Source organism: Oncorhynchus clarkii, chromosome 6 (assembly GCF_045791955.1).
Source record: "Oncorhynchus clarkii lewisi isolate Uvic-CL-2024 chromosome 6, UVic_Ocla_1.0, whole genome shotgun sequence".
Classification (NCBI taxonomy): domain Eukaryota; kingdom Metazoa; phylum Chordata; class Actinopteri; order Salmoniformes; family Salmonidae; genus Oncorhynchus; species Oncorhynchus clarkii.
Window position 1 is genome coordinate 45,360,565 of NC_092152.1, and position 144,179 is coordinate 45,504,743.

Sequence of the window (144,179 nt, forward strand, 5' to 3'; positions counted from 1 at the left end):
CTACGTTCCTGCACCCAACTCACACAAAGTGACCAGAGCACAAGGGTAACCAAGGGTTCAAGGACAATCAAAATGCAGAACAATGTTCTCTAGTAGTTCCACTATGTGTAGAACTAAAGCAAGACATTTTTGAGAAAAGGGTCAAACATAAGTCACAAGGACTAGACGGGGAATTGCCGGACACCAGGTCCGCAGGAATTAACACCCTTAGCAAGGAAGTTAAAAATCATATTTTTCCCGCTCTCACTCGAGATCCTATCCAGGGCCCGCTCGATCAAGAAACAAGCCCACAGGCTTTGTTTTTAGACTCTAATACAAAGGTTCCGAAGAAACTTTGCTAAAACAAAGCCCACTCAAAATCAGAAAAGTCCATCTGTTTTCACCTTGAACAGAATGGCACATCACGTCGTTGCGAAACGACCACTCCACTTTATGGGGAACATGTCCACCAAATGCAACTCTAAACGGCCATACCTGGAAACAGTCCTGGCGGACTGCTTAACTTGTCATGGGCTAATGGATTCGGGCTCGACAATATCGCTCGTCTCTCAAAAGTGGAACGATGCGACACTACACTTCAAGGTTTCACTCAGACTACCTCGCCTCTCACATTGTGAGTCATGCTGAAACTACACTTCCAGGACGTATCGCTCGTTCATCCTGTGCATGTTACCAGCCTTTGAATCTGAACCCCTGCTACTCGCAGCAGACTTGATGGATCAGTTACTCCCACTGATGGATTGGAAAACCAACCATGTATGGTCACAGGTCACATTTCCTTCTCCACACGGTCTTCTCCTAACGCTAGCAGTAACACAATCATTAATGAGGGGTATCTGTCAAAAGCACCCCTTGGGAAAAAGACGTTTCGAATCCTCTTCGTGCAGAAGCCGATCCAAGGAGATATTACGATATCTCGACACATTCCATCAGCAAACCTGAAGGACCATAAATGTTCATGATTTCGAGCCAGCAGTCTCTGTGAATGAGCAACTTCCCTCCTCCTTGAAGTTGTGAATTACGGTAGTTGAGAACTTCTCTTGCCCTTCGGACACTTCCGCAAGCACTGCGGCTGTCTCAGCAAGAAAAACATCAGAGTGTACTCTGCTTCCGATGATACATCTTCCGCTTTGTGGGGGACTGTCACCCCTTACAATGACACTAATGACTCCCACTGGTGAAACACTTTGCTATTTCACAGACAGATCCACCTCCAAAACAAATGGCAAAAATAGTAATTCCTTGCCATGTGTAGGTTCAAATACAATACAACTAGTAAAATTCTCTAATCATGAATTCCAGTAGAATAACATTTCAGAATAAATCGGTAGGACAACTGGTCCCCTTGAGTACCAGTACCAATGCCAGCACAGTCAGTCCAGCCACAATCAGTAAGAAGGTTAAAGACCTCAAGTCAAATTGCTATTGATAACAGAGGAGTTAGTAGTCACCCAGATTGCAGCACGTGTAAGGGAATCTCCAGAAAGTCTTCTGATGGTCAACACACATGCCACTAATAAATAGAACCCTCCATTCAGGAGGAAAGTTATTAGAAGTCATGAACATTGATCACACAGGATACAACTGGTTCAGTGCTTAGAGGGTACTTCCGTCGTGAGGTTAGCTCCTCTGTGGATGACATAGCTATTAAATACTCCTTCATACCTACCACCACTACAATGGTGTAAGACACATTGAAGTGTAGGAAAACTACTACAGGTCCCCCTAACAAATGTCTTAAGGTCGACATCAATTCTTACTGACCTCCAGGCATTGACCTGGAAATTATCTGATGACATCAGACCCATTCTGAACACATTTCAACCTACCCGGATACTTGGTTTCTTTCCCATGGTATGTGCGCTGGTGTAAGCACAAACACACACATACAGCGGAACATTTAATAAGTATTTATGCTCGGATCACTTGAGGGTCCGAACAAAATACCAGCCTTAGTAAAGTTGAAAAGTTACTCTTAGGCCCTTTGACTCTACAGCTGCAGTACTCACCAGTTTCTCCACAGGGGTCCATAGGTCATCCCTGTAGACTGCCCGAAGCTGGGGCCTTACAGCTGTAGACTTATCATGTAGTAATCAACTTAGGATAGTGCCCTAAGCAACACACAGCAAATTAGGAACGCCCTAGATATGACATTAGACAATGCCATGATAGGGTTATTTTGCCAGGACATTGGACGTATAGAGAATACAGTCCAATTAGATGATTTTGGTGTGATAAATATATTTTGTATATATTTTGTTTATGCTTTTATTCCTTTTTGTTTCAGTTCCTTTGACACTTAGGAAGTGATAGAGCCATAAACAAAGTCCCCATGGAACCATCACTTAGTGCTGCAAAGCCGCTCATTTGGGAAGAAATGTAATTATGTATTTCATGAGTGTGTGTGAAAACCACATTTTTCCATTGTGCCCCCGACTTCCTAGTTGATTAAAGTTACATGATTAGTTTTATCGTGTAATTAAATTACACATAGATAATTTATTTTATAATATAGAGTTCACATTTAATGATAGTCACAGACATGACAAATAAAACCTCCCAGGAAAACTTTCAGGGAACCATAGTAAAACGTTCTCAGAACCTCCCTTACAACCTAAAAATGTACGTTCCCAGAACAGACAGAATTTTCACATCCGTTCTGAGAATGTTTTAAAAAATTCTGTTTTACCGATCAGGAAACTTATGGTTTTGTTCCCAGAACCACTGGGAAACCAAAAAACGTTTCCACAACTTCCAAGGAACCAAATGTGCTAGCTGGGTTGGTTTTGGAACATCCTCAGCACTAAGGAACATTATTTTCTTGGTATTTCATTACTTTACAGAACTTTTCCTAAAAGCTCAAACATGGTTACATTTAATATAAATCTTGTTAATGTTCTAGGAATGTTCTTCAAATGGTTTGACATTGGGAATGTTCTCAAATAGCTCAGAGAACGTTAAGAAACAACATTCTGTGGGAATTTCAGTACTTCATTATAACATTTCCTACAGGTTTATTCATGTTTCTATTTAAAGTCATGTTCTCAAATTGTTCCAAGAACGTTATGAAACAACGTTCTTCTGTGGGAATTTCAGTATTTCAGCATAACGTTTCCTACAGGTCTATTCAAAATTCTATTTAAATTCTTGTTTCAAATTGAAACTAGGCATAAGTCACATTATAAGACTCATAGGTCCACATAGCAATGCATGAATACAATGCATGACCAGGAAGATGAAATCAGGTTCTGTTTTATTGTATCCAGCTGTGACCCGGTCCGGATCTGATATGAAATCTATCCACATCCAGCAGGATCAGACAGCTGTCAAGAGGAAGTCTCTGCTAGAGGACTAATGAAAAGAGGATGGAGATAAAGACTGACACTATAGTCTGAGTATGGAACAGATGAGGGTCTGAGCAGTTGTAGCCTTCAGGGGGTACAAATGAGATAAGCGGACTTAACTTGCTTCTCCACCAGACAGATAGGAATTTATCCAGGAAAACATTGCTATCTCCTGGCCATGTTAGAGCACTACAACAAAACACAGTCAGTGGAACTGAGTGTTTCTAGGATTTTTTTAATGGGGTGGCCAAGGAGGGACCAAAAATCAGTCATGTGGCCATGGAAAATCAGCACATTGTATCACTAATAGCATTGAAAATGTAAACTACAATGCATTGTATTGAATAATTGTTTAAATTGTTAATTTATATCTGCTCTAATTTATTCAAATAAATCCATTTGAAGTGATCCATATTGCTCCATATTCAAGTTCGATACATGTTTGGTGGTAACACCCCCTCCAAGGACTTGTTTTCTCATCCAATTAATTATTTGAAAGTTGAAGCTGATTTACTGCATTTCTACACAATTTAAAAGCTTTAAAATGCTTTTTGGAGAACAGCAAAAACAGCCACTATCACCTTTGCTGCTGTAGCTTCATTCATTGACCTCAGTCGATAAGGAACATACATAACGTTATAGAACAAACACTTCCCAGTTAGCACAGGGACGGCGTTATGGGCGGCCTTAGACAACCCAACCGTAAAAATATTTTTATATTGATCATTTATTTTGACGGAGACAAAGAAAGAAGCATCAATCTCAGATAAATAGCTGTAGTGTTGTGACGCGCAAGGAGGAGAGCACGAACTTCCTTGATATAAAACAATACCCAAGTCGCTAATTATAACAACAACGCAAGCCTATAGACACTTTCCTACTCTTTCATTACTGCTGCACTGCTTGTATGTTGAGTGGAAATAGGAAGAACGCGCATTGTATGGGTTACAAAATTGTTGAATACCAAGTGTTGACATTTCTGAGTAAGAACTTAAACATGAACTCACTCATGAAAACAGCAGCTATTTGCTGTATTCGTTGACAGTCTCTCTCTAGTCATGGTTTTAAAATCTCACAGTATCAATTTTTGCCGTAGCCTTCTTTATGCCTCCTACGTTACTGCATACTTGGTAATCTGAGCAATCTGATTGGCAAGCGGTGGCATTGATTTCCTCTCCAGGCCCACCGGGAAGGCAGAGTTTGTACCTTCAGACACATGAAATGGTAACAGTTTGCCTACCCGGCACGCAGGGCAGATGAAATGGCTGCACGTACAACCAACAGCCCGAGACCAATAAAAAAAAATAGGAACACAAGGCTTTATCGTTGTTTTTTTTACAGAAATGTTTGGCATCGACTAGAAATGCCTTGGAAATCACGATTGACTTGTTGGTGACCACTGTTATAACACACACAATTTGGAAAAAGTCAAGGGGTGTGAATACTTCCTGAAGGCACTGTACCTCAAGTACTTTGTACCCCAGCATATTGACTCAGTACTGTACGGTGTATACTGTACATACAAATAATGAAACTTGAAGTTCAAACTAATGGTCATAACGAATCATGAAAATAATGTACACTTGACAGAAATATGTTAGTTAATGTAGAGACAAACGATTGTATATTTTTTTATAAAAATGTTTACGAAAAATCGTGATTTAGCAAGCTAGCCGACTAGCTAACATTACCCAGATAGCTGGCTAGCTTTATGGGTGTTGTGACATGACTATGAAATTGTAATTCTGGTTGTTTTAATGTTTTAGTGACTCCTGAAACAACCAGCAAACCAGGATGTCGTCTAGTGAAACAGTGGATGTAAAGAATCTCGCTAGCTAAAGCATTTACTGCAAATTGAATGTACACATTTGTAAGCTTGTTTTGCTAATATTTGCCATGCAGATAGATTAAATAACGTAGCTAGCCATGTTCTTGCTTATTGTGCAGTGGAGGATAAAAATACCTGTACGCCTATGGATGTGTACCTAGCTATCTAGCCATCTGTGTATGGACCCAACCGTTTGGGATACATATTAGTTTAGAACCTAGCTATGAATCTCAGCTATCATAGCCAGTTGTATCAATTTAAAAACAATCTGAATGACATTAATGAATCCTATGAATTGAGTAGAATATACTGTAATAACGTTGTGCCAAGGATGCAAGTCGTATATACATGTAGTTATTACCATGAATGAGATCCTCACATTGTAGCCTGTACTTTTAATATATTCACTGGTCATGTACTCTACCTTGGAAAATAAAGGTGCAGTTCAGGTATGAAGGTCTTTTAGATTATTTTTCAGTCATATCCAATACCAGGAGTATCAAATTTCAGTCTTTCAATGATGCTGTGTCTGCATGTATATATTACAATTATACACTTCAACAGTGTTTACTAATCTTGGTCCTGGGACATCAATGGTTACACATTGTAACTAATAGACTAGAAACAGGATTGAACTAGTTAAAGGCTGATTTGTAATTCATATATACAGAAATATAATTTTAAAAAGAAACAGTACACTACACTTCCTATGCATCATGTAAATACTCTAAAATCTCAATATCTAATGCCCTTCATCTACATTGATCTGATAAACGCAGGATAGGTGTAGTATTTCATCAAATGAGAGACTTAATTTCAACCAGTAGAGAATGTGAAACACTTTATTGAAAGAAGTTCATTATCCAAGTGTTATAAATACATGTATTATAATATTACAATTATAATATCAATGCAAATTCAATCTGTACTTCAATGCACATCTGTTGTGCATTATAAAAACAGAGGAAGAAAGGAGGTGGCGAGAGAGGTGATAAAGACAGAAAGGGAAAGAGATAAGAACATAGGAGCAGGGATATGATTCATGAATCAGTGCTACCCAAATATTCTCACTTCATCACAATTACATACTAGTGTCTCGTCGGCCCGAAGGTTATCTTAAAAGCAGGTGAGGTGGCGATGATGGGACTGGGGGTTGGCATCCTCTCTCACATCAAAACATAACTGCAGACGAGAGACAGATGGCGAGAGAGCCTTGTGTTTTTAGTTTTTATTCTAACATTGTTACTCATCATAACAATCAGGTGAAATGCAAAACTGACCTTGGATCATTAACTCTGGGACTACTGCATCTCTTTAATAATACTTCATGTTGAGCTGACCAAGTGACCTCTCACCTCTGATCATGCTGTGCCCTCTATGTAGCCAGTTCAGATGTGGGAGGGGTTCACCGACACAGCTGATATAACCTAGAGGATTTAGGGAGAAGAGGGATGAAGTGAAGGAGAGAGACTGTTATTGAGAAAATAAGGTAGTTAAAGGGACAGTGTTCAACAGGAATCTGTGTGTGTGGCCTCACCTGGTGTCCACACCACACTAAGTGGCTGCAGAGTACTTTATGCTGAAAAACATGAACGGACACAAGGACAAAACAATATATCGTAGTTCTAGAAATAATGAAGTGTCTTACTATTCTCCATGGTTGGCCCTCTTGCCTATTCTTTGAAGGTGGAAGGAGACATTTATACACCTGAGCCTGCTTACTGCACAACCCAATCCATCAATCAGATTGATACACATGAGTGTGTAGGTGTGGGTCATAGGGTGTCTAATTGTAGGAGGTGCGGATCTCCCGCACACAGATTGCCTCTCTTGCTGTGTTGTTGGACCCCATCCTTGAAACATCCTGCAGAGCAGCAGACTTCTCCTCTGGCACATAACGGCAGCTGCAGATCCCCTCCTGGTCCTCGTGTCCATACCCATGAAGTTATGTAGGACACAGGTAGCCTTCACACACCTGAATTCCTCCAGGAGGCAGTCCCAAATGGTCCTGGTCACCCAACCTTGCAGTGCCCTACACGATAACTGTAGTCAATCGTTTTGAAGGAATCTCCAGTTACAAGATATCTGTAGGAATATGGAAGACAACGTAATTATTAGACTATTACATCACCAGGCCATTGTGGATTACTAAAATATAATATTCCTGATAACAAATCATGATAACATTGGATTGATAGATGAATGAGCACACATATGTGCAATAACAGGATCGTATCAAGGATAGCATCACAAATGAATACATAAATATCACTTGAAGCTTGACGATGAGTTGATCATTTGAATCAGCTGTGTAGTGCTCTGGCAAAAACAAAAATGGGCACCCCTTTGAGTCCCAGGACCAGGACTGAGAACCACTGCACTTCACATGTAGACATGTAGGCTTTCATAGCTCTTTATCTGAGGACAGACAACCTCACAAGAAACAGACTTCCTTATAGTCAAATTAGACCCCACTGAATATTATGTTACTATTATCTCCGTCCTCACTTCTAGGGACAGGAACTACACAAAAGTACCTGCCCTATCCTGAATAGCCTACTCTCTCACTTTGACAGTTAATACATAAATATCCTATCCTTTCACCCTCCTCCATGGCTGTTAGTTAGCTAACGTTACCTACAAGTGCAGTTGGAGTTTGTTTTTTTACAGTGATAAATACATCAATATACATAGCTAGCTAACTGAATTAAATATCACCAGCTACCTATCTACACAGTATGTGAAGTTGGCTAGATAGTGAGCTAGCTCATTTGAGTTAGCCTGCACTGTAGCTAGTTAGCTAATAATACATAGGTTTCTTCTACATTTTCGAAATGTATTTACTTACTTGAATAGGTTCTCCCTGCCATGTGGACAATTGGAAACAGGGCAGCAAAGTTTGTTTGTCACCAGTGCGTTTTAGAGGATATTACTATTGATCTATGTACCCATTTACCAACCAGACCTTCATACAAATTTGCTATGCTGTATTCTTGACGCATAATCGAACACTGAACTGAAACAAGACATTTTGATCCAAGGGCAAGTGCATGAAAAGTTAAATAATTTGAGCATCTGAGCATATGAGGGAAACTCTATTAGTTTCTCCTTATCTCTCTGGACTGTGTGGAACGTTATCATGGTGTGTGTCTGTGGCTCACCACTGAACCCACCACTGGGTTCCTGCCATGTAGTCTGGTCCCACTCTCTCACACCATGTGGTCATGGCCTGCCCTGGATATCTCTCTTGTCATCTATTAAAACCCTTTAGAAGACCTTTAACTCTAAACAGGTGGTTGGCTGGGCTGAGGGAGGGAGTGCAAAACTTCTCTTCTCTTCCTTGAGAATATTTTAGTTAGAAAGAGTGAACAGTTAAATGGAGAAATTGTTGTTTATAATTCATAATTTAAAGTAATTATAATAAGGTAACACAGCCTGTTTCCTCAACTTTTCATGTATTTATTACCTGAACCCTCAAAAACATCACAAGTATTCAGAACCTTTACTCTGTACTTTGTTGAAGCACCTTTGGCAGCGATTACAGCCTCAAGTCTTCTTGGCAATCCCAGGTAAAGACACAATAATTATTGTATAAATGCACAATTTTATTTTTATTTGACCTTTATTTAACTAGGCAAGTCAGTTAAGAACAAATTCTTATTTTCAATGACAGCCTAGGAACAGTGGTTCCTAGTTCCTGAACTGCCTGTTCAGGGGCAGAACGGCAGATTTGTACCTTGTAACCTTCCGGTTACTAGTCCAACGCTCTAACCACTAAGCTACCCTGCCTTGACACACAATGTAATCATGTGTCAAATATGTACGTTTAAAACATTGTATGTTAAAAGCACTGTTTCTGTGTGTGTAACCAGTTGCACAGCCTTTTTTAGTAAAGATGCACAAATAATAATTTATATTTCAAATGAACATATGAGACAAGTTGAGCAAACACATTTTAAATTGCCTGAATTTTTGCCCAAGTTCTCTCAATTTTGGTATTCTGGCCCCCGTATTTATGTTTGAGTTCCTTTAGGCTATTGTGTAATTCCATTGTTGACCACTTGGGGGCCACTGTCCTGTGTTGATGTGTGTTGTTCGTTTAATATGCTAAACCATGTAGAAGAAGAATTGTTTACATTCCAAAATGATGAAAGTCACACTGTGGAGCTGCAGATGTTATTAAACTCCATCCTTGCTATCATTTTGTAGAAGCATTGTCTGTAGATAGTGAATGGCGCCGGAGGAGATGGCTGTTGTTTTACGGGCACTTAACCAATTGTGCTATTGTGTGTGTTTTTTCCACGTTATTTGTAACATATTTTGTACAGAATGTTTCTGCCACTGTCTGTTTTGACTGAAAAGAGCTTCTGGATATCAGAACAGCGATTACTCACCTCGTACTGGATGAAGATTTTTTTCTTTAACGAGTCGGACGCAAAGGATTTACTTCAGACACCCGACAAGGCCCTCATCCCTATGATTTGCAGGAGAAAGAGACATCCGGGACGTAGGTTGAGGTGCCTTGTAAGGATCCGACAGCGAGTGGGTAATCTGCCTCTACCATTTGTCCTTTTAGCCAACGTACAATCATTGGATACGAATATCCTACCAACAGGACATTAAAAACTGTATTATCTTATGTTTCACAGAGTCGTGGCTGAATGACGACATGGATAAAATAGAGCTGTCGGAGTTTACGCTGCATCGCCAAGCTAGAACACATGCACCCGGTAAGACAAGGGGTGGCGGTCTGTACTTTTGTAAACAACAGCTGGTGCATGAAATCTAATATGAAGGAAGTCTCAAGGTTTTGAATCTCATGATAAGCTGTGGATCACACTATTTACCAAGAGAGTTCATCTATGTTTTTCGTAGCGGCCTATTTACCACCACAAACCGATGCTGGCACTAAGTCTGCACTCAATGAGCTGTATAAGGGCACAAGCAAACAGGAAAACGCTCATCCATAGGCGGTGCTCCTAGAGGCTGGGGACTTTAACGCAGGGAAACTTAAATCCATTTGACCTAATTTCAACAACGAAAAACCTCTAGACCACCTTTACTCTACACACAGAGATGCGTACAAAGCTCTCCCTCACCCTCCATTTGGAAATCTGACCATAATTCTATCCTCCTGATTCCTGCTTACAAGTTAAAACTAAAGCAGGAAGCACCAGTGACTTGGTCAATAAAGAAGTGGTCAGATTATACAGATGCTAAACTACAGGACTGTTTTGCTAGCACAGACTGGAATATGTTCTGGGATTCTTCCGATGTCATTGAGGAGTACACCACATCAGTCACTTGCTTCATCAATAAGTGCATCGATTACGTTGTACCCACAGTGACAGTACCGTACATACCCCAACCAGAAGCCATGGATTACAGGCAACATCCGCACTGAGCTAAAGGGTAGAGCGGACGCTTATAAGAAATCCCACTATGCCCTCAGACGAACAATCAAACAGGAAAAGCATCAATACAGGACTAAGATTGAATCGTACTAAACAGCCTCCAACACCCGTGGGATGTGGCAGGGCTTGCAAACTATTACAGACTACAAAGGGATTCACAATCGTGAGCTACCCAGTGACACGAGCCTACCAGACGAGCTAAATTACTTCTATGCTCGCTTTCGAAGCAAGCAACACTGAAGAATGCATGAGAGAATCAGCTGTTCCGGACGACTGTGTGATCACGATCACGGTCTCCGTAGCCGATGTGAGTAAGACCTTTAAACAGGCCAAAATTCACAAGGCCACAGGGCCAGACGGATTAGCAGGACGTGTACTCCGAGCATGCGCTGACCAACTGGCAAGAGGCTTCACTGACATTTCAAACCTGTCCCTGACTGAGTCTGTAATACCAACAGGTTTCAAGCTGACCACCATAGTCCCTGTGCCCAAGAACACTAAGGTAACCTGCCTAAATGACTACCGACCCTTAGCAATCACGTCTGTAGCCATGAAGTGCTTTGAAAGGCTGGTCATGGCTCACATCAACACCATTATCCCAGAAACCCTAGACCCACACCAATTTGCATACCGCCCCAACAGATCCACAGATGATGCAATATCTATTACACTCCACACTGCCCTTTTCCACCTGGACAAAGGAACACCTCAGCATTCAACCCCATAGTACCCTCAAAGCTCATCACTAAGCTAAGGACCCTGGGACTAAACACCTCACTCTGCAACTGGATCCTGGACCGGCAGCACCCAGGTGATAACAGCAGGTAACAACACATCTGCATGGCCAGACACGGCTCCAACACAATCATTAAGATTGCCGATGACACAACAGTGGTAGGCCTGATTACCAACAACGATGAGACAGCCTATAGGGAGGAGGTCAGAGACCTGGCTGTGTGGTGCCAGGATAACAACCTCTCCCTTAAAACCTCTTTGGGGTAGGTGGGACGCTACCGTCCCACCTTGCCAACATCAGGTGAAATTGCAGAGCGCGAAATTCAAAATACAAAATTCGTAATATTAAAAATTCATGAAAATACAAGTGTCTTACATTGTTTAAAAGCTTAACTTCTTGTTAATCCAGACACTTTGTCAGATTTCAAAAAGGCTTTATGGCGAAAGCACACCATGCGATTATCTGAGGACAGCGCCCCACAAACAAAAGCATTACATACATTTTCCAACCAAGAAGAGGCAGCTACTCAAAGTCAGAAATAGCAATAAAATAAATCACTTACCTTTGAAGATCTTCCTCTGTTTGCAATCCAAAGGGTCCCAGCTACATCACAAATGGTCCTTTTGTTCGATAAAGTCCTTCTTTATATCCCAAAAAAGTCAGTTTAGTTGGCGCGCTTGACTCAGTAATCCACCTGTTTCCCTCGTTCAAAATGCATACAAATGAATCCCAAACATTACCAATTAACTTCGTCCAAACAAGTCAAACAACCTTTCTAATCAATCCTCAGGTACCCTAATATGTAAATAAACAATACAATTTAAGGCGGAGAACAGTATGTTCATTACCGGAGATAAATAACGAAGTTTGCGCTCTCCTCCTTGCGCGTCACAACACTACAGCCAAAATGGGAGCCATTTAGAAAAACTACAAATTCTAGCAAATTTTTCAAAAAACAAGCCTAAAACTCTTTCTAAAGACTTGGCATCTAGTGGAAGTCCTAGGAACTGCAATCTGGGAGGTATTCCTTTTATATTCCCATTGACAGCCATTATAATCAGTGGTGAGCTCAACAACAAAAAATTCCGGATGGATTCTCCTCGGAATTTTGCCTGCCATATCAGTTCTGTTACTAGCAGACATTATTTTAACAGTTGTATACATTTTAGAGTGTTTCCTATCCAATACTACCAATTATGTGCATATATGCAGCTTCTGGGCCTGAGTAACAGGGAGTTTACTTTGGGCACCTCACTCATCCAGATTTCCGAATACCGCCCCCTACCCCGAAGAAGTTAACGTGATCAAGACAAAGGAGATGATTGTGGACTACAAGAAAAGGAGGACTGAGCACGCCCCCATTCTCATCGACATGCTGCAGTGGAGCAGGTTGAGAGCTTCAAGTTCCTTGGTGTCCACATGGCCAACAAACTATCATGGTCCAAACACGCAAAGACAGTCGTGAAGAGTGCACGACAAAGTCTATTCATCCTCAGGAGACTGAAAAGATTTGGCATGGGTCCTCAGATCCTCAAAAATATTCTACAGCTGCACCATCGAGAGCTGGTTGCATCACTGGTTGCATCACTGCCTGGTACGGCAACTTCTCGGCCTCCAAGCGCAAGGCACTACAGAGTGTAGTGCGTATGGCCCGTACATCACTTTGGCCAAGCTTCCTGCCATCCAGAACCCCTATACCAGGCGGTATCAGAGGAAGGCCCTAAAAATTGTCAAAGACTCCAGCCACCCTAGTCATAGGCAAGCAGTACCGGAGCGCCAAGTCTAGGTCCAAAAGGCTTCTTAACAGCTTCTATCCCCAAGCCATAAGACTCTTGAACAGCTACTCAAGTGGGTACCCATAATATTTGCATGAATTAAGCCTAGTATTCAGCTAGCATACAATAAGTCATACTCATTGTTATTTTCTTTATATATTTCAGTTTTACTCACTTCAGTCACTATTACCGTACCTACGAAGCAGTGGCAATAAATCAACCTTCAACATTACAGTAGCAGTACCACGTTTATCTATCTGCTATGCTTAAGAAGGGGACTCTTTTGCGAAGGCAGAATATTTGGGCCAACATATATTTTGGTTTGTTCAGGTAAGACATGGACAGAGAAGTTGAGTAAACAAAAAAAAGACTGTGGAACCAGTTACTTAATAATAATTAGTTGAAACTACCGTATTTTTTTTACAATGCATGTTACTTTCATTTTGTAATCCTTTTCATAACCATTTGACAATTTTGTTCCTGTCTATGCAATGAAAGAAAACAATTGAAAACAAATGTTATGAAGGTTGGTTTGAATGATACTGCAACACTCAAAGTTGCTATGATTTGTTTTTATAAAGGTCTTATTAATAACCCCTTAAAGTAAGAAGTGTTACTGAATTTGTTTTGGGCAATTGAGAAAGAGCTTTGGATAACTGAGATGCACTGTTAGTTTCAATGCAGAGAGGCCCATGGACTCACAGCCAGCTCCGAATGAGAATATCTCCTCAGGGCCGGGGTTGTCAGGGGAGACGACCTCTCCCAGGCTGGTCAGCAGGTCATCTGAAGGGTCAGACTTAATCTGTCCCAGCAGCCTCTGGGTGAGGTTGGTGTAGTCTGGGGGAGCAGCACGGTAAGGGCCATGGTGGCACCTCTCGCCCCCGCACCTCTACCTCCACCCCTGAAGAGAACATGACAGTCATGTTCTGAGGTGTCGGAGAGTACAGAAAACACCTAGAGGGAAGACAAACAGAGAACGCATATTCAGAGGGAGAGGCTGAATCCTAACTTGAGATACATGGACATAAGATAACTCAATGTAGGAGATGTGTGCAGAAGTTTTAGGTTGTTTGCTCATTCCTCAAGTAAGGATTTGTCTCTAAATTAACTTGATATCAGTTTGTTGATCATTAAAAAAATAATTTAAGAAATCATAAAAAAGCAATCTACACAAACAAGACTATAGCGATGCCTGATTTTCTATCTCTCACCATGTAGGTCCATTCATCACTGTTCTGTGAAGGAGGGGATTTGCTGGTTCCTAAACACCTCCAGATGATCCTGCTGCTCTGCCTGGTGCACCTCTTTGACAGAGGTATTCTCTCTTATAGTCACAGCCGATGGACTATTAGCCTTGGCTTAAGGTTCCTTGAGGGATTCATAAATAGCATACCATAATTTGCATGGGGGAAACAATGTTTCTGAAACCCTGAGCTAAGGGAACAAAAGATTCATATGAATAGCATATTTGCAGAAAAATATTGGCTAAGATACCGTAGATGACACTTGTTTGAACGCTAAATTGCCTTTACTGTAGGCCTAAAGTGCAGACACACTTTAACATAACCTACTGTAAGGGATTACATTTCATACGCATAGCATAACCTCAAATATACTGTACATAAGATATAATGTAATATAAACTTGACAGCTCTCCGCAACATCAGCCCCAATCAAGATGTTCTACTGATCTGTCAAAAATAATGAGCTGAACATCACTGGCATCTGGCCATCTTCAATGATTTGGCATTGGATTGGCTTTAAAAAAAAGTATTGGGTTTGTAGGTTCTCCTAACCAACGTAGCTTCATAGCAGCTGTGCTAGACTCAGATTGACCCCCAGAGAGATTAGCTGAGACCAATGGGTCCTCAGATCCCAAGCAAGAGGAAATAAGATGTTTTTGTTTTTTACATCGCCAAAATGTTTTCACTCCCAGAAGTATCTCAAGACCCAGACTGCTTCACTCAGTTGTTGTGTAAAAGAGAATACATGGAGTGTGTGCGTGTGTGTCTCTCTGGGAAGAAGAGCTAGCTAGCGCTCTGTTAAATAAAATGTATTAAAACTTGTTTAGAAGTAAAAAGGTGTAATTACCATTAAAGCAGGTCTGAATGCATTCATTATCTTTACAACACAATCAAACCACCAAACTATTAAATAAAATCAAAGTTTATTTGTCACGTGCACCGATTACAACTGGTGTAGACATTACAGTGAAATACTTACTTACAGGCTCTAACCAATAGTGCGGAGAAAAAAAAGTGTGTGTGTGTGTGTGTGTAGCAAGGCTATATACAGACACCGGTTAGTCAGGCTTATTGAGGTAGTATGTACATGTGGGTATGGTTAAAGTGACAATGCATATATGATGAACAGAGAGTAGCAGTAGCGTAAAAAGAGGGGTTGGCGGGTGGTGGGACACAATGCAAATCATCCGGATAACCATTTGGTTACCTGTTCAGGAGTCTTATGGCTTGGGGGTAAAAACTGTTGAGAAGCCTTTTTTTTGTCCTTAGACTTGGCACTCCGGTACCGCTTGCCATGCGGTAGTAGAGAGAACAGTCAGTCTATGACTGGGGTGGCTGGGGTCTTTGACAATTTTCAGGGCCTTCCTCTGACGTCGCCTGGTGTAGAGGTCCTGGATGGCAGTCAGCTTTGCCCCAGTGATGTACTGAGCCGTACGCATCACCCTACTGAAGTGCCTTGCGGCCGGAGGCCGAGCATTTGCCGTACCAGGCAGTGATTAATTACAGAATTATTTATCTTTCAAGATGAGCCTGAATCCCTGAGCACCTTAAACAAAGACTGCAATAAATATAGAAAGGCTGAAACAGAGACAAAGAGAAACAGAGGCAGAGAGGCTGAGACAGAGAGGTAGCCAGTCTAGCCACCCTAGGGATGAGAGGGTGCATAGACACTACCAGCCCTCTCACAGCAGAGGGAAAACTCACAGTTCTCTAGTTTCACCTGCTCTGTCCGGCCCTGAATTTTCAGCCCTCTGCCTGGGGAGTCAACCCGGCAGTATTCTCCTTTCCCATTGAAAGTGTACTTCACGATGTCAAAAGTTATAAAATGGGGGTCCCCCAGGACTGCACCTAGGAGGGCGGAGAGTAAATAGAATTATAATTGTTACAGGGAGAAATAGCAGTTTGGCACTGGCACTTGTTTTGTATTGAAGAGATAAAGCAGCACATTATTCAATATGACACCTGTGGCACATAAAAACTGAGAAGAGATGCACAGAGAGTCCTGACTAAAAACGGCTTCCCTTATTAACACAACTAAATGATATATGCATGGCCCTGTAACAACCTATACAGTATTCTATTCTTCTTATTTTATTCAACCTTTATTGAAGTCTCATTGAGATAGGTCTCTCTTGAAAAGTAGATTTGTATCTATTATTTTAAGGTGCCACCAATTGCAAACGGTCAGTATCTGGATAATATGTGTCTTATATTAGATAAAGTCTCTGATGCTAACAGAGAAATACATTTTCTTGGCGATCTGCACACTGACTGGTTATCATCTAGTTGTCCTTTCAAGAGGAAGCTTCTTACTGTGCTTAATGCCTGTAACATGACCCAGGTTATCACTCAACCAGTGTGTACCAATAGTGTTGGATCTGTGAAATTCACTTACTTGTAATGATCGTATCTTCACCAATGCTGCAGAGCTTTGCTCCAAAGCAATATCAGTTCACATTGGCTGTAGAGACCATAACATTGTTGCAATAACAAGGAAAGCCAAAGGCGGGGCCTAAAGTTATTTATAAGAGATCATAAAAAAAAGGTTTCTCAAGGACTCTTTTGTTGAAGATGTAAAACATTTATGTTGGTCAGATGTATATGAGGAGAATCTAGATACAATACTTGAAGTATTTGTAAAATTATTCTTCCCAATTGTTAACAAACATGCACTTGTTAAGAAACTAACTGTGAGAACTGTTCGAGCCCCCTGCATCGATGATGAACTGAAAAATTCAAAGAAATTATGCAAAGAAATATTGAAAACAACTCAGGCTGCTCAGCTTATTGGTTGACATACTGTCAATTGAGAAATGTTGACTAAACTTAACAAAAACAATAAATATATATATATATATATATATATATATATATACAAAAGTAAGTATCAAATGAGTGGATTCGGCCTTTTCAGCCACACCCATTGCTAACAAGTGAATAACATCGAGCACATAGCTATGCAAACTCCAAAGACAAACATTGGCAGTAGAATGGCCTTACTGAAGAGCTCAGTGACATACAACATGACACAGTCATAGGATGCCACCTTTCCAACAAGTACGTTTGTCAAATTTCTGCCCTGCTAGAGCTGCCACGGTCAACTGTTAGTGCTGTTATTGTGAAGTGGAAACATCTAGGTGCAACAACAGCTCAGTCGCAACGTGGTAGGCTACACAAGCTCACAGAACGGGACCAGAGTGCTGAAGTGCAAAGCGAGTAACAATCGTCAGTCCTCGGTTGCAACACTTACTACCGGGAGCTTCGTAGGAAGCTTCTTGAAATGGGTTTCCATGGCCGAGCAGCCGCACAAAAGCCTAAGATTACCATGCGCAATGCCAAGCGTCGGCTGAAAAAAATATGGCATAAAAGCTATGGGAAAACTTTGGAGCACCTTAAATTATAAATTAATATGGGCAGAAAACCCAATTCATGTTTGAACAAATAAAATGCTATTTTTTTAAAGAGCAAGTTAACTACAACGTGTACTGCACTGATAACTGGTGATTGGCTAAAAGAAATTGATAATAAGATGATAGTTTAAGCTGTATTGTTACATTTCAGTGCAGACTTTCATGTTATTGATCACCATTTGTTTTTGAAAAAATGTACTTATGGTTTTAAATCACATGGTTGGAGAGTTACTTTATCAAATTTAACTCGGGGTGGGTAATCTTCAATGGAAGCTTCTCCAACATCAGATATGTACTGTTAGAATTTTTAAAGGGATAGTTCACTAAAGTAAAACATTTAACATGTATTCATTGATTTATAAATGCAAACAATGGGACCACTCCACACTGCCCTGACATCACTGGCAGGGGTGGACTTAGTGATTTGGAGGCCCCAGGCAGAGGACAGTCTGAGGCCACAGCCCATGTCTATTTAACTTCTTGATTCTACTTGAGACGCATATGTCTCAACTAGGCACCTGGAAATGCAAATGCGCTACGCTAAATGCTAAATGTACTCGTTAAAACTCAAACCTTGATCAAAATTCACAAGCAGGGTATTGAATTAAAGCTACACTCGTTGTGAACCTAGCCAACAAGTCAGATTTTTAAAATGCTTTTCGGCGAAAGCATGAGAAGCTATTATCTGATAGCATGCAACACCTCAAAATGCCTGAATGCGACGTAAACAAAGACTTTGCTTATCCGGCGCTGCACAAAACGCAGAAATAAAATATAAAACATTCATTACCTTTGACGAGCTTCTTTCTTGGCACTCCTATATGCCCCATAAACATCACTATTGGGTATTTTTTTCGTTTAAATCGGTCCATATATACCCAAAATAGCTTTCTATGGAAGCTGTGTCATTCAGAAAAAAACATCGTTTTTAAACGCTGCGTCATTTTTTTAAATTAAAAAAGTTGACGATAAACTTTCACAAAACACTTCGAAATCCTTTTGTAATCCAACTTTAGGTATTAGTAAACGTTTATAATCTATCAAAATGATTACAGGGCGATGTATATTCAATAGCTCCTCGTCTGCAAATCAATGGCTGCCAATGTCCACATTGAAAAGATCCTGGTGGAGACCGGAAGAAACGGAATCCAGATAGTTGGATTTTCCAACAAAAAATTCCATTGAAAATGACGACAATGGCGACATCGTGTGGAATTTGTATGAATTGCATGCAGGTCGATATTAAATTTTGTCCCCTTTTAACATCCCATGAAAGTGACTCATGGAAATTATTTTTAGCTTTCAGAGAGCAGTTTTTCTTGCGTTTTTCAATGAAACACACGATCTGTTATAGTCACAGCCGTGATTTAACCAGTTTTAGAAACTTCAGAGTGTTTTCTATCCACACATACTAATCATATGCATATACTATATTCCTGGCATGAGTAGCAGGACGCTGAAAAGTTGTGCGATTTTTAACAGAATGTTCGAAAAAGGAAGGGGTAGACTTAAGAGGTTTTAACACAATCATGGCTACTGAATGAAGAGCTGTTCATAGTTAATCATGTAACAATCAACTCATTAGTTACCTGGGGCACCACGGGAAGAGTTTGTTTAATAAGTCACCGTTTCCCGAATGAACTCAAGAATAAATCAGAATCTCAATATTATAGCAGTCAATCATTTCCTCATATCAGTCTCATTCTGAACGTTGCATAATCCTTTAAATCTTTTAACTTCTTGACGCTACCCATCCCTTTAGCAGGATAATTGTCATCAACAACCGCTGAATAGCATAGCGCCACATTCACATAACATTACTAAAAATATTTATATTCATGAAATCACAAGTACAATATTGCAAAACACAGCTTAGCCTTTTGTTAATGCACCTGTCGTCTCAGATTTTGAAAATATGTTTTACAGTGAAAGCAATCCAAGCGTTTGTGTAAGTTTATCGATCGCTCAACAAAACATTAAGTACACTTAGCATCAAGTAGCTCGGTCACGAAAATCAGAAAAGCAATCAAATTAATCGTTTACCTTTAATGATCTTCGGATGTTTTCACTCACGAGACTCCCAGTTACACATTAAATGTTCCTTTTATTCCATAAAGATTATTTTTATATCCAAAATACCGCCGTTTGTTTGGCGCGTTATGTTCAGAAATCCACAGGAAAGAGCACTCACGACAATGCAGACGAAAATTCTAAATAATATCCGGAATGTCCACGGAAACATGTCAAATGTTTTTTTTTTTTTTTTATAGGGGCGGAGCTAGCATGTTGGAGTGAACGGCTGTGCGTGAGAGGCTCCTGCAACTTTTTTGCGAAATAATCTAATTTAACCTACTTTATGGCACTTTTTACAACAAACGTTTCTTTCTAATACAAGATTGTAACTTTTTATATGAAAATGCCGAGTAATAAGCGACCAAAGGACAATAAATCCACAGCGGAGGCCTACTCCCCACTAAACAACGAGACAGACATGGCGGGAGGCACCTGCAACAACGTGACACTTACAGAACTTACCCGGGCTTTGGGGGAGCTACGTGTTGCTATAGCTGAGGATCTTAAGACCACTATTGCTGAACTGGACACCAAAATCGAGAGCATCATTCGAACGGTCGCTTCGCATGGCCAGAGTATTGTGGACCTTGAGAAAGCTTCTGAATTCAACGCTGGTAGGATCGACGAGTTAGAGAAGCTATGCACGTCATTGCAGGATACTGTGCAGAGGCTTTCTGTGAAAGTGGTGGACCTGGAGGGCCGATCCAGACGTAATAACCTTCGCGTTGTTGGTCTGGCAGAGGGGGTAGAGGCGGGCTCTCGCCCCACCGACTTCTTCGCCAAGCTATTGAAGGATGCAATGGGATCGGATGTTTTGGATTCGGATCCCCAGCTGGACCGCGCACATCGCTCCCTTGTCCCAGTGCCTGGACCGGGCAAACGTCCTCGCCCAGTAATCATCTGCTGTCACAGTTTCAAGACCAAGGATCTTATCCTGCGTGAAGCTCGAATGAGGGGCAACCTGTCACATAAAGGGCATCCATTCCGTGTCTATGAGGATTATGCGCCCGATGTGGCAAAGCATCGCGCCGACTACAGAGATGTCATGACCAAACTCTACAAACTCCATCTTCGCCCAGCCTTACTCTTCCCTGCAAGGCTAAGAATTACCCCGCCTTCCGGTGAGAAGATGTGGCTCTCCTCGGTTTTGGACGCAGAGAAGTTTATCCGGGGATATACACCAATCCCCCGTACAGGTTAGAGTGCCTTGTTATTGCGTGTTAGGGTCTGCTCATGGACTCGAATCCATACTATACCATACTGGGTGAAAACGTATTAAACGGGCTCAACAAGGGCTACCGAACATGTAAAACGCTGAGCAGACCAAGGGATGGCGGTCAGAGCTCTCAATTAACGTTACATTCACTTTCATCCCGGCTGTGCTCAGCGATGCATATGTTTTACTTCCAGGTTTGATCACTGACACCTTCGGACGGATATACTTATATTCCCCCACTTTTGTTTTGTTTCGTTATTTATTTTACAATCCTTACATTATTCTTACTACCATACCATTTATTTATTGCTTGCAGGGGACTGGGGGTGATGGTTGGGAGGGGGCAGACACCTGGTTAGCAGGTTGATGTTTTGTTCCGTTCTGCCTTTGTCTGGCCGTGGGCCTCTCTCCCGACTAGAGTCCCACCAGCCCGCTGTAGGGTTTATGTCTGTGTAGGTGTGCGGACATATAATTACTATTTGTACTTTATTACTACTTTCTCTTAATACTAAAATGCTATGTATGTGTATATTTTAAATCAGGGTAGATTGTTATTCTGGGGTATGAATGTTTGTATGTGTATGTGTGCATGTGGATGTATATACATATTCTTTAAATATATATTTTTATATATGATTTTTTTTCTTGTGTATGTATACATACATGTATATATGGGTGTGTATATGTGTGTATGTATGTGTGTATGTATGTATGTGTGTATATATGTATGTATGTATGTATGTGTGTATGTGTATGTATGTGTGTGTGTGTATGTATATGTATGTATATCTGTGTGTGTATGTATGTGTATATGTATATCTGTGTGTGTGTGTATGTGTATATGTATGTATGTGTATGTGTGTATGTATGTATATATATATATATATATATATATACATATATGTATGTGTGTGTGTATGTGTATACATGTATATGTGTATGTATGTGTGTACGTGTGTATGTATGTATATATGTGTGTGTGTATGTGTGTGTATGTGTATATATGTATATATATATATATATATATGTATATATATATATATATATGTATATATATATATATAATGTATATATTTGTATTTATTTTTTATTAAACATATTTTGTTTATGGGGGGAACGTTTAATTTAACAAATCCTTGTTCCGATCTCCTGACCCACAGTATGTAAAGGTACGGCTGACTATGTCGGTTGCGGATGGTTTATTTTTTGACCGGCAGTGCTTAGCAATATAATCTTGAGGCTATATCTTGCTTATCTCTGGGATTGACCCAGGATGACGCTTAAATTCGCAATATGTTTAAGTTGCAACTTATTCTGTTTAGGTTTATTAGATGTTAACTGAACACTTAACTCACGGGAGCCTCCTCAGTTCATATGTTAGTAGAAGTTCTAGGATAGTGAGAGGTGAACGTATAGTTGGGATTTTATTTTTGTTTTACCTCTTGTTCGAGGTCGCGCCGTGCTTTTTTGGCATCGGCCAGACAATGTGTTTATTATTTTTATTTTTCCTTTTTTTTCTCTCCTGTTTGTGCATGCCTGTTAAATGTGGGTTGATGGGGGGGGGTAAGTGTTGGGGAAATTAGGGGAACAGGGTGGGAAGTAAAGGTGCTTGCAGGGGGGGAGGGGTGGGTTGGATACTGCTCGGGTGTAGGTGCTACATATGCTGATCGTGATGGTTTGGTGCGCTTTCTTACCTTTTTATCAAGTTACATGGTATGCAGGCCACCATAGGAACTACAAACGAGAGGAGGGCGGGGCTTACATTCACTTCCTGGAATGTCAAGGGTTTAAACGAACCAATTAAGAGGGGCAAGGTCCTAGCCCACTTGAAAGCACTCTCGTCTGATATTATATTTTTGCAAGAAACCCATCTGAAGAATAACTCTCATGGCAGACTTAAGTGTAGGTGGGTGGGGCAAGTGTATCACTCTAACTTCTCTGCCAAAACTAGAGGCACAGCGATTCTGGTACGGAAAGGAATTCCCTTTCTACATAAAACGACTATTGCGGATAAAGAGGGTCGGTATGTGATCGCAATAGGAGAAATCCACTCTACCTCAGTAACTCTACTAAATATCTATGGGCCAAACATTGACAACCCCTCTTTTTTCAAAAGAGTCCTTGCCCTGATTCCAGATATCTCCCATACTAACCTGGTCATTGGAGGGGACCTTAACTGTGTGCTAGACCAATATTTGGATAGATCCTCTACCCGGCGAACCCCTACCTCCTATTCAAGCGAATTCTTGAATACCTACATAAAAAATTTGAACCTATTTGATATATGGAGGATCGCTAACCCTACGGGTAGGGAATACTCCTTTTACTCTCATGTTCACAAGGTTTACACTCGAATTGACTACTTTTTGTTGGATGCTAGACTACTCCCCTATACCTGTAATGTGAGGTATCATGATATTATAATCTCGGACCACAGTCCACTCACCTTCTCCCTGAGATTGGGTGACATTGTACCAAACGAGAGGGTCTGGAGGTTGAATCCTCAGCTCCTCACAGAACCAACATTCTGTGAATATCTTAAAGACCAAATTACATTTTTCTTTGATACCAACGACAACACAGAGACCTCCCCAGCATTATTGTGGGAAACACTGAAGGCTTATCTGAGAGGCTGTATCATCTCCTTTCAGGCGGCCAGGAGTAGGCAAAACAGAGGAAAACTGGAAGAACTGGAGGGACAAATTCACTTACTGGATAGGGAGAATGCTAGCCACCCATCTATGGAGAAACATAAAAAAATTACCTCTTTAAAATTTGAATATAATCAGATTCTCTCAGCTAAAATTGCTAAATCTTTTCTCTATGCCAAGCAAAAATATTTTGAGTTTGGTGACAAACCACACAAATTACTCGCCAGACAACTTCGAAAAAATGTGAGTGACCGAATGATTCACAGGGTTAAATCTGCATCTGGGGAATTACTCTCTTCCCCCAAAGACATCAACGACAGATTCCGGCAGTTTTATGAGACTCTATATACATCTAAAGCGGATCCTAACCCCTTAATTATGCAAACATTTTTGGAGGACTGTAATCTTCCTGCCCTGAACCAGGAAGATTCTAACTTCCTGAATAAGGAAATATCTCTTGATGAAATTCGAGAAACAATTCAATCTCTAAAGAGTGGCAAGACCCCGGGCCCAGATGGATACCCTGGTGAATTCTATAAAACATTCAGCAACATGCTCTCTCCCTATCTGCACAAAATGTTGGTTCAGGCCAATGAGGATGGAGCTCTCCCTTCTACTTTGGACGAAGCGTTCATTACAGTTATACATAAGAAGGGTAAAGATCCAGAAGAGGTAGGGTCATACAGACCAATTTCTCTCCTTAATACAGACCAAAAGATTTTAGCAAAAACTCTGGCTAACAGGCTTAGCACTTTAATTGGCAAATTGGTCCATTCGGATCAGACCGGCTTTATCCCTAACAGAAACTCATTCTTCAATCTCAGGCGCCTCTTCAATATTATGTATTCTCAGAGGTTACCCAACGTGGACCTTGCCGTCATATCTCTTGACGCCGAAAAGGCCTTTGACCAAGTTGAGTGGCCCTATCTATTCAAGGTCCTACAGAAATTTAATATTGGAGATAGGTTCATAAATTGGATCCAGCTTTTATATAGGAACCCCTGTGCCAGAATACTCACTAACCAATCATTGTCGCCCCGATTTAACCTCAACAGGGGGACAAGGCAGGGTTGTGCGCTGTCGCCTATGCTCTTCGCCCTAATTATCGAACCGCTCGCTCAGACGATTAGATCTCATGCAGCAATACACGGCTATAATACTAAAGATACTCTAAATAAGATCTCCCTATACGCAGATGACATCCTCCTCTATGTAACAGAACCCCAGGCTAGTATCCCAGCTATTCTTGATGTGATCAATTTGTTCGGTACCTTCTCGGGATACAGAATAAATTGGAACAAGAGTGAATTAATGCCCATACGGTCGCAAAATACCTCCTGGCTAGAACATCTCCCATTTAAGTTATCTTCAGAAAAATTTACCTACCTAGGAATTGTAGTTACCAAACAATACTCCTTACTGTTTAAAGAGAATTTCCCCTCTCTGATACAAAAACTCAAAGCAAACATACTATTTTGGAGAACTCTTCCAATTTCTCTGCTCGGAAGAATTAATGCCATTAAAATGGTCTTCCTCCCACAACTGCTCTACCTATATCAGAACATCCCAGTATTCATACCTAAATCCTTTCATAAACAACTGGACTCAATTATCAATCCTTTCATCTGGGATTATAAAACACACAGGATAGGTAAAAAACACCTCTGTAAATCTAAGATGGAAGGAGGATTGTCTCTCCCAAATTTTATATTTTATTACTGGGCCGCTAACCTCCGCATTGTTACGTTTCTGCTGGATGACGTACTTCCGGCATCCAGCTGGCTCAGTATGGAGCGTGAGGAGTGTCACCCCTTCTCTATTGGCGCTGTGATTTTGTCGCCTGTCAATCTGGAGATGTCACTTTATTGTAACAATCCTATTATACATAGCACCGTTCGAATCTGGGCGCGCGCATCTTCCCTCTTTCTTTCTACGTGTCCTTGTTTTGTATGTCGTGTTTTGTATTATTTGTTCTGCACCCAGGACTCTGGGTCTTGTTGTTCCTTTATGCTCTTTTATGTTTAGATGAGAATTGTATACCTGTCTTGTATTCCTTATACACCATTCTTGTGTGTGTTTAATAAAAATATTTGAAACAAGTAAAAAAAATTAAAATAAAAAAATAAAAAAAAATTAAAAAAAATGTTTTTTTTATAATCAATCCTCAGGTTGTTTTAAAAATATATAATTGATAATATATCAACCGCAAATGTCTTTATTAGTAGACGAGGGAAAGGCAATGGCGGTCTGAACTCTGTTGCGCGAGCAAAAATCATGTGACCACCTGACGCGATGTTATCTTTCTGGCTCATATTTCAAAATAAAAGCCTGAAACTACGTCTGAAGACTGTTGACACCTTGAGGAAGCGATAGGAAAAGGAATCTGGTTGATATCCCTTTAAATGGAGCAAAGGGAGGCTATGGAACATGGAGTTTTCAAAATAGAAGCCACTTCCTGGTTTGATTTTTCTCAGGGTTTCGCCTGCAATATCAGTTCTGTTATATTCACAGACAATATTTGGACAGTTTTGGAAACTTTAGAGTGTTTTCTATCATAATCTGTCAATTATATGCATATTCTAGCATCTGGTCCTAAGAAATAAGCTGTTTACTTTGGTAACGTTATTTTTCCAAACATAAAAATAGTGCCCCCTAGCTTCAAGAGGTTAAATCTGCACAAACCCAGGTCTCACTATTCATTCCGTACCATACAAATTGGGTTGATTATTTATAACATCAGATACACACACAGTCTAGGTTATTGATTAGAACTTAATAAAATGACAATAGGTCCCTAGCGGACCAACACAATATGACACGTGTTACACAAGATGGAGATTTAAAGAGAGAGAGTGAGAGCAAGAGAGAAAAGCAACACTTGGATACATTTGTAAACTATGCTTAAGTTTAGCCCTAACACCTTGCCCCGAACTGCCGCTCTTATGGGTAAGAATTGTAATGCATGTATTTAAGTGTTGAAGTGTTAATTTTCATATTCCATCCATCATTCTTATGGGTAAGAATTATAATGCATGTATTTAAGTGTTGAAGTGTTCATTTTCATATTCCATCCATTATTCCCACCCATTTGGCTGAAGAAAAACATTGTCCAAAAGTCCATTTATTTGATGTTTTAGTTTTGGGCTGTAAACTCTTCATACTCACATTAAAGACCAGAAAGGAGTTGGTCTGCTGCCTTATATTTTACAATGGGCGTGAGGTCATAAAACCCCCCACCTCTATACCTCTCCCCCTCTGCGGGAGGGAGAGATATCTCTGTAGAGCTGATCCTCACAGGCCAGTCATGACATATGGAACAGTAATGTGCAATAATTTTTGCTCGAGGGCCACATCAGGATTTTTAAATTCAACAAAGGGATTTGTTTGTCAAAAGCAATTTGCGGGCCAGAAAAGGGGAGTTGTTTAAAAAATATTGAACCATTTAATTTCTGCATATTTTCTGTTTTTCACTTTCAAGTTAAGAATTTGTGTAAATTCTGGGTCAATAGGTGTATCTGATATTTTCTTTGCAATATCGACCAATACCGATGTATAGTATTTGTTTCTTTATTTTATGGACTTTCTAACCATTCTAGCACAGATACTGAATGCAACCAAGTTTATATGTTCATAAGGCTAATAAGAAAATATGTCAAATGTCTTGAATATGGGTGGATTTTTTAAATATTTGCATCACAAAGTGAGTAAAATGCAACAGAAAGGTATTGAAAAGTTCAGGAAAACATCAGGGAAGATCATCAGGTAATAATTATGTGTATAAAATTGTGCTGTTTTTCACAGGCTCTTCTAACGTGTCCTGGATGGTTTGTGAGCCTCAGGGGAAATAGAAGATATGTTCGTGTTCCTGAGAGTCATAGCTTTCAAGCATGGGGTCGTAATAGCTAATAACCAAACCATTCAAAAGCTAGAGACAAATTTGGGGGAAGAAAACAGAAACCGATCAATTTGTCACAACCGCTATAAAATAAATTACTCACAAATGGAATCTCATATTGGGATAGCTAGCAGTACTAGCACACGGTGTCACCCCCGCCTCCTGCCTGCTGTGTACCGGAGTCCTCCTTGGGACTAGCTGGCTAAACTAGCACACAGTGTCCTTCGCTCCCTTTTGCCAACACCTACACTTGCCATTATTAACAGAACAGTGGGAAAACAGTGCCCGACAGACAAGGGGGGGCGAAGGACACTCTACCGGTAAGTACTAGCTATAACTAGTTACCGTTGTCGCCCCAGCCTCTCCTTCTGTGGGGTTTATCGGGCAGCTGGCATCCAAACTTATGGTGCATTACCACCATCTACTGTAGTGGAACGCCCCTGCCTCTCGCCTATGTACTGGAGTAATGGCTTAATAATTGACCAACAGAAATATAAAGAGGAGTCGCACGAAGGCCAAGAAAATCATCAGGGACTTCAGCCACCCAAGCCATGCCCTGTTCTCTCCGCTTCAATTACTCAGATACGGGTAATACAGGAGCATCATGGTAAAAACTGGAAGATTGGCCAATAGTTTCTACCTTCAGGCCATCAGGCTGGTGAATAGCCACCACTAGTCAGCTACTTGCACCCCCCCATTCACTTAGTCCTGCATGTTGGAGCTCTGAGCCTGAGATGTTCACTGTACCCTGCAATTACACCTGCAACCCTGAACACAAAACCTGTGACTATTAAACACTGAATCGTAAATTAAAATCTGCACGTGTCTTGTGCTTGTCTCCACCCCACAACAGGTGTCTCTCCTTTTCCCCATGATCCCCTATGTATTTATACCTGCATTTTCTGTTTGTCTGTTGCCAGTTTGTCTTGTCTTGTTCAGGACGTACCAGCGTCTTCCCGATTCTGAAATTTCTGCCTGTCCTGACCCTGAGCCAACCTGCCGTCCTGTATATGCCTGACTCTGACCTGGTTTAGCAACCACTGCCTGCCCTCGACCTGCCCTTTGCCTGGGGAAAAATACATTTTTGAGATTCTAACTCTCTGCCTCCTGTGTCTGCATCTGGGTCTTATCCTGAGTTGTGATACAAACTGTTAGGGCCTAGATAAAGCTTTCACAACAGCAGAGGTATCTTTTCAGCACCATTGAATGAATCCTTACCGCTGCTAAGACATTAAGACATTAATGAGCGAGCTAGGACGGGCATAGTCAATTGAACTATTTGTTCAGCACTTTTGAAATGTACAGCGACAGAATTCCGAACTTGGGCCGTTCTTACAGTATTCTCCCTGTACATCAAGTCAGAACCGTAGGATAAATAAATGGGGAAAGGGACCAAATTATTATGGTGAGGCACATGGGCTACTAACAGCTTACTACACAACATACACAGGGTATTACTTTCTTAGCTACAGACAGTATACATATCTCCCTGGCATATTACATAATTTATGCAGCAGCATACAAGACATTTTTTGGACTCACCTTGTTGCGCTGTGTTCACATGAACAGCAAGGTGGCGCGGCAGTCCTTTGTGAGCAAATTTTGTCATCAAACTTTGTCATCAAAGTCTCTGGATTTATGGTGCTTTTCAAGACAACTGGGGGAAAAAACAAGGTTGAATCATGATGACGTCAGTGATCTATTATTATTATCTATAATTTCTCTTCATATGATAAGGATTGAAAAGTATTTGCCAGAAGGTTGTCGACTTGATTCATGATAATGACTGCTAGCGTAGCGTGGTTCATTCTGCGTTGTGGCAGTGTCCTAATTAAAAGTACACAACTGAAGGTCTACTAGTTGAATTATTTTTATTTGTCCTGCACACGAAGAGACAACACACATTATGTTAACCCTTGGCGCGGTCCTAGCTCTCAGGCACCTTGCTAGCTGAAGGTCAGGCAAAAGAGATAACCCGCGATGGACCAAACCAAAATATACAAAACTTTTACAATCACATGTACAATATTGATATGAAAAAGTGTTTGTAAAACCAAAGAAAAACATTAGCTATGCAGCTGTAATTAAATTTTTAAAAAATACACTGAATTATTATTATTATCGAATTATTAAAATCCCCTCTTGACCTGGCCTATTTGAATTGGTCCTTGTGTGCAACTTGGTGCATCATCTAGGGGAACAACATCGCACTGCTACACTAGCTTAGATTTTGAAAGTATGATGTTGACATGAGTCCAATCAAAGTTACTGTAGCTATAACTTGATTTTACGTAATGTTATCTATGGCCAATGACCTTGAGCCTTCTTGGATGGAAACTTCTAATGTAACTCTATGGCAGCACCCAAGGGGCTTCAATTTTCAAGCTCTACCTTTAGACTTTTCTGTGACGTAGTGTCCCTATGAGTGACAGAACACGGAGCCAAAGTAGAGAACATTACCAGCCCCGATGCTCTGTATTTTCCACTGGCTGCCCCACCACCACAGAAAGCACTGAGCTAGGCTGAAACACCTGCATTTTTTGGAGCTGCCTTACTCAAGTAAGAAAAAAAGAGACTAAGTTTGTATGCGGCTTTATTATTTCAATTATTATTATTTTTTAAATTACATTGTTTGCAAACTGCTCTGCCCCACCTGCACTGAATGACGGGTCACCACTGGTCATATGTGACGCAGCTCACTTGCCAGCAACACAATCTCACACTCAATTTGTGCAAATATGTACAAAGGTTTTTCAGCAGATTTAGTTTGTTTTTGTGTTGATTAATTTGTGTGAAAATCATCAAGTATTAGGCGAAAACAAGCATTGAAGACAGTATTGGCATTAATAAATAAAAAACAACGTAAGGCTACTGGTTATATTATAATTATTTCAGTGACAACATGGTTGATTAACAATATTGGGTTGTTAACACATTTGTTTTTTCATATAAATAAATGTGGGACACACAAAAAACGGCAGTGTAGAAAACCATTGCCCATCATGCATAGCTAAAATAACTTTTTTAAATTCTGAAGTTTCCCCCCCCATTTATTTTCCTATGAATGAAGTCACACAAAAAAATGTATTTTCCTATGAATTAAGCCACACAAAAACGCACGAAATCTGCTGAAATACCTTTTGTACATATTTGCACGAATTGAGTTTGAGATTGTGTTGCAATCAGCCGTTGTCCCAGCAATTTGCGACCTATAGGCAATTTCAATTGCGCAACAATAATTTAAGAAATATGTTAAATTACCAGAGATTCTCATGTGGCCCGTTATATACGACTAACTGTATTAGTGGGCTATAGTATGCTAGATGTAGTTTGAAGAGACTTGCACTTTCTCTTAGAGCTATTTTTGTAGCCTACCTTTTAGGAGTGGGAAGAGATCAATATATTTTACCTTTATTTAACTAGGCAAGTCAATTAAGAACAAATTCTTATTTTCAATGACAGCTTAAAACCTCCTAGGAACAGCCTTGTTCAGGGGCAGAACGGGGCAGCTCGGGGATTCGATTTTGCAACCTTTCGATTACAAGTCCAACGCTCTAACCACTAGACTGCCTGCCACCCCAAATATAGGTGATCAATGTTTATTTCTAGGCAATGTAGTAGCCTAAACTATACTTTAATCATATTTAGGAAGTACATTTCCTTGGAATGATAACTTCCCGGTGCTTCTCGGCTCATGCAGACGCGCATCTGATATCGCAGTTAAGGCTACTGAATTTGAAGCAGCAAGAATGATGACCGTGACACTTGCTACGTTTTGCATATAGGATATAGCCTACATTTTAGGAGAACGATTTACAGGCAGAGACAAATAAATGGGTAATCCGTATTTAAGGTATTGAAAATGAAAAGGCGCAAAGGCGAGTTATGCCTTTTCAAAAATGATAAAAAAAGATTTATTGCACCTCGACTCACGTTGGTTGAGCGCCCTTCACTTCATTCCATTATCAAATATGTATTTACTGACACTGTAGTAAATTACAGTCTAACCATGTTTAAATTAATTTCATGTGTAATTGAACTGCCACGTGATTCTCCAAACATGTAGACAGTCTACTATGTTTCAATGCGACCACACATAGACGCGCTTAAACTCGCACAACAAACTAGTGTGAACAATGCGAAAAATGTGCTTTTAATAGAATAGGTAGGCTAACGCATACAAAGGAGAAAGACGACCGTTTCCAAATAATCTGTGGGACAACAACAAAATTTGAATCCCAAAAATCGTCTGTTTGACAGCGCGCCGCAATGAAAAATGCCGATCACGCCCCATTGATCTTTGTCTGCGACCCACAGGAATCCAGCCATCTCTAGTAGGTAGCGCGGTCCAAGATGCCATAGAGAACAAATTGTGGCGTAACTGAACTGCGGAATGTTTCCACACATGCGCATTTACACGTTGTCTGTGAGCTAGCAGGCTAGCAACTGGTTATCAATATATTTGAAATACGTTATTGGAGCAGTTTTTCCTTTTATTGTTTGATAGGGAAATGGGAATTCGTTATGATCTGTCACTAAGACGAATCGTGTCTATGGACGCCATGGATGTATCGTGTCTGATGTCGACCAGAATGCTAACTACAGTTTACTAGCCGCTAGTTAGTTCTCAGTTCATTCATTGACGTCATTTCAAGGAAAGCGTCCATGATTATTTTATGTGGCTAACCAGCTCGCTTACAAAAATGTATATTTTGTTCACGATTATTACTTCATTAGTTTGCTATTTGATTTTGAAATGGATGAAAATGAGGAGGTATTGCACGGACTTGAAAAGACTGGATGGGAAAACAGTTGTCATTACTGGTAAGGCAGATAGATAACTAGCTAGCTAGATAGCAAATTGGCTAGCCAGTAGCCGCGCCTGCGCCGAAATGGACTCGTTTTAGCTATGTAGACGTAGCGCCAATCGCACATAGCGTAGCGACAATCATAGTAGTACGTCTGTTAGCTCAGAGGTTTTCAAGCTTTTCTTGCCCAGGGACCGCCACCCAGTCGAACCGGCGACCCCCATTAGCAAAACAATTGAAATCATGTCTTTTCATCAGGTAAATGATGATGGCTATTAGAAGTAAAACATTTTACAATTAATAGATTTGGTACAGTTTCGTTAATGTGACCACATTGGAGGACAGTTTATTATAATGTCTGGAACGGAGCTAATGGAATGTCATCCATGTGTACTATACTTGCTACCGTTCCAAATATTCTGCTCCAGCCATTACCACGAGCTTGTGTGCTATCTCGTGTAAACCCTCTCAGAGGGAGGATTAATGTATTTATTTAAATATTAATATATTATCACTTTTTAGTTTTTTTAGACTGTTTGTAGTCTATTTCACATCATTTGCTGTACATTAGAGCTACATCATTGGACATTATGGCTTTGTAATAATAATCATCCATTGTCTCCCTCCCTCCCTACCTGTCTCTTTTAGGTGGCAATGCTGGCATCGGCAAAGAGACGTCGGTTGCCTTGGCGATGCGAGGTGCCCGTGTCATCATAGCTTGCCGTGACGTGGACAAGGCTGAAAAGGCGGTGAGGGAGATCAAGATCAGGGGTCACAACGTTAACGTCCATCACATGGAGTTGGATTTGGCCAACATGCGCTCCATACAAGACTTCTGTAAGACCTTCCTTCAGAGAGAGAAGAGGTTGGACATCCTCATCAACAACGCAGGTGAGAGAGAGATGAGTCTGTGGCACCCTCATAAAGAAGCCCTTAGACCACAGGTGTCAAACTCGTTCCACGAAGGGCCGAGTGGCTGTGGGTTTTCGCTCCTCCCTTGTACTTAATTGATGAATTAGTTCACTAATTAGTAAGGAACTCCCCTCACCTGGTTGTCTAGGTTTTAATTGAAGGAAAAACCAAACAACTGCAGACACTAGGCCCTCCATGGAATGAGTTTGACACACCTGCCTTAGACTCTTTGGCATTCAGAGCAGAGGTAGTAAACTCAAACATTTAGCAATCTCGCTAGCTAATCTCGCCCCTCCACTCACAGCCATGCCCAGCGTGCTGGACTGGACGGAGGACAACTTCAGCATGTGTTTCGGTGTGAACCACCTCGGCCACTTCCTGTTGACCAACCTACTGTTGGGCCGCCTGAAGGATTCGGCCCCCAGCCGCGTGGTCACGCTCACCTGCTCCAACTACAAGTACCAGAAGTTAGACTTCCAGGACCTCAACTATAACCTGCTGCCCTTCTTCACCTACTGCCGTAGCAAGCTGGCCAACATCTACTTCAGCCAGGAGCTGGGTAGAATGATGGAGGGCAAAGGAGTGACGACATACGCTGTGCACCCTGGTGAGGCTTGAAGCACTACTGTAAACATAGATAAAATTTGTCACACTGATACAATGATAGATTATGACTATATAAAATAATCTAATGGCCAAGAAGACAGAGAGGAAAGGGGTGACCACCTACGCTGTGCACCCAGGTGAGGCTTGATGCACTAGTGTCTGTATCAGTGTTTCCGATGTATTAATTTAGCTGTGGTCCTGCGCCATGGCAAAATCATTGCTGCCACTGCAAAAACATAGTATTTCTACGAAACATACTTTCAATACAGTTTTGTTATGCACATTCACTTTTCCTCTGTACAGACAGTGCATTCGAAAAGTATTCAGACCCCTTGACTTTTTCCACATTTTGTTACGTTACAGCCTTACCTAAAATTGATTAAATACAAAATGTTCCTCATCAATCTACACACAATACCCCATAATGACAGCAAAAACAGTTTTTTGTAAATGTTTGCAAATGTATTAAAAATAAACAACAGAAATAACTTATTTACATAAGTATTCAGACTCTTTGCTATGAGACTCAAAATTGGGCTTAGGTGCATCGTGTTTCCTTAGATGTTTCTACAACTTGATTGGAATCCACCTGTGGTATGTTCAATTGATTGGACATGTTTTGGAAAGGGACACACCTGTCTATATAAGGTCCCACAGTTGACAGTGCATGTCAGAGCAAAAACCAGGCCATGAGGTCAAAGGAATTGTCCGTACTACTCCAAGACAGGATTGTGTCGAGGCACAGATCTGGGGAAGGATACCAAAAACTTTCTGCAGCATGGCCTCCATCGTTCTTAAATGGAAGAAGTTGGAAACCACCAATACTCTTCCTAGAGCTGGCTACCCGGCCAAACTGAGCAATCGGGGGAGAAGGGCCTTGGTCAGGGAGGTGACCAAGAACCCGATGGTTACTCTGACAGAGTTCCTCTGTGGAGATTAGAGAGCATTCCAGAAGGACAGCCATCTCTGCAGCACTTCAAAAATCAGGCCGTTATGGTAGAGGGGCCAGACGGAAGACCCTCCTCAGTAAAAGGCACGACATCCCGCTTGGAGTTTGCCAAAAGGCACCTAAAGGACTCTCATACCATTAGAAACAAGATTCTTTGGTTTGAACTCTTTGGCCTGAATGCCAAGCGTCACGTCTGGAGGAAACCTGGCACCATCCCTATGGTGAAGCATGGTGGTGGCAGCATCATGCTGTGGGGATGTTTTTCAGCGGCAGGGACTGGGACACTAGTCAGGATCGAGGGAAAGATGAACAAAGCAAGTAGAGAGATATCCTTGATTTAAAAAAAAAAACCTGCTCCAGAGTGCTCAGGACCTCAGACTGGGCCGAATGTTCGACCTCTAACAGGACAACGACCCTAAGCACACATCCAAGATAACGCAGGAGTGGCTTCGGGACAAGTCTCTGAATGTCCTTGAATGGCCCAGCCAGAGCCCGGACTTGAACCCGATCGAACATCTCTGGAGAGACCTGAAAATAGCTGTGCAGCAACACTCCTCATCCAACCTGACAGAGCTTGAGAGAAACTGCTGAGAAGAATGGGTGAAACTCTCCAAATACAGGTGTGCCATGCTTGTAGTGTCATACCCAAGAAGACTTAAAGCTGTAATCGCTGAAAGTACTGAGTAAAGGGTCTGAATACTTATTTAAATTTGATATTTCCGTTTTTTTTTAAACAGTTTTTGCTTTGTCATTATGGGGTATTGTGTGTAGATTGGTGTGGAGAGAGAACAATTTCATCCATTCTAGAATAAGGCTGTAACGTAGCAAAATATGGAAAAAGTCAAGGGGTCTGAATACTTTCCAAATGCACTGTAGATCATCTGTCCTGGTATAACATCGTTCTGCAGGTTATATAGTCTGGGTACAACGCCGTTCTCGATACTGGTCTCTAGTCACTGGAGAGACAGGCTGAGCGTGCCAGTCACTGTTACGGAATACGTGTTAGGAACTTTGTCATTCCTCATCCTCACCCCTCAATTAGTAAAGTCTCAGCCTTTTGGGGCGGCAGGTAGCCTAGTGGTTAGAGCGTTGGACTAGTAACCGAAAGGTTGCAAGATTGAATCCCTGAGCTGACAAGGTAAAAATATGTTGTTCTGCCCCTGAACAAGGCAGTTAACCCACTATTCCTAGGCTGTCATTTAAAATAAGAGTTTGTTCTTAAATGACTTGCCTAGTTAAATAAAGGTAAAACAATTTTTTTTAACCTGCCTGCACTAGTCAACCCTCTCCCCTCTCCCCTAGTCAGCTAACTTTTTAGAGAAAATGTTTCTGTTTTAAAGCTAATTTCCTGCAATTCTACACATTTTGCCATGGGAGAAAAAATTGCAGTTTTATAGCTAATTTAGTGTAGTTCAAAAAAAGAAAATCCCATTGCTTATGACATGTTCATATGCTATCTGGTGAGGGGGCCCAAGCTTTAGGGGGTAGTCTCAGCTTTCTGTAAGTATACATATTTCTCAACTCTTAATTTTGAGGAAATACCACCACTTTACAAACGGAGTAGCCTATGTAATTTAGTTGATGCGCTGGCAGAACGGAACGGAGCACGCCATTTGCGATGAATACATGAAGTAGCTTATAGGCCTACCCATGGAAAGTTTTTGTCGGACAATCGTTTTACTGCGAAATTATAAATGACTATGAGCGATAATATCATATTTACTGGATAACCCCCATTTTGGGGCACAGAATCAGTGTGTGTGAATTATTTTATGCATCACACTTACATGTCCCTCCATTTTCCAGGCTATGTTCAGAGCAGTTGGACAGGTCACTACTCCATCCTGTTCCGTATGCTGGTGCAGGTGATCATGTTCATGTTTTTCGTGCCGTGTGAGATGGGCGCTCAGACCGTGGTCTACTGCGCCGTGTCGGACGAGGCTGCCAAGCACAGTGGGGGATACTTCACCGACTGCCAGCCCGCCACGCTGAGACCTTTCGCCAGAGACGCCGGTGTGGCCAAAAAACTGTGGGAGGCCAGCGAGAGGCTGGTCAAACTGGCCTGAGAAAGGATGAAGGCTTCGTAAGGCTTGTAGATGTTTTTAGCCTGGAATACTCACTGAATATCACTCTGTTTTACTATAGTTTTTTTAAAAACACAAACAATGGTTAAGGGGTATGATATTCAGTTTTGGATTTCCAGTCCAGGAGTGTTTTTCCAGGTTTGTTGAAATATTAATGACTCAAATAACAAAAATACATTCCCTCACACTGTTGGCTTGCGATGTTTCACTGTCATGATGAATAAAAGTTACTGACTGTTAATGTGTTGATCAAAGCATTAAGAAGGTCAGTAGACCAACATGTTAACGATCAAATTGTACTATGACGCTTTGCAAGAGAGAAATGTGTGGGGAAATGATTTGGGTCAAACTAGCCTGAAATTACTTTTATTGTTATTGTTTTTTCTAACCATTGAATTGTCTTCAGGGGACCTTATTGTGAAATATGTCTGTGTTTATTTTTTATGAATGGGGAAAGCATTGTTTAACATTTTTATGGTTAGCCTTTTTATTGCTGTCCTGAAACACTTGAATGGTGATGTGAAACATGTCTGCTTTTTCTTCTGTTGCAATAAAATCTGTGGCAATAAAATCCTGTCTGATGTCTTGTTATTAGTCAAAGGATACTTTGTATGTTTTTTTTTCAATTAGAGTGTACAGAGAACGTGGTGTTGTTTAGTAGAGCACATTTCAGAACACTCGGTAGGGGAAGCATGCAGCTGGTATCCTCAGAGAAACAGATCGGTGGGAATTTGAGGTGCTTCACCAGTTCCTGAAAGAGGAAGATGAGGCCAGACTGGCTGCACTGAGGGTGAAGGAGGCGGGAAAGATGATCGCCAGAGAGATACAGAAATGATCTCAAAACATCACTGTACTGGAGCAGAAACTCTCCAAAAAAAAAAGCTAATTTCTCACAGACTAAGAACACACCCAGACAAGCTACAGTGCACACTGCCGAATCCACAGCTGGTCTTAGGAGCAGTGATAGCTGTGGCCAAACACCTGGGTAACCTGCAGTTTGGAGTCTGGGAGAAGATGCAAGGGATAGTTCCAATACACTCCTCTGATTCCTGACCCCAACACTGCTGAATGTAGGCTATATCTGTCTGATGGTCTGACCAGGGTGAGAAATTTAGGCTATAGGCAGCATTTCCCTGACAATCCATAGAGGAACTGGGCTCTGAGGGGTTCAGCTCAGGAAAGCACAGCTGGGAGGTGGAGGTGGGGGACCACCCTGACGGGGTGATGTATGTAGCCAGAGAGACAGTCAACAGGAAGATGGAGTTATATGTAGGCCTAAAGTATGGAGTCTGGGCTTTACGGCTGAAGAGCTGTGAGTATTGGGCAGGCGCTAAGGAGACCCCAGAGGATCAGTGTTCAGCTGAACTATGACAGCGGGGAGGTGTCCTACAAACCCAAAGACATGACCCACATCTACACATCAAGACGCGTTTACTGATAAACGGTTCCCATACTTCTCTATAGGAAAGCCCGGTGATACTATCTACCCTGATATACAGATCTGACAATCAGAGGTGTCTCTGACAGCGATGTAGTCCCGATGAGGTGTGTGTGTGATAAATATTCATGTTTTGGTTTGTAATGAATATGTTTTTCTGTTTTGGTAATACACACTAAGAACTGTTTATTTATGCGTAGTGAATCACAGATTAATGCTTTTAGGGTTGGGTTGCGTTTCCGTCACTGTAACTGTTCTGGCTCATAATGACGGCCGGAATAGATCAAAAGGAATGGCATCAAACGCCTGGCTACCATGTGCTGGATGTATTTCATACCATTCCACTGGTTCCGCTCCAGTCATTACCACGAGCCCGTTCTCCCCAATTAAAGGTGGCACCAACCTCCTCTGGTTTGTTAAGAAGACTCATGAAAGGAATAGATGAGCTTTGTACGACAAGTCACCGGATTTCTACACACAACTCATTTGACTGAATAGAGCCTGGAGGACAAAAGCCAAGGGCATAATGTCTGTGATCAGTTCAAGTTTAACTCTCGGAGAGTAATATGACAGAGTGTGTGTTTACAGAGAGATGATGACATACGGAGGATCTGAGATTGTCTGTATTTGTAAATAATTTCTCCAGAGGTCTGTTCTGTGCCTACTGTACGATTTTATCTCATTAGTTCTTGTTATTTCAACAAACAAAAAAATCGAAATAAATATTGACTTTTAAATATTGAATGAATAATATATGGGTAGCCTTATGCTTTATCTGTATATGCTTTACTAATCAATATCAAGTATGATATTCTGATTTGAATAATGTCAGATATTATTTAACATGAATCATCATCCTGTTACATCAAAATATGTATGAATCTAAAGTATAAACTGTTAGCCGGGTTACACTTGTGACATATATTTATATTAAATGTCAACATTATATTATTGTAATATTATTTGCTAATCTCTGTATCGGATTAACCATTGAAAAACTTGTTTCTCCTCTCATCAATAAAAAGCAAAGGAGGATGTCTGATCATTAAAATGATCATTAACTTATTTTTATTTAAATTGTCATTTTATTGATAACACCTTAACACATTTCCTTAAGTTTGTGAAACACATGTAGCACATTGGGGTAGCACAAGAATCAGAAGAATCAGAGAAATATAGGATAAATGTATTCTACAGAAGAAACCCAAACTGACAAAAACAAAACTAAGACCCAACTGCAGAGAAATTATTGAATAAAGTTTTTAAACAGAGGAACTAGGAAAATAGTTAAATAAATACTACAGAGATACTAGCTCAGTGTTTTCAGTACAGGTGGTCTAGTCACTGGATGGATGCACTTTGTATTCCTATTGTTTAAAACGTTTCCAAAATTAACTCAACGAAACATAGTCCAGTGTGTATATTGTGCAGTATGCTGTGGCTAGGATTCAGTACGTCGCAGTGCATGCCTTTAATGCTCATTTTAACCACCAGAGAGCATCTTTGAGCTTATCTAGGCCTACTCCATGTTCTACTATATTTGATTGTTGCTGTTTGAGATTATGCATTCCCTGTAAGTAAAATGTCCACTTAGTCTACAGTACCAGTGACATCAAATGCAATACTATGTTAAAAATGTACTTAAGTGGAAGTTAGGATTTCCCCCCAAGTCCCACATGCAAGTTCAGTTGAGCAGGAGTCACTGGAAATGCTTATGGTTTGAGGTGATCCTCTCTCTGCTGTATGTATAGAAGTAAGCCACTCTGGATTGACAACACTGAGCTCCATATAAAAGCATGCTATAGAATCATCATTACATGTTCATCATCATCATCCTCCTTGTCATAATCATCAATATCAAAGTCAGCCTCTCGTCTATCTTCGTTATGTCGTCTCGAGACAAAAATAGTTTTATGCACTTCAAAAGCTCAGAAAATAGATTGAGAAAGGTTTAGTACACCAGCGTTCAGTAGAAAATGAAAAATTAGAAGACAAATCAGGGTTAACACCAAAACTAGTGTCCTGTTGACTATCATGCAAAGAAATGCCAGCTAAGATGCTAGTTAATAGCTAATACATGCTGCTTTGTACATGCTGCTATTTCTTATTTGTTTGGAGAGGGGGAAGAGGTCGGTTCACATGTTTGGTTGGCTCAATCACTCAGGAACACTTCTAGGGACATTAGAATAGGACCTCTACATTTAAAAAAAAATGCAACCTTTATTTAGGCAAGTCAGTTAAGAACAAATTCTTATTTACAATGACGGCCTACAGGGGAACAGTGGGTTAACTGCCTTGTTCAGGGGCAGAATGACAGATTTTTACCTTGTCAGCTCGGGGATTCAACCCACCTCTAACCACTAGGCTACCTGCCGCCCCAAATCACAATGCCACAGAGAGTAATTTAACATTTACGTGAGCTGTATATCGAGGGAAAAACTAAATAAAACATTGAAGAAAAAGCACATAACTGACCAATAAAATAAATAAATAAATAATAAAATAAATATAAACCTGAGGACTAACCAACCAGATGACCACCTCACTATTCATTGAGATGGTCAAAATTGTCAGGCCAATAATAATGAGAGGCAATCACAGGCAGGCATAACAACTATGGTGGTAGAATGGCAAAAAAACAACAACACTCACTTAGATCCAAAATGTGAAACTTCGATCAACTTCCTGGCTGACTATATGTTGCAGACACCTGACAGATCTCACAACGTCTGGATAGGTATTTAACATATCAGATAACCCCATCCTATAATATATTATAGTAACCGGATACCCGACTGCACAGTCCACGATGTGACACGCAAACATTTGTTGATGAAATGCAACGACTGTGATATAGTCGGCCTGCAACATTACCAAACACTCCAGAGCTGATTTTTCTTCATATACATGGGTGTGTGAAGCCATCTCTTCCTAAAACATGTAAATCCATCTGTCCATCTCACACTAGCAAAAAAACACAATGAGTAGTAACACTAGTCAATAACATGCAATAGTAACACAAGTCAATGAAGATGATATTACAAATGTGAAAATGTAATATACATAAAAATCATAACAAAAGTAAGTTGTGGACTAAAGGTAGAGGACTGATAGGACTGCTGAAATAAAGCCTCCCTCTCCTCTCCTCTCCTCTCCTCTCCTCTCCTCTCCTCTCCTCTCCTCTCCTCTCCTCTCCTCTCCTCTCCTCTCTTCTAAAATCTCCATCATGTGGAAAACCAACACAGGAGCTATTCCCTTATACACACAGTCTTCTGGATACCCTGAGACCTCAGTCACATTTTCCACTCTGAAATGAGCAGCAACAACTAGAGACCACAGGACAGAGGGACTAGGTGGACGCAAAGTAAACACCCACACATTTACTTGACCTCACCACTAAAACACCTGCTACCCGCAGACTGCACAGGCCCACATCTCTCCAATCCAACAGCCTGCCCTGTTAGCTCTCCATTAAAGCACACTAAACATATTAAACAGGCATGGAGCCCTAGGCACGGCTCTATGCAACGCAGGACCTCAGTAGTTTCCAGATTTTATATAGGTTCAGAGTGCAACTGGCTCAAGGTTGACGTGTGAGAGAAAGGACAGTTGCACCTTGGGACGCAGTAAGGATTTAAGTGTGTAAGGCTTCATCTCTGCTCACCAAAGGTTCAAAAAGCATCCCTGTACAGAAAGATGAGATGTCAGAGGTGTTATAGGTGCTGTACTGTTTTAAAGAGACTGCAAAACTGTTTTAAGATGTTGAATAATAAGTAGTGAAGCTGATATGTATGGACACTATAGCATAATACTGCTCTGGTATTGTTTATTCACTTTTTCTATAGCGGCTGTAAAATTCTATAGAGGCCTCATTTGCAGTGTGTGCAGTGCAGGAGGTGCTGTGCAGTGTACCGCAATATCTAATCAAACCACCGGGAGCACTGGGGATCACAGAGCCTTCCCACACACCAACGGCCAACACCAGAGAGTAAGAGAGAACCGGTAGGTCTATCCTCTGAGATATGTTAATAATAATAATAAACACAAAAAAGGCAAAAACATGATTAGTGTGAAATACAATAAAAGCCTCTGCTACTGTTGAATCTCGTTTCGTACAGTTGATTGTGACCGGACGATGGAAGACACCAAACCAAGCCAACCCCATTTCCAGCTATTCACATTACAAAGCTGAAAATTCAAACCAGTTGATAAAACCGGCCACCTATGGACTAATACTCCCATGTACTTGGTTCCACACACATATACACACGCACACACAGAAACACACACACATTTCTAACATTCACACACTCGCTTCCTCCACACCACGTCTAACACCCCCCTTCTCCCAAAAGTTATTTTTCTTAAACATGAGCTTTGGTCTAGTATAATAGAATAGATTAAATACAAGAAGCTTATACAAAAACTACCAATACCATTTTGTCACTTAAAAGCCACAATAGAAAACAGCCACTGTGAATACTGAAAAACAACATGCTTCCTTAAAAAGATAGAGAAAACAAAAGATTTCCTTCAACTCTAGAAACCACTGGCATCAATCATTGAATTATACAAATTACATATACAATTTCAATTGTGTAATAGTAATAATCATAATAATAATAGATTTTACTTCAAACTTTACATACTGTATTTCCTGTGTAGTGTTACGCAACACAAGTGAAGATTCACAAGAGGAAGAAGAGGGAACATGTGACATGAACATATGTCATGTGACATAAGACGAAGAATCAAAATGCACAATGAGGCCAAGAAAACACCCCAACACCCCCCATCATACCCCTCGAAACACTCCCTACCCACAGCCCAATATTGGCCATAGGTGTGGCAGTGGTTGGGTTGGAGGGGTTGGGGTTGGAGAAAAGGGGCAAAACGTGAATTGTCCAAAGTTTGGGCTTGATGGGGAGAAGGGGGTTGTTGTTGGAAAAAACAATAGATTGTTGTCGGATGGTTGGTTGGTTGTTGAGATGGTTGTCAGTGGATACAGTGGCGGGTGGCGATAGGTAGTCGTAAAGAAGAGATGCATGCTAGGTATCTAGTGTGGGAGGCGTCTGGCGCTGCGGACTCAGAGCCACCCGACACTGGACTTGCTCTCCCTCTCCCTCTATCTCTCTCCAGCAGAGCACTCTTGTTAGATGTGGCTATGGCATTCTACTCCTGAAACACAGGACACACAATTTAACAGACATTTCCATTTCACATCTTACATTTCTGAAAGCAAGTTTTCAAAACAGCGTGTCTGCACATGACTGTAAATGTGTGTACACACACATGATACAAACATGTTCTACACACCTCACTGGAGTGGCGCGGCAGGCGCACCCGAGCAGTGGAAGTGAACGTTCTGCCACTTGGACTCCCGGCGGTGCCATACCCTAGTCTCCTCTGATTGGCTGGAGCGCGGATGGCCCTGGCCATCAACGAATTGGGTGAGGCGGATGTAGGCGATGCAGGCAGCGTCCTCTCCAATCAGGTGGACGTGGGGATTCAGGATTGTGGTGTGGATAGGCTTACTGTTCTTAGACAGGACTGGAGGGAGAGAGGGAGGGAGGGAGGGAGAGAGAGAGAGAATGGTAAAGAAAGGGACACAGAAAGTAAAACACTAAGTCAAAATGGTGAGTTGAGAGAATGGGTTCTGTCATTCTATATCTAAAGATCAAAAGGTCCTTCAAGAAAATGAGTCCCAAACTACAGTATGATATCGCTTTCGAGTGCTCCCCCAATCCTTGATGCTGGATTAGGTGCATGTGTTCCCCAAAAATAATATGAAGCATCTCTGCAGTTCTTACGGTTCTCAAAGTAGAATCTGTGGAAGTCCATTCCCTCCACCAGGTTGCCCAGGGCCTCAGGTTCAAAGGAGGTCAGGCCAGGATCACAGATCTTACTGGGGAGAGGAAACGCGCATTCATGTCGTACACATACAGGCACGCACGGACGCACACACACATTCTGATACATGCTCACACTAAAAATGACTATCAATCACAAAATCCTTCTTCTAACCATCACACACACACTGATGAACTCACGCGTATGCCTCGAAGTCTCCATTGTTGACAGCCTCGATCAGCTGTTCAGTGATCTTGATGATCTCTTGTTTGCGTGCTGTAGGAGGAACACAGCATAGAGTCAGACACACACACACACACACACACACACACACACACACACACACACACACACACACACACACACACACACACACACACACACACACACACACACACACACACACACACACACACACACACACACACACCAGTGGAGAGAACTTGTTGCGTGCAGTTAATGTGCACAGTATTCACCTCAGACACACAAACAGACACACAAACCAACAATCTTGATCACGCTGCAAATCCTGTATTGCAGTTTTTATCAATCGCTTTGGTGCAATTTTCAAAAGTATGTAGTCAACTTTCACAATGTTCATCAAAAAGGCAGTTGTTTCATACCTCTAAGCACATGTTCAATTTAATAAGTAAAACACACAAATTCATATAGTCTCCTTTTCACCAAACTTAAATCAGTGTTTCATCTAGAAATACATGTTGCGCATTGTAACACATGTTTATATAAAGTATCTGCTTTTCACAATGCAACGCTCACATTACACTGAGAAGATATCATTATGTTGTGTTTTGGTGATGAAATCAATGTTCTCATAGTATTTTCACAGTAATCTTATATTGTGGATTAATATTTGTGTGGTGAAAGGTGTATCCAGACAAAATGAATGAACAATAAAAGGTGTTGAATATGAGACTTGCGTTACAAGTGTTACAAGTTCTGAGTTTTGTACTAAGATTTTAGAAAATGCACCACAGCGATTAAAAAAAAACTGTAACCAACACCAAAACGACAAACAAACACAACCAGTTGATAACTCTAGCATAATATCACTCTGCAGTGAATGTTAGTTGCTACATGTCACACCACACAACTCACCATTTTCACTTCCAACAAGAAAAAAAACAGCACACAGTTAGTTGTGTTTTCCCTGTTTCCCCTAGGTAGGATCCAAAGACCCTAAAGCAAATAAAGGCTTTTACAGCAAAACTCAAAACACGCTGCAAACCCACCAAAATGATCTATTCAAACCAGGAAGCCTGGAGGCCCCTTTTACCCAACTGGGCTCTGCAAGAGGCCAGCCTCGCCTGATATATAATGCTAGAGAAACCCTTGTTAGGGCTTTGGAGAGCTTACCAAACACGAGTGGTGTCACAACATGCACGATACTATACTGTGAGTACAGCCTTCTGATTGGCTGATACTCTGGGGTCAGGAGTCATGTCCAGTACTCACTCTGAGAGGTGAGGGAGAGGCTGGAGGGGGACATGGAGGGAGGGGAGGTGGGGTGTGATGAGGGGGGGGTGGGCCTAGGGGCTGGTGCCACCTCTACCTCGGGGGGCGCAGGTTTGACGGGGGGAGGGGCTGGGGCAGGCGACCGGCGAACATTGCTCACTAGGTCTGAAAGACGGGACACTGGTCGCAGGGACAGAGGGATAGAGAAAGAGAGAGAGAGAGGGACAGAGAGAGAGAGAGAGAGAGAGAGAGACAGAGAGAGAGCGACAGAGAGATAGAGAGAGAGACAGAGACACAGAGACAGAGACAGAGACAGAGAGAGAGAGAGAGAGAGAGAGAGAGAGAGAGAGAGAGAGAGAGAGAGAGAGAGAGAGAGAGAGAGAGAGAGAGAGAGAGAGAGAGAGGGAGAGAGAGAGAGAGAGACAGAGACAGAGAGAGAGAGAGAGAGAGAGACAGAGAGAGAGACAGAGAGAGAGACAGAGAGAGAGAGAGAGAGAGAGAGAGAGAGAGAGAGAGAGCGCGCAAAGGAGCAGGAGAAAGAGGGAGAAGGTGTAGGGGTAGAAAAGATAACAAAATTAAATGACGGTGAAATAAACATTTTTATTTTCTAGTATAAACAGAAAAGGGACATGTTCTTAGAAGGAAGAATATGAAACATATAAAACATATTCATGAAGACCTCTCAAAACACAGATCCTTCACTTATGAGTGAATAGGGTTCCATTTCTGATGCGGCCCTGTTTGTCTAAATACTCTGGTCCTGCCATAGTCACTTACGCTGCATGGGGGTGTGAGCCATGGGTGGGGAGGCGGCGACAGAGGGGTTGGCTGGAGGGGGTGGAGGTGTGCTGGTGGCCCCTTCCCCGTCAGACATGGGCCCTGATGCCTTGCGTACAACACCAAACAGGTCTGACAGCTTGGTGGCTGGACGGGGGGGTGGGGGGGGTGGGGGGGGGGGGGGGGGGGGGGGTGGAGGTGGATATGAATGAACTGAAAAAGAAACTGAATAGATTCACACAGAAGACGGCATGCCAAAAATAAGGATAGCGCAGGCAGAAACAGAATCCCTGCATGCGTCCATTGGGACTATGATGCCTCAAGGTTGCGGTTCTGTCTACACTTTGTCCACACGAGGGAGACAGTGAGCTGCTATACACACAAACACATTGTGGGCGGAATAGGGATGGCTCCAAATCAAAAGACAAGAGAGGGGGATGGTCGGGTGGAGATGGAGTGAGTGATGAGATGCATCAGATCAGTGTGTGCATCTTTAAATATCTCTACATGGATGCCACAGACAGCTATTGTATGCTAGGTTAGGCTAAATTATGCTTTTAGGCTAGGTTAAGTTTAGTCACTGAGTTGAATGTGACAGTGTGGTGTATCTAGTCATCTTTTCCTAATACAGGCTTTACTCACAACAGACTAAGGACAGGACTGTGTTTGACATTTATATTGGCCTTTGAAATCCTTGGGTGGGCCGCCTAAGCGTTTTTTTGGGGGGCCGTCTAAGTCCAAATAGATTTTCATGATGGACAAACGCTTTCAGTATAAACGTAGCCCTCCTTTCCTGCAGCCAATGAACAAAAGTGCCCTCTTTGGCTTCATGGGTGGAATGTTACTAATATTTTTCATGATTTCATAATGAATAAAGATTATTAAGAAAACGGACGAAAATCCAGTGTTTCTATGTCGAAAAGTTTTGATATATTTCAGTGTTCTGTGATGTATATAAAGTGTAATATTGGGATGAAAACTCTAAACTGAATACATTTCAACTCTATATCTGACATGGTACAGGTGTCTTTTTTAAGCCCATGACCATGTGTGTGAGTTCTATACTTCTCTTTCAAAGTAGATTTGTTTAAGACTACCCTGATTTAGCCCACTGGAGTAAAAGGTTATACGACATAAACCAGAAATAAAATTTGTAGAGAAGATAATCGACCTATATATTTTTTCAATAATATAATCTTTGAGAACTAACAATCACCAAAATTAGATAGACAGTCAGGGAAAATATATATTTTTTTACAAAAACAATACTTTTTGCAGTATTGAAATTGTTATGTTAAAAACAGCATTAGCCATGGCAGAATGCATAGAATCGTAGGAAATTAGCTTTAAAAAAGACAAATGTTATCTTAGCTCCATGGCAGAATAGGTAGAATAGCAGGAAATTTGCAACATTTTCTCACGGCTCCATGGCAAAATGTGTAGATTTGCAGGAAGGTAGTTTTAAAACTGCAAACATTTCTCAGCCCCATGGAGAAATTTGGAGAATTGCAGGAAATTTGCTTGAAAAATACATCTATAAAAAAATCTCTACATCTCTTCACACAAGATGGGGGCCTCTAAAATGTTCTCTAAAATTCAGCCACGCCACCCATTGCCATCCCCAACACCTAAGCCCCGTTTTTTGTTCCAGTAAAAAAACTCATATGGGGTCACACAAGCCTAGGGTTGCAAAGGGAGTGTATTTTAGTGGCAACTTTCAAAGTAAATTACCAGAATTTTGGTATCTTTCAAAGTTTTTTGAATTTTATAAAAGGACATCTAGTGGGCTTTTTGGGTCCTTCAGATCACAGTTGTCAGTTATTATCTCTGGCCCTCTGTGTGGCCTTATTATGTGAAAGAAAATAAGTAATTGTTAAATAAAAAATAGAATGACAAAGCAGTTAAACATTATCCTAAATATAACCATCAACTTAGTGAATGTCATTGGTTTTTAATATGAAGGTTTCTGGATGAAATATCCTTTATATACCGTATACTGAAAAAATATATAAAATGTACCATGCAACAATTTCAACGATTTTACAGTCAATTGAAATAAAAAACGAATCAATGGATTTCACATGAATAAAAAATGTTTGAGGCGGCTTATGGTAGAGAAATGGACATTAAATTCTCTGGCAACAGTTCTGGTGGACATTCCTGGAGTCAGCATGCCAATTGCACACTCCCTCAAAACTTGAGACATCTGTCGCATTGTGTTGTGTGACAAAACTGCACATTTTAGAGTGGCCTTTTATTATCCCCAGCACAAGGTGTGGAATGATCATGCGATTTAATCAGCTTTTGATATGCCACACCTGTCAGGTGGATGGATTATCTTGACAAAGGAGAAACGTTCACTAAAAGAGGTAAACAAATTTGAGCACAACATTTGACAGAAATAAGGTTTTTGTGCATATGGAACAATTCTGGGATATTTAATTTCAGCTCATGAAACATGGGACCAACACTTTACATGTTGCGTGGATGTTTTTGCTCAGTATGTGTATGTAGGGGCGCCAGGGTAGCCTAGTGGTTAGAGCGTTGGACTAGTAACCGGAAGGTTGCAAGTTCAAATCCCCGAGCTGACAAGGTACAAATCTGTCATTCTGCCCCTGAGCAGTTAATCCACTGTTCCTAGGCCGTCATTGAAAATAAGAATTTGTTCTTAACTGACTTGCCTAGTTAAATAAAGGTAAAATTAAATGTACGTTTGTATATATATTTTTACTAATATGTATTTGTTGTCATTGATGTTTTGGTGTCAAACTGGTGGCAGTTGTGAAAAATAGTCAATAGTTGGAAGAGTTGCAGAGTTAATTAACAGGATGCTATTGTATGGCCTGTGTGCACATTTATGCCTGAGTCTAAATGGTTTTGAATCCGGCCCACTGCCCTTTGACAAAAAAAATTATGAAAATAAAGATGTTGATTAGATGCTTATTACATTAACTAAATTATTTGATTAGATGCTTTTTTAATTTAATTATTTTCTCTTGAAGCATATGGTCTATCTACTAGAAACTCTGACAATATGGACACAGATAGATATATATATATGAATGCTTTTAAAATGGTTATTAAAGCGTAAATTACCAAAGTTACCATAGATTGCCATGCATTTTCTGTTAATGACCAAAACCAACAAAGATTCTGGTAACTTCGGTAGATTACCGGTAGCTTTGCAACCCTAGTCAAGCCACTCATCATTCAAGGTTTCAGTGTTCTAAAAATATGATATGATGGTGAGTGTACACACAGTGGGGTTGTGTTAGCCCTAAGTCTTGTGTGTCTGAGCGTCTATACGGAAGTGGGTATGTGTGTGTGTGTGCGTCACACTGCACTTCGGGGTGTGCTGACTTACAGTACACAGCGGGCGAGGAGACCTGGGGCTGTGGGGCAAATGTGTCAGGCTGGGACTCGGTCTTTACTGAACTGTCTATACTCTTCCCTGATGTCACACACACACACACACACACACACACACACACACACACACACACACACACACACACACACACACACACACACACACACACACACACACACACACACACACACACACACACACACACACACACACACACACACACACACACGACAGATTAATGAGAAGAGATAGAGGGAAAAGAAGGAGAGGGTGAATGAATGAAAGAATGAACTAATAAAAGAAAGAAACAAGATTGAGCAGGTGGATGGAAAACAAAGGGATAAAAAACCTGCTGATGATTTCCGAGCTCAGTATTTAATCAAGTTTATGTTCTGTAACAGTAGAACAGGTGTATTATTATACGTAATTTGAAGGCAGTGTGTGTGTGTGTGTGTGTGTGTGTGTGTGTGTGTGTGTGTGTGTGTGTGTGTGTGTGTGTGTGTGTGTGTGAGAGAGGAATTAAACACCTCCCCATGTCTTTTCCATTTCCATTTCCCCTTAGGTCTATGTTGTGGTAAGATGTCAATAAGGTACCTGATTGGTTATGTGGTTTATTGGGAAGTTAATGGCCAGGCTGTCACCCATATAATTATGATTACAGTGATAATGACTATGGATGTGTCCCACCCTATTCCCTATACACAGAGTATATAACATTAGGAACAGCTTCCTAATATTGAGTTTGCACCCCTCCCCTTTGCCCTCAGGAACGGCCTGGACTCGACAAGCTGTTGAATGCGCTCCTCAGGGATGATGGTCCATGCTGACTCCCACAGTTGTGTCAAGTTGGCCGGTGGACCATTCTTGAAACACAGGGGAAACTGTTGAGTGTGTCTTGCCCATTCACCCTCTGAATGGCACACACACACACAATCCATGGCTCAAGGCATGAACATCCTTCTTTAACCTGTCTCCTCCAACATTCATCTACACGGATTGAAGTGGATTTAACAAATGACATCAAAAAGGGATAGTAGCTTTCACCTGGATTCACCTGGTCAGTCTGTCATGGAAAGAGCATGTACACTCAGTGTATATGCACTACTTTTGACCAGGGCTCTGGGCACTATGTAGGCAATAGGGTGTAATTTCGGACGCGGACCATGAAAACTGGGAATAGCAGTAACACAGATTAATACCGGCATCTGTATGCTAGACATATCTGTCTACAGCACAGGCTTTCCAACTAAGCACAATGCCATTCCTCTGGCTGCTTGGAACTAGTGATCTGTCTACTGTCTAACACAGTAATACTGTCGAATACAGTAGACAGGAGGAAGAGCAGCACGTGATCTCCTATTCAGAGAGTAAAGACGAACATACCAGGAACATACCGTACCATACAGATATATAGTGTACTGTAGTACAGGAGGAGGTACTCTGTCCAGTTCAACAATCCACCAACCCAAAATAAACTATGAGCAAATCCAGTTCACTTTACATGCCAGTCGACTCTTCATTGTCTCTTCACAATCGCAAGCACGCATGAACACACACACAAACACACACACAGAAAACATTATACGCACACACACACACACACAGACATACACACCCTTACAATCTAAGAAATCCAAAACACACACAACCAGATAGCCTATTAAAACACGAGCACAAATCCAACCAAACTCCCATGCCGTACTCTCTCTCACCTCAGTCGAGTAGATTCATTTCATGATCACATCAGACTAAAGCAGTGAGACTTACGCTACAGTAACAGCACATCTATTAGCGCTCTAGTGCGATGTACCCCAGGTGGCGCTGCTACAGAAATGTGTCTCCAACTCCTCCACACGGCTCTGTTTCCTGCCACAGGCTAAATATAAACACAAGGTGCCCTCTGCCTGCTACTGTGGGGGGCTACTAGTGCAGGGAGCTGAATACCTAGCAGTAGCACAGAGAAGGACGGTACAAAACAGCCCACTCTTACTTTGGGGGCTAGGATGTTGGGGTTGGAGCATAAAAGGAAGGTACAATACAATATGTCAGGGGTCATCAACTTGATTCAGCTGCGGGGCCGTTTTGTTTCTTGAACGATGGTCTGGGGGGGGGGGGACATAATTACAAATCATGTGTAGCTTGCAAATTGACCGCGAGAAGCCTAAACGTTGGACTAAAACAGAATCATTTCAAACCGTTGCTTACATTTGTGTACGGTCATATGTCTCTGTATTATGTGCGGGAACACTTGGGAAGAGATTTCTTCAATTAAAATCATTTGGAGCTGATTTCCTGAGGGTTTCGACAGTCTTTTATGTCCAACATATTGTCGGGCCGCCAGTTGGGAAACCCTGTAATACTTCACACTGGACCAGCACATTAGTGACCTGCTTTAGGGAGATCTTATTGTTCTCAGCTCATGAACACGCGCATACACACCAGATTGGCAGATCTGTACAGTGTGTAATCCTTGGATTTCTTCACATTCTATTGTGTTGCAAAGTGGGATTAAAGTTGATTTAATTGAGAGAGAAAAAAATTCAATGATCTACATAAAATACTTTGTCATGTCAATGTGAGAGAGAGAAAAATTAGATTTTAAAATTTTTTTAAAAATAAAAGTATGAAAAATGTAACACTAATATACCTTGATTAGATAAGTATTCACCCACCTGAGTCAATGCATGTCAGAAACACCTTCGGCAGCGATCTTCTTGAGTTAGTCTAAGAGCTTTTCACACTTGGATTGTGCAATATTTGCCAATGTTTCTTTTTAAAAATTATTCAAGCTGTGTCTAGGTGTTGGGGTTCATGGCTAAACAGCAATTTTCAAGTCTTTCATAGATTTTATTTTAGATATGGTTTATATATATTAGGTTTCCCCATTAGCCAACGCCAATGGTGACAGCTTGTCTTACTGGGGTCCGACACATAAAGAAAAATACATTACAGACAAAAGACTACAATTTACATACATCAACATGTACTGTAGTGTGTGCATCTATCAGTTACACATACTGTACATGTCAGTACATACACAAAACAAGTAGGTCACATGGGGGAGAGGCGTTGTGACGTGAGGTGTTGCTTTATTTGTTTTTTTTTAACCAGGTTTGCTGTTCACTTGAGCTATACGAGATGGAAGGGAGATCCATACAATCATGGCTCTGTATAATTCTTGAATTTGTTCTGGACCTGGGGACTGTGAAAAGACCCCAGGTGGCTTGTCTAGTGGTAAGTGTGTGTGTGTCAGTGCAAACAACTAGGAAGTGAAGCAGTCAGTCTTTCCTCAACTCTTAGCCAAAAGAGACTGGCATGCATAGTGCTAATATTAACCCTCTTATTTCAATTAAGAGCAAGACATGAGGCTCTGTTCTCTGTTTTCAAGCAGATTTAAGTCAAAACTGTAACTCGGCCACTCAGGAACATTCACTGTCTTCTTGGTAAGCAACTCCAGTGTAGATTTGGCGACAGGGTCTAGCAGTGGTTTCACGCACAACGAAATGCTGCACTCACGGGTGATGACCTGCTTTTGAGCAGCTCCTCTTTGTACAGTGGCTCAGAAGGACACGCATACACAACAAACCCATCCACACAGATCTTATTTCATCCCACAATGATATTGTCTCTCTCTACACTCAGCTCCTGTGTACTCTACTGGGTACAGTGCTCTACCTTGACCGGTCTCTCTACTGTCTCCTAGGGTCTCCAGTTCTTACCTTTGACATCTTCGTCCTCCACCGTGTTGCTGCTGTCAGATGATTCCTACGGAGGGGAGGGAGAAGCACCATCAGAGAGGAACACACTCGAGACACACACGTACGTGCAGGCACACAAATACACCCACACATTCACACACCCACGTGGCTATTGAAACACACACTTCCTTAAGAACACACAAAACATGCAAATCGCTAACTCAATTGCCACTCTTGTTATTGCTTCGTTAAATCAAATCCACGTTCAATTACTTAAAATCAATGAATCAATGAATCAAATGACAGACAAACCACCTTTGGGATGAGTGTAAGTTTAATCAACGTCTCATATCTGTCTTAGAGGGACCAACAAGGATTGAGGTATACAGATATAGGATCTTCATTTGAGCCAGGTTGCTACAGCAGGAAAATAATCCTGCAGCAACAGGAAATGTGAATTATTATGTGGATTATAGTTAACGAAAATACTTGTAGGGGTTGCTAGATTTTTTTCGTAAGGGAAAATCAAGTCTGAAATGTCAAAGTAGAAATTACAAACTTCAGAAGCCTTTTTAAACCTCAAATACACTACAAGGAAAAAATGTCCTGCATTGCAGGAAAGTTCTCCTGCAATAAGGTTATCAAATTAGGATCCTACTGTAGGAGACACCGAACAGTATTCAGGACGACTCACAGAGACACAGTAAACAATGAACAGACCTTGACTTTGACAAAACAGCAGACCATGACTTCAATAAATGACATTACATCTGACAAAAGCATTTAGCTGAAAGCGTGAACCTGTTTCCTGTCAGTAAACTCACCCATGGGCATCCCACAGAAAGCCGCATCACTTCAGGATCTAACCTCTAACCTTTTACCTCAGCTTGACCCCCTCCCTCATCCCATCCACCTTCCAGTCCCCCTGCAGCCTAATCCCATCAACATGTGTGTGTGTGTGTGTGTGTGTGTGTCCTCTAATACCACCAGAGTATGGGTGTTAACATAGCCTTGCCTTGCCTGAGGAAACATGAATTCCCAGCTACAGCTTCCAACCATTCGCCCCTTCTGATCACTTCCACTCCCATAGATATAGAATCACCACCCATCACAGAACATTAACCTGAATGGGGATACCCGTTTTAGTCATTCCATTTCTATCTTCACTCCCACTTCATCTGTCTATGTCTGTGCAGCCTGCCACTAGATAGAGATGTGAGGGCAGGCCACAGAGATACATGAATTATATGTGGCAGGCATCAATGTGGCATCCATTCATCAATCTATTCTCTTCCATTACACTACTAGCCTAAGCTGTTTCTCTCTGCTAAATGCTGTGTCTGTATCTCTCCCCTGACCTGCCAAAGGAAAAGTTTGAGACTTTTTCCTATATGGCACCATATTCCCTATACAGTGCACTACTTTTGACCAATGCCCTATGAACCATGGTCAAAAGTAGTGCACAATGTTGGGAATGGGGTGCCATTTGGGATGCAAGCCTAAGGAGCTCTGGTTTCCAATTAGTGGATTAAATGGGCCTATTCCCCAGCATGATAGGATATGGATACTGGGCCCTCATTTGGAAACACTTTTACACTGGAGAATTCCACAGAGGAGTGTGTGATTGAGTGTGTGTCGTGTGAGAAAGAGAGAAGAGGTCACCTGTGTGTGTGTGTGTGTGTGTGTGTGGTGTGTGTGTGTGTGTGTGTGTGTGTGTGTGTGTGAGTGAGTGAGTGAGTGTTTGTTCTTCTGCCTACCAGACATAGGATGTGCAACAAATGGCACACTGTTCCCTATATAGTGCACAACTTTTGACCAGAGTCTTCAAAAGTAGTGCACTACAAGGTGAAAATGGTGCCATTTGGGATGCACTCATAGCTCTATTGCATAGAGCTCTATACAGAACACGAAAATAGACTGTCACTGACAAACAGATCAGACAGATTGATAGATAGATAGACATAAGGAAATAGTCATGAAACCAGCTGATACATATAGCCTACATTACAAACATAAACACTGTACAAGCTCACAATGCCAACCCTAGGCTGGTCAAGCAGACCGAGTGACTGTTTCATTCCACTTAACAGAATGTGAGCTATTGCAAGATTAGGCTGGTTCCAATGGGCACTCCATGTCATTTCAACATGGATAATTGGGTAATATTTAGTTGAGACATTGATCAATGAGATTACAACCTATATTCAGTTTGGTTGTCAACGCAACCAAATATCAACATTTAAAGGAGATGTACTGTATCTACAGCTTGGATAGTTCCATCTGTGCCATTGACTTAGTCTGGCTTTAATTTGTCTACACATTAATCATTGATATGTTGGATTCATGTCTCCATCTCAACCAAAAATATAAGTTAAAGAACTGGCCTAAATCAAATCAACCTTTTAATACACTTTAAATAAGGTACTGATTTTGTCCTATTTTTTGGTTGAGATGGAGACGTGATTAGAACATATCAGTTAGTCATTTGTAGACAAACTGAAATGAAAGCCAGACTAAGTCAGTGGCACAGATGGAATTATCCAAGCATCTCCTTCAAGCATCTCCTTCAAATGCGTTGACAACCAAAAATATCACTAAGGATCATTGCATTTTAAATCAACTAGAGCTTGAAACCCTTGGCCGATTGTATTGTCAATTTTTTGTTGAATTCTGGGTTGAATTGAAACAACCGCTGTTGATGAGCAAACGCTATACAGACGTAAATAGCATCATTGATAAAGTTTGGCCACATTTAATTTGCTCTGTAAAAGCTATTATTTGGAATGACTTCGAAAGCAACATTGAATCTATTTAGTTTTTAAGTGGAGATCTCGTAACAATCACTCTCACGATAAAGCACATTGGTAATAGTCAAACATCATAGCTGGGCTTGGTTAAAACCCTGGATGGGAGACCAATGGGTAGCTGTAGATAGATCAATTCTCCAGTAGGAGGTGCTGCCCAGCCTATAGTTTTTTATCTGATATTGGACGTAACGTTGAAGATCTGACTTTGTTTTAAAGGTACAAATGCAACATGTTTTATACAAGGTGTTGAAATTTGTTTACCATGACATAATCTTGTGGTTGAAATTTCACCCTCAAAACAACAGTTTACATGGATTACTTTTTTTCAAATCCAATGTATTTTGCAAGTAGATTCCACATCAGAATACATTGACAAATTACGTTCAACCAGTTTGTGTCCAGTGGGGTGAAAGCTTTGATGATTTATTTACACAAGGCCATTGGTTGGTTTCAGGCTATTGCATAAATCCTGTAGTTCTGGTGTACTAAGCAAGGCCACATGGGGACAGTATTGTACACACACACACACACACACACACACACACACACACACACACACACACACACACACACACACACACACACACATTTAGTTCTGTTAGAATTTGCCTCAGTGTAAAGTAACTTTGTACCTCAATAAATAAAACATAAAGGGACAGCACTATAGCGGTTTGATTTGAAAGGTTAGTGAATGAGAGGTGTTAATAAAGAAATGGTTCGTAAATCTGCCCGTCGCTGTCTGTAACACATTTAACTCCCTGAAGAACTGTATGGACTAACATTGAGCACATTTCTACATTCAAAGATCTACGTTTAACCAATCAAACTATTGGTTTCCAATTGACATTAGTGTGTTGAAATTGTCTCCACGCAAACACACACACCTGCATACTCATTATACACGCTATTAGAGATGTGCTTAGCGGGGTGCTGGATAAAACATAAATAACAGTGCATAATTGCACACACCCACACACACAAACACAGGCACACAGAGCCTACAGTACACGCCTCTGTAATGACACACACACAAAGATGTGGAACGGGGGGGGGGGGGAGCAGATCAAAGAGAGGATGAGAGGGAGGACAGGAGAAGGGGGATGTACCTTAGTCCCATCCACTGGATTATGGATAACAGTGGTCTGAGGCTCCTACAGAAAGAGAGGGATGGAGGGAGAGAGAGAGATATGGAGGGAGAGAGAGAGATATGGAGGGAGATGGAGAGAGAGAGAGCGAGAGAGAGATGGAGAAAAAGAGAGAGATGGGGAAGGATGAAAACAGAAAGATGGGAGAGAGAGAGATGTGGAGAGAGATGGAGAGAGAGAGAGATGGGGAAGGATGAAAACAGAAAGATGGGAGAGAGAGAGATGGGGAAGGATGAAAACAGAAAGATGGGAGAGAGAGGTAGAGATCAAAAAAGAGGGGAGGGGAAACAGGTAGAGAGAAAGTGTGAAAAAGAGAGCGAGAGGTAGGTGTGTAGAAAGATGATGAAGCAAAAGGCAAGAAAACTGGTTACGGCTGGAGGTGAAGGAGGGATGAAGATTCTTCTGGAGTGATAGAGTTGAGGGGGTGGATGAGCTGAGGACTGTCAATTTTTGTCAATTCAGAAAACACACACACGCTCTGAGCATTGGGAGAGAAACATTGCTGAAACGCAGAGAGAAAAGTCTGTGCCGCACAGTTACACGCACGCATGCGCACACACACACACACACACACACACACACACACACACACACACACACACACACACACACACACACACAATAACGTCACAGAAACCCTGCAGGAATGTTGTATCCTAAAAAAGAACATAGTGTACAGTAAACCATACAGTATGAAGAAGCCCCAACTACAGTTATCCTCCTGAACGGACTGCACCTGACATATAACATTTGGGTAATTTGGGCACAATCTCATGGAAACTGTCCTGAAATAGAGTCACCACATTTGGCAGCTACAGCTGGTTCATTTCCAGAGTATGACGAACACTTAAAGGCATCGGGTAGCCGTCCTATTGCCTTTGGCCAGCATTTACCGACGATTCCACATGTTTAATCGCCCCCGTTCATCGCCACCCGGCAGGTGATGACTAACCCATCGAGGCCATCCGCTGCTTTTACCCGTTCGTCGGCACAGTGGTTTTGTCCAAACTGGAGACTGAGGAGTGAATTGAGGTCATTACAATTCGAGTGTTGTACTGTAGTGGATGGGTACATCAGTGTCTGCAACTGAGTGTGTTTACGCGATACAGAAGAGTTTGCAGTGCTGTCGTGGTAAAGTGCAATAACAGCTACTCTGAAAAACCATTACACTCTGACAGGACCCAACCTGCCTTAGAAGGATGTTTTTGTAAACATCTAAACAGCCAAGTAGATAATGACTATATCCTTGTAATGCTATTTCCTCTCCAACCTCTCCCGTCATCTCTTTCTCTCTTTTCATCTCTTGCCCCTTCTACCTCTTTTCCCCTCCCTCTCCCACTCTCTTCTGACAGTTGTGTTGGAAGACGTGTTTGACACACATGACACACGGGGACACACGCTGCACACACTTTCCACCACACCATCCTGAGTGCAGCCCCCTAGGACGTGACACCTCCCGATGACCAATCACCAGCCAGCTGTCTCCTGCATGATGATGACATTATTGTCATGACAACTGTCACCAGGGGCAACAGCTTGAGGAACAAGCAGAGAGAGAGAGAGAACAAGTCAGGGAGGGACTCACTGACTGACAGTTTAAAAAAAAAAAAGAAGAAGAAGAGGGGTTTGTGTGATATTTTATAGAGGATAAGGCTTATAATCACTGTCGGGCACTAATAAACCTAGTCTACCTCACACTGCCTCATACTTTATGCTCAAGTCTGATTGCATAACTAGGTCTTTCCCAGAGGCTTTCAAATACTACTACAACAACAATTACCTAAACTTCCTGTACCTCTAAACCACTGTCTATACGTTTGGGGAAAATATTCTGCATCAAAAGAGAGATTATGTGAGATTTTACTTAGAGTATCTATAACAACTACAGGAACTGCAGTATAATAGAGGAGCACCAAATAGCACAATACAGCACCAAATAGCACAATAATGAGCTACGGTAGCAGAGCCCCCCCCCCCCCCACACACACACCAAGCATTAAAGGGCAAATGTGAGGGCTCCTAAAAATATGCTGATATATGGCTGCATGTGTTGTGCTGGTGTTGTGTATGGTAGAATGCCTGTCATTCCCCCCCCCCATCTTTCTCCAGCTCTCTTCTTGAACTGGTCTGATCCCTGTTAAGTGTCTAGTGCCCTCACATCACCCAGAAGTCAGGCGGATCCTCCACATGGTTCACTATAGGCCACCCAAATGAACAACTAGTCACAGGAGAGGCAGTGATTCAGTAATATAAGGTAATTTAGCAGACACTTTTATCCAAGGTTATTTAAGAGTGAATATATTCAGGATATCTAACCAACGTGGAAAACAGCCCCACATTGAAACGCTGGTGTTGCACCATGCTCCCAAGTAGTTTTACAACCAGCAGTTTTATTGGCATAATGTTTCACCCATGTTCTGTTGATCTCTGCTATAGGGAAGAGAGATGAGTGTCAGACAAGAGACAAACAACCACCCACAGTCTCAGATCTCTGCTCCTCTCCTGTCGAAAAATGCAAGATAATCAAAGACTGCAACATTATGGAAGGAAACGCACACAGTAACAGTTGGTTACAGTGAAGCAACAGTTGGCAAATCTCTATAACACACGGTGGCAATCTTTAACAGGGAAGCACTTTTTGACACAACCTGGCATTTCTGGCTTCTCTCCTACAGAAAGCATCTGACACACACTTGACAGAGACAACGGAGAGCCGTCTAGCCAACCACAGCTGCTCTAAAGTGACAACAACCAACCGACAGGGGAAGAGGAGGGAGGGAGAAAAGGAAGTAGGACGAAAGGAGGGATGGACGGACAAACAGTCAGAAGAGACAGGCGACAGATAGACGGTTAAACGGACAGACAGACACACAGACAGACGGGCAGAGGGAGGAGGGAGGATTAAAAGTAAATACCAGAACAGGAGTAGGGACGTTTCCTTTAGGGCTGGTGACTTTGCTGTTTTTGGTGCTGTTTGTCTGTGGTGTCTGGGGCTGTGCAGGTAGAGGGGAGACAACGCAGGGTTAACAACAGTGGCTGGTGGGGTGAGATACTGTGGATGGGTGATGGATGGGTCGCAGTGGTGGTGGTGGTGGTGGCGGTGGTGGTGGTGAAGGGGTTAAAACAAACAGACCTGGGTTCAAGTACTATTCGAAATCTTTCACCGAGCGTTTGTTCTGCCTTGATCGTTGTTTGACCAAATGATGAGAGAAGTGATGGTTTTAGCTGGCATGGTGTGTGAGATGTAAGATAAAATACAGCATCACAGGAGATCAAGGGAAACAGAGCAGCAGTGACTGTCAAGCAGTTTGTTAGCCGTGTGTTAACCATGGAGAGAGAGAGAGCGAGCGAACAGAGACAGAAAGAGCGAGAAAACAGAGAGAGAGAGTGAGCGCGAGAGAACAGAGAGAGTAAGAGAACAGAGAGAGCGAGAGAACAGAGAGAGAACAGATAGCGAGAGAGAACAGAGAGAGAGAGCGAACAGAGACAGAAAAAGCGAGAGAACAGCGAGAGAACAGAGAGAGAGAGAACAGAGAGAGCGAGAACACAGAGAGAGAGAGAGAGAGAGAGAGAGAGAGAGAGAGAGAGAGAGAGAGAGAAGGAGAGAACACAGACAGAGAGCGAGAGAGAGATAGAGAGAAAAAGAAAGAGAACAGAGAGAGAGTGAGAGAGCGAGAACAGAGAGAAAAAGAAAGAGAACAGAGCGAGAGAACAGGGAGAGCGAGAACAGACAGAGAACAGCGAGAGAACAGAGAGAGAGTAAGAGAACAGAGAGAGACAACATAGAGAACAGAGAGAGAGAGAGAGCGAGAGAACAGAGAGACAGAAAGAGCGAGCGAACAGAGAGAGAACAGCGAGAGAACAGAGAGAGAGCGAGAACAGAGAGACAGAAAGAGCGAGCGAACAGAGACAGAAAGAGCGAGAGAACAGAGAGAGAACAGACAGAGAACAGCGAGAGAACAGAGAGAGACTAAGAGAACAGAGAGAGAGAGAGAGAACAGAGAGCGAGAGAGAGAGCAAGAGAGAGAGAGAGAACACAGAGAGAGAGAACACACAGAGAGAGAGAGAGAGAGAGAGAGGGAGAGAACACGGAGAGAGAGAGATAGAGAGAGGGAGAACAGAGAGAAAAAGTTGCACCAGGGCTGGCAAACAGACACTGATAACAAATCAGCATCTATAGAAAATCCACACACATACAAATACAGCCACAAAACACACATAAGCAGTCACACACACTCACACAAATCGACCAAAGCAGTTCTACAGCTCAGACAAAGCTTCACTCATCAGCCATCAGCTCTTCATACGCAGTAGCTTACTCATCCATAACACAGAAACACATACAAAGAGATACTTTCTAACACGTTTCAGTAAAACCCTGTTTCAAATTCCAATCGTCTTCCCAGCTGCAGTGTGGCATACAGCACACAGCTGAGATTCATAGAGCTCGGAGAGGAGAGGTCATATAGATGTGTGTGTGTTTGTGTGTGTGTATTCATGTCTAGGGTTTCGAGTTCCACTGGGACATCTCTGAGGACACTCTGATCATCCACAGACAACGGCACACAAATAGCAGCCCGGGCCTCTCTCTCTGTTCTCTCGCTCTCTCTGTTCTCTCTGTGCTTAACCTCTCCAATTGGGAACATAATGTTAGGACATAGCGCACTCTTCAGAAGGGAAAGGTAGAGGTTGAAGTTATGTCGATGAACTGAACTCCAAGCCCATCAGATGGGGGGAAAGGGAAGAAACATAAAGAGCAGTTCCACGTAGGACTCCGGCCAACTCAAGATGGGAGTAGAGGTGGAGACAGGGGGGAGGAGTGGATGAGAAGAATCGAGGAGAAAAGTGGCGAGGCGGAATTAGGGAGTGGGGAAAAAGGGGAGGGAGAAAGAGGGGAGGTCCGGGGATGTTAAAAATGGCATGCTCACCATGTGCCGCGCAGCGGAGCTGGACCTACGTTCCTGTCCCAGGAGGTGGAGGGCGAGCGAAAGATAGGAGGGAGAGAGAGAAAGGACGGATGACAACAGGTGAATATGGCAAGTACTGAAGCATGAGCATGTCAAGTCAAATGAGAGCCCTGGTCAGTGAGCAGGGTGGACCAATCGGCTCAAAACCAGCATAAAGAGGTTCAATTTCACCAGTTCAAGAGAGCAGAGGAAAAAAAGGATCTCACATAGAAAATGTATCTTCTATGGTTTGTCAAGAAAGAAAGAAAGAAAGAAAGAAAGAAAGAAAGAAAGAGGAGGGTGCGCAAGAGGAGGACAGGAACAGAGGATGACGTGGCATGAGGAATACAAGGAAAAGGAAAAAGACAAAGGTTTGGGAGCAGCTAGGGAGGAGCCCTGACTGGGAGTAAAATCATCAATTGTTATTTTGTGATGAGGAAAGAAGGAAAAGACTCTTTCTTGAAGAAAGGAGCAGGAAGGAGAAACAATTACGTAGCAAAGGAAAGCTATGCAACTGATTCGTTAAAGGGATACTTCAGGATTTTGGCAATGAAGCCCGGTATCTACTTCCCCAAAGTCAGGTGAACTCATGGATACCATTGTCATGTCTCATCTATTATGAAGGAAAATATCCATTTAATACACATTCAAAAGTGGCATCCATTATGATTAAAAAGCAGAATAACCTCTAACTGCATTTGCAATCTACAGGTAAGTGACAAAATAAAGGAAACACCAACATAGGGTCTTAATAACAGGGCGTTGGGCCGCCACAAGCCACCAGAACAGCTTCAATGCGCCTTGGCAAGGATTCTACAAGTGTCTGGAACTCTATCGGAGGCATGCGACACAGCAGCCTCACAGCAGTGCAGTAGCAGCTAGTGCCAGAACAGCACAGAAGAGAAGAGAGCAAAATGTGGCTGAAGCTGGTGTTTGACTGGGGTGGAAAATGTCAAGTGCTGTCCTGTTCTGCATTACAGAACAAGAAAGAACAGAGGAGACAAGGAGAGGGGTCAGAGGAGCGATACAACCAGGGAAATAGTTATGAGAGAGGGAGCGAAGAGAGAGAAAGAGAGGGGGGAGGAAAGAAAAACACCATTGAAATATTTGAAAACGGTTAGGCTGAGTGTGTCGGGGGGGTCTGTTGCTAGGCAATGATGAGCGCGGCACAGAGAAGAGCAGGGGAAGTGTGTGTTGTGTGTTTGTGTTTGAGAGAGAGTCTATTTCTGACCGGTCAGTTTCCAGGGTTCAGACTCATGGCTATTCCTGGAACTGGTGTCACATTCCCTACTGAACACACACACACACACACACACACACACACACTCCCTAATTTACATACTCACAAGAACAAACATGCTCATACTATTCCCCAACCTCCATCCGCTCTGCCTTTCCCCCCGCCCACATGCACATGCACACACGCACGCACAATGCGTGGGATGTGTTGGTGCATTAGGTGAGATGGGGTGAGGATGGTGACAGAGATTCATTAAGGCTCGTCAGCCAGCCGGAGAGGGTTTCAAGTGAGCCGGAAATGGAAACCGTGATCGAGGGGGAGGTGGAAAAGAAAAGAACAGAGGGATGAGATGGGAGAAAAAAAAGAGAAATAAAGAATGCTGAAGTGACAGATGGCATAAAATTAACCAAAGAAAGTGGACAAGACGGGGTGCAATGAGGAGACTACACTTGAAACCACTATTTTGTGATGGTTGCAAATTGAGTCAACACTCTCTCCCACATCAGAGAGGGAATAGAGAAGAGGGAAAGAACCAGGGGGCGGATTCACAAAACATAACTAACGAAAAAACGTTGAACGTTTCTTAAGAAAATAAATGAGACGTTTGTAGGATAGTTCGTAAATGCAATTCCTCAAAATGTTATTAGGAATTTGTAGTTTTCTTTGGAACTTTGTAAATACCTTTCAGAACTTCGTAAATATCTTCTTAATGTGGCCTTGACATCAGTGACGTGCTTGAAACCAATAAATAAATCTATGTGACAGGGATGATAGGATTTGGTTATTTTGTTATTGTTCACACATTACAGCCATCAGACTAGCTATATCAAAACCAAACATGGATAACCATGAATAGAGATTGAAGTGATGGTGGAGGAAATAGCAGCCAGGAAAAGGTTGCCGTTGGGGAGACTTGATAACTGCAGGTTACCTGCAGAGACCAAAAAGAGAGGATGGGCGAGAGTGGCCAAGTCGGTCTCTGCCATCGGGGGTATGGCAAGGGACAGTGACGCCGTAAAAAGGAAGTCTTCTGACATCAAGTCGGCTGCTAAGAAGAAGGGAGCTGAGAGACCATTTAACGTGGACGAGCTGCGCGACCGGTAAGTTAGGTAGCTACGTTAGCTAGCTAACATGTAACGACATCATAGCCAACATATCTAACGACGTGAACGTTAGCTAAGTTAGCCAAGTTCTTCTTTGTAAATTGACGAGATGGTGCTAGATATTTAACACTTCTAGAATATTGTAATATATTGTTAATTACTAGCTAGCTAGATAATGCCTGTTTAATTTGTTTTCTTGCTGTATTTAAATATCCGGTAGCCAACTGTGTCTGTGGCGCAAGAAAACGTTCATGGTTACAAAAGTACCCATTCGTCTCAAGACAAGGGTTTAGCTGTCCTAAAGTTAAGTACATTTCCAGGAAGAAATCCTAAAACCTAAAATCGTCTTACCTTTTTTCTCAGGAAGAAACATAGGGAAAAAATTAAGAACATTTCCAATAACTTTATTGAGGAATAGTAACTTTGTTCAACTTTCTTCATAAGTCTATAGTTAAGGGAAAAAACGGCAGTTAAGATGAAATTTCTTCTTAAGAAGGTTTTGTGAATCCGGCCCCAGGGCCTAAACCCCTGATAAGTTAAGAGAAGAGAAAGAGGAGGAGGAAGAGGAAGAGAGAAGGTTTGGAGTAGGAACGTGTAAATTGAACAGGGCCTTACCTTAACATCTGCCTTCTTGTTGAGCAAACTTTTGGCTGCTGCAATAGGAAACAAAAGAAGAGAGACAGCAGGTCAGAGATGCAGCGAGAACACAGGAGAGATCGCATAGAGACAACGGCGGCAACCTGTAGGAGTCATGTTAATTTGACTGCAATTCAAACAGACGGCAACTGAGACCTTTTATTGACAAGATAGGAAAGTTAATGTGACTGTGTATTGTAATGCTGGAGGTGAAAGAGAATCAAAGATAGTAGGAGCTTAGAGGCATTAATTGCTAGCATTATGGTACCAAGGGGACAAGGCAGTCATCTGTGACATGATTAAACTCATGGTCCTCGTATAAAACTGCTTGAGAAGCACAATGTTCATTAAAACACAACAATAAACGGCTTCCTAAGTACCATTGTTGGTAGGACAATAACATTAAGAGTGGACAATGTGTTATTCCCTTATTGGACTAAACCATTACATCCTCCTAGTGGGAGAGGAGAGTAGAGGAGGTGTGTTCACTGATACTATGGGCAGTAGTCCGATTAGCACAATACCCATAATCCTCAGCAACAGGGGAAATGTCATACAGACAACAGTCAGTATCCTCTCCAACTACTTCACCAGGACACGCGTGCGCGCGCGCACACACACACACACACACACACACACACACACACACACACACACACACACACACACACACACACACACACACACACACACACACACACACACACACACACACACACACACACACACGAACCTATGTAATAGAAACAGACACACACACATACTTGTTCCTGGGTTAGGCCCAGCGAGAGTTGATGTGGGTTGTTGCCGTGGGCAACAGAACCTCATTTTAGGGAACTGGTTAATTAGTTAATGAGGCAGAGATAGAAAACGCATTTTGGAGTGAAAGAGACAGATTCTAGAGTTTGTCCCCCTGGTCCCCTTCAGGGCTAGAGTCCAAAATGGGTCCTCCATCCATTATGTTAGTTTTTGGGCTATGCTCAGCTAAAACAATTTGGCTAATCTATATTTCCAAATTGAAAAACAAGGGTCATTCAATTCATTGGAAAGACTGAAAATCTGATAGACTTTGTTTTTTAATGTAAAGATATGGCCTAATTGCATTATCAATAGTAGAAAGCAGTGGCTTAGAAGAGGCCTACATAACCAACCCATAAAGTAAAATGCAACATCAATTTATGGCCAGCTATGCACACTCTAACATTGATTTATCCTGCAGTAAATGTTCAATTAGTAATATAAATAGTTTTTCTTCTTTTAATAACTCTGAAGGGCAAAGTAATCTAAAAGTAACCGGAAGTAATCCAATTACAATATTGAGTTTGGGTAATCCAAAAGTTACGTTAATGATTACAATTTTGTAAAGGTAACTAGTAACTGTAACGGACTACATTTAGAAAGTTACCTACCCAACCCTGCCTCCCAACACACACACGCACGCACACGCGGCATCTCACTGTACTTGTGCATCCTTTACCTCGCTGTCAATCAACATTGTCTCATCAAACAGGTGGGCTCTACAGCTGCCAGAGTAAGACTGTCCCAGTCTCACTCCCCTAACTCTACTAGACATCATCAGCTCCACTGCTACTTTTAAAGGCCTGAGTCCCATTGACATTCTAATCACATCCTATCACAACATCAACACTACCGCATTACATAAAACACTATTTCTGGCATTCTGGATTGTTCTCTTCTCTCCTCCTTTTTAGCTCTCTCTATATAGCTCATGCTCTCCCCCCCTCTCTCTTTCTCTGTAGTTATGTCTAGCTCTCTCTCTCTCTACACACACATCTGCAGTGAATTTTAAATAGAGGCTTGACTTTCACTAATTTCTGAAGGAATTGGAAGCAAGCAGGAGAAGCCTGTTCAAAGTGTGTTTGAGTTTGAGGCCATGAGAGGAGAGGAGATGGCGATGAGGCAGGAGAGCCCACTCTTTAGAAGTCAAAACATGGTGGTGGGTGTGGAGAGAGAGAGAGAGAGAGAGAGAGAGAGAGAGAGAGAGAGAGAGAGAGAGAGAGAGAGAGAGAGAGAGAGAGAGAGAGAGAGAGAGAGAGAGGAAGACAGAATGAAAGACGAGAGGATAATGCAGCACTCACAATTTATTTTCCTCTGCTTTTCCCCTTCATTCCTACACAGTATCCCATTCCTCTTTCCATCTTCCTCAATTGATATAAAAACTCATTTTTACCAGCATACAGATAGCTAAATGTGCAAATTCATCAGTTTACTAGGTACATCGGGCAGCACGATAATCACACGGGCCCTGTTTCCCAAAAGCATCTTAAGGCTAAGTTCATCGCTAGAACCTTCATATGAGCATCATTAAATCTCTGAGCTATTTCCCAAAACTAGGGCTGTGGCGGTAATAACATTTTGTCAGTCGGTTATTGTCATGCAAATAACTACCGGTCTCACGGTAATTGACCGTTAATTAAGAAAAACGTAAAGCCATGAAGCCGACAGCTGTAGGCTATTTTGCGCAAGGGAGCAGAGCATGAGCATGATATTTGTTCCTTTCACGCTGAGTGGTTATGGAAAGGGGGAGAGCTGAGAAAAAAAGCCATTGAGGAACTATAGTCATTCTCAACGGATGTAAAAACAGACTTTGTTTGCTTGCCGTTTGAGGTGAAGAACACATTTCTTTGAGAAGCTCCACAGCTTCCCAATAAATCCATTATTTTAGGTACAGTAGGTCTAAATAAATATTATGACATGAAGAAAATTTCAGAAGAATAGAATAGCATATTCAGAGTCGTCCTTGTGTCAGGCCCTGATCTGGCTATGCCATAAGAACAATACAATTGAATATAGGTGAATAAAATAGAAAATATATTTTTCCCCAAACAATTTCAGAGGGAACGATGCACATACGGCTATTCTGTGTTTGAGCGGTTAACAAAGGAACAGGGGCCGGATTCACAAAGCATTTCTTCCGAGAAAACTTAAGAAGCTGCTTAAGAAAACAAAAAAGAAGTTCATAAAATAGTTCAGAAATGCAATTCCTCAAAATGTTCTTAGGAATTCGTAGTTTTCTTAGGAACTTCATAAATATCTTTCTTAAAACCTAGGGGCAGTATTTTCATTTTTGGATAAAAAACGTTCCCGTTTTAAACAACATATTTTGTCACGAAAAGATGCTTGACTATGCATATAATTGACAGCTTTGGAAAGAAGACACTGACGTTTCCAAAACTGCAAAGATATTGTCTGTGAGTGCAACAGAACTGACGTTACAGGTGAAACCCAGATAAAAATCCAAATCAGGAAGTGTCGCATTTTTTGAAACCGCCTCATGCCAATGACTCCTTATATGGCTGTGAATGAGCTACGAATGAGCTTACGTTTTCTACATTTTCCCCAAGGTGTCTACAGCATTGTGACGTCTTTTTACGCATTTATGTTGAAGAATAGCCGTAAGGGACCACATTTAGCAAGTGGTCACATGATGGCTCCCGCAGAAAATCTTGCGTAAAGTACACAAGTAGCCATTTTTCCAATCTCTTCTTATGAGAAAACAATTGTCCCGACGGATATATTATCGAATAGATATGTGAAAAACACCTTGAGGATTGATTCTAAACAACGTTTGCCATGTTTCTGTCGATATTATGGAGCTAATTTGGAAAAAAGTTTGGCATTGTAGTGACTGCATTTTCCGGTCGATTTCTCAGCCAAACGTGAAGAACAAATGGAGCTATTTTGCCTACAAAAATAATATTTTTGGAAAAAAGGAACATTTGCTATCTAACTGGGAGTCGCCTGAGTGAAAACATCTGAAGTTCTTCAAAGGTAAATTATTTAATTTGATTGCTTTTCTTATTTTCGTGAAAATGTTGCCTGCTGGTAGCAGAACCTAGCCATAGCATTATGCCATGATAAAGTTACACAAATGCTTGTCTAGCGTTGGCTGTAAAGCATATTTTGAAAATCTGAGATGACAGTGTGATTAACAAAAGGCTAAGCTGTGTCTAAATATATTTCATTTGTGATTTTCATGAATAGGAAGATTTTCTAGGAAGATTTATGTCCACTGCGTTATGCTAATTAGTTTGAGGCTATGGTTACGCTCCCGCATGCGGGTTTGAGAGTCATGAGAAGTTAAGAACTTCGTAAATATCTTCTTATAGTGGCATTGACATTAGTGATGTGCTTGAAACTAATAAATAAGCCTATGTGACAGGGATGATAGGATTTGGCCCACTATAATAAAGTGTTGATATTTACATTTTATTACATTTATTTTTGTTGCTTGATGTCTCGAGAATAAAAATGTTTTAGTTGGCTAACGAACCCTTTACACACAAACCAAAAAACATAATTTTTCACACATTACAGCCATCAGACTAATGTTAGCTACCGTACATCAAAACCAAACATGGATAACCAAGGAAAGCACAATAAAAACTTCAGTATACAAGAACTTGAAGTGATGGTGGAGGAAATAGTAGCCAGGAAAAGGTTGCTGTTGGGGAGACTTGATAACTGCAGGTTACCTGCAGAGACCAAAAAGAGAGGATGGGCGAGAGTGGCCGAGTCGGTCTCTGCCATCGGGGGTATGGCAAGGGACAGTGACGCCGTATAGAGGAAGTCTTCCAACATCAAGTCGGCTGCTAAGAAGAAGGGAGCTGAGAGACCATTTAATGTGGACGAGCTGTAGGAGAAGGTGTTGTCCATCATAGAGATGGTGGTAGAGGGACTGCGCGACCGGTAAATTAGTAGCTACGTTAGCTAGCTAACATGTAAAGACATTATAACCAACATAGTTAGCGACGTTAACGTTAGCTAAGTTAGCCAAGTTCTTCTTTGCAAATTGACGAGATAGCGCTAGCTATTTAACACTTCTAGAATATTGTAATATATTGTTAATTACTAGCTAGCTAGATAATGCCTGTTTAATTTGTATTCTTGCTGTATTTAAATATCCGGTAGCCAACTGTTTCTGTGGCACAAGAAAACATTAATGGTTACAAAAGTACCCATTCGTCTCAAGACAAGGGTTTAGCTGTCCTAATGTTAAGTATGTTTCCAAGAAGAAATCCTAAAGCATCATTTTCAAGAATCCCATTTCTTCTTAACTTTTTTTCTTAGGAACATTTCCAATAACTTTATTGAGGAATAGCAACTTTGCTTAACTTTCTTCTTAAGTCTATAGTTTAGGAAAAAATGCCAGTTAAGAAGAAATGTCTTCTTAAGAAGGTTTTGTGAATCCGGCCCCAGATCCTCCATAGTTATTTATGCAACTTTAGTTGGGATACAAACTTTATGGAAATATTTGTTGATTTCTAATACATTTTAAGCCTGCATGATGCAACTAATGATTTGAAAAAAGTTGTATGAAAGGGAAGCGCTCTGCTGTGTTTCTTGCGCAGACTGCACACACTTCATCAGTTTCTTTTCTCATATCTTGTTTGAAGTCTCGGAGGGAGAAAGATAGAGAGGGAGGGATGGGGAGGATAGAGAGGAGGAAAGAGAGAAGACATAGTTTTTCCTTCCACTATAGAACAGACCAGAGCCTTCTATCTGAATAAATAGAAGCTTCTGGAACACTTTCAGAAAGCTTAGACAGACTCTAGAATGGAAATGGTCTGAGCTGCAGAACAACCACTGAGTTGCAGTCATAGACAAAAAATATTTAGCCCTCTTTGTGTTTACATACATCATTGGTTGCAGTTACATTCACTCTCAGATCGCTCAGATAGATTCCATAAAATGAGAGAAAGTAGAATTCCATGGCGTTTTGCCCCAACCTGTAAACCCAACGGTCATGCGGTTCTTAAACCCTGTAGAGCAGGGGTAGGAAACCCTGTTCCTGGAGTACCATAGGTACTGCAGGATTTTGTTCCAACTAGCACCACACCTGACCAACTGAGCTAATTGATAGGTTCAGTGATTGACTAAATTCAACACACTTGGTCTTCCAGATCGGTTAAATCGGCACTCCTTCGGCACTCCAGGACCAGGGTTAATTACCCGTGCTGTAGAGGAAGCAAGAAGGCTCCTTACCTTGCCACAAATTACAGAAGCAAGAAGAAAGGAAGGAAAGAGGGGAGGAAGAGATTAAGAGAAAGAAGACAATGGATCATATTGGTTAATGGTCACTTACATTCCTGTAAATAGCAGGTCCTACAGGAAGAAGCCAGGATGGAGGCTGATTTGTAAAAACCATTGCCTGTCTGTCTGTCTTGTGCCACTCTGTATATGTCTGTCTGTCTTGTGCCAGTCTGTCTTGTGCCATTCTGTATATGTCTGTCTGTCTTGTGCCTGTCTGTCTGTCTTGTGCCAGTCTGTAAGCATCCCGATGAAGGCATCAAGCCAGAATCATTTTGGTTTTTCATAAGAAGAAACATTTCAGTGAACTTCTATTTGCCTCTAGGGAGGCTAACTGTATCCTGCGGATCCCGAGCGTCTGTCTCTGTCTCTCTAGTGGAGGAGGAGTAGATCTAATGTAGAGAGACAGACAGGTCAGTATGAAGTTGCAATATTTGATCAGTCTTGTGGAGAGAGTGGGAAGTGGTGAGGACAGCAAAGCTGATTGCATCAGCTCTATCCCTACGCTATAAACATGATATACATTCAATTGAATAGTTAGCCAATGCTAGTATTGCTGAACAAACAGGACAGTAGCCAACAATGACAATATACTTAGAAGACTGATGGAATCTTTCCCTACACTAGACTGTGTAGTGGGTAGCATTTTTATTCATCAACTGTGGTGCAACTACACACTCAACTACTGGCAAACTATCATCCTTCTGTTGTTATGTCATACGCAAACTTTGGATTGTTACAGGTATAAAAAACATTTTTCATGAGAAGCCCCAACCTTGCATCTTTCACTGTGTTAACCACGCGTCATATCCCTGCAACCCCCTGTGTTAGAATGCATGCACCAGTCCAGTGCCCCATGCAGCATTCACCGACAGCACATGGGCCGTTCCATCCTTCAAAATGACGGGGGGTAAACTTTCCCAGTGTTATTAACAGAGAGACATTGAGGAGAGAGGTAGAGCAGGGGAACAAGGAAGGAAATAGAGGTATTCAATGAAAAGAGGCAAATGAAGATGGGATTGAAGCTGTATGGAATGGTGTGTTAGCAGGAACATGAATGAGAGAGAAAGAGAGATCAGAAAGGGGGAAGAAGGACAGATCTTGTTGGGTCAGGCATGCTCCACTGTGCTGCTATGTGCAGTGAAGGAATGGGGAGATGGAGCAGGAGAGGAGGAATAGCATGTGAGTGGAGAGAAAGAGGTCAGGTGGCCAATGAGGTGTGGCGATGGAAGTGGCATGCTCTGAACACCCATGCTAGGAGGAAAGGAGAGAGGATGAGAAAAGAGGGAGGGAGTGAGGAGGGTAGCACCCCCAGGTGTGCCAGGCTACCTTGTTCCACCAGCCCTGTGGTGGAGCCCGCTGCCGCGGATGCAGCTGCCGCAGCGGCAGTGATACTGATTGGAGCGGTGGAGCGACAGCCGACTGTTTGGTGTCCCACACACACAGTCGCCACAGAGAAAGAGGGGGCAGAATAGTAGAGAGAAGGGAAGAGGAGAGGAGGAGGTTGGAGGGATAGCGGGAAGAGGGCAGAGAAGTAAGGAAGAAATGGAGAGAGGGAAACAAATATGGTTCATTAGTCCAAAAGAGAGGCGGATTAATAGAGCACGCAGAGAAACACAATATCTTCCTGACAGAGAAGACATAAGTTGTCCAAGTTCTCCCAATGTAGGTTATTTTCCTCTATACTGTACACATCACTGCCACCAACACACTGAAATAAAGCATCAAAGGAGTTCATTGCGAAGTGATTATTAGGAGTGAACACAGCTAGTGATACATCTAACACCATCATCCAATACCCGACTGGAACCGTTCATAAGGGTTAGAAGGAGATGTCAAGGATACTGAAGCCTTTCACTTCTCTTGTCGGCCCCTCTCTCTTTCCATCCCTTCTAACACCCCCCCCCCCCCCTTCCATCTCGCCTCTCATTCTCTCTTTCACATCCTACGCCATCTCTTAAGCCTTCTCCAGCCTCTCCCTTATCTACAGGTGTAGGATCTTAATTTGAGCCAGTTTGTTACAGCGGGAAAATAATTCCTCAGCAACAGGAAGTTATATACTGTTGAAAATGCACATGTTTGCTACATTTGCTACTGGACTCAACTTCTCATCTCCAAATAGCTGCCACATTGTGTGCATCTCGTCAGTGGCCTTTAACCCCTTGACTTTAGGGAGGGTTAGCTGATCCTGACTCTGTGCCTAAGGGCAACTTCTAGCCAGAGCCCCACACCCTTGCAGGTTCCACACGGAGTAAAGAGTAGGTGTGCGTGTTGACACAACACTTACCAGAGAAGTTCCGTGAAACCAGCATAGCCGTGAGCACGGCCCCCTGAGAGAGGAGAAGAAGAGAGGAAAGGGTAGGGAAGGAGAAAAAGAGGAGAGGCGGTCAAACCAAGACTGCTTTGATACGACAGAGTCATGTCAACAGGCCACACTTCAGATTATAATATTGTGAAAATCTTTTCCATTAATTTGAGATTTAGGCATATAGCTAGTTTTAAGTTTTAATGACAGTGAGATGCCTTTCTTACATGCTCTAAACCCAACAATGCAGTAATCAATATCAATGCAGCTACATAACAGGCTTTAGCTATAGAACATGTGTCATGGAATCGTCTTGACTTAAGAAAACGTTTGAGGTCTGAAAACCACTCACAAATGAACTGAAACGGACACAGAAAACCAAAGTCATCCACTGACCTTGAGTTTCCTCCTGGCGTTGAATTTCTTCAGGCACTCCACGGTCTCCTGCCTGTGCATCATGGATGCCACTGTAGAACGTTGCTGTGTGTGAGAGAGACAGAGAGAGAGAGAGACAGGGGGATAAAGAGAGATACAGACAGAGAGAGAGAGAGAAAGAGAGAGAGAGAGAAAAGAAACAGAGGAAATGTAAGTCACATGAGTCAAAAGTCACAGAGACTTAGTTAAATCTTTGCGCCTTTGTGTGTATGTATATGAGTGGGTGTTTATCTCTCCTGGATATATTACAATACATAGTGACATGTGTACTTACGCAGACCCATGGGTGTTTGAGGGCCTCCTGGGCGGTGATCCTCTTGGCAGGGTTGATGGTCAACATCTGGTTAATCAGGTTCTTAGCCTCTGGAGTGACTGTGTCCCACTCTGGGGAGGGAAACTACACACAGGCACACACACAGACATACACAAACACAGATACACACGCAGGCTTGTTCAGGTTCTAGGCTTCTGGACTCTCCATTCGTCTATATAATACTCTATCACAGTGGTAATCAATCAAATTCTATCAGCAATGTTTCAAATGTTCCACTGCTCTGAACAGGTCCCAGGTGAGTGCACTCGCTGGCCAATCAATTACATTGAACGATCAATTATATAACTAAGTACCAGGCAGAAGAGAAAGCCAGCAGACACACAGCCAGCGGAATACCCCGGGTAAATATACTGGGTACTCCTCTCTATATAAGACTGTGTTTATAGACGTGGTGTAAAAGTGAACTCTCTCACCATCCTTACTAAGACAATGTATGTCCTGTAAAAATAACGCATTTACAAATAAATATCGGGATGTGACGGCAAATTGTCACCAAGCGATCTGGGACAATGTGTCTTTTAAAGATTGGCTTTTGGGGTGCTAAACGTCATCATAGCTCAACGACAATCTCCATGACATTCTTTCCTGAAATGGGACTAATGTGCTCAAGGTACTGTAGGCACTTTCTCGCCCCTTTAAAAATATTAATGAGGTGATTTAGTTACTTCTAAAAAAAGAAACGGGGGGAGAGACGCAGAGAGGAGGCGCTGCGGGGAAGGGAGTGGACGACCGAAATAGGGAGAGAGGGTAAAGTAAGTAAGATGAGGTGTACAAAAAAGAGAGGGACAGAAAAAGAGAGAAAGAAAGAGAGAACAGGAGAGCAAACAGAGAGCAGTGTGGCAGTAGGAGTGAGAAAGTAAAGAAGTAGAGGGGAGTGAGGCGAGGAAAAGACCAAAGAAAGAGAGGACACGACGAAAGGAAAGAAGAAAAGGAATAGAGTGAGGGGATGAGGAGAATAGAGAAAATGGAGAGAAGACAAGAGAAGATAGGAGAGGACAGCAGGTAGCAATGGAGAGGAGAGCAGGCCTCGTCCAGATCTTGTATCTCACATCGTATGCCCCTGCTTTTATCTGTTGGTACAGTTTGTGCTGGTCCTCGTCCCAGAAGGGAGGGTAGCCCACCAGCAGGATATACAGAATCACCCCTGAGAAAGAGAGACAGAGAGAGCGTGAGAGACAGAGAACGCAAGAGAGAGAGAGCGAGATTAAAAACGAGAGAGTGAAACACACAGATGGAGAAAAACACAGAATCAGCATTTTTTATGAATATTTACTTTGCTTTTGTGTCCAAGCATTTGTGTCTGGGTGTGAAGGTATACATGTGTGTATAATGTCTGTGTGTGCCCAAAATAGTGTGTGTGTGTGTGCGCATGCTCATGCACGCGTGTGTGTAAATGTGTGAGATGCTCACCGCAGGCCCAGATGTCCACAGGTTTGCCATATGCCTCCTTTCTCAGAACCTCAGGGGACAGGTATCCCGGTGTGCCAGCAAATCCTGCAGCACGACAATACACACACATACGCACGCACGCACACACGCACGCACAAACACACAAATACAAACAACTCCAAGCTTAGCACGTCACGCCTAGTGGGATGCATAAAGGTTGGAAACATGTTGGTGTAGTACAGTCAGAACCACAGATCTAGGGTCAGAACGTACCAAACCAGGCTTGCTGATCCCCCTGTACCTCGATGGCCAGGCCAAAGTCAGCCAGCTTGACGGCAGCATTCTTGCATTTGCTGGCCAGGAGCAGGTTCTCTGGCTAGGGGGAGGAGGGGGAGGAGAGGGGCGCTAAGGTTACTCCTGCTTTGAACTAGAAGAGAAAGGAGGAGGGGGAGAGACGGAAGACAGGCAGACATCCAAACACTCTTGTGGTGTTTGCAACAGTGGATGGCCACCCAGTTTATTTACACACATACACAAACAGTAACAGAAAAAACACATAGATGTACCACATGAAAACACACACACCGGAACACCTATAGTTTGCTGTGGTTTAGGGTATATTGGTTTGGGCTGTGGTGTGGGGAGCTGGTGGTGCCCCCCCCCCCACTCCCCTCCCCTCTCTCTCTCTGTCCCAGATAGAGCAGCCTCATTACTCTCTGTCAGAGGGGGACTCTAATAATGGGCTGCTATCCCCACTGGCCCCTTCTCTCTCTCTCTCTCTCTGCAGGGCTACTGTGCTGTAGACCTACTGTAGCCTAACACCACTCTACACAATAGAAATGTGTCACCCTATTCCCTTCCCTCATTGCTCGGATATTTGCAGATCTGAAGGGACTGGATAGGTATAAAGGATGACTTCTGGCATATTTACTTCACCTAGATAGTTTGCATGATAGAGCGTGAGGCACTATCTAGCTCAGACACGCATTCTCTGTTACTTTCCTCGCAAACACGCACATGCCTGTAGAGAGTGTGTGAGGTATAAACACTGCTGACCCGGCATTGCAGTAGCTCATGTCATTGCAGCCTGTCTTCCTCTTTATGTCTCATTATTACACCCCCTCCCTCTTCTCCCGCTCTCCCTCATCCCTCTACCTCTCTAGTTTGGAGCTGTAATAATACTGACTTGTGCATTTTTCTTTTTTACCTTTATTTAACTAGTCAGTTAAGAACAAATTCTTATTTTCAATGGCGGCCTAGTGGGTTAACTGCCTTGTTCAGGGGCAGAACGACAGAACGACCTTGTCAGCTCGGGGATTCGAACTTACAACCTTTCGGTTACTAGTCCAACGCTCTAACCACTTGGCTACCCGCCGCCCCAAATGAGGCAATAACAACAAAACTTGGGCTCTGCGCTGCTCGGAAGCAGAGGAGAGAGAGAGAACAGAAGGAGAGAGAAAGAAAGAAAGACCTCAAAAGAGAGAGAAGGAGGAAGAGTGAAAAAGAGAGTGAAAGCGAGACAGGGAAAGAGATAGAAGAGAGCGAGAGAAAGAGAGCGAGTGAGTGAAGGGAGAGATAGAGAGAAACAGCAAAAAAGAGAGCGAAGGAGTGGGAAGAGAGAGAAAGAGAGTGAGGGCAAGGCAGAACGAATGAGAGAGGAACTGTAATCCTGAGGCGGTTACCTTAGTTGGTGTCATCTCACCCTCAGCCACATCACAGCCTTAACTCCCGTATCTTGCCTCATTTGCACTCACTGTATATAGACTTTTTGTTTTCTTTTGTTCTACTGTATTATTGACTATGTTTTGTTTATTCCATGTGTAACTCTGTGTTGTTGTTTTGTGTCGAATTGCTATGCTTTATCTTGGCCAGGTCGCAGTTGCAAATGAGAACTTGTTCGCAACTAGCCTACCTGGTTAAATAAAGGTGAAATGAAAAACAAATATGATTCAGGGTTTACTCATTTGTATGGAGAAAGTTCAAACTTGCCAACACTGCAAGCACTAGGATAATCCCTGCTATGATTGTGGGTGGATTTCAGATTAACTACAAGCACTAGGATAATCCCTGCTATGATTGTGGGTGGATTTCAGATTAACTACAAGCACTAGGATAATCCCTGCTATGATTGTGGGTGGATTTCAGATTAACTACAAGCACTAGGATAATCCCTGCTATGATTGTGGGTGGATTTCAGATTAACTACAAGCACTAGGATAATCCCTGCTATGATTGTGGGTGGATTTCAGATTAACTACAAGCACTAGGATAATCCCTGCTATGATTGTGGGTGGATTTCAGATTAACTACAAGCACTAGGATAATCCCTGCTATGATTGTGGGTGGATTTCAGATTAACTGCAAGCACTAGGATAATCCCTGCTATGATTTTGGGTGGAATTCAGATTAACTGCAAGCACTAGGATAATCCCTGCTATGATTGTGGGTGGATTTCAGATTAACTACAAGCACTAGGATAATTCCTGCTATGATTGAGGGTGGATTTCAGATTAACTGTAAACTTCCAATAAATAGATTTCAATATCCAAACACACAATGTCCAGGCCACGCGCACAAACACACAATGTCCAGGCCACGCGCACAAACACGCAGAAATTCAACACGCGCAGACAGACAGACACGGAGACAGACAAACATCTTTCTCTGCACATCGCATAATAGCAGCCCTCTGCAGCAACACACAAGTATAAAGTGGGTTAGGTGAGGGAATGCGAGTGAGAGATTGCGGTGCTGGAGAGCAGTGAGGGCCTGTGTGTGGGTGTTTGGGATGGAACGATTCCCAGCTCTCTCTCTCTCTCTTTCTCTTTCTCCCTCTCTCTTTCTCCATCTTTCCTTTCACAGGAGTAGAGTGGGAGCTGTTTCAACATTCCAGACATGGCTCTATCTGCTCAGATTCCTTCTGAGGGAGTGGAGGAGAGGAGAGGAGAGGAGAGGAGAGGAGAGGAGAGGAGAGGAGAGGAGAGGAGAGGAGAGGAGAGGAGAGGAGAGGAGAGGAGAGATGCAGCCAGACAGACAGGCCTCCATTTAAATAGCACTCCAATTGTGAAACCAGAGACTGGGTTAAGTCATTTAGCCTAATTTCTCTGTTTTTGGGACTTTAGAAGAAACATATCAACAGAACAGTGTGCCTTCTTTGTAGTCGTGCTTTACTTTTCACACTAATCAGTTATTCATAACTGTTTGGTGGTCCCAATTTGATTTGTTATTTTCTGATTCGCTGGGAGTGTTCTTCTCGCCACTCACGACACTTTCAGAGGTTGTCCTCAGTCATATCACACTATGGCCTACTGGGTGAATTGCCCCAGTACTGCCGGACTGTAACCTGACAGGTGTGGCCGCTAAATAAATAAAATAGCCACAACAGTTCTGATAAACACAACACTACTTGAAGAGGAATGCTGCCACAGCCCGGGGGCCTGGGCATGCCACTGGCATTCGCATAAAAGGGCAATTCCATGGAATCCAACATGAATTTACATTGGGATGCAGTCGCAACCACAAGTCTCACAAAACCCCATTTTGGACGAGACCGACTTTATGACCAAAATGATCCTCTTTACACTTTGTAGTCAATGTTGACAGTATAACACATGTTTATGACTCAAAAATATGGCGGAAATTGTTCAAAATAGTCCTTGTGCAAAGAGTTCTATGGTTTATTTAACTCTGCAATCATTGGTTTTTATTTTACATTTTTAAGTGAATAATCGGAGTCTCAGCATCACTCTGTTACTGTGGAATTGGCCAGAGACTACAGCGGCAGACTACATCATGCAAAACAAGGTATAGCTATAATAATAATAATAATATAATAGTTATAATAACACACAAGCTTGCTCACAGACCCCCAAGCATACCCACAGACATACAGGATAGGACAGAACAGGAAAGGACTGCCCTGACCGCAAGCCAATCACAGTAGACTCAGTAAACGGCAACCGCTTCTGTTGCAGTATTTTCATCTATAAATACAGTCTCACTGGAAGCTATACAACTCCATTGGAAGCACCATAGAGACAAATCAATTGGACAAAGTGATTGCCATTTAGAAATCTGTAGGCTATTGGGAAACAGAATAACATGGGGCTAATTTTAATACAGCAGCCTAGGCTGAAGAGTAGAGAAACAAACCCTGTTCCAAGAGAGGGCCGACATAGTACAGCATGGCATAGCATAGTTTAGCAAAGCATAGCAGAGCCATCAGTCAGCTAGTGTAACAAGCACACATATTGGCATTCTCCACAGACTAGGAGAGGTGCTGTTTCAACAAGAGGACAGGAAAGAGAGGGTCTGCATTTGGCAAGGGTTAAAGCAGCTGTTTCAACAACAGGAGAGCGATAGGGGAGCAGCATTTGGCAAGACATAACCAGATAGGCCAAAGGTCACATGGTGCAGAGAAAGACGGTGCTAAAGTAGGTGAAGAATCTGACCTGAAAACAGGAGACTGACCATGGCCAACTGACTGCTTTTGATTGCTTTTTAATATGCAAACTAATGGGTAGGCCTGACAAGCTACAGCATAACAGAAGAGACAAAATACTTATCTAAAGCTACAATCCAAACAGTGATGCTGGAAAACGTCACTTACACCAACACACAAATAGAGGATAGACACACCTATACACACACTGGACACACGCTGAACGGGCAACAGTTACACACACGCACACATACAGATTGGACACACACAGGAGACAACATACAGGCAGTAAGGTGATACCTGTCACTCACCTTCAGGTCTCGGTGCACCACGCCCATTTGATGGCAGTGTAGCACTGCCTCCAGGATCTGCTGGATGCAATGACTGCATGCAAACACCAGGGGGCGCATGTTAGTCTGAACAGCATTGCTACATTCCCGTGCAAAAGCCAGGGGATGGGGGGAATGGGGGTGGGGGACTTCTATCACACAGACACACCTTCTTGCGGCCCATGGCCAAGTTAATCGGCCAATGGTTTGGCAATAAGAGTGACCAATAATCTAAAAGATTAGCTACCAATTAGGTGACCAATAATCTAAAATAATTGTATAGATGTGAGCAATATGGTGGTGCCTTGTGGATTGGAGTTCCCACCATATAACTGGTCTTCACCCATCCAATAAATGAAAGATCAATGGTCAACTTTCAAGTAAAAAGGAGAAGTCAACATCAAATGTATGACGATTTCATGAAAAGGTATGAGAATTTATGAACACGGATCCATGTGGGGAAGAGACAGACATATGGTAGGAGGCCAGGTACATGTGTGCATATACAGGTAGCATTGATATTATCGTGATCCAACACAGGGAGGTGTGCTGCTGCATGCACACGCGTGTTGGGTTGGAGGGGCTGTGTGAGAGAGAGTAGAGGGAGTGTGTTGAGATGCAGGAGTGTGTGTGTGTGTGTGTGTGTGTGTGTGTGTGTGTGTGTGTGTGTGTGTGTGTGTGTGTGTGTGTGTGTGTGTGTGTGTGTGTGTGTGTGTGTGTGTGTGCGTGTGTGCGTGTGTGCGTGTGTGTGTGTGTGTGTGTGTGTGTGTGTGTGTGTGTGTGTGTGTGTGTGTGTGTGTGCGTGCGTGTACGTGCGTGTACGTGTGCGTGCGTGTACATGTGCGTACGCGTGTGTTTTGGGGGGGGAAAGGGAGGGCAAAAAAGGTTCAGTGGTTGGTTGGGTTCTTTGTCTGTCAAGCAAAATGCCAAATAAAAGTAAAAACGACTTAATTCTAATTCTAACTAAGTAAAACGATCTGCAGTGTGTAGTTATTTCAATCTTTCGATGCAATATACTTATCTAGCAGTGACACCTGCAGAAGATGTGTGTTGAAATAGACTGCAGTAAATCATTATTTGTGTCTAAAATATACAGTACATAGAATATTGACTTTTCCGTATGCAGTAAAGAAATCATATACTGTCTATTAGATGTAATGACACCAAGTGAGAGAGAGAGAAAGTGAAAGAGAGAGAGGAGAGAGAAAGAAGAGGAGAAGAAGAGAGCACAAAGAGAGAGAAATATTAGAGCTTAAACAAGGGAGAAATAGAGTTTGAGAAAGAGAGAGAGGGAAGGAAAGAGAGGATATTATGGGAGTGTCTTGGTGTGAGCGAGCTAGCTGATTGACTCCGGCTTGGACCGGCCTGGAGGTAAAGTTCAGGGCTATATATTACGATCCCTAGTCTTCTCCAAATGACTAAATACTAGCCAGGTCACATCCGCAGGCAGCACAGCGTGTGTGTCAAATCTAATTTTATTGGTCACATACACGTGTTTAGCAGATGTTAATGCGAGTGTAGGGGGGAGGGGTGTGTGTGTCTATGCACATAGACAAAGATATCTACCTACAGTTGAAGTCGGAAGTTTACATACACTTAGGTTGGAGTAATTAAAAGTCGTTTTTCAACCACTCCACAAATGTCTTGTTAACAAACTATAGTTTTGGCAAGTCGGTTAGGACATCTACTTTGTGCATGACACAAGTAATTTTTCCAACAATTGTTTACAGACAGATTATTTCACTGTATCACACTTCCAGTGGGTCAGAAGTGTACATACACTAAGTTGACTGTGCCTTTAAAACCTCTTGAAACTAGGGGGCACTATTTTCATTTTTGTAAAAATAACGTTCCCAAAGTAAACGGGCTATTTTGTCAGGACAAGATGCTAGAATATGTATATAATTGACAGCTTATGATAGAAAACACTCTAAAGTTTCCAAAACTGTAAAAATATTGTCTGTGAGTATAACAGAACTGATATTGCAGGCGGAAGCCTGAGAAAAATCCAATCAGGAAGTGACTCATGTTTTGAAAGCTCTGCGTTCCGATGCATCCCTTTTCTACGTATTCCCCAAGGTGTCTACAGCATTTTGACGTAGTTTCACGCCTTTATGTTGAAGAATGAACGTAAACGACTACATTGCGTAAGTGTCCGGCTGAGGGCTCTCCGAGTAATTATTGCGTCTTACTGAAAATACAGCTGTCCCGGTTGATATATTATCGAATAGATATTTGAAAAACACCTTGAGGATTGATTATAAACAACGTTTGCCATGTTTCTGTCGATATTATGGAGCTAATTTGGAATATTTTTCTGCGTTGTCGTGACCGGAATTTCCGGTCGAATTCTCAGCCAAAGGTGAAGAACTAACTGAGTTATTTTGACTACAAAAATAATATTTTTGGAAAAAGGAACATTTGCAATCTAACTGGGAGTCTCGTGAGTGAAAACATCCGAAGCTCATCAAAGGTAAACGATTTAAGTTGATTGCTTTTCTGATTTTCGTGACCAGGTTCGCTGCTACTAGCCAGGCATAATGCTATGCTAGAATATCGATAAACTTACACAAATGCTTGTCTTGCTTTGGCTGTAAAGCATAATTTCAAAATCTGAGATGAAAGGGTGATTAACAAAAGGCTAGGCTGTGTTTCAATATATTTCACTTGTGATTTCATGAATATGAATATTTTCTGTTGAATTATGCTAATTAGTGTCAGTTGATGACAATTCTCCCGGATCCGGGAGAGGGAGTTCCAAACAGCTTGGAAAATTCCAGAAAAGTATGTCATGGCTTTAAAAGCTTCTGATAGGCTAATTGACTTAATTTGAGTCAATTGGAGGTGTAGGCCTTGTATTTCAAGGCCTACCTTCAAACTCAGTGCCTCTTTGCTTGATATCATGGGAAAATCTAAATAAATCAGCCAAGACCTCAGAAAAACAATTGTAGACCTCGACAAGTCTGGTCCATCCTTGGGAGCAATTTACAAACACCTGAAAGTACCACGTTCATCTGTACAAACATTACTACGCAAGTATAAACACCATGGGACCACGCAGCCATCACACTGTGTTCTGTCTCCTAGAAATGAATGTACTTTGGTGCGAAAAGTGCAAATCAATCGCAGAACAACAGCAAAGGACTTTGTGAAGATGCTTGAGGAAACAGGTACAAAAGTATCTATATCCACAGTAAAAATAGTTCTATATCGACATAACCTGAAAGGCCGCTCAGCAAGGAAGAAGCCACTGCTCCAAAACCGGCATAAAAGAAGGCAGACTACGGTTTGCAACTGCATATGGGGACAAAGATCATACTTTTTGGAGAAATGTCCTCTGGTCTGATGAAACTGATGAACTGATGAACAGTTTGGCCATAATGACCATCATCATCATCACCATCATCATTATGTTTGGAGGAAAAAGGGGGAGGCTTGCAAGCCAAAGAACACCATCCCAACCATGAAGCACGAGGGTGGCAGCATCATGTTCTGGGGGTGCTTTGCTGCAGGAGGGACTGGTGCACTTCACAAAATAGATGGCTTCATGAGGAACGGAAATTATGTGGATATATTGAGGCAACATCTCAAGACATCAGTCAGGAAGTTAAAGCTTAGTCGCAAATGGGTTTTCCAAATGGACAATGACCCAATTCTTCCAAAGTTGTGGCAAAATGGCTTAAGGACAACAAAGGTATTGGTATCTGTCATTTAATTGGGCCTATTGATAAGCGATAACCATTTCAAGTCAATGCTCCATCTATTAGAAAGTGAGCACAGTTTATAACACAGTAGATTTTAACAGGTGAACAGACAGTTGATCATTTGCATTGAAGTGTGTAGACTATTGTAGTATAAAAAAAAATCAGAGTAGACAATGTTTCAGATTTTCCGGGCAGTGCAGCATATTTAGGTTAGGTTCAAAGTAAACACAAAACATTATTGAATTCAAACAATCTGTTTACAGGTCCACAATATTTTTTGTCTTTCGGAAGCATTTTGGATTACAACAAATGTCACAGCAAAAGAAAACATTCTGCCAACAAGATATTTGATCAAGTTCACCATTGATATTTCTTTTAGATAATTCCAATACGTCCAAAGTATACAGCAAACAAAGGCATTATTGTCACCATAAAAGGTGAAAGACGGCTGTTTTTCAGGCGGTGCCATTTGGGACGCATCCTTGGGAGTGAGACACGCTCGCTGAAGCCTGAGAAGCTGGGCAAGTGCACTGGTGGGGGTCCCGGGTTGAGGAGGTTGGAGGGGGGAGAGGGATGAGGGGTCAAAGGTTTAGGGAGGAGGATGGAGGGTGAAGTCAGACAGTCAGTGCAACAAGAGCAACATAGAAAGGCAAATGCAGGAACCTCAGAATAAAATAAACAAGCACATCGAGATGCAGCAGAGCAACAGACAGACTGATAGACTGAACGACTGACAGAAAAACACACGAACAGACAGGGAGACTGAGACGGAGGGGGCGAGGGTGCAGGCAGAGGTGCAGGGGGTGGAGATGTCGGGCAGAGGAAGGGGGAGGAAGAGGAGTGCAGCTGGTCTCTACACATACTGACCTTCAGGTCCCTGTGCACTATGTCATGTTGGTGAATGTGATGAACACTGTCTAGAATCTGAGTGATACAGTGACTGTGAAGACAAAACAGAGAGGAGGAGAGGGAGAGATGGAGGAGAGGGAGAGATGGAGGGAGGCAAGGTGGAAGAAGAGAGGATGGGATGGTGGAGGAGAAATGTGGACAGGTGAAAAATATTGGCAGGTGAACATGATTTTGAAAAGCAAGAAAAACAGTGAGATGGACAGAATATTGAAGAGTGAAAAAAGAATGCACATTTGATGGATAGAACAGAGAAATGGAGTAGGAGAGATGGCAGATATGTTGGAGTCAGAAGGGTAGAGGAAGAGTAGGCAGGGCAGGTGGAGATGGAGAGAGAGATAGGAAGAGGAGAGGGGAGATGGAGAGAGATGGGAGGAGGAGATGAAGTGGATGAATGCAGTGAGGGGTGAGGAGACAAAACCGTTTTCAACATGATGAGACACAAGACTACCAACAACAGCACAGCCAGATGTGCTCACAACATAGAGAAAGAGAAGAAAGGGAGGAGAGAGAACGGGAGGAGAGCAGCGAGAAAAGGAGGGAATAAGAGATGATAGAGGGCAAGAGAGGAGGGAGAGAGGAGGGAGAGATAGGGAGAGTAAGAGACTGACATGAGAAAGTGAACAAGGCAGAGAACAGAAAATGAGAAAGAGAGAGATAGAGGAGAGCAGTGGATTGATGTGTAACTGTTATTTCAACCAACGAGTGGATGGAAAAAATTGCGCAGTGAAGGGGTTAATGTGCCTTTACCACTTGTGTGTGTGTGTGTGTGTGTGTGTGTGTGTGTGTGTGTGTGTGTGTGTGTGTAGTGAAGGAGTTAAATGTGCAGGATATAATGTGACTAATAGCAGAACAGGAAGACAGCCTGCAGGATGGATACTGAGTGGGAGGACACACACACACACACACGACGCATAAGTGGACATGGCTATCAGCCAAATCAGCATTGAGGGCTCGAGCCACCCCGTTTATAAAGTAGTTTATACCAGGGGATTTCAAAATGTTCTTGCACAGGAACAAACAGGCGACCCAGGAACCCCCATCATGTTAGCGACCCCCCAATTCATGTGAAGAGGAAGTGTAAACTCTAACTTGGTCTATTAGCTAGAAAGGTATCCTGGCAGCGTAAATAACATGTTGCTGTTGTAAAGCAGATTCTCCCTGACGGTCTAGCTTTTATTTGATTGATGATTCTCAAAGATGGTATAAAAATAAAATATATATAATACCAGTCAAACGTTTGGACACACCTACTCATTCAAGAGTTTTTCTTTATTTCTACTATTTTCTACATTGTAGAATGCCAAGAGTGTGCAAAGCTGTCATCAAGGCAAACGGTGGCTACTTTGAAGAATCTCAAATATGAAATATATTTAGATTTGTTTAATACTTTTTTGGTTACTACATGACTCCATATGTGACCCGTTTCAGGAAACTAGGCATACAGTGGGGCAAAAAAGTATTTAGTCAGCCAACAATTGTGCAAGTTCTCCCACTTAAAAAGATGAGAGAGGCCTGTAATTTTCATCATAGATACAATTCAACTATGACAGACAAAATGAGGGAAAAAAATCCAGAAAATCACATTGTAGGGTTTTAATGAATTTATTTGGAAAATAAGTATTTGGTCAATAACAAAAGTTTATCTCAATACTTTGTTATATACCCTTTGTTGGCAATGACAGGGGTCAAACGTTTTCTGTAAGTCTTCACAAGGTTTTCACACACTGTTGCTGGTATTTTGGCCCATTCCTCCATGCAGATCTCATCTAGAGCAGTGATGTTTTGGGGCTGTTGCTGGTCAACACGGGCTTTCAACTCCCTCCAAAGATTTTCAGAGTTAAATTGTTGCCAGCAGCACAGTTACAGTCACCAACGCTCTGGATAACATGAAAACACCCTAACCAGCTCTGCTAGGGTGAGTAAAATGGTCAAAGTGTGGTGTTCTCTCATTATGTGTCTGGAAGTAGCTAGCAAGCTAGCCAATGTTAGCCAGTTAGCTTGGGTGCTTGACTGCCGTTGTGAGGTCAGAACGTTCGAATCAACCCTACTCATCGGCCAGAGCGTCCAGTGTGCACTCAACGCAATTATTTTTTTGAACAGACAATCTGAGAGCACAGTTGCAGTCATCAACGCTCTGGATAACATAACAGCCTAACCAGCTCTGCTAGGACGAGTAATGTTCAGTGAGCTGCTCTCTAATTTGTGTCTGGAAGTAGTTGGCAAGTTAGCTTGGGTGCTTGACTGCTGTTCTTAGTACATAACGTTCGGATCTACCCTTAAAGAGATAGATGGTACTAAAACTTAAGACGGTGTGAACGATGCTGATTTGGTGTTGACAAAGGGCTCTCCAGAAGTAGTACCAAAACATTCAAAGGCCATTTTCTCAAAAGTGAGTTTACAAGTTTATCAACTTTCAAAGCATAATTATTTTCCCATTGTTCCTCAAATGCAGTGTATGATATACCATTTTGTAGCTCGGAGTCTCTACTTTTATCCAATGTAAAAAACACACACATACGACTGATTTGAGCCGGTCGGTCACGTGTTATTTCATATTTTTGAGGTCTTCACTTATTCTACAATGTAGAAAATAGTAAAAATAAAGAAAAACCCTTGAATGAGTAGGCGTGTCCAAACTTTTGACTGGTACTGTATAGTTCAATATATTTTCTGCATGGTGGGCTTACATTGACTAACTGGCCTAAGAATTCTCCATACAGAAAAAACTATGTAATTGGCTCCAACGACTGTAATTTCCTCCATATTAAAGGGATAGTTCGAGATTTTGGAAATTAAGCCATGTATGTACTTCCCCAGAGTCGGATGAACAAGGAACAGCTAGCAGACTAACTGTTCCTGTACACTTCCAGTCATTGCTAGTTAGCATTTGCTCGTGAAACTACCTCTGACTTCCTTCATACTGGACGCAGTGACATACAAATTGTATTCTGTTGCAGCTAGGGAGGTTTATAAAATAAAAAATGTTCACATAAAAAAATACCCCCCCCCCCCCCAAAAAAAGAAACAAATTGCCCCCTACAGTGGCTCCGCAGATTTTGCAACCCTAGAGTGGAATAATGCTCTGTTATGGATCAGCTCAGTGAGTTTATTGGAGACAGTCTGTGGTTATTAGATAGGCCGTAAGGGGACATTTAAGTGCTTTTTAATCCGTGAGTAGAGGGGAATTTTCTGATTACATTCCGTGCCCATTTGACTCTCTCTCTCCCTCTCTCCCTCCCATGGACTTCTCTGTTTACTAGGTCCTATGGAGGACAGAGAAACCCCAGTCACACTCTTCACACTGCCCATATATGTTTTATTTTGGGTGAATTCATATTCATTGAGCTAACAACGTCGAAAACATTTTGCTTCTGTCTAATGCCAGAAAACAATTAATGTCCTGTTTTGTGTTCTGCCATGGCAACTCCAGTACATGCCAGAAAAAATATATCTACAATTTTAAGCTATACATTTTTTTTTGTGTGTGACTAATTATGTCAGTTAATTAAAAGGCCCAGTTATTGCTGGTCTCCTAGGAAACAGGGGGCAAGGCTGACCTGGATGACTGACACACACACCTACTCTCATCATCTCCATATTCACACATTGACATTCAGTGCATAGACAGATGCACACTTGTCTTTACACATACTTTGTTTCACACACACCCCAACTTTCACACACAGGTCCAAACACACACACACTCTCCCTTACCAATTCACACATTAACCAATGTGTGTGATGTGCCTCCTCCAAACAGCCATTGTGTGTGGGTTGTAATATCAGGAGTGAAAGACTGGCAGAATACACTCACTGGAGATAAGGCCTTGCCCCACCCAAAGTGACCTTACCCCACCCTGCCCTGTGGTGTGTTTGTTTGTATATGTGTGCTAGAGTACTGCTCTGATAGGGTAGCTGTAGAGGTAGCCACACAGCGTCAGTGAAAGGAAGAGAGAGATGACAGAAAATGAGAGAATGTGGGACAGGGGGAGAGAAAATGAGTGACAGAAAGTGAAAGAGAACGAGAAAGAGAACGAAAGAGAGAGAGAGAGAGAGAGAGAGAGAGAGAGAGAGAGAGAGAGAGAGATGAGGATAAAGGAAGCACAGAGAGAGGCTGCAGAAGGACAAGGTGTCCTTCACTGTTCTAATATCCGTCTCCAGATCAGTGCTTATAGCTCATATCTGACTGGACTAGACAGTATGGCTACTGAGACACAGATGGGGTCAATCTCAATACTCTCCACTGGCTTCCTTCCCTTGGTCCGATGTCCTTATTATCGCATATCTCAAAGAGCTAGATATATGACAGCGATGACGTTCCACTTCTCTTTCCCAGAGCCTTTGATAATAGTGCTTCTCTTGCACCTTATCAAACCAAGTCAGACCTGAGAATAGGAAGCTGCTTCAAAGTACTGACAAAGACAGTACAGTTTGAAGATAGGCAGAAAAACTGCCTCTCAAATCCCTGATCACTCTTGTAGACGATGTCATGGCCGTTAGACCCGTCACCGGGTCTAACGGTCGTGTTGCCCCAAACTGAGCATGTGCAAGCCGTTAAATCAAAGACACTCCTTTGATATAAAGTTGATGAAAATGAAAACTTGTTAAAAATAAAAACGAGAAAATGAACAACTATGTACGGATTTTTTACTTCTCCCATTGACTTGCCAAACCCCAAACCCTGGTCTAGTCTGCAGTCTACTTCGCAAGCGGCCCCGGAAGTTTCGCGATGTTGCGCCTCTGGTTTTCGAAAAAACACTGGTGTATTGAGATTCAGGGTGTGGGCAAAAAACAAGGCAGAAGAGGATGGAAGAAGCAAAAGGAGAGTGGGATAGTGAAAGGAGAACAAGAAAGGGAGATGGAGTGAGAAAGCGATAGAGAAAGAAAGAGAGAAAAGGAGGGAGAGAAACTGAGAAAAAGAGAGAGTGAGAGCAGAAGAAGGAAAAAAGAGAGAGAGGGAGAGAGAGAGAGACATGTACTGTATGTGCCAGTCTTACCTGGCATCAGCCTCACTGTAGTACTCTCTGGCTACGATGTCCTCGAACAGCTCCCCTCCAGTCACCCTGTCAACAAATCAGAGACAAGCTCATTAACCAATCAGAGCAGCTCATCAGCATTCCGCTCAGTCAGGTCTGAAGCACCTCTCGCTCCGGCTTGCTACACCAGGACTCCCGTTACCCTCGGCAACCCTACTCTCTCTCATCCTCTCATCCTCAGTGCCAGCTGTTACTATGGAAACTAGAACTAGTACTGTTAACCGGCAGAATCTCATGGGAGAGAGCGAGGGAGGGTATAAGAGAGGAGAGTAGTGTAAAAGAGTAGGGGGATTTTAGTGAGTGGATAGACAAATGACAGAGGTGTAAAGAGGTAAAACATTTGTAAAAAAGGAGAGGAGAGAGAGAGAGAGAACTTACAAGTCAAATAGGAGATAGTGGAAGCCTTCCTCTGATATACTGTCATGAAGACGAACTGAAAGAGAGAGAGAGAAAGAGAGGGAGAACTAAGCCATGGAGGGGTCAAATGAAATCTGTATACATTCACATTTGGTCATTTAGCAGACACTCTTATCCAGAGCATCAATCAGCAATCGGTGCAGTCAACCAAAATAGCTAAGACAACCACATATCAAGATCGTTGCACGTAAAACCTTTTTCCAAATAGCTCTCTGATTTCAAACACATCATGGCATTTGGATTAAAGTGTACAGTATAAGGCTCAATGAAACAGTGGAAGAGTGCTTCTTTGATACTAAAGTAGCTGTCCGAGAGCTGTACGTTCATGTGGAAACAGGGGGATAAAGAATGACTTGGAACAAGCAACAAGAAGAAGTGCGAACAATCAGGTAGTGCGAACACTGCAAAAGCATTAGGGGGCAAAAAACTCCCCAAAAAATGTCAACTCAAGGCACTCTCACGTTAAAAAGCCTTTTATTCATACTTGGCCAGTAATAATGCATGGCAACGGAAGGATAAATCAAAACGCACCGAGGCCAGACCCAGGAACCTGAGCCTTCCGTCGCCATGGTACTGAATGTGGAATAGTCAAACAAGACGCAGATATCAAAACTTTGTGCCGGCTTAGAGATTCATATAGACTCATTATAGATGATAGATCGTTGAATCAGCAAACTTTATATGGCAGAATATATGTATACATGTATGTATATAGATATATTGAAGATTGATAAATGGCAGATTGAAGCAGCATATTGCAGCATACTGTGTAGGTAGGTGGACAGTGCTTTGGTGCGTTGGTTAGTTACAGAAAGACTCACCGATGTTGGAGTGCTTGAGCAGGCGACAAATACGGGCCTCTCTCTCTAGCTTCTGGTGATCTGAGGAGGAAATAACAAACACTTACACACACAGGCCTGAATACTGTAACAGATGCAATATAAACTTATATACGTTGACGACACTTTATTTTGGTGTAATACATAAATGCACATAAGTGTAACAGAACAAATGGATACAACTTGTGTGTCAGCATCTCTTTAGTACAGCGCCACTGGCTGCTTGGACGAGGGAGGGACCCAGGCCTAAAAGCATTTCTGACAGAGTGGAGTTGACAAAATGTAGACTGCCTAGTGACTGACTAACTGCCATGGAATGCAAGTTGGAGATTATCATAAAAGTGACATAAGTTGTACTAGGGTTTGGCGGTAAACAGATGTTCAAATCGTCATGCCGTTTCTGTACCATACCGGGGTATACAGTATTACCGGACGTGCACCCCACAAATTTTTGGGGCAACGGGGATCTTGATCCAGGAGGGGATTGAATGTCTCTAGACTGGGTACCAGTCTTTTTAGCTAACATTCCACTCCTTGCCACTCCATGTCATTGCCAAAGAAACTGGCTTTTCGGGAATCTCAACGTTCAATATGCAGATGGGTTTATGGCGGAGTTGCTCATTGGTTGTTGGAAATAACATTCATATTTTCCATGACAACATCATGAGCCTCGAAAATATAATTATAACAAAGTTAAAAATAAACATTTAGCTGTTAGGTAAGCAAGAGAATTTAGACATGAGCTAGCACATTTTGACAGATTGGTTTCCTCTGGACAAACAAAAAATGGATGCCAACATGTTCTGTGGAGAAAAAAAAGTGATATAGTTCCAATTAGGTGATAATACCCGAGAAATCGGGTGTTGTTAGGCGCGGAAAAATGTGCCAATATACTGTATCCTCTTAACACCGGCTTCAAGAGCATTATCACTTTTATACAATGGGTTATCAACATATTCAAATAATGATTTATGAAAAAATTATTTATTCATACGATTTCATCCTTACACAAGAAATAGTCCCAACACAAATCTAGGGTTGCTACCCAAGCCGGCTTGTTGTTGGTTCTATCAGTTCGGTTGCCAGAGACGCGACCCATTTGTTAAGCCTTTTTGTTCTATATCTATGGAGTTGATCCAGTCGTTCGTTCTAAATGTTCTATTGCCATACTGACTGGCAACGTTCTTATTCCTTGCTTGCTAGATAGCCAACTACGGCTAACCTACAGTTACTTCAAAGAGTACAGCCAGAACAACAACAAAGTAGCTGCATTTGCATTTATTTAAGCTGTTTTCAAGTGACATTTAACAATGAGCTAATGACGCACAATTTTACCTGGCATAGAAAATGCTCCCTCGTCAGGACACTATTGTTCAGAGGAGCTAGCCAACAGCACAGCTAGCTAACACGATCACTTCAAACGGAAGCTGGAAATACTGCAAACCAGCTGCAATTTGTTTCGTTTGACCTGTTTTCTATTGATATTTCTTTCTATATCCATAAAGATTATGCTGATTTTGACTGGCTGAGAAAAGCTGCCTGCCTGCCAGTATGGCTCATCCTGACTCCCGACACGTTCATTACTATGCGACAGCTGGAGATTGAATTTGTATATTGAAGCAATGTTGCAAATGTTTGAGGGACAGACAGCAAGGTCGACACGAATCTCCGCTGTTGAAAACTAAATGTTAGTCTAAAAGGAATCTGAGATCATGTCTAGATGCTTTTTATAGTGGAGATCAAATGTTTAAATTGTCTGTCTGAGCTGATAAAACAGTGGATTGCACAGTCAGACTGAACAAAGTAAATGGGCATTTTAATGTCACAGATTAAGCTGGTGGCAATATGTGGAATAGACACCAATCAGCATTCAGGATTAGACCCACCCCCCACCCATTGTATAATATTTGGATAGTCATTTTGATTGGAGGATAGATGTGAGGATTATCGAATCAGGATCAACTCCTCTGTTCTCCTGAGGCCATTAATGATAGAATGTTCATACTTGAAGATGACAGAAAGGCCAGTGTCTTTGGCAATTACAAGGAATGGAATGTTAGCTAAAGAGACTGGTACTCAGGCTCTCTGCTGTAACGAAGAAGCTTGATCTTCACATTTTTTTATTTAACCATTATTTAACCAAGCCAGTTATGAACAAATTCTTATTTACACCGGCCAAACCATAATCCGGACGACACTGGGCCAATTGTGCACTGCCCTATGGGACTCCCAGTCACGGCACGGTGTGATACAGCCCGGGATTGAACCAGGGTCTGTAGTGATGCCTCTAGCACAGAGATGCAGTGCCTTAGACCGCTGCGCCACTCAAGAGCCCATAAATCTAGCCAGTTACCTAACAAGTTTGCAAACCAAATGCAAAGCTGGAGCCCTGAGCTGGATATAATTTATTTGACACATCTTACATTTTTATAGTTATACTTATAGCATGCACCCCGCAGCCCCCAACCCCCCATACCGTCTGTATTTCGAATCCCAGTGTTCTTTCACCTCAAGGTGAACTCCACACAATTGGCCGGCCTCCTGGCCCTCATTTGAATATTAAGCAACACCCCCCTCTCACTGTCCAACAGTCTCTATCACATTCAAAACCTATTCAAATTGTAACAGTCACTTAGCAATAGGTCACACATATAAGGTGTATCTCAATAATCAGAAATCAAATAAAATTTTATTGGTCACATACACATGGTTAGCAGATGTTAATGCCAGTGTAGCGAAATGCTTGTGCTTCTAGTTCTGACCTTGCAGCAATATCTAACAAGTAATCTAACAATTTCACAACAACTACCTTATACACACACGTGTAAAGGAATGAATAAGACTATGTACATATAAATATATGGATGAGCAAGGCCGTGCGGCATAGGCAAGATGCAGTAGATGGTATAGAGTACAGTATATACATAAAAATGAGTAATGTAGGGTATGTAAACATTATATAAAGTTCCATTGTTTAAAGTGACCAGTGGTACATTTATTACATCCAATTTTTAATTATTGAAGTGGCTAGAGATTTGAGTCAGTATGTTGGCAGCAACTGCTCCGGTGATGCATTGTGCAGACCTCACTACCCTCTGGAGCGCCTTACGGTTGTGGGCGGAGCAGTTGCCGTACCAGGCGGTGAAACAGCCCGACAGGATGCTCTCGATTGTGCATCTGTAAAAGTTCGTAAGTGTTTTCGGTGACAAGCCAAATTTCTTCAGCCTCTTGAGGTCGCTGTTGCGCCTTCTTCACCACACTGTCTGTGTGGGTGGACCATTTCACTTTGTCCATGATGTGTACGCCAAGGAACTTTAAACTTTCCACTTTCTACACTACTGTCCCGTCGATGTGGATAAGGGGGTGATCCCTCTGCTGTTTCCTTAAGTCCACGATCATCTCTTTTGTTTTGTTGACATTGAGTGTGAGGTTATTTTTCTGACACCACACTCAGAGGGACCTCACCTCCTCCCTGTAGGCCGTCTCGTCGTTGTTGGTAATCAAGCCTACCACTGTAGTGTCGTCTGTAGTGCATGACCACGCAGTCATGGGTAAACAGGGAGTACAGGAGAGGGCTGAGAATGCACCCTTGTGGGGCCCCAGTGTTGAGGATCAGCGGGGTGGAGATGTTGTTTCCTACCCTCACCACCTGGAGGGCGGCCCATCAGAAAGTCCAGGACCCAGTTGCACAGGGCGGGGTCGAGACCCAGGGTCTCAAGCTTAATGACGAGTTTGGAGGGTACTATGGTGTTAAATGCTGAGCTGTAATCAATGAACAGCATTCTTACATAGGTATTCCTCTTGTCCAGATGGGTTAGGGGAGTGTGCAGTGTGATTGCGATTACATCGTCTGTGGACCTATTGGGGCGGTAAGCGAATTGGAGTGGGTCTAGGGTGTCAGGTAGGGCGGAGGTGATATGATCCTTGACTAGTCTCTCAAAGCACTTCATGATGACGGAAGTGAGTGCTACGGGGCGATAGTCGTTTAGCTCAGTTACCTTTCTTGGGAACAGGAACAATGGTGGCCCTCTTGAAACATGTGGGAACAGCAGACTGGGATAGGGATTGATTGAATATGTCCGTAGACACACCAGCCAGCTGGTCTGCGCATGCTCTGAGGACATGTCTAGGGATGCCGTCTGGGCCTGCAGCCTTGCGAGGGTTAACACATTTAAATGTTTTACTCAAGTTGGCTGCGGTGAAGGAGAGCCTGCAGTTTTTGGTAGCGGACTGTGTCAGTGGCAATGTATTGTCCTCAAAGCGAGCAAAGAAGTTGTTTAGTTTGTCTGGGAGCAAGACGCCAGTGTCCACGACGGGGCTGGTTTTCTTTTTGTAATCTGTGATTGACTATAGACCCTGCCACATACGTCTTGTGTCTGAGCCGTTGAATTGCGACTCTACTATACTGACGCTTAGCTTGTTTGATTGCCTTGCGGAGCGAATAGCTACACTTTGTATTCGGTCATGTTTCCGGTCGCCTTGCCATGATTAAAAGCGGTGGTTCAGATTGGTCGGACCAGCGTTGAACAGACCTGAGCACGGGCATTTCCTGTTTTAGTTTCGATCTCTATCTTGTCTCCTTTCCTTCATCCTAATTGGAGTGAAAACACTGGACAGGTGAAAACACGTGTAGGCTGGTGGTGTAGGCAACCACCATATCACAATCAGTGCAGATGAAGGAAAACAGAAGAGGAGAGTATTAGATTATTGAGATGCATCCAAGAGTTTCTGAGATGAAGAGAGTTGAGACTACTGAGATGTACCCAAAAGCTTCTCTATCGACCAGCAACAAGCCAACCAAAGACAGCCAGCACTTGTAAATAAAGTTATTTTGATTTATTATATAACAGCTGTCTTTTTCTTTCTAGCTGGTCTTTGCCAATAGCAAAGCCTCTTCACATAAGCGCTGCTAAAATACAACTGCACTGTGTACCTACTACCCACTGCCCACTTCCACTCAGACAGAGAAGATCTTATTTAGTCTTTTACCACCTTCTGTCAATCGATGAAAGCTAAACCTGTAGGAGACAGACATTGACTGAAACTGCTTGTTCAATCAATAGACAGATCTGGTCTCGTAATAGTCCATGTTTTACTCCAAAATGGCCCATACGTAGGATCTTAATTTAAGCCAGTTTTCTACAGCAGGAAAATAATCCTGCAGCAACAGGAAATGTGATTTATTGTGCATTATAATTAAGGAGTTTTAATGAGTTTTCTTTAGGGGTTGGTGCATTTTTTGTTCGGGCAAATCAAGCCTGACATTTTGCATTTCCTGCTATGCAGAAAAATTCTCAGCAACAAAAGAGTGATCAAATTAAGATCCCACATCTGTAGGCCACAGATAGAGATACTTGTTAGGAAACCAGCTACCTAAATCCCGATATACTGAGGACTACAGGATTACCAATACATTATACAATTATTTATGTGTGCTATGTGTGTTACTACAGCAGGTGTTTGTGTGTAGACATTAGGGATGCAACGGTACACAGTATGTTGTCGAACCGTTCGGTACGCCCCCTATGGTTCAATACGCACACATGAACCGCAGAATTAAGATATGCCTGTCATTTTCCTAGAATTTCCCGAAACTTGTTTATTGCGCTGCAGACTACACGCACGTTGTACATTCAGATCCACAGAACCACACATGCAGCTTGTTTGGCAGGCAACTGCTTGAGGCCCCAGGCCTTTATAGGGGTCTCCTGAGGGCTGACAAACTTTACTCCACAGCAATGTCTCAAAATGTGGCAACCGCAGTGAGCGCAACCCCCTCCCCCTTAAACAACCAATGGAAGATTTGCAATTACATTTCAGTAGGAAACTTCCCTAAAGGGGCCCCATGAGAGGGGAAACTAAAAACAAATATTCTCTCAGCTCAGCTCCAACATGACAATTGTGAGCGCTAGCGAGACAGAGAGAAGCAAAATTGAAGAGGCACCGCCGTCTTTCAAACCCGCTATGTGGGAACATTTTGGATTCAGCGTTCAATACGATGACGAGGGTAAGAAGACCGTAAACAAACAAAGTACAGTCTGCGAGCATTGCTTTGCCACTGTCGACTACTCGAATGGAAACACTTCTAACATGATGTGTCATTTACGTCGCCATCACCCAGCCCTATCCCTTGCAGGTGGAGCTGGAGCAAGGAGAGTCCACCCGTTAGCGAAAACTCAACAATCACTCACTGCTGCCTTCCAACAACAATTTGCGACAAATTCAGAAAAACGTAAAGAAATAACGAAAGCAGTGGGAGTATTCATAGCCAAAGATTTGCAGCCCTATTCGGAGGTTACTGACTCGGAATTTCGTCACCCGATGAAATAAATTGAGCCGCGTTACAATGTCCCCTCCAGCACCCATGTCAGCACCAAAGTAATTCCCACACTCTATGAAACATCACAGAGAATTGAAAACAAATTGACACAGACACCCTATCTAGCTCTCTCCACTGATAGTTGGACCTCCAGAGCAACTCAAAGCTACCTCACTGTGACGGTTCACTATGTACTGGATTAGGAGATGAAGAGCTACGTGTTGAAAAACTCGTCCCCTGTATGAGAGTCATACAAGCAATATAAAGATACCGAAACCGGGCCATGGCCCACAAACCGTGATACATACTGAACCGTGGGCCCACGGTACGTTGCATCCCTAGTAGACATACAGTAAAATGTCAGACGAATGTCACATTCAGGATGGGTTTTGTCTTTGGACTGACAGTACATTGAGAGTGTGGGTTAGGTGTGCTGGGCAGGGTCAAGATTCCCACACCAAAAAACAAATACCATAGCGAGCTGAATTTTATATGAACCGTGTGTGTTTAGGTTAAACTACGGTCAACCGTAAGCTAGGCTCTTCCAGTACATCTCTGCCTCTCTGTCACCATAGTAGCTGTAGCTGTTTTCTGTTTTGCCGTGAAGCAGCTAGCCTAGCCTATATCCACCCAGCCTTCCCTTTCTGTTATGCAGCAGAGTAAATAAGAGATGAGAGGAGAGGGAGAGGAGGAGAGAAGGAGGTGGAGGATGGGTCCTGAGGGGATGGAGGGGGAGAAGAGACCATGAGCAATGTGTTCACTGGGTGAGAAAAATCCACAGAAACGACCTCGCTGCTGCCCAAAAACCCCACAGCGATCGATGAACTCCACTCTGTGCGTGTGTGTGTTCATGCGTCCATGCGCATGTGAGAGTGAATGAGAGCGAGACAGAAAGTGTGACTTTGCCCTTGTGTGCATACATTTGTGTGTGTTTCTGTGTGTGGGTATGCATGTCTGATACTGTGAGTAAGTCTATGATATTGAGTGTGTGTAAACATTATTTTGGTGCTTTCTGTCTGAGGTTTTTAAATGCTTGAGTGTGAGAGGGAAGACTGACTATCTGCGACTCATCATGTCACTGAGGAAAGGAGAAGAAAGAGGAGAAGACTATGTTATGGCATGACTGCAACAATAAAGGAATACATTAAACACACACACACTTGTATCAAACACATCACCACATCTCATATTCCACCAGATTGACATGGGTTTCAAGGAATACCAAACCAAAATATGACCACTTGTCATTTTCATTATGCCAAGACACAATAGCCATAAGAAGCATATGGGGAGATGATACAATTTGGCCATTTTCTCCCAGTCAGTCAGTCATTTTACACCCAGATAATGACACAAATAGGCCTAAGTACAGGTCATCCTACTACAACTGTATTGCAGGTGATTCTGAAACAGCACACACACCACCCTCACGCACACTCTCTCTCTCTCATCACCAATCTCTATCATCTCCTAAACAGTGTCTCATATTTCCATTGAGAATATATTGGCCCAATAGCTGACCTCCTGCAACACTGTCCAGTCTTCACATCAATAAACAAGCTCTCGGATTGGCTGCGGGCTGTGCCAACAGCCCCACCCCACTACCCCTGACATGTGGCAGCTGACATTAGCTGTTCGTCTGCTGGACTGGACAGTTTAAACCAAGGGTTGTAACTGAAATTATTTTCCAATTGTTTCGTTCTGAACAGAAACACTATTCTTTTCATTCCATTCCACTGTTCCGACCAGAACAATACAATTCTGAACTCGTTCGACCCCCCTAAAAAGTACTATATTGTTATAAATTGGTATATATTGTTCCTTTCTGTTCCTTTCTGTTCCTTTTTAACCTGTGAAATCATAATTTTTGAAAAACATTTAGTTCCTTACATTACTTCACCAATCAGCGCGGATAGAGCAGGAAAGCTAGTTCTTTACATGCGTGATGGACAGACAAGAGTAACCTATGGTGCAAGATGGGACTGACATTTTGCGGGTGGGGAGAGAGCGAGAGAGGTTTGAGGAGGAGGCCTGAAGCGCTGGGCATCTTGCTACAAAAAAATGTATATGAATTATCATCCACATAATAATTCACAGTTCCAGTTGCTGCAGAATTATGTTCCTGCTGTGAGAAACTGGTTCAAATTAAGATACGGCATTTGTAATGTACGACTGAGTTTGTTCTAACCTAATGGTGTCTATGAGAAGAGTTTATGACTGTGACTCATCATGGTATTGGATTGGAAGGCAACCATATTTTCCACCTTACTCATGAATAAGGGAATAAGGGACAGGCCGAATCTTCTACTGTATCCAATACAAGTCGAGTAGGCTAGCATTAGGACTCTCGGTGGGTGGGTGTGTGTGTGTGTGTGTCAGATGAGAGTCCCGTGCTAAAGGCATGTAGAAGCACAGACGCATGGCCCCCAGCTTCCAAGTGCCTGGGGTGCCTTCTCCATCTCTATCCCCCCCACCCCCCCACACACATTCATCTGTCAATCTCACTATCTTTTCCTCGAAATCCTCCTGCTCCATTGCCTATTTCATCATATCTTGCAACATTTGATTTGAACAAAAACATAAATAAGTCAAAATCATGTTCATGTCCATTTGTTTCACCAAAATGAAATGTATCTTTGAATGGGTAATATGTTGACTAAAGCCCATGTAGTGAAACATCAAGAACAGTAGCCATGAAGCACCCCCTCATGTGCATTTTACCAGTAGGACTATGGTCTCATGAGTCTTCTCAAGTACCCCCTGTGGATAGGGCAAGTACCACCAGGGGTTCTAGTATCGCTGTTTGAGACCACTGATCTAAGCACGTAGCCTACATCCCCTCAACTCAAATACTAGGATATTGAGGTACAGTAGATACATAACACACAGCTAGCTATCTTCTGCCATTTAGGTAGAGAGTATAAACACTGTGTACACAAACTATTAAGAACACTTGACATAGACTGACCAGGTGAATACAGGCAAAAGCTATGATCCCTTACTGATGTCACCTGTTAAATCCACTTCAAATCAGTGTAAGGGGAGGAGACAGGTAAAAAAAAAAAGGATTTTTAAGACTTGACACAATTGAGACCTGGATTGTGTATGTGTGCCATTCAGAGGGTGAATGGGCAAGACAAAATATTTAAGTGCCTTTGAACGGGGTAAGGTGCCAGGCGCACCAGTTTGAATGTGTCAAGAACTGCAACACTGCTGGGCTTTTCACGCTCAAGAATGGTCCACCACCCAAAGGACATCCAGTCAACTTGACACAATCGTGGGAAGCACTGGAGTCAATATGGGCCCTGTGGAATGCTTTCGACACCTCATAGAGTCCATACCCTGAGGAATTTAGGCTGTTCTGAGGGTTTTGTACACACAGTAGTACAATACAGCACAATTAGACATAATGTTTCCTTTCTTTTCAAACTACAGTGCATTTAAGCAAGTATTCAGACCCCTTCACTTTATCCACATTTTGTTACGTTACAGCCTCATTCTAAAATGGATGTAATTGCCCCCCCCCCCCCCAATGTACACACAATACATCATAATGACAAAGCAAAAACAGGATTAGAAATATCACCTTTACATAAGTATTCAGACCCTTTACTCAGTACTTTGTTAAAGCATCGTAGGCAGCAATTACAGCCTCATGTCTTCTTGGGTATGACGCTACATGCTTGGCACACCTGTATTTGAGGAGTTACTCCCATTCTTCTCTGCAGATCCTCTCAAGCTCTGTCAGGTTGGATGGGGAGCGTCACTGCACAGCTATTTTCAGGTCTCTCCAGAGATGTTCAATAGGGTTCAAGTCCGGGCTCTGGCTGGGCCACTCAAGAACATTCAGAGACCTGGCCCGAAGCCAATCCTGCGTTGTCTTGGCTGTGTGCTAAGGGTCATTGTCTTGTTGGAAGGTGAACCTTCGCCCCAGTCTGAGGTCCTGAGAGCTCTGGAGCAGGTTTTCACCAAGGATCTCTGTACTTTGCTCCATTCCTCTTTCCCTCAATCCTGACAAGTCTCCCAGTCCCTGCCACTGAAAAAAATCCCACAGCATGATACTGCCACCACCGTGCTTCACCGTAGGGATGGTATTGGCCAGGTGATGAGCGGTGCCTGGTTTCCTCCAGACATGACGCTTGGCATTCAGGCCAGAGAGTTCAATCTTGGTTTCATCTAACCAGAGAATCTTGCTTCTCATTGGCCTGAGAGTCCTTTAGGTACCTTTTGTCATAGTCTAAACGGGCTGTCATGTGCCTTTTACTGAGGAGTGTCTTCCGTCTGGCCACACTACCATAATGGCCTGTTTGGTGGAGTGCTGCAGAGATGGGAGAACCTTGCAGAAGGACAACCATCTCCACAGAGTAACTCTGGAGCTGTCTGATTGACCATTGGGTTCTTGGTCACCTCCCTGACCAAGGCTCTTCTCCCCTGATTGTTCAGTTTGGCAAGGCAGCCAGCTCTAGGAAGTCTTGGTGGTTCCGATCTTCTTCCATTTAAGACTGATGGAGGCCACTGTATTCTTAGGGACCTTCAATGTCGCAGAAATGTTTTGGTACTCTTCCCCAGATCTGTGTCTCGACAGAATCTTGTTTCGGAGCGCTACGGGCAATTCCTTCGACCTCATGGCTTGGTTTGTGCGCTGACAATCATTGCCAACTGTGGCATCTTATATCGATAGGTATGTGCCTTTCCAAATCATGTCCAATCAATTGAATTTACCACAGGTGGACTCCAATCAAGTGGTATAAACATATCAAGGACAATAAATGGAAACAGGATACACCTGAGCTCAATTTGGAGTCCCATAGCAAAGGGTCTGAATAGTTATGTAAATAAGGTATCTGTTTTTTATTTTTAAAACATTTGCAAAATGTCATTATGGGGTTTTGTGTGTATATTGCTGAAGATGTTCATTTATTTAATACATTTTAGAATAAGGTTGTAACGTAACAAAATGTGGAAAAAGTCAATACTTTCCAAATGCACTGTATATAGAGATGTAGAATCTTAAGTTGAGCCAGTTTTCTACAGCAGGAAAATAACCCTGCAGAAACAGGAAATGTGAATTATTATGTTGATTATAATTGACCTTTTCACATGTACCAACAAACGTGTGTGATCATTCTACAGTGGTCCTTGCAGCATACACTCAAACCCGTATGATAAGAACGCTTATTTAGAACATTCAGTTTCAGTTTCAGCAGTCAGCATTTGAGCTAGCCACACTGTTTTTTCACAGAAACATTTTGCACAAACACAGTCCTTACAAAGTTATGTCCTGAATGCGACCAGTTTATTTTTGGATGCAATGTTCATTCATTCACAGACGTAGCGACAGCACACACAATCAACCAAACCGGAAAATGTAGGCTACATGAGTCCTAGTGCTAGTGCTAACTGAGGAAAGATTGATGTATTTAGATAACTCTCGGCTGTCAGAAACCACAATATGAATTAGCTAATAGCAATTACTATTTGTAATTCATCACATCACGGGTGAGCTTACCATTGATCTAAATAATTGAGTAAAACACTTTCTAGTAATCAAAAGTAATTCAGTGGTTCCTCCTTTAAAAGTTGCAAGCTCACACCACGGGACTTAGAGGTACCCAACGTCACAGCTTCATTGCTCCAGACCACGAGGTAGAGCACTCAATATGCATTTGGGTCCCAATATTTTTACATGGCCAATCATATCGAGTGGTTACAATGACGAATTTGACTCCAGACACCCGTCCATGGTGACTTTCTTCAGCAAAGATGGCTGACAAAACACAATTGGGGAAGCAAATGTAAGTAGTTATAACGTCATAACGAGTCAAGCAAAACATTTACAACTGAGAGGAAAATGTTAGTTCATGTAGAGACCAACTATTGTGTATATTTTTTGGTCATAAAGTAAATTATGAAAATCACTATTTAGCGATATCAGTCATATCCAATACCAGGTGTATCAAACTTCATTATTTGAACGACGCTGTGCCTTCATGTATGTATTACAATTATACACTTCAACAGTATTTACCACTCTTGCTCCTGGGACATCAATGATTACACATTGTAACTATGCAATAGACTAGAAACCTGATTTAAGTAAAGGCTGATTTGTAATTCATATATACAGAATAAAAAACAGTACATCCTGCCAGCACGCCCACAAGCGTGCTGAATGACGCGTGGAAAAGAGCGAAGAACGAGATGGGAGTAACAATCCAGTATATTTTCTCTGAGACCGGCATAATAATGTAATGAAACAAGCAGGAAGCAGGTTTTGAACCCTCAACATTCTAGCCCTATGTCCAGCAAGCTATCGATTGTGCCCAAATGTATTAATTGGGGTTGTGGCCAATTGTGGCTAAAAACACTATCAATTGTAATCTTTAACATGTGGAAAGGGGGAAAAGTGTTATTATTAGTTTTTCACAAGCGTAGCAGGATAGGCTATTAGCTGAAAAATAGATTATTCAACCTTTACTAAAGAATTGTCTAATAGCCAAGCTAGGTATGAACCCCCCGCCCCCCAACTTGAGCTACAGTTGAAGTCGGAAGTCACTAAAAATAATTTTTCAACCACTCCATACATTTCTTGTTAATAACAAAATATAGTGTTGGCAAGTCAGTTTGGACATCTACTGTGTGCATGTCACAGGGATTTTTCCAACAATTGTTTACAGACAGATTATTTCATTTATAATTCACTGTATCACAATTCCAGTGGGTCAGAAGTTAACATACACTAAGTTGACAATGCCTTTAAGAACAAATTCTTATTACAAGGACATCCTACTCCTTCATCATGCCCTGCGGGGATTCTTTAGCTAAATAGCCCAGTATTGTACAGCCGACCGTCATGTTGTACAGCGCCATATTTTCCATTCCAGCAAGTACCAGTCAAAAGTTTGGACATACCTACTCATTCCAGGATTGTTCTATATTTTTACTATTTTCTACATTGTAGAATAATAGTGAAGACATCAAAACTATGAAATAACAGATATGCAATCAGTTAAGAACAAATTCTTATTTACAAATTCTTATCTACTCCTTTGACAAGTTGACAAGTTGAAACATAGCCTGTACCTGCTGTTTTGACTTTCTCTCTCTCCCCCTTTTTCTCTGCCCTGATTAAAACTTCTGGTGTGTAACAGTCTCATCAAGTCAATCTGCGTGACTAGTGTTAGCCGGGGCCTTATGGTAATGCAGGCAGGATAATCTGGTCATGGCAGTAATGTCATTACATTCACTAATGTGTCCCTAGATCCCCAGGCCCACTACGAGGAAGGACAGCCAGCCAGAGCCTTCAAAACAAACTGTTGCCTAAAATGATTGGAGATAAACTAGTCCTTGTATCTTCAATTCAGCTACTGTATAGACAACAGCCTGGAAATGAATACCAAAAAGATTCCAAATCAAACTAAATAATTTGTATCAAAATAGATCTATGACATCTGATCATCCTGAGGCAACACAACCATTTAAAATGGACAAAAAAAATGTGTCAAGCTGAGTGGGGGTCAGCCATTTTAATTCCCAAAGTCAAAAGTGGAATTGACCCCAACGACCCATATTCAAGTCCCTGTTGTGTCATTCTAAAACTAGTCTGACAGTTGCCACCAAACAAAGAGAGAGAGAGAGCTAACACCGTCCTCTTCAAGTTCCAGGAGGATCCCCTCCACTAAAACCTGTTGAAATGTTTGTTCACCACAATAACAAGTAGCCCTCATCTGTCTGGCTGTCAGACCTGGGTTCAAATACTATTTGAAATCAATTCATATACTTTAGCTGTGCTTGATTGAGTTTGCCTGGTGCAATGGAACCAATTAAATAGCTGTAGAAGAACAATGCAAACTCTGTCCATCTGGCACCAAAGGCAGGCTCATGCAAATGCTAAAAGTATTTGAAAGATTTCAAATAGTATTTGAACCCGGGTCTGCTGACACCTGGCAGGGCAGAGCCGCCTTAGGGCTCCAGTTACAAGGCAGAGACGGCAGCAGGAGATTTACACTGTGCAGCTGGAGGCGTGAAACACACCCTGCAGTCATTGTGGACCTAGAGGCCCTGAGTGGATCTCATGGCCATGGCATTTGGCCTTGGCTTTTTCTAAAACAGTTACCCAACACGTGTGATACTGATTAACATTACGACGAGTGGCAAATACGAGTGGGAAATACAGGCCATTGCTTTTTCATGACAATATACAGTATACTGTACGATACGTATTTTTAATGCTGATGAATATAAGGTGTTTGTAAATAGTATTAATAATAGGGGTCCCCCAAGGTTGACCAACCCTGGATCATGGCCTATTCAGATGGTTCATGGATAGTAGGATACAACAGTGCAACCTAAATGTAAACATTAAAAAAGATAGCACAGAGCTTAAAATTGCTTACCTCTTGCAGATAGCTTTTTAGTGTTGATTATTTTGGCGGCATATTCCTGTCCAGTACACAGCTTGACACATCTGCGCACCACTGAAAAGGCTCCCCTGTAAACAAAGAGAAAAGGAACAGGACATCCGGTCAGACATATAATGATTAGATTAAGCTAATCATGTAAACTTTAATTAACTAGGAAGTCGGGGCACCACGTAAAGTTTTTATAGTCTCTATTTCTCTTCAGATATGTTTTATCTTATCGAGTACAGTCTTCTATTAATTATTATTAATCTTTACCTCATTAGTCTCATTCCAAATGTAGTAAAATTCTTGGTTATCTGCACGAATCCTAGTTTCCATAATGAATCAGCAATATACAAATTGGCTTAATTATTTATTTACTAATTAATTAAATAATCACAGAAATGCATCACAAACAAACAGTAGATATTAGTTACTAACAATGATAGAAAAGCCCGTAGTGGGCTAAGCCGATATGACGGCTTGGTAGTCAAAGGAAATGGGTGGGGACTGAGAAAGAGCGGGAAAAACAAAATGGATTCACTACACAAAGTTTATAATTATATTGATTGAAATGCTAATCCTTTGTCCATGAACGGCCGGCCGCTCATTGAGAATAATTGCAATGTATATATATTTATATAATTGTCTTCTCTGTTGAAATCCTCGATTGTCCTGTAGGGTTTATCAGTCTCTGGTTAACTTTCCCAGAAGACACAATGTATTTGGTGACTGTAGATGGTTAGAATGGATGCTTCAGAGTACCATTCAGAAATGTTCTCATAGAATAGATGCTTCATCGGTTGTCTCTATTCTCGTTCTAGACGTACGTAATGTCTAGGTGCAGACTAGTAATTATACATCTAAGATTTTCTCTTATTCTGTAGTGATGTATAGTCTCAGAGATTAACCATTTCCAGCCGTGTAGCCAAATCTCCACGTGGTATGGTCTTGTCCTTTGGTAGACTTGGAGTGCCAACTATTTCAACGTCAGCTGCATGTTTTCTACTCTGGTGCACATTTCTTCAGGAGAGGGTTTTATCCTTGGTCAAAGAAGGTGTGGTTCTATGACGCTAATCTGATGTCTGGGCTCACGGGGGTGTGGCCACTGACTAGTTAATCTTTATATGAAAATCCATACTCTCATTTAGAAGGTGAATATCACATTACATATTTTCACAAATAGTTTCATGTTTAATCACATACGTTTCACAATATTTAGATGTAAACCTGACAGCTGGGACATTTACACTTTAAGAGATATCGTTATGTGTGTTTCCTGTCCTTCATGAGATCACCAAATGAAACACACTCATCATAACTGTCCCTTAACTGTCCACGGACCATTCCCACATTCTCAGAAGTGGAAATATTGTTTCATTCTCCCATTTTGGGGATTTAGGAGTTTGGCCAAGTCTCTCTTTGTTCTGGTAGACTCTCTCAATACTGCATGGCAGTTTCTACCAGGTATTTATGACCTGTCATAACGTCATAAAACTGTGAAGAGAGAGAGAGAGAGAGAGAGAGAGAGAGAGAGGAGGGGGGGCTGTGATCCTCCCCCCCAGGGCACATCATGACAGTGTATAACATTAACATTGCTATGAAGGAGCCATAGTTTCTCTGAATGTTATACTGTTATAATGTATTTTCTAATATCATTTTCTGCCAGCACAGCAGTGTGTCTGCCTTCTGTCCTTGGCTGGCGTGCTATTGGTGGTAATAGAATATACTATAAGTCTGGATAATAGGTTCCCCTGAGGTTCCCACCACAAAGTCAGCAAACACTGTCAGATCAGTGTGTGAGTGTGACACGTGAGAAGGTAAAAACACAAAAGCATGTGTTGTTTTTTGATTGTTGTTGTTTTTTAAACCAAGTTTGCCCGCTTTTCATGTCAATATTACTGAAGTATGAAAATCCACGTTCAAAAAGAATCAGAGCAGTTTAGTTACAAATATTTGCTTTATCAGTTTGAACTAAATCAAACTGTACTAACTGCACCAGTTCACAACATTCCTTTCTCCTTCAAATCAAATGTTATTAGTCACATGAGCCGAATACAACAGTGAAATGCTTACTTACGAGCCCCTAACCAACAATGCAGTTTAAAAAAATATGGATAAGAATAAGAAATAAAAGTAACAAGTATTTAAAGAGCAGCAGTAAAATAACAATAGCGAGACTATATACAGTGGTGTACCGGTACAGAGTCAATGTGCGGGGGCACCGTTTAGTTGAGGTAATATGTACATGTAGGTAGAGTTACTATGCATAGATGATAACAACAGAGAATAGCAGCAGTGTAAAAGAGGGGGAGAGGGGGGGGGGGCAATGCAAATAGTCTGGGTAGCCATTTGATTAGATGTTCAGGAGTCTTATGGCTTGAGGGTAGAAGCTGTTTAGAAGCCTCTTGGACCTAGACTTGGCGCTCAGGTACCACTTGCTGTGCGGTAGCAGAGAGGACAGTTTATGACTAGGGTGGCTGGCGTTTTTGACCATTTTTAGGGCCTTCCTCTGACACCGTATAGAGGTCCTGGATGGCAGGAAGCTTGGCCCCAGTGATGTACTGGGCCGTACGCACTACCCTCTGTCGTGCCATACCAGACAGTGATGCAACCAGTCAAGATGCTCTTGATGGTGCAGCTGTAGAACTTTTTGAGGATCTGAGGACCCATGCCAAATCTTTTCAGTCTCCTGAGGGGGAATAGGTTTTGTTGTGCCCTCTTCACGACTGTCTTGGTTTGCATGGGCCATGTTAGTTTATTGGTGATGTGGACACCAAGGAACTTGAAGCTCTCAACCTGCTCCACTGCAGCCCCGTCGATGAGAATGGGGGGCGTGCTTGACGTTATCACTGATATTACACCGTTTGGAAAAACAAACAATTCAACAACACATCCATAAGGAGGACCGAGTGAAGCCCACACTCCTTGCATGTCTTCCCTGCCTTGAGCACAGCTGGTTTGTGTGTGCAGGTGGGCTAGGCAGAGCTCCCAGCTACCAGAGTCAATATCTTAACACAGACCTCTTTATTTTTTCCTGTATCTCTCTGAAGAGACGTTAAAGTGATTTATCTTGTCAGCCGACTGGGGCATGGAGGGGTGGAGGGGGATGGGGGCCGTGTGGCCTTTCCCCTCCTCTTCTGGGCCACTCGCACCTCGCCCCGCATAGCTGGAATGACTGAAGGCTGCTGGGAAATCAGAAAGCTACACAGTCAGTGCACGTAATGGGGCCTGGTAGAGACACATGGACGAGCACACACACACACACCCTACATATAATGGAGAGAGACACACTGAGAGACACACGTTTTACTCTTTTTCATTTTTCACACACACACACACACACACACACACACACACGCACACACTTATTTGAGACTCACAGACACCACAACCAACAACAACTGCGCCTGGAAAGTTCACACTCGGCCAGGTCTCTTTTTGGGAGGCTTAAACACACCACAGAGAGAAACAGCATAGGCCTATGTAGCCTTTTCCATAAGACAGTTAGAAAGCTACAAGATAATGGACGTGAATATTATTATTATTATTATTATTTTTTAATAGTTTGACACCCTGTTTGTAAGCTTTGAAAAAAATATAAATCTAAACCGTTTATCTTTTCCAGTGATGAAGACATGGATGTCTCATGATATGGAGAGGTATGCAAAATGGGTGAACTGAATGTTTTGGCATTCAGGTCCAAAATGTCACTTTCTAAGCACTTCTAATATGTATGGAAGGTTGAGTTCAAATCAAAAGGGGATGCTGTCAAAAAGGGATTGAATTAAAAGCAACACTACAGTCAAAACTCAAGTAGAAATGATGCCCCAATATTAAAAATCTGTTATACTAAATTAAGTGCACTTCAATATAGTCCACATGGAGAATTCAATAAATCAGATTTTTTATTTAATTAAAGGGTTGATAAAAGTGCCAAAATTCAGCATTTTGACAACCCTGTGTCACTTTTAGGAAGAGTTCAGTCAAATGAATCCAAAGATTACTACATTTCCCCATCATTGTAAAGGCCTAGTGATTTTGCTGTTTCGACAAAGTAATTTCAGAAGATTATTATTTGTATTCATGTGATTAGCGCAAACATTTTACCCCTTTAAAATAACATACCATTCCCACAAGATAAATTATTCACAGCAGGTGGGTCATCATTTGGGTCTTCTGAACAGTATGGTGGAAAATGAAGTTCTCTTTTTTTGGTCTATTTAATTTTTTTTAATCATCTTTGACTGTGTTGGTCAAACACATCAACTAGGGCTGGGCGGTAAAATCAATATCAATAATTATACAGGTAATTACTTCCCTCAATATCGATATAAAAACATTTAGAATCATTTTCGATAATGTCGATATAGAATAATTAGGTACAGCAGTCCATTTGACCTCTGACACAGCAGGAACGTGTGGAGAAGTGACAATATGCACGTGGAGAGGTATACGCCCACTAAAAAACACTTAGCACCTCGAGTGATGGAGTAGCCACTATTAATCACGAAAAATGAGTGATGTAGGCGAAAACAGTGGCAGTGATAGCCATGGAGAAGGAGAAGCTTCCAACGAAGAAATTATTGATAAAAAGGGTTAAACTGTTTCAGTCATTTGGAAGTGGTTTGGCTTTTTGAAGTCCGTCAAAAAGCAGAGCAATGTTCGGTGCAAATTGTGCCGTAGATGGCTGGCTACGAAGTCTGGTAATACGACAAACCTATTTCAACATCTGAAGCAAAATCACTCTTTGGAACATGGAGGAAGTTTGAGTTTGTGCCATGGTATTGAAAGACGTCCCTCAAGCACCAGCCAATCTAGGGATGTTTGCCCGAAGCAGTCAACGTTTATGCACTACAAGCAAACACCGAGAAGACAAAGACATCACAAATGCTATTATGCATTGCATTGCTAAGGACATGCTACCAATTAGCACAGTCGAAAAGGAAGGTTTCAAGATGCTTATCAATTTAATTGACCACAGGTACGTGCTCCCTGGCCGCAAACATGGAACAATTTTCCTTCAAATATAAATGTATTTAACCAGGCAAGTCAGTTAAGAACAAATTCTTATTTACAATGACGGCCTATCGGGGAACAGTGGGTTAACTGCCTTGTTCAGGGGTAGAACGACAGATTTTTACCTTGTCAGCTCAGGCATTCGATCTATCAACCTTTCGGTTACTGGTCCAACGCTCTAACCACGGTTTGTTCAGGCATTCTTGAGTTTGAAGAAGACATACACCTTTTAAACACTATTTGATTAATATCGTGATAATTATCGAATGGAAATATATAGATATTGTGATAATTTATTTGCCATATCGCCCAGCCCTAAAACATATAAATAATTCCTAATTTGATGAACACCATGTGTTCCCATGCTCTTCACCACATGAGTAATGGCCGATCTTCACCTAAAACCTCAACCCTCTTATTGTCAACCCTGTTAGAGGCCTAATGGTAACTTTATCAGGTTGACATTATGTTAGTTTAAAATGTACAAGGGATACTTAAAGAAATACTAAGAAAAAAAAATGTAAATCACAAACATGCGTTTATTAAATAATAGTTGGGAAGTTACATACAGTTGAAGTCGGACGTTTACATACACCTTTTTCACAATTCCTGATATTTAATCCTAGTAAAAATTCCCTGTCTTAGGTCAGTTAGGATCACCACTTCATTTTAAGAATGTGAAATGTCAGAATAATAGTAGAGAGAATGATTTATTTCAGCTTTGATATCTTTCATCACATTCCCAGTGGGTCAGAAGTGTACATACACTCAATTATTATTTGGTAGCATTGCCTTTAAATTGTATAACTTGGGTCAAAGATTTTGGGTAGCCTTTCACAAGCTCCCCACAATAAGTTGGATGAACTTTGGCCCATTCCTCCTGACAGAGCTGGTGTAACGGAATCAGGTTTGTAGGTCTCCTTGCTCGCACATGCTTTTTCAGTTTTGCCCACAAATTTTCCCTGAGATTGAGGTCAGGGCTTTGTGATGGCCACTCCAATACCTTGACTTTGTTGTCAATTTTGGAAGTATGCATGGGGTCATTGTCCATTTGGAAGACGCATTTGTGACCAAGCTTTAACTTCTTGACTGATGTCTTGAGATGTTGCTTCAATATATCCACATAATTTTCCATCCTCATGATGTAATTATTTTGTGAAGTGCACCAGTCCCTCCTGCAGCAAAGCACCCCCACAACATGATACTGCCACCCCCGTGCTTCACGGCTGGGATGGTGATCTTCGGCTTGCGAGCCTCCCCCCTTTTTCCTCCAAACAAAACGATGGTCATTATGGCCAAACAATTATATTTTTGTTTCATCAGACATTTCTCCAAAAAGTACAATCTTGGTCCCCATGTGCAGATGCAAACCGTAATCTGGCTTTTTTATGGCGGTTTTGGAGCAGTGGCTTCTTCCTTGTTGAGCGGCCTTTCAGGTTGTGCCAATATAGGACTCGTTTTACTGTGGATAGAGATACTTTTGTACCTGTTTCCTCCAGCATCTTCACAAGGTCCTTTGTTGTTGTTCTGGGATTGATATGCGCTTTTCGCACCAAAATACGTTCATCTCTAGGAGACAGAACACGTCTCCTTCCTGAGTGGTATGATGGCTTTGTGGTCCCATGGTGTTTATACTTGCGTACTATTGTTTGTACAGATGAACGTGGTACCTTCAGGCATTTGGAAATTGCTCCCAAGGATGAATCAGACTTGTGGAGGTCCACAATTTTTTTTCTCTGAGGTCTTGGTTGATTTCTTTTGATTTTCCCATGATAAAAAGCAAAGAGGCACTTAGTTGTAAGGTAGGCCTTAAAATACATCCACAGGTACACCTCCAATTAACTCAAATTATGTCAATTATCCTATCAGAAGCTTCTAAAGCCATGACATAATTTTCTGGAATTTTCCATGCTGTTTAAAGGCAAAGTCAACTTAGTGTATGTAAACTTCTGACCCACTGGAATTGTGATACAGTGAATTATAAGTGAAATAATCTGTCGGTAAACAATTGTTGAAAAACATACTTATGTCATGCACAAAGTAGATGTCCTAACCGACCTGCCAAAACTATAGTTTGTTAACAAGAAATGTATGGAGTGGTTGAAAAACGAGTTTTAATGACTCCAACCTAAGTGTATGTAAATTTCCGACTTCAACTGTAAGTGTCTGTAAGAGGGTTGACATATATTTTGGTACCGTATAAGTGCAGATCAAATAAAATATTCTTAGTTAACAGGATTTAATGCCTGAGATATTTTTTCTTCTTCTAAGTCTGTAGGCTAAACATATCCACCATGCAACTGAAATGTTGAAGCAAGGGATATTTTGAAGGGAATTTCTTAAAAAGTTTGCATGTCCAAAAAGCACCAATTTTGTGGAACGACCCAGCTAGAGCAGGCCTACGTAACAACCCACAGCAGCACTACAGTTAGAGCTACGGAAGGCAAGTCTGGTGGTTTACAATTTAGCTCCAACAGTGTAATTGCACATCCCAAAATAATCCACGGGTGCTGGACCTGAGTGAGAAAGGAAAGGAAGCACCCAGTATATGCAGCTCCTGTGCTTTATGACAAGGTTTCAGTGGGCTTATACTGTAGCTCAATGCTTTATATGCTCTGCGTTGGAGACATACAGTATAGACAGCTTTACAACACCATCCATGCTTTAGATGTTGGATTTAGTGTGGCAATAACCCCTAGAGTCTATTGACGCATTTGTCAATATAAATAACATAATAAAAAAATTAAACCAATCCTTCAGTTTATTGTTTTGGCTGCTTCTCAATCCACCACATCTGCCTATGGCGGCCTTCCACATCTGCCTATGGTGGCCTTCCACATCTGACTATGGCGGCCTTCCACATCTGACTATGGCGGCCTTCCACATCTGCGGTGGAAGATGGTTGAGCTACAACGGTGTTTGTCTCACGGAAATGGCTATAGGGGAGACTCTCACAAACACGATGGTGGTCTCGGTTTTGCTCTACGACCCCCCCAAAAGTGTCACGGGACTCGTCTGAAAGTAACTGGTACCCGGTTTATAAAATGAATGGAAGTATGGAGGTAGTTTTGTGCATACCCAAAAAAAGGGGTTAAATATGTGTATTAAAAATATTAATTTCCTGAGCTTTCCTGTAGCTCCTAGATATAGGACAGATACTCCAAAACCTTGTTTAAAAATATAAAAAAATATGCCTTTTATGAATGTGATATTCAATGTGTTTCTATGGGAATTGGTAGTAAAGGCCAAATTCAATATCTTAATAAAATAATTATTTTATATATATTTTTATACCTAAAGGGGTCCTAAATATACATGGTCATATTTATGTGGTAAAAACGATTGCCATTTAATGTGCCGGTGCGTCAACATTTCATCCAGTGATCCTAAAAGACTATGACCAAAAATATAGCTTAGTTTTCTTTATTTACTTACCCCATAGCCAGAATTAGCGTCGCTGCTAGTGAAACAATAGGAATGGTAGAGCCTATGGTAGGATGCTTAAAAAACCATGCCCAAATCCTCAGTCCCTTCAAACCAAATGGTATAGCAACACAAATACCATAACAAGTTTCACATATAGAATGTGGATATTATAGGAATTCTGGTATTTATAGAACGTTTCCTGTAAAATAACTATTTTCAGAGAATACACACCAATACTGCACTATGTGTACATATAGAGGGTAGCTGGTTTCTGAATTACAGTGAAGTATTCATACCACTGACAGACTTTTATGAGCAGTTTTGACTGCAACTAAGGTTAGAATGTTTGATTGATTAAAAACAAGTTGATTGATAAAGTCATGAAAAATAGGAAGAATTTAATAAACCACCGTTGGTGCTATGATGACAAATATACCTCTGTGGTCAAAATGACCCCAGTCGGTTGTATGAAGGTGAACCCAAGCAGGTGATCTGTCTATCTGGTCAAAATCACTCCAGTAGGTACCCCTTCGCCCTCTGGTAGTATGGATATTATGTCTCAAATAAATACTTTAGCATTTCTCTAGAAAGACTACCTTTTAGAGCATACACACCAATACAGCTCTGGGTGTAGATTCAGAACATATATGTGTTCTGTATTGCAGTTCTATCAAGCCTTTACAACATTGGCAGACGTTGTACACCATTGGCAGATTTTTATATGCACTTAAAATAAGGTTATTTTGGTTTTGAATACAGCCATATGATACGTGGTATAGAAAAGTACAATCTTAGGTGAGTACATGGAGAGCTATATCTCTGCAGATTATCTGTTTATCTGGTCGAAATCACTGTTACAGGTCCCCCTTCACCCTATGGTGGTACACACAAAATGTTTTCGAAAAGGGTTCTTCAGCTGTCCCCATAAGAGAACCATTTTTGGTTCCATGTAGAACCCTCTCTGCAAAGGATGAATGTTTAGAACCTGTAAGCAAAAATAGTTACTCAAAGGGGTTGTCCTATGGGGACAGCCAAATAACCCTTTTAGGTTCTAGATAGCACCTTCTTTTCTAAGAGTGTTTGGACAACATACACTGAGTATACAAAACATTAACAACAGATTTTTCCATGACAGACTGACCAGGTGAAAGCTATGATCCCTTATTGATGTCACTTGTTAAATCCACTTCAATCTGTGTAGATGAAGGGGAGGAGATTTTTAAGGATTTTTAAACCTTGAGACAATTGACACATGGATTGTGTTTGTGTGCCATTCAGAGGGTGAATGGGCAAGACAAAATATTTGAAAGCCTTTGAATGGGGAATGGTAGTAGGTGCCAGGCGCGCCAGTTTAAGTGTGTCAAGAACTGCAATGCTGCTGGGGTTTTCACGTTCAACAGTTTCCCGTATGTATCAAGAATGTCCACCACCCAAAGGACATCCATCCAGCCAACTTGACACAACTGTGAGTCAACAAGGGCCAGCATCCCTGTGGATTGATTTCAACACCTTGTAGAGTCCATACCACGACAAATTGATGCTGTTCTGAGGGTAAAAGAGGGGGGGGGGGGGGTTCAGCTTAATATTAAGAAGGTGTAGATTCAAAAAAAAGGTCCTATCTATCAAATTGCAATAGGTGGAATTGGTTGTTTTTGATAGCAAAACTACGGCTGGGCGGTATACCGTATTTTACTATATTCTTATTTTTTTAGTTAAGAACAAATTCTTATTTTCAATGACGGCCTAGGAACAGTAGGTTAACTGCCTGTTCAGGGGCGGAACGACAGATTTTGTACCTTGTCAGCTCAGGGATTTGAACTTGCAACCTTTCGGTTACTAGTCCAATGCTCTAACCACTAGGCTACCCTTCCGCCCCGGTATAGATGAACGGACCGGTTTGAGTTTTTACTTTACTTTCTATGATGATATTTCAATGTTTGGTTTGTTAAATGTGATACACAACTCCAGCACATATAATGTCTGTTTGTATAGTTTTACTCTGTTTGCTACTTCTCTCTCCTACGTCTCTACGTCTCTCTCCTGCTGCTGCATTCCGTTAACCTTCGCCCAGCCCTGCACCCTGTCACTCAAGAAGTGAGCCGTTGCTGGACCACAGAGTCACGAGCACTTTATAGATTACCATTAGCGGCTAACACAAATCATTTTAGCAATAAACAGGCAAACAGTCGTTTGCAGACAGTAAAGTACACACACTAATAGTGTAATTATAGAACGCTTGTGGAAATCAGCATGTCACCAACATTGCTGCATCCCTCTGACCATGCAGAGGGAACGTCAAGAAAGTAAGAAAGTGCTTGTGACTCCGTAATCTAGCAACTGCTCTCTTCTTGAGTGACAGATTTGTTGCCCATATCATGCAGCATGGTACAGTGTGGAAATGAAAGTAAAAGTGCAGGAAATGCAGAAATGTATGAAAATGCTGAAAATGATTTTTGGTTTGGAGTTGGATTGAACAGTATAAATGGAAAAAGACCCATTGAAATTACTTATAATTTATGTGTTGCCACATTAGGGTCAGAGGATACTCCGAAAGCATATTTAGAACTTTTAGTATTCAAAAACATAAAATAACATCAAAATTATAGATATTTTGTCCATATCTCCCAGCCCTAACAGAAACACTAAACAATGATTTAGAATGTTCAATTGATTAAAAACAAGTTGATTGACAAAGTCAATTTAATAAACCACTGTTGGGCTATGATGACAAATATACCTCTGTGGTCAAAATGACCCCAGTCGGTTGTATGAAGGTTAACAAAAGTCCCCCCGGGAAGAACATACTGCTAAAGGTAGTTTGTGTCTATGAATGGGCTACTGACATAATATGCATCAAACTCAGAGGTTCAGGTTGTGAAAAAAACACATAAAAGTTAATTTGAGATTCATTTTCAATCGGCCTATCTCAACCGAATCTCATCGGTGAAAGAAACGTTCGCTCCCTGATTTGAATACTGCTAGGACTGCTTCTTGAGCTGCAAACAACAATTATCTGCAAATAAATGACAAAATCGTTTGAATTTGGTGAAACGTCCCTGCAGAAACATTAGTGGGGCGAGCATGTCATTCTGGTCCATGCTATTTATTTAAGTGCTTAAAAACATTCATTTCGAATTACAGCTTTAAAACTGCAACATTTTCTCTAAACCGCATGGCAAAATGTGTAAAATAGCATGAGATTAGCAATGAAACTGCACATTTTTCTCTGCGGGGGCTTGCTCGAAAGTTGCAGCGCAGCAAGACACCAAACAGCCGCCCCATTTATATACAGCTCAAAATGTCAGTCTCCCGGACCGCTACCTGTGGTTGTTGCCTTCTGATAGGGTGATAAGGGGGAGCCAGGGAGAGAGAGCTCGCAAACCAAAGCAATATTACCCAATGCCTATGGAGAGCTTTGTTTAGACGCATTGACCAACTATTGCCATAATATTTTAAGAGCGCAGGGAACAAGAATCTCGTGTGTGTGTGTGTGTGTGTGTGTGTGTGTGTGTGTGTGTGTGTGTGTGAAGAGACAGCGTATTTTGAGCGAGCTGTCACCCTTGCCTTGCGCCGCTGTCACCCCGAAAAAGACCACCGCAACAACACAAACCCGCATCCACACCCACGCAAACGACAAGTCAGCGACTGCAAATTACCAAAACAAACATGCTTACTTTCCCAGCTCTTCATATAGCTGAAATTCGTCCGTGAATCGTGTACAGGTTGTCGCAGCCATGTCTCCGTATCTCGTGCTTCTCTCACGGCTGCTCCTTTGCTTGATATGATCCTCCTAGCCAAATTCTTCTCAAAATACGAGTGCTCTTTCTGCGCTGCAGGCGACTCAAAGATAACCTATCGGCTGCCGTATAAGGGTATGGTTGTGTGCGTCTCGGGTGGTTGTTTACTCTCGTCTCCCCCACTATTTTTCTACTGTAGTGTACTGTATCGTTCCTCACCAGTTCACTCGACTGTGCAAAGCGAAGCGCTCCAAAGCCCTATAGCTCGATCTGCTCAGCGCTGCCCTCGATTGGGCGCTGCGCTTAACTGCGTGCCTGGGTAACGTAATCGCGGCGCCAGTGCTTCCAAATAGGGACAAATGTAAGACCTAGGTTATTTGTGTTTTGCGTAAGGCGCATAATGTAGATTTCACTTCAGATATAAAACGTAATGACAATGTAGTACAAACAATAGCCTAATACATATAGTATGTTAACCCTCCTGCTGTGTTCCTGTCGAATTATAAATTCTCTCTGAACAATGTAGTTCGCTTAATATGATTGTCATGAAGTTCCATGACTTTGTCCACATAGGGCATCTGAACACACAATATAAAATTTGATGATTTTCATTACATTTTGTGTATTTTATTTCACCTTTGTACACCTGTGGTGTTCCCGGTCAAAAATGACCGATCATTAGAAATGAATGGGTGTGATTACTGTATAAAATTGAGTTCAGGCACATGCCCATTCATCAGATGGACACACTTCCTCTCCCAGACCCCCTCATGCATGTGTGTTTGAACACACACACACACACACACACACACACACACCTTCTTGGCTTCCATGGCAACCCCCACAGGAACCTTTCCCCAATAGAATCTTTCCCCCACGGGAACCACACCTGTTGGCATTCTCACAAACAATAGCAACATTGTTTCAATAATACATAGAACCTTTATCTGGTATATAAAGCTTTTTTGAGGCCTTGCTCACAATTCATTCTGTGGCAGCACAATAACCAAACGATATATATTGTATGTGAGGCTCTTGAGCATATCTTTAATCATGACACTTGTGAGGAGAAAGTCCTTGTTAAACTTTGACACAAAGTAGTGTGTGATAAATAGCACAATATATTTCATCTGAATATTTGTTACGAGTGCCTGGACACAGCCCTTAGAATTGGTATATTGGCCATATACCACAAACCCCCAAGGTGCCTTATTGCTATTATAAACTGGTTACCAACGTAATTAGAACAATAAAACTAAATGTTTTGTCATACCCGTGGTATACCATGGCCTTCAGCCATTCAGAATTCAGGGCTCAAAGCACCCAGTTTATAATTAAGCAATAATGCATGAGGGGGTGTGGTATATGGCCAATATACAACAAACCCCCAAGGTGCCTTCTTGCTATTATAAACTGGTTATCAACGTAATTAGAGCAGTAAAAATAAATGTTTTGTCATACCTGTGGTATACGGTCTGATATACCACGGCTGTCAGCCAATCAGCATTCAGGGCTCTAACCACCCAGTTTATAACGCAGTAATGCTGCTATGAAGTCATTTTAAAACAAATAATATCACATAAAACATTTTGTAGATATGTCGTTACAGTCAATGGATAGCCTGCAGGTGATTGTGGTGTGCAACACTTACAGTAAATCATGTTGCTGTCAAATAACTTCCTTTACACATGTTACAGGATGTGGTCCAAGGGCTGTGTGTCTGACTTGATAGAATACTGGAACAGTTTCATTCTGTTGTCACATTTCTAACCAAAGTGAGCTTAACCAGAGAGTTTAGAAAACCTCTACTATATTTGACAACTTGCATGATCCACATGGTCCACAACTAACCAAATCCTTATAAAGTTGTTTTTCCCATGGTTTTTCCCGTGGTTGTTTTTCCCGTGGTTAGCCAGCCTCCACTCACCATATGAGTCTCAAGCTAACATGAAAGAAAAGAAAGTGTTAGAAATAAATGGTAAATAATGTATTGTGTCATTTGATTCATTTTTTATTGTAAATAAGAATGTTTCTAAAAACCTTCTACATTAATGCGGATGCTACCATGGTTACGGATCATTCTGAATGAATCGTGAATAATGAGTGAGAAAGTTAGACACACAAATACAGTATCATTACCCCCCACCCCCACACATGCTAACCTCTGATTGTAATGCTGAGATGTTAGCATGTCTTGGGGTTATGATATTTGTGCGTCTAACTTTCTCACTCATCATTATTCACGATTCATTCAAAATTATCCGTAATCATGGTAGCATCCACATTAATGTAGACGTGTCAAACATATTCTTTCTTATTTACAATAAAAGTGACAATACATTATTTACCATTCATTTTTATTGGGCCCAACATAATCTGAAACACAACCAAAACAAACAGCAAATGCATCCAACAAATTTGTAGAGTCACAAGCTTGATGTAGTCATTGCATACTATGAATATGGGACCAAATACTTAACTTTAATACACAAGTGAAATTCCCAATACTTTTGGTCCCCTAAAAATGGGGGAACTATGTACAAAAAGTGCTGGAATTTCTAAATGGTTCACTCAATATGGACGAAAATACCCTCAAATTAAAGCTGACAGTCTGCACTTTAACCTCATTGTATCACCCAACATGTTGGAGTACAGAGCTAAAACAAAAAAATGTGCCACTGTCCCAATGCTTTTGGAGCTCACTGTATATAGTTTGATGTTGATTTATGTTAAATAATGTCTGTATAAATCAGTTTGATGCAAATCAGGATGGCTGTCCCATGTATTGATTCAATCTTTAAAGGGATAGTTCACCCAAATAACAAAAGGACATATTGGTTTCCTTTTGCTGTAAACAGTCTATGGACAAGGTATGACAGCAAATCCATGTTTTGGTTTCGTTTCACTGGCACTGTTTCCACATGCTAACGTTTCAGAATTTGTGGCACAAATCCCATTCCCATCCCATCCCATAAGACCAATATTAGCATTTTTCACACATCATCTCCAAATCCTTCAAAAAGTATCTACAATATATTGTGAAGCTCAACAAAGTCAGGTATAGATGTTTTGAACATGATGTGTGAAAAAGGAATTCACTGTCAAAGACACCTCTGGTTGACAGATTTGCATATCAGGTGGTCGGCATCACCAGCCATTCCATTAGAGAAGTATGAGAACAGTCTCTCAGTAAACGTGTCTTTATGAGTGTAGATGTGTCATGTCTTTGGTGTTGTAGAAGGATACCTCAGCCCTGATAATCCAGCTGCAGTCTGATCCTCTGGGGTATCTTCTTCGGAGCGAAATCTACAGTTATCACTCCTCAGTTGTACAGCCAAGGTTGTGAACCCCTCAGATGCCAGAACCTGGGCATTAAACCTGTTCCTCTCTGGGTAGTCAGGGAGTTGCATGTTTTGGGCTAAGGTGTTTCACACTGGTCAGATCATCAGACAGTGAGAGACAGGGGTTTGCAATGTTATATACTCACAGGAGTATATTTGATGATCCCTTGCATCTTGTCCCAGACTCTGAACTGCAGGTTTCCCAAGTGTTTGGCCATGTCTATCAGCACTCCTGAGACCAGCTGAGGATCTGGCAGTGTGAACTGGGCCCTGGAGCTTGTCTGGATGTGTTTGTAGCTCTTGAGGAATGGCACCTACTGTTTCAGGAGTTCCTGTTTCACCGCAGAAATGATTGGTGATCTGGTCCTGAATGTTCTGCAACTCTGGCGATCATCTTTCCCTTCCTCCCTCAGTGCAGCCTGTCCCTCTGTTGGGTGTCTCAATATAAAACCCACCTAACTTTATATTACTTAAACAAAAGGACTATTGTCAAAAGTCGATTATGACAGTTGATCAGAAAGCGCTTCTCCGTTAAAGAACGACTGCCCCTGAAAACCAACTAATCTCTTCAAAAACAGCCTGTGAGTCAGAAACATTTATTCTAGTGTCAAAATTGACTAAAGTGTAAATAGGATAATTTTACTCATAGTCAGTCTCGTCTAAAACTGAGTTTGGAACCTAAGTGCGTCCCACGTAATTTAAGGTAAGATTTGGATTGTAATAATGGCAACAGTTCATGCCCCCTTTTGCCAAGATCCACCTGTAAATCATCCAAACATCAGCCATGGTGGTGAGTATACCAGTAGCTAGATCAAATTGTAATAACATTTTTAAATTAACTAGCTAAGTCAGTTGAAAACAAATTCTTATTTACAATGATGGCCTAAGGGGAATAGTGGGTTAACTGCCTTGTTGAGGGGAAGAACAACATATTTTTACCTTGTCAGCTCGGGGATTTGATCCAGCAACCTTTCAGTTACTGGCCCAACGCTCTACCCGCCTCCCAAAACATTTCCTTCAAGCCGGATCAAGGGCCACCTCATTGCTTGACGACTTTTGATGTGAAAAATGAGTGCTACGAAAATGAGAAAAGTGGACTCTGAATGTTGTGTGCTTAAAGAATGGACAGCAAAATACTTTACTAATATTGGATATAAGGCGGTATATCTGGTATGGCAAGAAAGTGTTGCCGCTTTTAAGGAATATAATCTTGATCGACGGTTTCAATCTTTTTTCTATAGCACTGGATGCAGATATTAGCCAACAACTTAGGTCTGACTACAACAGGGCACTAACTAGCAGCAACAAACCCAACCCATAACAAAACATGGTTGGTTGCATAGGGTAACGGTGTCTCCGGCCTGAATCTAATCCAATCTGGAGTCGCTCTACATCTGTAAAGCAGAGAATTGGCTTCCAAACGAGATAGTTATTTATAAAGCTGTGTTTATAATTGAGGGATGATGACAATCGTTGACCCTGTTTTTCTGTTAGACAAATTGCACAGTTGGGTGCCAGACTGATCGTTTGGTCATGAACGGATGCCGGAACTTACCAGAAGGAACAAAGGTATCATACCGTGTCCAGAAATGTAATTGCAATGGTTGCAATGGCGACCTCCAAAAATAATATAATTCACTGCTAAACACAGTTTATCAGGCAAGACCTCAGAATAAAATTATAATGCGACACAAGTATCCCTGTGCCACCTCCATTTTTGCCAGTGTCCCTCAACTCCTAAGAGAAAGACACTCCATCATGAGGCCTCTGATAGTGACCTGAGGTACAGCCCTGATGACACAGAAGGCTTAATCAACAATGACAGGTAGTGTGTTATGTGAAAAGATGTAGTCAAAAAATACCCAGTTTGATAAACTAGTAGGCTAATTCCCCAGCCAAGCAGATACAACTAGCCATTTTGGTTGTGAAGTGCATTAGCAAAAAGCTTCAGCCTTTCTTTAGAACAAAATGCAATTTACCACTTGGCTGTCTATTATATTACCCTGTCACAGGCTCTCCTAGTAAACACCACCTAATAAAATTGCCTGCTGCAGTTTTTCAAGAGATATCCAATTTGCAGCAGAACATGCAGCATAGAGAAGACCAGCAATGGAGCCCTCATAAGCATCATGTTGACATGCCCTTGGTGTGAGCATTCCTATGAATGGAACAGTATTGCCAAGGATCCGACCAGCAACCTTCACCTGTCAGCGGCAACAGCTTTCACAGGCTCATCATTTGTATAAATACAGAATGTAACCTACTTTGACAAATTAGATAACACTATTGTGAAGTATAACTATTGTAAGCTGATATTTTAGAGGATAGCTCAGCTTTAATATTGCAGATATATTGTGGCATCTGTCACTGTAATTGTCTGCATAATTCCCAGTCCCCAATACATATTTTAAATATACAGTATCAGTCAAAAGTCTGGACACACCTACTCATTCAAGGGTTCCTTTATTTTTTACTATTTTCTACATTTTAGAATAATAGTGAAGACATCACTATGAAATCATGTAGTAATCAAATCAACATATATTACGTATTTTTCAAAGTAGCCACCCTTTGCCTTGACAGCTTTGCACACTCTTGGTATTCTCTCAACCAGTAAACACGTGGAATGCATTTCAATTAACAGGTGTGCCTTGTTAAAAGTTCATTTGTGGAATTTCTTTCCTTCTTAATGGGTTTGAGCCAATCCGTTGTGTTGTGACAAGGTAGGGTTGGTATACAGAAGATGGCCCTATTTGGTAAAGGACCAATTCCATATTATGGCAAGACCAGCTCAAATAAGCAAAAGAAAAATGACAATCCATCATTACTTTAAGACATGAAAGTCAGTCAACATTTCAAGAACTTTGAAAGTTTCTTAAATTGCAGCCGCAAAAACCATCAAGAGCTTTGATGAAACTGGCTCTCACGAGGACCGCCACAGGAAAAGAAGACCCAGAGTTACCTCTGCTACAAAGGATATGTTCATTAGAGGCAACTGCACCTCAGATTCCAGCCCAAATTAATGCTTCACAGAGTTCAAGTAACAGACACATCTCAACATCAACTGCATGAATCAGGCCTTCATGGTCAAATTGCTGCAAAGAAATCACTACTAAAGGACACCAATAAGAAGAAGAGACTTGCTTTGGCCAAGAAACACGAGCAATCGAAATTAGACCAGTAAAAATCTGTCCTTTGGTCTGATGAGTTCAAATTTTAGATTTTTGGTTCCAACCGCCGTGTCTTTGTGAGATGCAGAATAGGTGAACGGATGATCTCTGCATGTGTGGTTCCTACCGTGAAGCATAGAGGAGGAGGTGTGATGGTGCTTTGCTGGTGAGACTGATTTATTTAGAATTCCAGGTGAAGCTGGTTGAGAGAATGCCAAGAGTGTGCAAAGCTGTCAAGGTAAAGGGTGGCTACTTTGAAGAATGTAAAATATATTAAAAATGTTTGGTTACTACATGATTCCATGTGTGTTATTTCATAGTTTGTCTTCACTATTATTCTACAATGTTGAAAATAGTAAAAATAAAGAAAGACCCTTGAATGAGTAGGTGCCCGAACTTTTGACTGGTACTGTAAAAATGTGCAAATATTACACTTGTCTTTCATCTTCTATTGTCATTCACAAGCCAATACAGATATGGTACCCATCAGCATTTTGTCTGGTCGTACATGTTAGTCGTCATCCCTTCGTATGATGTCCCATATGTCCCGACTCAATAAAGACGAAAAGTAAGCCTAATCTTTTATAATTTTTATGCTGAGTGCACGGCCTCTCTGTTCAGACATCTGTATCAGCCTATATTTTAGTCAGGGGACTCCATGATAAGCTCTCTCTTCTGTCCTTCATCTGTAGAAAAGGTAGAGTTGATACATAAAGCACTGATTACATTGTCAATGGTTGTTAGGTGAAAGACAACTGATATCTGGTCGTAGTTTGACATACTCAAATGTGACCAATGTGAAGTGGGTTTGGTACCTGGCCACATACTACCTCAGCCTTTTGCTCCTGATATGGTAGGGAGTTCCCACAACACTACTGAATAACAAATCCACCAGGTTTTTTAAGTAGCCTGTGAATTATTATTATTATTTTTTAAATCACTCAAACACATATTGGGAGAAATTACTTTAGTTTGGAAGTAATTATACTAAGAGTGACTAAGTGCAGAATAGATTGAGGCCAGTAATGCTGACGCCGTGACTATGCAACCAGCATTACATTGCTGAGTGCTTGCTGACACTAATTTGTAGCATGTTAGCTAAAAAGACTGGTACTCAGGCTAGACAAATACCATTTAAAAAAAAAAATGTACCCTAGAAAATACACAATAGACTTATGAGAACCAGCATGTTGTTTTAGCACTAGTAGCAGACCTTATAGGCATGTGCAACGTTAGCGATGCAAATCTTCCTCTATGACATTACATCACATAAGCTGTGTTTGAATACTCATACTAACCGGACTATTTGTGAGGTGAATTGAGCAGATCGTATGCTTATCAGTCATAGTGTGGATATAGTTAGTATACATAAAGTTCCTGGATGTCGTACTAAATTTGCCAATATATGAAGTATACACGCAGAAAATACAGGCTGCGGTCTTATGCCCTTGGGGGAATCCCTGTCGCCATCTTGGAGGGCGGTCCAAATGATTAGCCAAGCAAGGGAAGTTTGCAACGTAAGCCCCTCAGTCCTCGTTTTTAGTTGGCTTTGCGAATGTACAATTATGTTCACTCCGGGGCCTGAACCTCCCAAAATTCAATTTGCGACGATTGTACATTCGGTAAGAAAAGTCTGCGAAAACGTACAAACAAGATCAATGGAGAAGTCAACATACAAGCATAAATAAAAACAAATGCAAATAAGTTAGAAATTGTGCTACTAATGCACATGACGGCACAAACACGTTTCGTAAAAAGTAAATGTTTTTGTTTGGTTCTCTTTTGGAAAATGTAGAAATAAAACATTTCCCTTTTTCAGAAGTTCCAGCTAGGCAGGCTAACGTTAGTTAGCTAATTCATTTGCTAGCTATAATGCAGTAGGATTATATTAATAATTATATATTTAATATAAGTAGACATGCACTCAATTGACTGTAGCACATGTAAAGCACTGAAAACAATGGCTGAAAACAATCATCGCGGGATGAACGAGTGATGAATTTCCGGCCAAGGGTGGGTGGTCCATTTAAAAAAATCATTGCTTCCTCCATTGCTCCTTGCCGTACAAGTGTATACTCGTCAAACGTCATATGTTTTCAGAAGTGTCCATTTAATTTGAGGGCTGAGGGGATAGGGTGTCTTTTAACCTCTCTGGTACAAGTGGGACACGTCCCACCTCGACAACAGCCAGTGAAATTGCAGGGCGCCAAATTCAAAACAACAGAAATCCCATAAGTAAAATTCCTCAAACATACAAGTATTATACACCGTTTTAAAGATAACCCTCTTGTAAATTCAACCACAGTGTCTGATTTCAAAAAGGCTTTACGGAGAAAGCACACGATTCGATTATGTTAGGTCAGCGCCTAGTCACAGAAAACCATACAGCCATTTTCCAGCCAAGTAGAGGGCTCACAAAAGTCAGAAATAGCGATTAAATTAATCACTAACCTTTGATGATCTTCATCAGATGGCACTCACAGGACTTCATGTTACACAATAAATGTGTGTTTTGTTCGATAAAGTTATTCTTTATGTCCAAAAACCTCAGTTGAAATTGGTGCGTTATGTACAGTAATCATTGTCTCAAACAAACATCCGTTGAAAATGCAGAGAGCCACATCAAATTACAGAAATACTCATCATAAAAATGTATGAAAGATACAAGCGTTTAACATACATTTAAAGATAAACTTTTCCTTAATGCAACCGCTGTGTCAGATTTCAAAAAGGCTTTACGGCGAAAGCACACCACGCGATTATGTTAGGTCAGCGCCTAGCCACAAAAACCATACACCAATTTTCCAACCAAGGAGAGGTGTCACAAAAGTCAGAAATAGCGTTAAAATTAATCACTTACCTTTGATGATCTTCATCTGGTGGCACTCCCAGGTCTCCATGTTAGACAGTAAATGTTTGTTTTGTTCGATAATGTCCCTCTTTATGTCCAAAAACCTCTGTTTTGTTGGTGCGTTTAGTTCAGAAATCCAAAGGCACAATGCGCGCTCTTAACATCAAGACGAAAAGTCAAAAAAGTACAATAAAAGTTCCGTAAAATGTCAAACGATGTTTAAAATCACTCCTCAGGTTGTTTTTGTCATAAATAATCAATGATATTTCAACCGGACAAAAGCTTCGTCAATAGAAAAGGAGAAACAAGAAAGGCTCGCTCCCGATCACACGCTTGGCTCATGTCTGGAAATTTTCACTGTCCACTCATTGAAAGTGGTGTATCTCCCTCATTTGTCAGAGTAAAAGCCTGAAACAATGCCTGGTGACTGGCTACATGTAGAGGAAGCCATAGAGATTGGGAACTGGGTCCTAAGTTTTTGTATGGTGGATAGGTATTCAATGGAAAAACAGCCTTTCAAAATAATTGTACTTCCTGGTTGGATTTTCCTCAGGTTTTCACCTGCCATATCAGTTCTGTTATACTCACAGACATTATTGTAACAGTTTTGGAAACTTTAGAGTGTTTTCTATCCAAATCTACTAATTATATGCATATCCTAGCTTATGCGCCTGAGTAGCAGGTAGTTTAATTTGGGCACACTTTTCATCTGGAGGTGAAAATACTGCCCCCTACCCAAGAGAGGTTTTAAGTGTTTGGACCACATTAAATATTTCCCAACTTTAGGGCCCATAATGCAATTCTTCAGGAAATAGGCGTGGCATCACATCATGTTCAGATTTAAAGAAAATGGTGGAAAATATGCAGCCGAAGTCCAATGATAGCGGAAAACAAATGAGTTGCTTTAACTGTTAACAAAATGTTGAGCAATGTAATAAATTACTTTTCAAATAAGTTACCTTACATGTCATGTTGGCTGACAATTTATTAGCTACGCTGTCCTTACGAACCACATAGCATATCATCACAGCAGTATGTTAGTTGGTTACTTATAAACTCAGCAAAAAAGGAAATGTCCTCTCACTGTCAACTGCATTTATTTGTAAATATTTGTATTGTCATGTATACATATATTCATACACATAGCTCATATATTATACAGCGCCAAACTTATCCGCTTGACTCAAGTCATTGCACGCAGAACGAGCAGTATGACTGGTGGCATTGTCATGCTGGAGAGTCATGTCAGGATGAGCCTGCAGGAAGGGTACCACAATGAGGGAGGAGGATGTCTACCCTGTAACGCACAGCGTTGAGATTTCCTGCAATGACAACAAGCTCATTCCGATGATGCTGTGACACACTGCCCCAGACCATGACGGACCCTCCACCTCCAAATCGATCCCGCTCCAAAGTACAGGCCTCGGTGTAACGCTCATTTTTTCAACGATAAACACGAATCCGACCATCACCCCTGGTGAGAGAAAAACGTAACTCGTCAGTGAAGAGTACTTTTCGCCAGTCCTGTCTGGTCCAGCAACGGTGGGTTTGTGCCCATAGGCGACGTTGTTGCCAGTGATGTCTGGTGAGGACCTGTCTTACTACAGGCCTACAAGCGCTCAGTCCAGCCTCTCTCAGCCTATTGCTGACAGTCTGAGCACTGATGGAGGGATTGTGCGTTACTGGTGTAACTCGGGCAGTTGCTGTTGCCATCTTGTACCTGTCACGCAGGTGTGATGTTTGGATATACCGATCCTGTGCAGGTGTTGTTACAGGTGGTCTGCCACTGCGAGGATGATCAGCTATCCGCCCTGTCTACCTGTAGCGCTGTCTTAGGCGTCTCACAGTACGGACATTGCAATTCATTGCCCTGGCCACATCTGCTGTCCTCATGCCTCCTTGCAGCATGCTTGAGGCACGTTCACGCAGATGTGCAGAGACCCTGGGCATCTTTCTTTGTGTTTTTCAGAGTCAGTAAAAAGGCCTCTTCAGTGTCCTAAGTTCTCATAACTGTGACCTTAAATGACTAAGCTGTTAGTGTCTTAACGAGTGTTCCACAGGTGCATGTTCATTAATTGTTTATGGTTCATTGAACAAGCATGGGAAACAGTGTTTAAACCCTTTACAATGAAGATCTGTGAAGTTATTTCGATTTTTTTGAATTATCTTTGAAAGACAGGGTCCTGAAAAAGGGACGTTTCTTTTTTCACTGACTTTACATCAAACTTGCCAGTATATCAACTATAGGCTAACAACCTACCCAACGTTTATTGACTTGATTATTCCCGTCATTCTTAGCTTAGCTAATTGGTATAGTCGTTGTGCGTTCTCAATGGACATTCGGGTGCTTTCTTAAATTCGCTCTGGCTTTCTACTCCGGTTTCAGAGCACTAGTCTGAGTTTACCAGAGCGCAGAATAAGGAATTTACGACCTTCCAACACCCATTGAATATGGCCGGTGTCAGTAGAAAAGCGGAATTAAATTGTTGCCAGCAGCACAGTAGTCACCAATGCTCTGGATAATATGAAAACTGCCTATCCAGCGCTGCTAGGGCAAGTAAAATGGTCTGAGTGGAAACTCTCATTTGTGTCTGGAAGGAGCTAGCAAGTTACCCAACATTAGCTTGGGTGCCGTTGTAAGGACAGAACGCTCAATTCAAACCTACTCCTCTGCCCGAGCATCCAATGTGCGTGCCGAGAGAGAAACACACTGAATTTACAAACGGACAATCTGACAACTTTCTGAATTTACGAGTGCACTCTGGCACTCCAGATTAAATTTAAGAACATACCCGAAGTCGTGAAATTTCTAACTAGTGCCTCCCGGGTGGCGCAGTGGTTAAGGGCGCTGTAATGCAGCGCCAGCTGTGGGTTCGTGCCCAGGCTCTGTCATAACCGGCCACGACCAGGAGGTCTGTGGGGCGATGCACTTGCCCAGGTTAGGGAGGGCTTGGCCGGTAGGGATATCTTTGTCTCATCACGCACCAGCGACTCCTGTGGCGGGCCGGGCGCAGTGCACGCTAACCAAGGTTGCCAGACACATTGGTGCGGCTGGCTTCCGGGTTGGATGCGCGCTGTGTTAAGAAGCAGTGTGGATTGGTTGGGTTGTGTATCAGAGGACGCATTACTTTCAACCTTCGTCTCTCCCGAGCCCGTACGGGAGTTGTAGTGATAGTAGCAAGATAGTAGCTACTAAACAATTGGATACCACGAATTTGGGGAGAAAAAGGGGTAAAATTAAAAATTCAAAAAAAGTCTAACTAGTAATTTGTTGTGCTAACTAGCTAGCAAGAGGATGCATAGCAACAGCATCAACTTCCGGTAGACAGGCGAAGAGCTAGTATGCTCAACTGAAAGGATACCGTTACATTTACAGTATACTAAAATGAACTAATAGTATATACTCATTAAGTATGTTAGTATGGGTATTCTGACACTGTTTCATCTTGGGGCTGTCTTGACATTTTGGCAGCTGGTTATTGTCATGCAAAAGACTGCCGGTCTCATGGTATCCTAGTCACGTTGTGTGACTAGGATATTGATCATTTGAGAAAATAGCAAAAGGTCATCTCATCAGTGTGTTGTTCCTTGTCTCAGGCTGCACAGCTGTTCACTCAAGTGATAATATTTTTACCAATTCAGACTTTAGTTTAATATTGTGTTTACTAATATGCATAAAACTAGCTTTGATTTAGAATTGCCCATTATCAAATGGGGAACAGTGGCAGCTGAAAAAATAAATTTAATCGGTGTGCACTCAAATAGTGCATGCTTCCCTGCCACCATAAATATTCCACTCCATGCATCAACCACTGTTTGAGGAGCATGTTCTTGCTGCCCGACAAAAACAAACTCAAATATATTTTGGGTTAACATCACCCCCGGCCACCACACTACTCCACATACAGTCTTGTTTTGCACACTTTGTACAAAATAATAAAATGCAGTGCTACAGGATATTTCTTAACGTAGCTCTTTATTAGCTAGCTATAACTGGCATGTTCACATATCGCCAACCAGGATCAAAACTGACGATGACCTAACCATTTGGGTGGTCTTAACCAATCATAGCACAGTATGATATGGCGGTAAAATGCATCCAATTACAATTCAGTATGTTTACACATATGAATATTAATCCCCCTTCTTTTAAAATAAAAGAAAGAATATGTAAACATTTAAGGGTTACTTTTGTATACATGCTCTGTAGTTTGAACTCAAGGTAAGTAATCATTTCTATTGCATACTACACCAACTGAATCAACATAGACCCTGAAACAATAATTCAACATACTGTTACTTTTCAAACAAGGGATTCTCAGCAAACTCAGCTTTCACTGTAGAAATAACATCTAACATTTCAAACAAATACAATACCAAAGCAATTCAAGTGAACTTTCAATAACAAGTTTACAGTCTGGAACTCTTTTAGGGCAGCGATCCGCCTACACCCTTTGCCATTTCACAGGACTAGGACAGGTCTGGGCTTGACCTCTCTTCCTGACCTTGTGCGATATGATGCTGAGCATGCTTCTGTGTCAGTCAACAGTTCTTGTGGTGTTGCAGGTAAGTATGGTGTATGTTGTGCTGTGTGTGTGTTTAGTCCATCACGTTCTCTTTCAGGGGATCAGTTCATCTCATCAGTGTGTTGTTCTTTTGTGTTCAGTAGGTGACGACGATTGCGGCGGTACACCGCTCCTTCCGCGGTGCGGACGTGATATGAACGTTCAGTGTCAGCTGGCTGGATGACGACTGCTGGCTTCCAGAGGCCATGCTCCTGGATTCTAACTGACTCTCCGTTGATCAGTGGTGGCAGTGGTCTAGCTGACCTGTCGTAGTATCCCTTTTGTTGTTTTTGTCTCTGTGCACGTTTTCCATGCATTTCCTTGTAGCTGACGACCTCAGGTTGCAGCTGCTGGTTGGTGCTGGGAAGGATTGAGTGAAGTCTGCGGCTCTTCAATAGCTGGGCTGGGGATTTGAAGTTGTCAACTGGAGTGTTGCGGTATTCAAGGAGATTGAGGTAGGGGTCTCTGTCTGCTTTTGCTTTATCCATGAGTGATTTAGCAATCTGCACAGATTTTTCAGCAAGGCCATTAATTTGAGGGTAATGTGGGATTGTGGCGACATGTGTGAACTCCCATGCTTTTGTGAAGGATTCAAACTCATTGGATTTGTAACAGGGCCCATTGTCAGATATTAAAGTCTCTACAATGCCATGCCTGGCAAAGGCTGCTTTCAACTTGTGTATCACAGCTGCAGATGTGGTGCTGTGAAGCTTGTCGAGTTCGAAGTGTCTGCTGTAGTAGTCCACTGTTACGATGTAGTCCTCGTTGTTCCAGGTGAACAGATCCGTTGCCACGACCTACCAGGGTCGGTCTGGGATACAGGGAGGTAACATTGGCTCTTTGGTGTTTGAGGGGCGTCGTTTAAGACATATGGCGCATTTACCAACAATGTCCTCTATTTGTCTGCACATTCCGGGCCAAAACAAAATGTCCTGTGCTCTCTGTTTGCACTTTTCCATGCCAATGTGTCCAGCGTGGATCTTTGTCAAAATCTCTTCTCTAAGACTGGTAGGAATAATGATTCTCTCCTTTGAAAATGATTCCGTTGATCTGTGATAGTTCATCACGATGGTTCCAGAATTCTGAGACACTCTGAGGGCATTTTCTCCTCTCAGGCCATCCATCCTGTATGACTTTCCTCAGCTGTGCGAGTTGTGAGTCTGTTTCTGCTTGGATCTCCTTCAGTTTTGTGTCACTAACTGGTAAGTTGCTGTGCACTTGCATGTCCATGCCTTCACTGAGGCTGCTGTCCTTATAGGTAAGAAACTTCCTGGAGAGTGTGTCTGCGACATGGATGTCTTTGTCTGGACGGTGAGTGATTGTGAAGTCGTATTTTTATAGTTGAAGGATACGTCTCTGTACCCTTGGCGGGGCAGCGGCTAGTGGTTTCCTCACGATTGACTCAAGGGGCTTGTGGTCGGATTCCACAATGACTTGTCGTCCATATATGTACTGATGGAAACGTTTACATCCGAACAGAATGGCATAGAGCTCCTTTTCGATTTGAGCGTAGTTGATTTCACAGTCTGTGAGAGATTTGGAAGCGTAGCCGATGGGCTTTCCTTCTTGCAGTAGCACTGCATCTCGTCCATACTTTGACGCGTCCACTTGGAGTATGAGCTCTTTGTCAGGGAAGGATTGGTCCTGATAGGCAAGGATTGGTCCTGATTCTCTCGTGATCAAGTCTTTCACATTCTGGAAAGCAGTGTTGTGTTGCTTGTCCCAGAGAAACTCACTGGACTGCTTTAGCAGTTGACGCAGGGGTGCATTAGCATTGGAGAGGCTGGGTGCGAACTTGGCTAAGTAGTTGACCATGCTAAGCACGGTTGCCAGCTCTGCACGATTCTTTGGTGGCTCCATTTCTTTTATTGCTGAGATCTGGCTTGATTCCATTCGCTGTGAGAAGATGTCCGAAGTAGCTGACCTCTGTAGCGCTGATCTAGAATCCATGACACTGAAGTAGTGTGCTCCCGCTAGCTTGTGTGTGATTCTTCAGACAGGCACGGAGAGGAAGGGGACTCTTTCTCGTGGGTAGACCACAGGGGTTACGTCTGGGTCAAGGTGAATGGTATATTCTCCTGGGAATAATCCTATTCCTGTAAAAACATCAGCAAACTCCACTAGTACATTGTCTGTCTCTACTGGTGGTGTCACTGATAAAACTAGCTTGATGAGGTCCGTGTCTAAACATGCTTTAAGACCTAGCACTGCAGGTGCTCTAGTGTCAACAACATAAAAGTCCAACATCATTTCACTTTCCTTGTATTTGCATTTGAAAGTGCATGTGCCTTTTACTGGGAGCTGTTCACCACCATAACCAGTCAGTCTGCGTGTGGTGGGCTGTAGCTCGCACTCAGATGTCAAGCTGTGGTACTTATTCAGAGGAATAATGTTTACTTGTGCACCAGTGTCTAGTTTGAACTTTAGCTTTGTGCCTTGTGTTCCTATCTCAATGTCAGCAAAGGCTTGCTCTGTCTCTGATATTTGACTTTTCTGTGTCACTGAATCAATAAACAGTTCATCAGCATTTGACCCTTTGATTGACCTTTCATCTTCACTCACTATGTGTACTGTTTTTCCACGGTAAGCTCTGCACACTATTGCAACATTCAAAAGTTTCTCACTCGCAGGGAGTGTATTCCAAATACAATACGGTCCCTGACCATCTTATCCTTGTTTGCATAATCACAGTCTTTCACAAGCAGACGCAGCTCTGTCACAAACTGTTCAAAAGACTCCCTAGCTCCCTGTACTTTCTCATGGAATTCGAAAATCGTATTGGTCTTCAGCGCAACATATGCTTCAAAACGATCGTTGTATGTTTTCAGTACCTTTGATTCAGCCTTGGTAAGTGTCCATGTGTTGTAAATATCTCTCCCCTTTTCACCGATCCAGAGGAGCAAGTAGCTGCATTTCCCTCTTCTCCTCTGTCCTTCAGAGGACCCGTGAACATTAGCTCCACATGCTGTTTGAACTTACACCATGCATCGGGTAAGTTTGTAGACTACCAGTCCATTCGAGGTGAAGGAACTCCAGAAAAATCCATCTTGTAAGACCTTTTACTCTGACACCATTTCTTGTTTTGCACACTTTGTACAAAATAATAAAATGCAGTACTATAGGATATTTCTTAACGTAGCTCTATATTAGCTAGCTATAACTGGCATGTTCACATATCGCCAACCAGGATCAAAACTGACGATGACCTAACCATTTGGGTGGTTACCAATCATATGGCGGTAAAATGCATCCAATTACAATTCAGTATGTTTACACATGAATATTACACCCACAGCCCTGGAAAGAGTGGAAAGAGTGACTGTGCTACAATTTGGAATTACAGTGTACAATGCTTTCAACACGTGCTACATTTTTACAATAGCCAACTGTTTTACAACTTTAAACTTACACCATCAACACCCCTTTTCCCCTGTACCCATTGCCCAGACAGGTGGTAATCCTCTGTATGCCATGGGCTACCCAGTGCTTAATTTGGCAAACCAAGTGAAATCTGTTTGGTAACATCAATAGTAATATGTTTTTGCAACAAAACATATTTCACTAAACTTGCTGAAGAGTGATTAGTAATTATGTTCCGGCACCCAGACCATCCGCTCAACAAAAAAAATATAATAATCCTGCCTTGGCTGAATTTAGTTTAGTTGATGATCCCTGACCTACGGCTATGCGTTCTCTCCCAGACTCATGGATAGATATACACACTTTGGAGCGTAGCATAAGATAATCAGTCCATACAGGATGCATAATACAGCCCACACTCAAAGGCGATTACTCAAATTTGTTTAATTTTGGAGTCTAGGCTATTACCAATGATAGCTTAAATCAGTTTTGTTTAATGTTTTTCTGCCATGCGTAATATGCGGTAGGCTATAATTTTAATTTAGGTTATTTCATTTTTTTTCAGGCCTGGGCTCATAAGCATAAGCTCTAACATATGCATATGAGTGTTTTGAATTAAGGCCAGATCATTCAAGATGTTCATAGATAACCAGTAGGGTCAACTAATAATCACAGTGGTTGTAGAGGGTGGAGCAGGTCAACACCTCAGGAGTAAATGTCAGTTGGCTTTTCATAGCCAGGCAGAGGTCGAGACAGAGTGGTAGAGAGACAAAAACAGCAGGTCCAGCACAGGTCAGGGTTCCACAGCTACAACAGCAGAAACTGAATCAGCAGCACAACCAGGTGGACAGGCATGGTCCTCGGAGAGAGCGAGAGAAGGTAGTTATGGGAGGATCAAATCGGAGAGATAGGTAGGAGAAAGTCCATGTAATGCTTTGTGGGTTAACAGTATAACCTTGAAATCAGCCCAAGCCTTAACAGGAAGCAAATGGTCTTGTTCAAGTTTTAAATTGACACCACCTGTTAGCTAGAGATGACATGCAGGAGCTTGTAATTTTGCTTGTTTACTTTGATGCTAATTAGCATTTCCAAATCCGAGTATAAAGTAGAGCCAAATATATTGATAATTCCTTGTCCGAGAGAGATTTACATGGTTATCAAAATGTCACGCCCGGGTAATGCTACACGAAACAGCCCATAAGTGTTTCTAAAATCCTCTATGAGGAAAATTATTGGTGGAACAAAAACTGGAACCATTTCCGTTTGACCGCTAGGTTTTATTATACCTCCACTGTGGGGCTCTATTGGACATCAATGGCAAAAGTGTCATGCAAGTAATCTATACCCAACTCATCCATACCCGTTTTAATGCACTCACTTCCAAATCTAGTTTTGGATTAGAGACTGATCAAAATTATCCTGTTTACTCTTTATAGTCAGTTTTGACACTATAATTAATGTTTGACTCATATTGATCACACATAGGCTTTTAAAAACAGAAGTTGGTTTGAGGCCGTTCCCATTTAAGACCTAACCAATCAGGTGAGGTCCTAACCAATCAGTTAATTGATCAATCAAGTACAAGGGAGGAGCAAAACTCAGACACTTCCGGGAATAGAGTTTGGCACCCCTGCTCTGTGGTGACCTCTCAATAGAGACGGAACCTGTCTGATACTCAGGCTGTTCCTCATAATTCTAGTCCCGTATCCAGTCTGGGTTTGTATTTATCTTTTTGGTCAAACACTGAAATAAAATGAATATTCTAGTTGATCAGAAGAGGTCTCAATTCAAAATGTACTTTAATTTTGGTCAATTAATACTGATTACTGCAGATCTGATTGAATCCTGGCCTTACTCAACAAGATGCGTAAAGAACACCTGCAGTTCCACTGTAACCCCACTAGATGACACACGTAATAAGGCACTGATATGCTGATATGGGGTAGGATTGCCTGCGATTGTAAAGCACTATAGCTCTTAAAGTAACTCCCCAATATTCAAGCTGTTTCATCAGTTCCAGAAGACTTGAGGTGAAAACACAGTGGACTGTGTTTAAGATAATGTGTTTTAACATATGAATACAAAGTGCATCCAGCCAGTGACGTCACCACCTGCTGACAACACTGAGGTCGTATTTCTAGTTTATAGTCCCTCTATTTAAAAACCTAATTTCTCTGCAGTTGGGTCTTTATATTTTTCCTGGCTGTGTCAGTCTGTAGAATATATTTATCTGATTCTCACTCTGTTCTCCAAGGTGCAACGCACTTAAAAAATAGGGTTCTTCGAGAAGGGGGATGTTCTGTGTGGAACTGTAATGACTAATTACTGAGCCCTTCAAATGGTTCTTTGCAGTTCAGAAAAGGGCTTTTTCGTCTTTTAGTGATAATTAAAATGTGGAGGCACATTACAATATTTTGGGGGTGTAGCTTGCGCACAGCTGTTGTGCAACCTTGAGTCATTCCAGTTTATCTAATCTGTTGTGTTTTGCTGTGAAAAGGCTGGCTGATGCATAGCTGCTTTTCGCTAAGCAGGTCTTTTTATTTTACATACACTAGCGTTGCTCTAATTGTATCGGGTTGCACAAAAACAGACAGAACATTAAATATTATAATAATTATATTTCAACTTACTTTGCCTTTGGGCATGATGGTAGCTGATGCCATTCACATTAAAAGGTTTTCACTGAAAGTCAGGAACAGTTCCTTCTCAAAATGTGAGATTTATTTGAATAAATATATAAAAACAGCCTAAACCGATTAAGACCTACAATAAAACAAACAGGTATTTCCTTGCTCACCTCTCACTCAAACTGGCAGTCTCCCACAAACATTTAAACACCTGTAGTGCATCAACTCAATTAGTGAGAGGAGCCCACAATTAGCCAACCTGTGTTGTCATACCAACATTCCACACACACGTTCAATTAAAGACAATCAACTGATTCAGGCAAAATGGTGGAAAATATATCACTCTATAGCCAGATGAAATGTTGATAGAAAACAGGGCCATTTACACAATATACAGTACATTCATAAATACACAGAGCAAAACTTGGGAAATGTTCAGTCTTTTATTAAGTGAGGTTGTGTTCACATCGTCACATATGTTGTTTATGACTATGGACTCATGTATGGTCTTGTGTCATTTGAGAACAGTTGACTAAATCAGTGGCTCTCAATTCTCTCCCCAGGGAACCCCAGCAGTAGTGATGGGACGTTTGGCTCTTTTTACTGACTCAGATCTTTTTGACTCCTTCAGTCAAAAGAACAAATCTTTTGACTCATTTGAGCCAGTAATGCCCAGAGCTCGCAGGATCCTCTACCGATGAACGATGAACTGAAAACTCAAAAGAGTCATGATTCTACAAGCCTCTCGTTCATGTCATTCACCATAAGGGGCTTATTGGAGCTGTCATTTGTGACTGAAACTTGTAAACGTGTGCTTTATACAATGCAGGATATAGTTGTTGACTGCTAGCCATACAAATAAGGTTTCTTGAAACATTTGAAACAAGATCTAGTTGTGGCCGCAGCTGGACTTCATTGTGAACGACTCTTGGCGGAACGCATTGCTTGACTGCCGTGAGATGATAAGCACAATGCCGTTCTAGTTCGGGTTTGTTGAGCAGAGGCTGTGTATATTTTGGTTGTGCAAAGCTGTGTCCATAACATTCAATAATCAATTATTTGCAGTCATTCTTGCACCATGCAATCAATTATCAGTTCTTAACATGTTTTTTTCTTCTATATGCTCATGATCTATTTCCCTACAAGGATATGACAGACAGTTGATGGTTGGAGCATGTCTCTGTAGCCGCTGAGCCGGAGGAGCATGAATTAATCCTGCTGTAGTACTCATTGCGGCCACCACTAGCAGGTCAAACAAACGACTCAAATGAACGAGTCACTCAGAAAAATTAATCATGTCTCTTGAGTCTTGTTGAGTCTTGTTTGTGCATGCCGCCGCCTACTTTGCGGGAGTGTGGGGTCGATCATGTTACATTTTGTGAAGAAAAAAAAAATTAGGGAAGAGAGAAAGGAAACAATAACACCACCAACTAACCCTATACCTACAGTATACACCACTAAAAATATATACACTGTATGTATAAAAAAACAAATGACAATACAAACACACCACCTCATTCCACTACTTTGACCCTAACTGATCCTATACCAGGCTGACAGCCTGGGAGGACGGGACTCTTTCATTCAACACACCTTGTATCTCTTCTGCATTAAAACCTCGTACACCCAAGTACTGCTCTGCAGCTGCCACCACAACATCTATTTTCTATGACATACTTTGCATTTCTGCAGTACACTTGATAACCATGGCAATGAATGCTAAGAAGCCAACCTTACTGAAGCACAAATTCGTATATAATGTAACATTTTATCCAATGCAACTTACGGTCATGCGTACATAGATTTTACATATGGCTGGTCCTGAGAATCAAACCCACTACTCTGCGCCATGCACTACCAACTGAGCTACAAAGGACCACATGTTGGCCCATGCCACCTCTGTATTGGCCTATGCCTACTATTCACCCTTGACCCATCCTCCTCTACTCTCTTCACTGTCTCACCATAAGACACCTTCTGTTCTATTCTGACCCTGGTAACCTCAACCTGTCTCTCTCACACAGGACACTTTGATCACCAGCAACATTGGCACCCCTACTGTTGATACACACATTTTTTTCCATCAATACTACCCATTTCTTTGTCTCATGCCCTCTTGTACACTTCTCACATCTCAGAATCTCCCTCCTACACACTGCTGCAACATAACCTTAATCTTGGCATCTTAAACACCTTAGTGGGTTTGGCACAAAAGCTCTCACGGGATAACTGATATATGCTAAAATAACGTTGTCAGGTAAAGACGGATTCAAACCTCAAAAGGACAGACAGTGTTTTCTCTGTTTCACCATGCTCGCCACCGGGTGGGTCTACGTCACACTAAACGGCGGGCATCATAGACACAGGTAATCTTTCATTCCACCTCAACACCCAATAATCACTCCTTTCAAAGGCGCCCTGCTCCAGAGAGCAAAGCAAGTCACAGATCTTGAACACTTAGAGCTACCTTCACCTATTTAACAGTACCCAAACTATTTTCTACCCAGCCTGAGACTACATATGGGTCAGCCAAAAGGCAGGACCAATTTTCTCCAAAAATGTAACTCCCACTGGGCTAGAATCATCGTTTGCATGACCACCGGGGCGAGGCTCAGACTCAGAGGTCTTCACCACGTTATTTTACTAACTAACGTTACTAACTAACGACTAACGTTATTTTATAGAACCATTCTCCATAAAGATTCCATAAAGGAATATATAAAAAGGTTCTATATAGCCCCAAAAAGGGTTGTAACTGCAGCAGAACACTTTTCTGGTGCTATACTGTATATGCCCTTTTATTAATGGTTCTTCATACAACTTTAGGAAAGGGTTATTTAAAGAACCATAAAGCTTACATTTAGAACCTTATGAACATGTTTCTTTATAGAACCTTGAAGAAAAGGTTCTATATAGCACCAGAAAGGGATCTGCTATGGTTACAAGCCAAATAACTAGTATTTGGCACTATATACTGTAGAAGATAAGTTTTTTTTTGGTGTGTGTGTCATTCTACATGTGTTTCTCTAACTTCAGGAAATATGGTAAGGTGTTATCAATAAAATTTGAATTTAAATAAAAATAGATTTATTGATCAAAGACATGCTTCCTGGCTTTTTATTGACAAGAATAAATATGTTTTATTCAAATCAGAACAGTTCACATCTGGTACAGAAATTAGTAAATAATATATTACCATTTAATATTTACACTTTTTTTTAAATGTCACAAGTGTAACAACTTTTACTTTAAAATAGTACTGTCACGTCCTGACCTTAGCTCCTTTTTTATGTCTCTATTTTAGTTTGGTCAGGGCGTGAGTTGGGGTGGGCATTCTATGTGTTGTTCTATGGTTTTGTATTTCTGTGTTTGGCCTGGTATGGTTCCCAATCAGAGGCAGCTGTTTATCGTTGTGTCTGATTGAGAACCATACTTAGGCAGCCTGTTTTCCCACTATGATTTGTGGGTAGTTGTTTTCTGTCTTTGTATTAGTTACCAGTCGGAACTGTTTCGGTTGTTCTTTTTGTTTACTTTGTATTGTAGTGTTCAGTTCAGGTTAATAAATGACGAACACTTACCACGCTGCGCATTGGTCCGATCTTTCCCGTTACAAGTACATAGATGATTAATGTCAAAAAAATTCAGAAATATTATTCAAATAAGATTTGATACAGAGTGATTAGCAAAGCTACAGATAAGGCATATTGATTTGAGAGCATCATAGTTTGAGAGCATAATTTAATCAAATGTCTTCAACATGAAGGTAATGGGGAAAAAAACTATTCACAGATCAGACCTGTGGAGAGAGAACTTGTATAAACAAAGTACTATTTCACCTCCTCTCTCAGATATTACATAATCTGTAGAAGAAATGTTACACCCCCCCCCCCCCCCCCCCCCCCCCCCCCCCCCCCCACTTATCGGGACTACATCACTGTCAGAGAGACCTCTGATTGGCAGGATGGTCAGCATCACCCAGCTTTCCATTAGAGAGGTATGGGTACATTCTCTCAGTAAACGTGTCTTTGTATTTGTAGATGTGTGTCATGTCTTTCAGGTCGTAGAAAGACACCTCCCTCTTGTCATAGTCCAGCTGCACACTGGTCCTCTGGAGTCTCCTCTTCAGTGTGAGACTTATCTCCTGCACAATATTTACCTCTCCTCAAATATATGGATTAGTATCTATACACCGTGGTTGCAAATATTTCCTTCTTCCTGTTGATTGACTCCTTGGCCACACCTATATACCAGTGAGAGTGGTCCCCTACCTCCAGCTCCCAGCTGTCTTTTCTTGACCTAAACCCTTCAGAGCCCAGAACATTGCCGTACATTTTGTTCCTCTCTGGGTTGTCAGGGAGCTGCTGCCTTTTTTCTAAATGTCTCACAGTGGTCAGATCATCAGACGGAGAGAGCCTACATTCAGCAGTATTGGAGTCCAGAATCACAGGAGTGTACTTGACAATCCTTTGTATCTTCTTCCAGACTATGAACTGCAGATTTCCCAGGTGTTTTACCACATCTACCAGTGCTCCTGAGACCAGCTGTGGATCTGGTAGTGTGAACTGGGCTCTGGAGCTTGTCTGGGTGTGTTTGTAGCTCTTGAGAAATGACACATTCTGTTTCCGCAGGTTCTGTTTCACAGCAGGGATGATTTCTGTAAGAGAGGTGATCTGGTCCTGAATGTTCTTTCTCTCTGGCGATCATCTTACCCTTCTCCTTCTTTTCCTCCCTCCGTGCAGTCAGTCTGGCCTCCTCTTCCTCTCTCAGGAACTGGTGAAGCTTCTCAAGCTCCCCCCTGATCTGCCTCTCTGTCGCTCCCAGCTGCTTCCTGGAGCATTACATGTCTCCTCTAAGTCTTCACATTTGGTCTACTTGTCCTGCAGTGACTAAAACAGATGTTAGTTTTTCCTTCAGGTCTTGCTGTAAGGGTATGAATGTGTGTCCATGGTCATCAGGAGATTCACATTTGTGACCCACAGCTCTCTGCTTCACCTTACATAACCACTTTGGTTCATCTGTATGTTTACTACAAATTATCTCTCTGTCATCCTTTGGATAACTATCATTCCTCCCTTCCCTGGACCCTCCTGCTTTCTATATCCCTGCATATTTGTCAGCCAGCTCCTTTAATGAAAAATTAATTGCAGCATCCTTAGAAGATTTCCTCTTACAGACTAGACAGTTCGTGTTTTTGGTCTGATCCCAGTATTTGTCCAGGCAGCTGGAACAGAAGCTGTGGTGGCAGTCCAGAGAAACAGGTTCTCTGAAAGTCTCTGAACAGATATGACAGCACAGGTAAGTATCCGGGAGAGCCTTCTCAGCCATTTTCTTGAACAGTGCTGATGGTATCCCAGTGTCCTTTGATTAGCAAAAAATAAAACAATTGACACTAGAGCAACCACTTCACTTCATAGGCTTAAAGCTACATTTTAGTTTTACCGCTAAATTGTAAATATTTCGCCACTATGGCCTATTTATTGCCTTACCTCCCTAATCTTACTACATTTGCCACACTGTACATAGATTCTTCTATTGTGTTATTGACTGTACATTTGTTTATCCCATGTTTAACTGTTTATCCCATGCTTAACTACGTTGTTGTCGCAATGCTTTGCTTTATCTTGGCCGGGTGGCAGTTGTAAATGAGAACTTGTTCTCAACTGGCCTACCTGGTTAAATAAAGGTGAAATAAAATAAATATGACCAAAATAAAGTAAGAAAATAAGTATGTGTCTGTGGTCAGAC

General features: G+C 41.8%; 2 protein-coding genes, 1 long non-coding RNA gene and 1 pseudogene across 40 annotated transcripts; 2 read left to right on the forward strand and 2 right to left on the reverse strand.

The window, feature by feature from the left end:
- The first annotated feature begins 31,987 nt into the window (after nucleotides 1–31,987).
- Nucleotides 31,988–37,516, forward strand: LOC139412102 (retinol dehydrogenase 14). 2 transcript variants are annotated; one of them, XM_071158895.1, is made up of 4 exons: nucleotides 31,988–32,410; nucleotides 33,043–33,285; nucleotides 33,611–33,913; nucleotides 36,668–37,516. In XM_071158895.1, the coding sequence occupies exons 1-4, from the start codon at nucleotides 32,263–32,265 to the stop codon at nucleotides 36,925–36,927; spliced, it is 954 nt and encodes a 317-aa protein (XP_071014996.1). In that variant the 5' UTR covers nucleotides 31,988–32,262; the 3' UTR covers nucleotides 36,928–37,516. The 2 variants fall into 2 exon arrangements, with proteins under 2 accessions (XP_071014996.1, XP_071014997.1); XM_071158896.1 differs by lacking the exon at nucleotides 31,988–32,410 and adding an exon at nucleotides 32,562–32,652.
- Nucleotides 37,517–39,416: 1,900 nt separating this feature from the next.
- LOC139411206 (calcium/calmodulin-dependent protein kinase (CaM kinase) II beta 1) lies at nucleotides 39,417–118,829 on the reverse strand. 37 transcript variants are annotated; one of them, XM_071157142.1, is made up of 26 exons: nucleotides 118,458–118,742; nucleotides 106,333–106,427; nucleotides 91,600–91,659; nucleotides 91,310–91,351; nucleotides 90,740–90,794; nucleotides 90,323–90,388; nucleotides 80,695–80,767; nucleotides 76,216–76,318; nucleotides 75,964–76,047; nucleotides 75,603–75,697; nucleotides 74,494–74,616; nucleotides 74,181–74,264; nucleotides 73,767–73,809; nucleotides 72,809–72,901; nucleotides 65,408–65,445; nucleotides 62,432–62,464; nucleotides 60,419–60,496; nucleotides 57,465–57,509; nucleotides 53,573–53,618; nucleotides 49,848–49,934; nucleotides 46,484–46,630; nucleotides 45,707–45,886; nucleotides 44,434–44,509; nucleotides 44,194–44,288; nucleotides 43,700–43,933; nucleotides 39,417–43,561 (listed from the first exon to the last, which is right to left on the reverse strand). In XM_071157142.1, the coding sequence occupies exons 1-25, from the start codon at nucleotides 118,517–118,519 to the stop codon at nucleotides 43,701–43,703; spliced, it is 2,136 nt and encodes a 711-aa protein (XP_071013243.1). In that variant the 5' UTR covers nucleotides 118,520–118,742; the 3' UTR covers nucleotides 39,417–43,561; nucleotide 43,700. The 37 variants fall into 37 exon arrangements, with proteins under 37 accessions (XP_071013243.1, XP_071013244.1, XP_071013247.1 ...); XM_071157143.1 differs by lacking the exons at nucleotides 62,432–62,464; nucleotides 80,695–80,767 and adding an exon at nucleotides 85,284–85,356 and having other exon boundaries at nucleotides 118,458–118,780; XM_071157146.1 differs by lacking the exons at nucleotides 49,848–49,934; nucleotides 80,695–80,767 and adding an exon at nucleotides 85,284–85,356.
- Nucleotides 118,830–135,166: 16,337 nt separating this feature from the next.
- LOC139412103 (uncharacterized) lies at nucleotides 135,167–139,484 on the forward strand. The gene is made up of 3 exons (XR_011634665.1): nucleotides 135,167–135,294; nucleotides 135,386–135,438; nucleotides 138,998–139,484. It is a non-coding gene; the product is annotated as an uncharacterized lncRNA (long non-coding RNA).
- Nucleotides 139,485–142,346: 2,862 nt separating this feature from the next.
- The window catches only part of LOC139412379 (nuclear factor 7, brain-like), a 2,282-nt pseudogene continuing 449 nt past the window's right edge, over nucleotides 142,347–144,179 (reverse strand).

Bases quoted from the DNA above. Each gene is read 5' to 3' on its own strand.
- LOC139412102 (XM_071158895.1), top strand. From the start codon at position 32,263: ATGTGGCTAACCAGCTCGCTTACAAAAATGTATATTTTGTTCACGATT. The intron at 32,411-33,042 runs GTAAGGCAGATA...TGTCTCTTTTAG, and splicing joins GAAAACAGTTGTCATTACTG to GTGGCAATGCTGGCATCGGC. The intron at 33,914-36,667 runs GTGAGGCTTGAA...TCCATTTTCCAG, and splicing joins GACATACGCTGTGCACCCTG to GCTATGTTCAGAGCAGTTGG.
- LOC139411206 (XM_071157142.1), bottom strand. From the start codon at position 118,519: ATGGCTGCGACAACCTGTACACGATTCACGGACGAATTTCAGCTATAT. The intron at 90,389-90,739 runs GTAAGTTCTCTC...ATTTGTTGACAG, and splicing joins CACTATCTCCTATTTGACTT to GGTGACTGGAGGGGAGCTGT. The intron at 45,887-46,483 runs GTAAGTGACTAT...CCCTGCGACCAG, and splicing joins GGCTCACACCCCCATGCAGC to TGTCCCGTCTTTCAGACCTA.